Below are 144,179 nucleotides of genomic sequence, written 5' to 3' on the forward strand. Positions count from 1 at the left end.
CGCAATTGTGAATAGCAGCATTATTCATAATAGCCAAAATGTGGAAACCACCCAAATGTCCTTCAGCTGATGAGTAGATAAATAAAATGAGGCGTATCCACACAATGGAATATTATTTGCAATGAAAAGGAGTGGGGGGAGCTCCCTGGTGGCCTAGTGGTTAGGATTCTGGGCTTTCACTGACACGGCCCGGGTTCAATCTCGGGTCAGGGAACTGAGATCCCACAAGCTACCCAGCATGGCCAAAAAAAAAAAAAAAGAAAACTAAACAAACAAACAAAAAGAAGTGGGGCAGTGACGCATGCTTCAATATGCATGAACCTTGCAAACATCGAAGCCAGTCACTGAAGACCATACATTATATGATTCACTTTGTGTGAAATATCCAGAACAGGCCAGTCCAAGGCAGAAAGCAGATTAGGAGTTTCCTAGGGTTTGGGAGAGAGCAGGGAATGGGGAAGAACTGGAGGAGAATAGAAAGTGGTTACTAGCGGGTATGGAGTTTCTTTGAGGGATGATGAAAGTGTAAGATTGACTGTGGGGATGGCCGTACAACTCTATGAATATACCACAAAACAGGGAATTGTAATTTAATGAGTGAATTGTATGGTATGTGAACTATTTCTCAATAAAGTTGTTAAAAAATAGAAATCAACCACAAATACCATTTACCAAAAAGGTGACCGAAAACAAACAAGGCTGCTCAAGCATGACCTGCTGGTGAAACCTTTCCAGATCCTTGTTTGGTTTCCCACACGGCCTGACGACTCCCATCCCTCTCTCACGGCTTTCCGTGTGGGAGCCTGCAGTCCATCTGTCCTCATCGCTGGGCTGGGGCTACTAGAGGCCAAGGGTCATACTTCACTCTTCTCTGCATCACCACGTGCCCGGCACAAGGAAGGTTGCCGGTCAATGTTTGTTTAATGAGTGAATTCTCATAATCATCTTGATAAATATTGTGACATTTAATAACGATGTCAATTAGATATTTAATTGTTTGATAAATATTCATAGGCATGAACCTTCGATGCATCAACATCTGATAAACATTGCTGAATCTGTGGTTCTGAGAACCGTGCTGTACTTAATAACTTCAGAGGTCAAGTATGTCAGATTCTCCGAATACTTGAACTCTATTTTGATCTCAGCACTGGGCAGCCAGCATTTTAGGGAGCAAGCCACTGGGTAGGCGGCTGGAGTGGCCGGGCCTTTCCCTGAACCCACCAGCCCAGCTGCCCATCCCCTCTCTCCTGCTCAGCCTGCAGCCGGCTCTGGAGATGATACAGGCCCTCTAGACCCTGACTCTGAATCATCTCTGGGCCCCTGTTGCAGACATAGTGTCCCACACGGACGGGGTCCTCAGGAAGGCTTGCTCTGCGGGCTATCCTACCTGAACTGGTCCTAGAGATCTGCGCTTAGCCAACAGGCCAGCGGGAAGAAGTTTGCAGGCAGAGACAGGAGAGTACAGGTGACAGTGGTGGAGGAAGTGGCCCATCCTGTCCTCCTTGTCCTTTCATTCCACTGAGAGCCTGAGGCCAGCCAAGGGAAAGTCCACGCCCCTCGGAGGACAGCGTAGGCGGTTCCCTGGCTGCAAATGAGGCTCCTGCCCAGCATTTTCTTAAAGAGCCTTTAAAATTCCCTTTTAGAACTGCTGGTAGCCCCTGTGAAAATGTACACTGATCTGGACTACAGATCTGGTCCCTACCCCCTGCTCTATGAGGCCGGGCACCTGACTTTGGAGCAGTATTTCTCTCCAGCTCAGATGGAATGGCTTGAGTGTTCCTATGGACAACGTCCATCCCGGCCTCTAAGCTCCTCCACTCCAAGGCCCTTCCCTTTGGTCCTTTCAGCTGCCCACTCCTGTGGACGCACCCTGCACCTTGTCATCACGTGAAACTGCCCCACCTCTGAAAGCTTAGATAGCAATATCCCACTCTCGTGCCCAACTCCCACTGCGCTGCCCTCAGCGCGCCCACACACGTACACACACACACGCACACACGCATGCCTCTGCCTTCCCCTGCTCTGTCACCTCCTCCCAATCTGGCTTCTTTTCCTGCCAGGCCTGACTGTCTGAACTTCCCTCTCATCAGCACCTTTGATTCTCTCGTGCCCTACTCCTCCCGTGAATCACCCTCAGCTCATTTCAGCAAAACCCTCGATGCTGAGTCTCCCCCACCTACATCTGGGCAGCTCAGCAGTGCCAGAGAGGCCCCACAGTGCTGCCCAGCACCGCTCTTGTCCTACTTTCCCAGCTGTCCCTTCCCTTTGGTCACTCACCCGTTCATGCTTCCAGTGAATACGCTTTGATCTCCAACGCGGGCCAGGGCTGTTCAAGGTTCCTGGGGCTCAGCGGTCAAAGCCAGATCAGGTGCCTGCTCTCAGAGACCTCCCCTGCTGCTGGGGGGACACAGTAAATAGATAAATGACCGTCACGGTGATCCAGCGGGGTCAGCCTCACTGTTCTGCTGCAGTTACTACCTAGGGCTTTGCAGCCTTCATTCTGAAGATGACCTTGCCCCCTACTTCAAGAAAAGTGATACCCTCGGATGTCATATCATTTCTAATTCTGCCAAGCTATGAATTTACCACCCTACGTACCTCTAACCCCACAGCTGCTTTGTTCTTCTTGTTTAGAGAACGCAACAGGTCCTCCTCTTCAAGGCCAGTGTCCCCCACCCCCGTGCTCATCACCGAGGATCCCCTCTACTTCCCCTATCGGTTATCTCCTGGCTATCCTTCATCGTCACACCGTCATTCCACGATCCTTCCCCTCGGCATGCAAACAAGCTCAATTGTCTTCTCTGTTTTTTTTTTTTTTTTTAATTTTGTCCCCGCCATGCGGCTTGCAGGATTTTAGTTCCCTGACTAGGAATTAAACCGGGCCACCCCAGTGAAAGCGCTGAGTCCTAACCACTGGACCGCCAAGGAACTCCCTCCATCATCTTCTGTCTTTCAACTACCCTCCTTAGGCCCTGAGCCTCACTCTACACACCCCCCTCCCCAATCTCTCTCCTTCCTTCTAAACTTCCAGCACTGTGTTCGCATCCTGACTGCCAGGTACAGCCGAGTTCCCCTGCTGTTGAAGGACCTACTGTGTGCTTGAACCTATGCTCATTGCTGGGGTAACCACGGGAGCCATGACAGGCAAGGCCCTGGCCTCAGGCAGCTTACATCCTGTGTGGAAGGCAGATCACATGCAAGTAAACAGGTAAATGAGAAATTTACATATTTTTTTTAAAGTTCTATGAAGAAGATTAAAAGGGGTAGTGAGATTGAGAGTAACGGGGAAAACCCACTTCAAATAGGGTTCTCCCTGGAGAAATGACAGGGCCTGAAAGTTTAGAATCACCCTGATTCGTGAGGGGTGGGGACAGGAAGAGCCATGCCTGGTGGGAGGAGACTCCCGGCTCTGCTGGGGACAGTGTGTGTAGGTGGGAACCATTCCCACCTCAAGCCGCTACCATCTGTCCTCACCGCTTCCTCGAAAACAATCCTCCCTCCATTTTTAAGCCCCGCTTAACGCTCTCCTCTGGAATCACCCCTTGCTGGGACTTGCACGACTCCATCCTCTCCTGTGGCCACTCATTTCCTGACTCTCTCCTGCATGTCCTTTCTCTGACCTCCCTTTACTTTTGTTGTCCCCAAAACTCCATTCTTTGCCCGCTCCTTTCTCTCCCTGCACCGGAGGTTTGTGACTTTGGGGGATCACAGATCCCTTTGATTCTCTGTTGACCTCTCCTCCTAGAAAAAATAACTGCACATTACACAATACATAGGATTCTTTTCATATGATATTATCAAGGAGTTTGTGGGCCCCTCTAGACTCTCGGACTCCAGATCTAGAAGCCTCATCTATACACTTTCCCAGAGAGATTTCAAACATTCCCGCAGGACCATCTATTCTTTACAACTTTTAAACATTGAAGTGTAGTGGAAAGTGAGGGGCGAATAGGCAGAACACAGAAGATTTTTAGGATAGAGAAACTACTTTGTATAATATTATTATGATGATGGATACGTGTCATTATACATTTTGTCCAAACCCACAGAACACCAAGAATGAGCACCAAGGATGAAACCTAATGTAAACTACAAACTAGGTGGTAATGATGTGTCAATGTAGGTTCACGGATTGTAACAAATATAACACTCTGGTGGGGGACTTGATAATGGGGGCGGCTGTGCACGTGGGAATTCTGTACTTTCCGTTCAATTTGGTCACGAACCTAAAACTGCTCTAAAAATTAATGTCTATTATTTTAAAAGAGGAACTATAATGTATACAGGATAGAGAACAAATTACAGGTGTACAGCTCAATGAATCACAGGTAGGAACACCCATGGAACCAAATCAAGAAATAGAGCATTAGTTAAAAAAAAAAAAAGAAAGAAAAGAAAAGAAAAGAGTATTAGTAATGCGCCAGAAGCCCCCTTGGCCCTCTGCCGTTTGGTATTTCCTCGCACCCTCCAAAGGAAACTGCCAGCCTGACCTCTAAAGCCATTGAGTAGCTTTGCCTGTTATAAATAGAATCGTACACTATCTACTCTTCGGTGCCTGGCTTCTTGATTCCTACATTATGCTTTTGAGGTTCGATGTTCTTGGGTGTTCATCTTAACCGGTGTGCAGTATTCACTGCCGGGTGTCCCGTGGTGTATTTTGGTGGACTTCTGTTTCAAGTTTGGGGCTTTTAGCAATCATGCCGCTGTGAACATTCTTGTACATGTCTTTCGGTGAACACGTTGTATGTACTCCTGTTGAATATATATCTGGGAGTGAAATTGTTGGGTCCTGGAGTTTACCTATATTTAACTGATGTAGATAATTCTAGTTTTCCAAAGTGATCGCACTAAGCCAAACACCCCAGCAGCAATGTGTGAAAGTTCCTGTCATTCCAAATCTTCATCAATACTTGGTGTTTTCAGAATTTAAAATTTTAGCCATCCAGATGCGTGCGTAATGACAGCTCATTGTGGTTTTAACTCGCATTTCCGTGATGACTAATTATGTAGAGGACACTTTCATGTGTTTGTTGGTCATTAATATACTCATATATTTTGTATTGGGTTGTTGTTTTCTCACTGTTGAGTTGTAGGAGTTCTTTATACATCCTGGATACCAGGCCACCATCTGATACACGTTTTGCGAATATTTTCTACCAGCCTGTATCTTGCTTATTCATCTTCTTAACTGTCTTTTTTTAAAATTAATTAATTTATTTATTTATTTATTTTTGGCTGCATTGGGTCTTCGTTGCTGCACACGGGCTTTCTCTAGGTGCGGTGAGCAGGGGCTACTCTTCGTTGTGTGTGTGGGCTTCTCATTGCGGTGGCTTCTCTTGTTGCGGAGCACGGGCTCTAGGTGTGCAGGCTTCAGTAGCTGTGACGTGTGGGCTCAGTAGTTGTGGCGCATCGGCTTAGTTGCTCCACGGCATGTGGGAATCTTCCCGGACCAGGGCTCGAACCCATGTCCCCTGCATTGGCAGGTGGATTCTTAACCACTGTGCCACAAGGGAAGCCCAAGAATGGACTTTTCTTTTTTTGTGTGTGTGGTACGCGGGTCTCTCACCGTTGTGGCCTCTCCCGTTGCGGAGCACAGGCTCCGGACTCACAGGCTCAGCGGCCATGGCTCACGGGCCCAGCCGCTCCGCGGCATGTGGGATCTTCCCGGACTGGGGCACGAACCCGTGTCCCCTGCATCGGCAGGGGGACTGTCAACCACTGCGCCACCAGGGAAGCCAAGAGAATGGACATCTTAATGCCAAATCTCATCTTGAATTATTTATGTATCTCCCCATCCTCCCACTCCCCCCCCACACACCAAGATCTGCTCTTGTGTTATCTACTGTCATACCTGACCCTGAAGCTGGGAGGCACCCTTAACTTTGCCCTCTCCCTTAGCCCTGACAGCAATCATGAAGGCCTGCTGATTTTTCTCCTTTGTCCCTAGTGCTACCGTGCTAGTGCAGGCCTTCCTCATTACTCACCCAGATAATTGCAATCTCTGATTAATTACCTGGACCCTGCAAATGCAGCTCATGCACCAGCCTGAGAGAGACTGTTTTTGCACATCTGACCCCACTACTCTGGCTTGAAACCCATTAGTTCCAGGATCAGTCCCAGTTGCCTTAACTTGAAATGTACCAGTTCATGACCTGGCTCTTTCTCACCTTTTCAGCTACATTTCCTGACATTCGCTGTCCCTTCCTTTTTCTGAAAGCCTCCCCCCCCACATGAGTTGGGACCCCTCCTTGATGCAGCAGTCATGCCCTGTACACAGGACTGGGCACATAACGCAGGGTCCCTTGCTCAAAAATCATTAAGAATTTCAAGATGACAACAGCAGAGTTTTAAACCAGGTGTGAGTGAGGGTCTCATGAGCATGGGGCCCTGTGTGACTGCACAGGGCCTTTGCACTTCCCACTCTTGTCATTGTCTCTGTTTGTGTGGAGCAGGAAGCCCTAGAACTCTGAAGGACCCAGGCAAGTCATCCATGAAGTGAGCTGCTTTCTTCCAAAATCAATGGCTTTTGTCTTTTGTTATAACCTGATCACTTTGAATGCCCTTAGAAGATAGAACGTTGGCTACTATTATAGTCCAGCTGCTCAGTTCTGAAAACTGAGTCAACAAATGATTATGTTCCGAGAGGCCCACTGTGATCAGGGCACTGAGAGCCCTGATGGGATGAATTTGCTTGTGGTTGTGATGTCAGACAGTAATCCCACCACAAAGGTGGAGCTTGTGATAAACTTTCAAGCACAGACGTCACCAGTTTCCGTGTAGTATAATTAGCCTGTGTTCATTCTCAGTAAATATCCGTTCTTATTCAAAGGATTCTATACATTAAACTGTCCAAAATAGCTCCTTCAAATAGACTGGAAATGCACGCCCGTGTGTATTTGGTATCATTTATGCAAAGTATTAGTGTGTGATTGAAGGAGAAAGCGTGCAGTGAGGTAGCATCCCACTGCCTGGGGTGAGGTGTGGTGTTTATTGCAATCTGGTTTGGGGCCCAGGTCCTAGTGAGGGTCTTCATGGTCAAGTATAAGAGGTCTTCCAGTCTATCTTACTGCCAACTTCCCTGGCTTGATTTCTCCCACTCTAGAACTCCTTGGCAATGTGGACTACATCCTATGCAGACCTTTATTCCTAATATGCACAAGGTCTGGCAATAAGTCCAGTAAATGTCTGGCTACTGAATGGAAGATAAAGGGAGAAAAAAAGAGGGAAGGAAACAGAAGGGGGATTACAGCGTTGGATTATATTATCTTGTGGAAGTAAGTTAACTTATATTATCCCTACCACCACCACCCAGAGCAGACAAGCAAAGAAAACACAGCTTTACTTAATCTAAAGTTCAGCTTAACTTGGTCCATAATGTAGATAATAACTCATTCTGGTGCATTTAAGACAGTTAAATGTCCATATTAATAATACTAATGAAAACAATAATAAATTTATATTAATAATATTTATGAAAGTTATTTTCTTAATAACGTGCATATAGCTTTAACCATTTTTTAATTTAGTTATTCATTTATTTATTTATTCAACAGGCATTGAGTGCCTATCATGTGTTGTAACTAGGGAGTAGATTTTCATGATCAAACATTCTATAGTTTATTTCACCATTGGCCATTTGTGGACTTAACATAATAAAAAAGTAAATCTTTTTTTAAATAATTTTTTTTATTTTATTTATTTTTGGCTGAGTCGGATCTTCTTTCTTCTGTGCAGGCTTTCTCTAGTTGTGGCAAGCAGGGGCTACTCTTCGTTGCGGTGCGTGGGCTTCTCATCGCGGTGGCTTCTCTTGTTGCGGAGCACGGGCTCTAGGCGCACGGGCTCAGTAGCTGTGGCGCATGAACTTAGTTGCTCCACAGCATGTGGGATCTTCCCGGACCACAGCTCGAACCCGTGTCCCCTGCATTGGCAGGCGGTTTCGTAACCACTGCGCCACCAGGGAAGCCCAAAAGTAAATCTTTTTAACAGTAAAACTATTAACTGTCTATTCCTTTCTCTTTTTTGCTCAAGTCACATAAAATGGACAAAAGGCATAACACAAGGCTGTGTAAAAATACAGGGCAGCACTGTATTTCAGGTATGCAAACTGCATCTGCATGTTAACATTATCTCATACATTCTGGAATCTGTGTGTCAATTCAACCCACAGAGAAAGATTTACATGGTATTGTCTTACTTTTATATAATAATGTCATCTACAAAGCATTTTCACGTGTGTAAGTTCACTTGAAATCTGCCTTCTAAAAAAAACTTACAGCCTAAGGCAGACATATTGACAAATGTCTGAACACATAGTAGTAACTCAATAGATATTCTCTGAATGAGTGTATGAATGAATAGTGTTACAGGACACATGATTAAGAGTTAATTATTAAAATAACACAAAAACTTTATAGTAAGTCCTAAAGGCATTTCAATTCAATTCAAACATGGCATTTACACATGGTAGTAGCTGAATACATGTGTGCTTAACTAAATTTAATTTCTCACATCTTTGCTATACTCCAGGAGTCTATCTCATGGAGGGAGGAATGGTTCTCTTTTTCCCTCGGTGGGAAAGACAACCTGTACATGATGATGGTGATGATGATGGTGATGTTGATGGTGACGACCATGCAAGCCACATGAAGTTAGGCAGAACTCTAAGATGACCCCATGTCCTTCACCCTTGCATAGCTCCCTCCTCTGTAACTATGATAGGCTATTATGTTACATCACATGGCAAAAAAGATTTGGCAGATATAATTAAGGTTACTAATCAGTTGATCTTAAGATAGGGCCACCTACTCACATGAGCCCTTTAGAAGAGTCTTCTCTGCTGGATGCAGAGGGGAAGTCCCTGAGACCCACTGTGGCCAGCTTGAAAGACCATGAGCATGCAGACTGTGAGCTGCCCATGGGGGTCACGGAGGAAGGACCTGAGAACGGCTTCTGGGAGCTGGGAGTGGCCCCCGGCTGACAGCCAGCAAGGAAACAAGGGATCTCAGCCCTACAACTGAAGAAAACCGAATTCTGCCAACAACAAGAATGATCTGGGGAGCTGATTTCTCCCCAGAGCCTCCAGACCAGCCAGCCTGGCCGACACCTTAGTTTCTGCCAGAGAACCAGCCACGCCAATGCCATAATTCTGACCTACAGAACTGTGGGTCAATATTTACGCTGCTTTGAGCCACCAAGTTTGTGGTAATTTGCTATTAGCAATAGAAAACGAATCCAGTGGTTAATGGTATTTTTAAGGTGTGGAAAATTCCTCTGCAGGTTATGCGGAACCCGAAGCAATGATTCAGAGTAACAGGGAAATGGGTGAGCTAGGCATCCTGGGCTGGGAAGGGCGTGGCTAGCTATCAGGCATTTCAGTATTCTGAAATGGGGTCTGACAGGCGAGAAGAAGACCACGCGACCAGCAAGCGTCTGGAAGAGAGAAATGTTATCTTTGGGGATCACTTATAGTAACATCTTCCTCTTTCCTTCATTCAACAAATACTTATATTTGCTCTCTTCTCAGTGTTGCATATAATTACATATATGTATAGCAGTCAGATGGATAAGGTCCCTGTTCTCACGGGGCTTACATGCTAGTGAGCATGGAGGAACCAGAGTATAAAACACTTCGAGTGTTAAAGAGTAAAGTCATTTCAGGTAATAAATGCAAGAAAGACAATAAAGCACGTGGACGTGATGGACGCAGCTGGGCGGGGGCAGGGCTGCTATGGGTCGGAGAAGGCATTTGGGGGTGGGGGGTGACATCTGAAATGAGATCCGGATGCTGCAAAGTAGCAGCGTGGAAATGCTGAGGACAGAGCATTCTGGACAGAGAGAACAGCAAGTGCAAAGACCCTGAGGCCAGAAAAGCAAGAAAACAGTGTGGCCAAGTCACTGGGGAGAGAGAGGTAGGCTGAACACAGGTGGTGGAGGATCTTGTTAGGCATCAGGAAGGAGTTTGGATTTAAATGTGAGTGCACTGGGTTCTAAGCAAGGGAGCGAAACCATCTGAGGCACTATTTTAAAAAGGTTGCTCTGAGGGCTGAGGGTCAGGGGATGAGTGAAAGCAGGGAGACCAGCTGGCAGCTTGGGGAGCCAGGCAGTGGGTGGCAGTGGCAGTGTAGAAATCCAGAAAATCTTCTTTGGAGATAAAGCAGATAGACTTCCCGGTGGATTTGACTTGGAGAGTGAACCGCTTGGTGAATATAATCCTGTTTATTGGGAGGGGGAAGGCCAGGGGTGACGGGTATCAAGAGTTCTGGTTCTGGTGGATGGTTGGGAAATCTATCCACAGCCTATTGTAGTGCCTCATGGAGAGAAAACGAGGAAGGAGTTTCCAGAAGAAACAGAGACGCTCCATGGGCTTAGCAGGAGGACTCTCAACACTGGCTTCATCGTAACAAAACAAAACAAAACAAAACAAAAAAACTTTATTTTGAAATAATTTTAGATGTACAGAAAAGTTGTAAATATACAGAGAGTTCCCATATACACTTCACTCAGCTCCCCCATTCTACCCATCTTACATAACTATAGCGTATGTATCAATACTAAGAAATTAACATTGTGCAACACTATTAACTAAACTACAGATTTTATTCAGATTTTACCAATGTTTTTGCTAATATCATCTTTCTGTTCCAGGATCCAATCCAGGACACCACCATGGTGCATTTAGGACTTAATTCTTTTTAGTGTGTTATTTAAAGATGCACAAATGTAAACCTAGTATAAGTTTATTATGCTTTTAGCTCTTGTATTACTATACACCAAAACAAATTGATACATTATTTTCACGTAAAACTTCAAACCAATAGAATTCAAATTAATTTACTATGATAATTGATATATAGATATTTTTGATGAAAACCAGTTGCTGCTTTGCTAGATGAATATATAGCACTGCTATGACATGAGATCTGTTGCATTCTCTATCCCCACCTGATTTAGTTCTTCCCACCACCGTCCTCTACATGATCAATTGCAAAACCTTCTTTCACATAATAGGCCATGACATCGTTGGGCTTTCACTTGGCTCAGACGTGTCCCTATCATATTATTTCATGCCATCCTCTCTCCTTCTAATCACTGAACCAAGACAATAAAAGTAGTGGCACGTGGAGCCAGTGAACTGTAAACTTAAAAACAAACTTGGCGCTGATATGAGCCGTAGTACTTTTCAGAAGACGCCAACCAGATAATCAGATATGCTTATATCAGTTGGTTAAAAACTTATTGTTGAAATAGAAAAAAAACACAACGAAATGTTATTTTGCAAATACAACTGTAAGCCCCAGTTTAAGAAACACTGCAGTGAGATTAAATACAACGTATGATGAGAATCTAAGTATTTACGGCCCCCTGGAGGTGAAGGAGGATGAACTGGAGTTACTGAGGTACAGAGGGTGGGATTAATAGTAGTCCGAAGAGCAGGTGCAAAGACTTGAAGGAGGTGTGAGAGAGGGTCTTGTATTTTTCACGCTGTGAGTAATTCAGCTTGGAGAGTCCAGGGAGTGAGCGGGGGTGAGAGACGAGCTGGGGAGGGGACAGCATCAGGTACAGTGGCTGGGAAAGTTGGAAGGGGCCAGCAAAGGTGTTCTTCTAGGCTTGGGGAGAACTAAAGAGTTTCGAGTTAGACTGTTGATGTGATCAGGTTTGCCCATTAGAGACATGACTTTGTCTCCTGTAAGAGACAGATTTGGGGCAGGAAGACCAGAATAAGAGGATTGTGATGGCCAGGTGGGAGAGGATGAAATTTGAATTCCTCTGGCAGTGGGAACAGAGAAGAATGAATTTGACATCTGAAAGGGAAACTCTAAAGGATTTGGAGTTGGATTGGCTGTGGACGTAAAGAATTGGGAGAGGAATCTTGAATGTTTACTTGAAGGTCTCTGGAATGGCAACTAATAACACAGCAGTTAAGGTTATTTGGAGTCTACAACTTTATTTTTTTTCTTAGACAGTTTTTAATGTTTTTGTTCCCAGGAGTAAATAATAATAACTAATAAATAGTGCTTACTATGTTAGGAACAGTTCTAAGCGTTTCATATGTGCTGTATTTTATTGAATCTAAAAGCCCATTAACTATAAGATGCACCATTATCCCATGTACCATTAGAAGAAAAATACTGTCAATTAAATATGCATGACATACAAGACACACCTGATTTCAGGGATGATAAAAATAGGTATCCTGGACTCAGTGAATTATAACACACACTCATTTTATCTTTATAACAGCCCTCTGAGGTAGGTTCTATTATTATCCTCATTGTTCAAATGAGGAAATAGAAGCAGAGAGATTACATGAACTTGTTCTATCCAGCCTCTATCCAGGTAGCCAGGATTTGGACCCGTGCAGTCTGGCTTTGAAGACTGTACTCTTAGCTCCAAGCACGGGCATTGGATAAAGCACCACATTCAAGTTCATCACAGTCTAGGGACTGAATATTTGTGTTAGAGATGAAACTAGAAACACCCAAGAAGCAGCACCTGCTTCGTAGTTCCACCCTCAGTGGAAAACAACCCTAGAACGCAGAGGATTGAACCCTCAGGGCAGTGACTGCGGGAGGGGCACCATCCTGGCACCGAGGACCAAGTACACCTTGTTCTACCTGGCAGAAAACACCATGTTCCTTGCAGTGTGGTTCCTGACTCTCTGACATTTCTTGTTGGAGAAGGAAGATGTATAAATGGGCATGTTTGAAACAATCATTTGGCAGAGAGCTGTGCTGTTTCCAGTATTCCAAAGGCCAAAATGTACGGGACAAAGAATTAGGACTTTGGGTCAGGATGTGGAGTGAGTAATTGACTCATTTTTATCAAGAAATATTTACTGAGAGTGTGCTATTCACCAGGCAGTGGGTTAGGCCCAGGGAACCCAGAGATGAAGTAAGGCCCAGACTGTCATCAAGTCTAGGTGCAAAGGGTGGTCAGACAAGTACCTTACAAACCACAAAGGTAATTGCCATGGATTTACTTCAAATCTTTCAGAATAAACCAAGGATGAGGAAGTGGTGAGGGTATAGCTGAAACATAAATGGTTCATGTGTGAATTGTTGAAGCTGGGTTTTATGTACATGAGTTCAATACACTATTATACTTCTAAATATGTTAAAAAATTTCCTAGAGTAATGAAAATGAGGGAGAAAGAAAATAACAGGGTGAAGAACATGTTCAAAAGGAGTCCATCCCCCATGGAAACAACCTAAGTGTCCATTAACAGATGAATGGATAAAGAAACTGTGGTATATGTATAGGATGGAATATTACTCAGCCATAAAAAAGAATGAAATTTTGCCATTTGTGGCAACATGGATGGATTTGGAGGGCATAATGCTAAGTGAAACAAGTCAGACAGAGAAAGATACTGTATGATATCACTTATATGTATTATTTGTGTTCTAAAAAAGACAACAAACTTGTGAACGTAAAAAAAGAAGCAGATTCACCGATATAGAGAACAAACTAGTGGTTATCAGTTGTGGGGGGCAATACAGGGGTGGGGGAGTGGGAGGTACAAACTGTTGGGTGTAAGATAGGCACAAGGATGTACTGTACAACACAGGGAATACAGCCAATATTTTGTAATAACTGTAAATGGAAAGTAACCTTTAAAAATTGTACAGAAATAAAAAACTTTTTAAATTTTAAAAAAGGAGCCCATCCCAAATTTAACAAAAAAGGAAGCTTTATGGGCTCTATTTTAAAAATGATATTTTAATTAGGCTTGAGAGGTTGTGACTTAAGGAAACCAGAGTGCCTGCAGGAAACCGCCAAGAACAGGCATCTAGTATCGCATGGCATCCGTGTTCCTTATTATTGTCTGTAGGATGTGTTAAATTACTGTGCATTTTAATAATAAAAATCTGCAAATAAAATGGTATTTATTCAGTACAGTGAAAGCATGGGAGAATGAGAAAAATATTCAGAAGGTGAGTTTTGAGGAGATGGTGGCCTCTGGATATAAGGACAAGGGGAGGGCTTCAAATAACCATCAGCCAAGATTCAAAAGCAGAGAAATGAAATTGATGTTCATGAGGTAGACGGCAGATCTAGGGGTCAGTCAGTGGGAAATCGGATTGAATAAGGTAAAGTGAAATGGTCTAGGACTCTTTATCATCAAAGTTAGGAGTAGGCTATATCTATATATATTATACCTAACACATGTCACTTAATAAGTGACAGACATGCTTGTGGTTTACACTCAATGGGTCTTTACAATACGTTCTTGAAAATAATAAAGGTAGGGACTTCCCTGGTGGCGCAGTGGTTAAGAATCCGCCTGCCAGTGCACGGGACACAGGTTCGAGCCCTGGTCCGGGAAGATCCCACATGTTGCGGAGCAGCTAAGCCCATGCGCCACAACTACTGAGCCTGTGCTCTAGAGCCTGCGAGCCACAACTGCTGAGCCCGAGTGCCACAACTACTGAAGTCCGCGCGCCTAGAGCCCGTACTCTGCAACAAGAGAAGCCACCCAATGAGAAGCCCGGGAACCACAACGAAGAGTAGCCCCCGCTCACTGCAACTAGAGAAAAGCCCGCGCACAGCAACAAAGACCCAAGGCAGCCAAAAATAAAAATAAATAAATAAAAATTTATTTTAAAAAATAATAAAGGTAGTATTTTTTTGTGTATGAAAGTATTCAAAGTGTCTTGGAAATCATCCTGCATATTTTGGAAAATAAGCATTTTCCATTTTTTTTTAAACTGAGGTATAGCTGAGTACAATATTAGTTTCAGGTGTACAACATAGTGATTCAATATTTTTATAATTATACTCCATTTAAAGTTATTATAAAATATTGGCTATATTCACTGTGCTGTACAATATATCCTTGTAGCTTGTTTATTTTATACACAATAGTTTGTACCTCTGAATCCCCTACCCCTATCGTGTCCCTTCCCCCTTCCATCTCCCCACCGGTAACCACTAGTTTGTTCTCCAGATCTGTCAGTCTGTTTCTGTTAACGTTTTCTATTTTTACAACTTGCTTAAAAGGCCTATTTTATTACCACTCTGAAGCCCATGATCTTTCTCTCCCTTGGGACACCGCCTCCCCAAGGAGGATGGCAGTCCTACGCATTTTCTCAAAAAAAGTCTCAGGCGGAAGGTAGAATTTGGACTGGAACTTTAAGGTAGAATAAGGACAGTTACAATAGGAACAAAATTGTTGAGCTCAGAAGTCCTTACTCTGCCATGAACAATATAGCTTGTGCTCAAAGTGACCCACCTCAGTTATATGAAAGTGGAGTGAGTACTACTCTCCAGTTTCAAAAGGACCCTTTTGCACAGTTAACCGACACTTTCTGCTGAAGTTTCATCTAACCACACCAAGAATTCTTAAGTCCTCAGATCTAGGCAACAGTCTCTAAGTAACTGGATGATCAACAGAGAAAGTTTGTGAACTTTTCTGAAAACGATGCTTAAGTGAGGGTCTGTCTGTCAATACTGTCTCACACCCATCTCAAAAAACATCAGGTTCAAATCCATTTCTTCCCTGATCACCTCTTCTTTTACCTTTTTTCCCCTCTTCTTACTACGCTTTTTCTTTTCTTTCCTTATTTAGTGAGATTGCCAGGAAGAAAATTTTCTCTACCTTTCTAGGTTCTTTTGGCTGGTCTAAGAATTAAATTGACATCAGATTAATATGTGAAAATCAAACAAAAGTGCAATAACATGTATACATGGGAGGGACCCAGGAAAACTGAGTAATGAACCAAAATGCTGGAAACCCTCATCTTAAATACCATCTTCAGCTAAAGACAAAAAAGATTGTTTCCGGCACTGGTTTGAGACTTCAAAGGCGAGGAAGGCAACTGACATGGAGATTAAAAAGCAAGTGTTTGGTAAACAAATGCTTGCTGGGTATCACAGAGACAATGGGACACAGAGGGGAATTTTAACAGGCTTTGCTAGGTTCCTCCCTGTCTACCACACCCAGTTCACACTCTAGTTATCTACATTCTTCTAGACAGTGAAGGGGAAGGTCAAAGTTTTTTCCTGTGTCTTTTGGGCCTTGATTGGTTTCAGCTAGAAATAATACGCACGCCAAAGAGACATTTTGGGATGGCAAATTTTGCTCCCCTGCAGGATGAATGTCAATTCCAGATGAAAATATTTTTTAATATCATTTTTTAAAAGCTTTTATTTCTAATGGAATATTGCAGGAACACTGGTGAGAAAAGAACTCACTTCCACTTTGAATTCGCTCCCAGGTCGCATTCTCTCCCTGGATTCCCTGACCGGGCCCCCCAAAGCCTCAGTCAGCCCAGACAGCCTCGCCCTCCCGGGTACCTAGACCCTTCGGCCTGAGCAGAGACCCTAAGAGCTTCCTGCTCCTCCCTGCTGACAAAAGGGAAAGCAGTTCTTCGCCCTCCCTATATTAGGGTCGCTCCCAGCCCCGCCGCCTCCAGGACCTCACTAGTCAGCATTCCCTAAAGCCGCCACTTTCCCACTTCCGGGACCGGCGCTTTTTCCGGCGCCCGGAAGTGCGTCATCACCCAGCGCCCGCGCCCCGGGCCCCACGCCGCCCAGGCGCTCCAGGAGGCCCTGAGATTACGGTGCTTGCGTGCACTGCAGCGTCCTGGACGGGAACGGGGGTGGCTGCTCCTCGGCGCCGCGATGCAGGTCTCCAGCCTCAACGAAGTGAAGATTTACAGTCTCAGCTGCGGCAAGTCCCTTCCCGAGGTGAGTCACGTCGGGTCCTCCTCTTCGCGGGGCAGCCGCCCCTCTCCTCCCGGTTCCTGGTAGTTTCAGCTGGGCCCGGGCCGGCCCCAGACTAGGGGAGGCCCAGAGTCCAGGGACGGTGCGTGGGGGAGCTGGTCGGTGCTGGGAGACGAGGACAGTGCTGTTACCGCGCCAGAGCCTGGGCCGAGGGGTGATCGGGATTGATGAGTTGGCTTGAACTTTTTGCGGGTAAAGTTCTCTAGAACAGAGGAGCTGTCCCTTTGGGCTTGTATAATGATCACAGTCGCTGCCACACCGAGGAGGAAAACGTGGACAGATTGGTTGACAGGTATTTCTCCCCCACTTTAATGCCCGCTCATCAGCTCTTCGTTGAATTCCTGTTATATGCCAAGTTCTAGAAATACAGCAGTGAAGAGAAATGCGGACTTTGCGTCAGCAGCATTTATGATGTGGACGGCAGTATTTTTGAACCTTGCTGAACTTAACTTGATTTCGTTGAGTCTTAGGACATCAGAATTGGAAGGCGTTTGGAAAGTCAGCCATTCTCTTCAAATCTTTTCATGTTGAAAATATGCAAAAGATCCAGCGAGGGGAAGGGTGACTTGTCCAGAGTCATCCACCTAGGCTCTGTAGCTTGTGTGTTATTTCTCATAAGTGCTGGTCAGGCTGCTGTCGAAGCACTGCCAGTGAGAAGAAACTTTTGGCAGAAGCTCTTCCATTTTGAGACTGCTTGTTAGACAGTTGTTTTAAAACACGCCCCCTTTCTACATGCCGCGGTTGCTCTGAGTCCTGCCCTTGGAAATCAGAATAAGTGTAACTCTTCCTTGTGTCTGACCCTAAAGGATTTGGAGCCAGTGATTAGACTCTTCTCAGAATTCAGGTTAAATAACTCCTTGTTCTTCAGCTGTTTGTCACACAGCATGATCCTTCTCATTTTGTTCTTTGGTTCTGCACGTTTGCTGAGACGTGAGTACCTGCAGGCAGCCCTGTTCTAAGTGTTGGGATACGTGATGAACCGGTCAGATAAGGTTCCCTGTTGGGGAAAAGGATAATAAGTAAGCAAATAGGACAACTTCAGATACTGAAAAGTGCTTTGAGTGTCTATAAGAGAGCACTTGTGGATGAATTGTTTAGAGAAAGTGGTTTGGACTCAAGCCCTCAGGGAAGGCCCCTCTACAAGGGGGTCACATTTGAACAGAAACTTGGTTGATGAAAAGGATTGAGTCTTTTGAAGATGGGAGAAAGGAAGAGTTTTCCGTACTGAGGGAACAGAAAGTGTCAGTGACCCACAATGGAAGGCACTTGGCACGTTGGAGAAACAGGAGAAGCACGGTTGTGGCTGTGGAATGCTCAGTGGGGCAAGAGGGTGGGGACAGCTGAGGCTGGAGAGGTGGGCCTTGTAGGCCAAGGCAGAAAATTAGGGTTTTATTCTTAGTGCTGTTGGAAGCTGTTGCTGGGTTTCAGACTGGCTGCTCTCTGGTAAAGTACTGCAGCTGGGGAGGGTGTGACTGGGGATGAGTTAGGTGGTCCAACTGAGAGACGGGTGGCTCGGGCTAGGATGGTAGCAGAGGAGATGCTAAGACTGGGTGGGGTAAAGGAGGTGTTTTGGAGGTAGGCTAATGGGACTTGCTAATGAGTTGGATAGTCGTAGGAAGTTGAGGTGAAGGAAGGAATCAAGAGAGAACTCTTAGGGTGTGGATCTGAATAACTGGGTACACGGTGTTGCTGATAACTGAAATGGAGAATTGAGCACATTGCGGGTCGGGGGAAGGTAGTGAGCAAAAGGCATGAAAAGTTTTATTTTTGATACTGAAGGTTTGATGTTCTAATAAACATCAGGTGGAAATGTTGAGTAAACAGGTATGTGTATCCTGTTAGGGAATCTCTCTAAATCTTCTTTTAAAGTAATTCTGACTTATCAACAAATTGCCTGTTTTGCTTTACCTACTTCAAATGTAAGATCAAGCAGGGTTTTGGTTTTTTTTTCTTCTTTTCTTTTCTTTTGTTTTTTTCCAACAATGGCGGGATGCCTGTCCAGTGAGAGAATTAGGTCATCAGCATTTCCAGAGCTCTTTTGCTGGGTTTCTGGTTAAATTCTTTGGCATTGGTAAAGTGACGTTCTCTATCAGCTGTGATTTTGTAGAACACAAAGAGGATGCCTGATATCAGTGACAACTTTCAGTTCTTTGTTGAACTTTTAAAACTTAGACTGGTTCATTCCTGCCCCGTGCTGACTCTGTCTGGTGTGCTCTCCTGTAGTGCTGTCAGTGTGTACAGAAACTACAGAGTGAACTGTTTTTTCATCATTTTTCAACTCTTTTCCATCGTCACCGTTGTAAGGAATTTCTGGCTCTTCTAGGTCCCAGGCTCCCATTTAGAAGGCAATCTCAGTCCCCTCCCCTTTGCCCCAAGCTCCTGATGTGTGAGACCAGCTATCCAATGAACTGCCCCCTTCTTTAGCATAACTCCCTGAGAAGAGGAAATCGAATCCCCTATGAAAGGAGAAGCCCTTTGTTTTGCTTCTATTAAGTTGATGTAGAAGAATGTATCGAGTGCCCAGAAATATAGTTTAACATCACCTTTAATTGAAACATTTCTACCTAAAATGAAATCAGAGCAGTGTAATCACAAAGACTAGCACAGACCTGTAAACCAATGCCCTAAACACAAGGCAGGAGGAGAGCTCTGGCTCAGACTGAGGCCCTTCAAAGAGTGACACCTGTTCCAGCGTCCACACTGCCTCAGGCGTCACACTTAGGGTCTTCAGGAGTGGGACTACATGACCAGAGAGCCGTAAAGATTATAATGTCCTGTGTCTAACATGGGCTGTACATTGGGTTTGTGCTTTTAGAAATGACATCTGTTAATTTTTCTCTTGCTTTTCTTTGATTTCCTGAGGGTATGTTTTCTTAACCTCGTCATTATTGACATTTGGGGCTGGACAGTGCTTGTTGTACAGGCTGTCCTGTGCATTGTAGGAGGCTTGGCAGCGTCCCTGACCTCTACCCACTAGTTGCCAGGAGTGCCCACCCCTTCCCATTGTGGCAACCAAGTACACTTTAAGAATTGCCAGATGCCCTTCGGAGGCAAAATTGCCCCTGGTTGTGAACCACTGCTTTAAGGTGATCGTAACTGATTAGTGCTTCATCATTGGCACCTGTTCATGCAATGGACTTATGCTGCAAGCTAAAAGGTACAGGAATTACAGAACAAAATCTGGTGTCAGCGAATGTGACTTTTAAAAGTATCATTTCTTTATTATCAAGTGTCAGCTGTTTGGTCAGGTTTATTTATCTAGGTTTATGTTTTGTAAAAAATATATTTCTTTAAGAAACTTTCTCCATTTAATGCTTGCTTTTTAAAATTTCACTTAAATAAAGTTCCATGTATTAGGTATAACCCATAATATTTGAGGCTTACTCCTTTCCCTTAGGTTGATTAGATGAACTAGTTTTCTCTTGTATAAAATATGGTAGTTCTAAAAATTTATTATCTAGTATATGTAAATATATACCAGAAAAAAATCCATGTAACAGGATGTTCACAGTAGGGTTAGGATTACAGAGTATTTTCATTTTCTATGTTATATATTCCTATAAAGTTTCAATTTTTTAATATGAACATGTATTATTTTTGTAAGCAGAGAAACAATTCAAGTAAATATGTTTTAAAATAAAGTCTCTGTTTTCTTTAAGTGGCTTTCTGACAGAAAAAAGAGAGCACTTCAGAAGAAAGATGTTGGTGAGTATTATTTTTTTCATTTCAGCTACATTTGTGATCCACGTTATAATGCTTTTCTCATTTATTGTTATCATATTTAAGTGAAGGTTTACAAAAACACAGTGGAATTCATGCAGTGGAAAATAGACTTTCTGCCCTTTTCCTTTTTTAAAAAAAATTTTAATTAATTTATTTATTGATTTATGGCTCTGTTGGTTTTTTTTTGTTGCTGTGCACGGGCTTTCTCTAGTTGCAGCGAGTAGGGGCTACTCTTCCTTGCACTGCACGGGCTTCTCATTGCAGTGGCTTCTCTTGTTGCGGAGCACGGGCTCTAGGCGTGTGGGCTTCAGTAGTTGTGGCACACGGGCTCAGTAGTTGTGGCGCACGGGCTTAGTTGCTCCACGGCAGGTGGGATCTTCCCGGACCAGGGCTTGAACCCGTGTCCCCTGCCTTGGCAGGTGGATTCTTAACCACTGCGCCACCAGGGAAGCCCCCTTTTCCTTCTTAAGAAAACCTTTGTTGTGCTTGATACAGTCCCGTGGGTATGGGGTTTGATTTTACCTACTTAAGCACTAGTAAGTTAGCTTGTTACTGTTTCATGGATGATAGCAGAAGACGTAAGACTCCTGGGTCAGAGACAAGGGCTGCATTACTCAGGCGGCACAGCAGATAGCATGATCACCAGCATGCTCTGTCACCCCCCTGCCCAAGTTCCACAGGGGCACTCAGTGTGGCCCAGATGGGCGCACTGCGTGCAGTGGCTTTGTGTTGCAGCTGAGGAACACTGAACTTGAGAAGTCCACTGCCTTTACAGCAAGCAGTAAACAAACCTGCTCTTTGTCTAGAGGAGACTTACCTGTGGAGGTTCCCAGCTGCATAAATAATGCTGAGGAATGGCTCAGGTAAAGGAGTGGCCAGGGCCTTACAGTCTTGCCGTACCCAGCAAGACCAATAGGAATGCAAGCAGTCCTAGAAGGACTAGCTCTCCTAACAGTTCCATAATCACTTTGTTTTCCAGTGTATCATATCTTTTTCCATTTGTTGAATCCACTTGTCAGTTTTTGAGCTATAGAGACAATGAACATTTTCTTTCTGAACAAAGTAATTTTACGTACAGGACATATGAACATGAACATATATGGTCATTGTAGAAGATTTTGATTCTTTAAGTTATGACAGCAGGGAAGATAGGTTTGTAAGATCAGTTTTTAACTTAAATCATTTTGGACAAATTTTCATTAAATTTTCTCTATTACAACTTGTCATAGTTGAAAGATGATTAAGTTTCCACATATTTTGTTCAAGTTATTTTCTGAAAATCAGAGACCTAAGATATTGAAAAGGTTTCTGGATGTGAGATAAATACGTCAAAGCAAGCATCTTGGAGAAGAAGTAGGCTTTATATAAAATTAGAAAATTACAACTTTAAATCAAAGGAAAAGAATAATTGCTGCTTTCACAGTGCTTACTGATTTTGATTTCTTCTGATACTCTCATTCCACTCCAGTGTTCTAGTGTGTAAGAAAACAGGTTCAGATTACTTAGAGGAAAAAATTGTTCATTGACTCCTTTCCAGCCCATCTCAAGAGTATCGTGTGTCTTCCAAATTTAGTGGGCCATTCCTGCTCAGTTGGTTGGTTTAGTGAACAGGGCAATAATGTGCCAGAGAGTCATACACAGTCCTTACAGTGGGCGCATTGTTACAGTAGCAGCCGGCAAGAATCCACACTTTCTTGTTGCAGGGAACCAGTTTTTGTGAGAGTACGTTTAAGTGTTTAGACCCAGAGATTGCCCTAAGGCTTCCTCTAGCCTGGATCTTCTTGGCCGCAGATCAGTGCTGCCACAAAGAGGCAAAAGTCAGCTTGGTAGCAGCTTCCTATATAAAGTTAAGATTTTAAAGGTTTAGACTTGTTATTATTTAGGAGAAAAAATGGTAAAGATTTTTGTCTTAGCCGTGATCCATGATTGAATAACAATGGTGGTTTAATGTTTATTCTGTTGCCCGTTTATCCCGGGCTTGAAACTGGATGTTTGATGCACTATTATGGACATTTTTTTTTCCCCAATTAACGATGACACTTTTTCCTTTTTGAAAAGTAAAAATAAAATACTTAGTTTAGAAAAATAAGGTATGAGCTAAGAGAAAAGCTTGCTGTGTCATGGGCGGGGCTGTGTCCGTGCGCCTTCCCGACGCTGGGAGGCACTGGGACGTTGCCGTTGGTAGTGACCCCGCTCTGAATACTGTCTTCCTGGACACAAGAGTAAGCACATGGCGGTTAAACCAGTTATTTATCTTCTTTCTTTGTAGATGTCCGTAGGAGAATTGAACTTATTCAGGATTTTGAAATGCCTACTGTGTGTACCACTATTAAGGTATCAAAAGATGGACAGTATATTTTAGCAACCGGTAAGCATCTTTTTGGTTATGATTGACGTATACTTCGTAGCAGGAAATGTTATGATGGGAAAGGTCACTTTTTAAAAATTACCCTGACATTTTATTATTAAAAAATTTCAAACATATAGAAATATTGAAAAAACTGTACCGTGAACAGCCTGTCACCTAGATTCTTCAGTAGTTTACTGTATTTGCTTTATCACATATCTGTCTACCCATCTTTCTGCCATCCATCAATCCATCCTGTTTTTTGATACATTTCAGAGTAAGTTGCAGGTATTAGTATACTTCACCCCTAAATACCTCAGTGTGTACATCATTAACTAGAGTTCAGTATTCGTTTATTGCTTTTTTTTAAAGATAAAATTGTATAAAGACATTGATGAGTTTGGACAAATGCATACGCCTGTGTAGCCCAAACCCCTACCAGGATACAAAACATTCTTTCATTCAGAGCATTCCGTTATGCCCCCCACAGTCAATCCTTGCTCCCACTCATGTGTAGCCAGCCGCTGCTGTGATTGATTTTTTCACCACAGACAAGTGTAGCCTGTTTTAAATGGACTTCATGTAAATGCAGTCATACACTATGTATTTTTTTTGTGTAAGACTTATTTCATCTAGGACTTCATATTTCAGATTCATTCATGTCATTATATGTGTCAGTAATGTGTTCTTTCTTTATTAGCAAATGGTATTTCCTTATAGAAATATGCCACACTTTGTTAATTTATTCTTCATTTGGTAGACACCTGGGCTATTTTCATTCTTCGACTGTTATTGGTAAAGCATTATGAACCGTCTTGTCCAAGTCTGTTTTGAGGACATTGCTGGGTCAGAGGGTAGGTATATATTTGGTTTGATGAGAAACTGCCAGATGGTTTTCCAGAGCAGTCAGATCATTTTGCGCTCCCACCAGCAATGAATGATGGTTCCAGGAAAGGTCATTTTTATCGTAATGATTTTCTCTATTATGTACTAGTATTTTTTATGTCACTAAGATTTTATGTTAGCAGTATTCATCAGTATCAAAAAGTCAACAAATATAGGGAACTTTTAATATATTATAAGTTAGAACAGCATTACCCAGCCTTTTTATGGTTGTGATTTGCTACGTCTATCCTGGGTATTGTCCACTTAAATTGTTTTGTTGGCTTAACATTATCCATCTGTATCTCTTTTCCAACCACTTTCTTATTTGACAACTTTTCTACATCCACGTGCTAGTCTCTTTTGTTCTGTGTCAATGGTTGTCTCATTACTAACACTATCCACATTTTTTAGCGTCCAGTTTTATGGTCAGAATCTAAATTATAATTATAGTTTATATGTAACACATGTATTGTATATAGAGTATGTGTGTGTATATATACTATACTATATACTGTTTTTAAATGAGATCTTGGGCTTTGATCCATGCCAGAAAACATAGGACTACTTCATTCCTTTCTTTTAAAAATATCCTTAGTGGTTTTAAAAGTCAGTCTTTTTCTTTTCATGATAAACTTATAAAAAATGCAAACATTATAGAAATACATAAGATAAAATGTGAAAGGCCCTAAGATTGCACTAAAATACACAAGATATCACTGTGCTTATTCCTCCATCTTCTTTCTGTACAGAGTACTGACACTGTCATTGTTGAGTTTTACAAAAGCCGGATCACAGTATAAGCGCCACTCTGCAGCCCTCACTGCACCCGCTGTACTCACTCTCCCTTTCACTTTGTAGTATGTTTTGGCAGCTTTCCATGTCAGGAGTTACAGGTCTGCGTCATCCTCTTTATAACCTCTATAATGATTTACCATCATTTATTTAATCGTTTCCCTATCTGTGGACATTTAATTTGCTTTCAATTTTTGGCCATCAGTAAATAATGCTGCGATGGACATTCTTCATGTCTTTGGTACACTTATGGGTGTGTTTCTATAGAATAAATTTGTATAAGTTGAAATACAGATGTAAGGTGTATGAGCATCACGTTTTACAGATATTGCCAGATTGTCCTCCAAAGAATTTCTAATAATTTATACTTATCACCAAAGTATGAGAGAACTTTTTTTGAACATCAACCTCAATGCAGATACTAACCAGTTTTTCATCTTTGCCATTTGATAGACAAAAACTAATTTTTTTGAATTTTTTTTGAATTTTTGAATTTTATTTTTTATACAGCAGGTTCTTATTATTTATCTATTTTATAAATATTGACAAAAACTAATTTTTAAAAAATCTACTTTGTTAGATTATTTGTGAAGTTGATTAGTTATTTGTATTTCATACACAGGTGTATACATTTTCCGTGTCTTGCTTGTTTATATCCTTTGTTCATTTTTCCCTTGGGATGTTGGAGAGGGCTGTGTTTTTTTTTAATATCTTTATTGGCGTATAATTGCTTTACAGTGTTGTGTTAGTTTCTGCTGTACAACAAAGTGAATCAGCTATATGTATTCATATATCCCCACATCCCCTCCCTCTTGAGCCTCCCTCCCACCCTCTCTATCCCAGGCCTCTAGATCGTCACAAAGGCATCGAGCTGATCTCCCTGTGCCATGCAGCAGCTTCCCACTGGCCGTCCATTTTAGGAGAGGGCTGCTTTTAAATTCTTTCTGTTTGATATGCTTATAATGAATCTTGCTTACCTCTAAACAAAAAGTATACTCAACATAGCTGCAGGATATTGATAATGAAAAGTATGTCCTTTAGGTCTTACATCACATTAAATTTTTTTATAGGAACATACAAACCTCGAGTTCGATGTTATGACACCTATCAATTATCCTTGAAGTTTGAAAGGTGTTTAGATTCAGAAGGTAAGTAAGAGGTTCTATTTGAAATCACAAAAATAGTTGTTATTTTTGGCTGCTCTTCTGCTTTTTAAAATGGGCATGGGTTGTGTATCAGTTTTCTGTGCTGTGTAACAAATTGCAATAAACGCGGCAGCTTAAAAAAGATTCATTTATTAGCTCATAGCTCTGTAGGTAAAGTCCGTCCAGGCTTTTCTGTGTTCTGTGCTCGGGGCTGACCTCAAGGTGTCAGCCAGGTGGGACTCTTCCAGAGGCCCTGGGCAAGACCCCTTTTCAAACTTACAGGATGTTGGCAGAATGCAGTTTGTTTTGGTTGTAGGGCTAGGGACCCCTCTGCCGCTGGCTGTCAGCCTGGGGGCATGCTCAGCTTCTAGAGACCCCTGCATTCCTCCTCACCTGGTCCCCTCCTCCTTCAAGCCAGCAGCAGCTCATTGGATCCTTCTCGTGCTCTGAATCTCTCTGACTACCCCTTCTGCCGCCAGCTGGAGAAAACTCTGCTTTGAAAGGGCTCGTGTGATTATAAATCTTTCCTTTGCCATAGAACGTGATGTAATCACAAGAGCGGTGTCTCCTCACATTGATAGCGTCCACCCACACTCTCCAGAGGAGGGGACTGCCCTGGGGGGAAGGTCAGCGGGGTCATTCTTAGAATTCTGCCTGGCACAGGGCGCAGGTTGAAATGGGAGAGTTCAGGTATTTTTTTCAGGTGGCCCCATGTTTGAGATTGAGAGAAAAGAAGTTAATGGGATATGTATTCTCTTAACTTGTTTCACTGTCTTCTTTTTAAAAAACAGTACAAACTCCATGTGCTGCTAATAATAACTGTTTTCATTCTTTATTTTCATTTAGCAGGTATACTATGAATGAGTAAAAAGTTACTGTTACTTTTTTTTTTTTTTTTATAAATTTATTTATTTATTTTTGGCTGTGTTGGGTCTTCGTTTCTGTGCGAGGGCTTTCTCTAGTTGCGGCAAGCGGGGGCCACTCTTCATCGCGGTGCACGGGCCTCTCCCATTGCGGAGCACAGGCCTCTCCCATTGCGGAGCACAGGCTCCAGATGCGCAGGCTCAGTAGTTGTGGCTCACGGGCCCAGTTGCTCCGCGGCATGTGGGACCTTCCCAGACCAGGGCTCGAACCCGTGTCCCCTGCACTGGCAGGGAGATTCTCAACCACTGCACCACCAGGGAAGCCCACTGTTACCTTTTTTAAAGCAAAAAGTTTTGAGTTTTTAATGTTTGTTGTTTTACTTTGAACATCTCAGAAAAACTGTGACAAAATTTACAAGTCATTATGTTTTGTAAATTTATTATTTAATTTGCTTCAGTTCTGTAGAAAATCTAGCTGATCTGTATAAAGAAACTATAAAGCTTTTAATTTTCCATTTGGTGTTTTGGGGGGGCAATATAGCATGGAAACTTTGTTCTTGTGTTATGTAGGTGCAAAAAGGGAAGAAAAACCCAGCATTTGTATATAGTATTTGTGTTGAGTTAGAATCTTTGCATCAAATTTGTATTTTTATTAAAGAAGTGGACTGATAATTGTATTTTTCCTATTTCTTATTTTTCAGTTGTCACCTTTGAAACTTTGTCTGATGACTATTCAAAGGTATGCTTTGTAGCGTTGGTTTATCCTGCCTGTCCTCAGGAAATGAATGAGTGGGATTTGTTTTTATGATAAGTGTTTTTATGATGTTTCCATTGTTAAATTTAAAATGGCTGTATAGTAAAATAAAACCTATTGTTTTCTATTAATATATACTTAGTTTGTCACATGTATGTGACAACTGGGATAGAGATAGCCTTTGGCCAGTCTAATATCGAAATAAGTTTGCCATAGCATGTATGAATGAAACCTTATCTATATTTTTAAGAATTGGTAGCAGTCATCTTTTTAGACCATCCTGTGTTCTAGATGTGTGATTTTCATTATTGCATTTATTATTTTCGTTTCCTTATTCGTATGTGAAAAGTACTGCAGCAGTGTTGTATGTTTAATTTTCTTAACCCTGCAAATAAGTGGTTGTGCATATACTGAAACAGCTCGAGACACAGCTAATATATTTATGTTTCCTTTTCTTTCTTTCTTGGTGCCATTAGTGCATCTTTCAACTCTTGTGGTAATTTTCAACAGTTACAAGGTTGTCAGTAAAAGTGCCTTATTCAGTTTAAAATGAAAAACTTTGAGAGATGTCATCATGAAGGAAAATTGAATTTTCAGAGCTGACATGCTTTCTGTGTTGTCTTCAGTTCTGGAAACTATGGGGTACAGTTTATCCTTTTGCCTGTGGTAGCCGTTTATCGTACGTTTTGGAACTTGTAATTTTATAGTATATTTTCTCTAGATCTTGATAAATTTGCTTTTCAATACCATCTGCAGATTTTTAAGATACCTTTGTAATACGTTAAAGTTAAATTTATACAAGGAGCCTATCAAACTCCATGTGATAATAGTGAGATTACTAAAGCGTGTTCTTAAGTGAAATAGGAAATGACTCACTGAGGTTACTGAGCAGTGCTCTACATTACAGAGTGCTGGCGCCAGATAGATGAAGGGCATCCGTATTAAGTCTTTCAGTTAGAAGGTAAAGTTTGCCAAAAACCTGTCTAAGATGCAGGAACGCACTAAGTAACTGATGGAGAGGTTTGATTCTCAAACACATTTCTTAACCATCGTGGCGAGTTGTGTTTATACACGTGCGTTTACAGAGAGCAAGGAGGAGGCTGAGAGATCAGAGATTTTCTTGCTTTGCCGGTTTCAGTGATGATGATGAAATAAATACTTTAACCTAAGCAAACTAATTTTCTTGTTTCATTTTCAGATTGTCTTCCTGCATAATGATAGATACGTTGAATTTCATTCACAATCAGGTTTCTACTACAAAACCAGAATACCAAAGTTCGGGAGAGATTTTTCTTACCATTATCCATCCTGTGACTTGTACTTTGTTGGCGCAAGGTATTGGGGTCTAATCACTGTTTGTTTTCTCCTTTCCACCTCCCCAAGCAACTCTGTTCTTAAAATTGAGGAGAGGGATTAAAAGAAGGATAAGACATTATCCCTGCCTTATGGTTGCTCAAAGAGTGTAGTTCCAAAGTGACTGGCTCATTTAGGAATTACATCCTTGCCTTCTATTAGCGTGGTGCTCTAAATCTAGAGAGACGTGGGTGACCCAGTAGTGTAGCAGTGGTGTGGAGTCAGTATCTTAGCCCCATTGCATGCATTTTAAAACTTTTATTCTTAAATGCTACCTTCTTTATGATTATAAAAATAAGTCATATCCATTTTAGAAAATTGGGGAAATATAAAAAAGAATAAAGAAGAAAAAAGATCACCCATAATTATGCCACTCAGAGGAAACCCTTATTAGTATTTTATTGTTATTTCATTGTAGTCTTATATACATACACTTATAGATACATTTTGGATCTTGTATTCTCCGTGTTATTTGTAAATAATATCCTACTTAATGACTTCATAATATTTCCTTGGCACGTGGGTCGTTTAAATCACTTTTATGCATGAACAAACTTACAAGTAAGGTGGTTATCTTTTAGGGTTAGAATGCATTTTTGTGTCAGTTTTACAAAGGGAAGTGATGCTTTGTGACAGATCCATGTTTCTAAAAATTATATTTACTTGAAGAAACGTTCATTGTAGTTTCCTGGATTTTTCACTTTATTCATTGTTTGGCAGCTCTGAAGTTTACAGATTGAACTTGGAACAAGGACGGTTCCTGAATCCTCTACAGACTGATGCTGCGTGAGTGTTTTGTTATAAGAATCCTGCTGTATTTATTTTGGCCAGGAGATGAAGCCAGACGCCCAATTTGTTGTCAAATGACACGTGTTGCCTGTGAGCAGAGCTCTGGGCAGCTTAGGTAAAAGAGTAACATTAAATTTTTTCCCACACAAATTCACTAGAAGACCTGGGGATGTTGTAAAATTAAAAAAAATTTTTTTAAATATATGTGAAGAGTTTTTAACTCACTCCAGAAATTCAGTTGCTGTTTTTTTCTGTGTTCTTTAAATTTTCATTCGTGATTTAGTTTTGTGGTATTTTCTTTTATAGAGAAATTTTGAAGTAACTTGGAGTACTGTTTTTTTATTTTATTTTGTTATGCTTTTGCTGGCAGACATTTAAGAGTTTTTCACGTTTTCTTTTCATCATACGTTATGGTCTGTACTTTTGTTTTATTCATAGAGAAATCCTTTAGGAATGAATCTATCATAACAGTATTAATACTGAGTAATAGTAACAACAACAGTAGTGAAAGCACTTACTGTGTGCCAAGCATTATTCAGGATTTTATATATATTCACCCATTTGAAACTTACAACATATTTTTACAGTATAGGTACTATTGTTATCTCCATTTTACAGCTAGGGCAGCTGAGACTCAGAGAGGGTAAGTAGCTTGTTTAAGTTCACACAGCTAGCATAGAGTGGAAGCTGGATTACTTCTCACCTGTGTATATAATGAGCTTGTTGGATTTTCCTCATTGCTTTGAAAGGGATTTTTAAAGGTTGGAAGAACAGGTAGTGATAAAAACCAGGTAAACTCTGGGTTTCTTTTCCACATTGATTTGAAATACTCTTATTTTCTTTAAAAAGAAATTATAGTAATGTCATGATGCATCTTTGAATAATAAAAAGTTATATGCTCTTTAGTTGCAGAATTTCCTGTTTATAATAACAACTTTTATTTATTGTCTTGTAAACTCTAGACGTTGTGCTGAACATGTAGTTTTTTCATTTAATCCTCACAACAACCATATGAGATTGGTGAATACCATTTTTCAGAAAAAGAGAACGAGCCTAGATCAGTGTACTCAACAAGCTGGTCAAGTCTCAGGACTGGCGTAGTGATAGCCTGCGTTCTTTTTGCTTTGGGAGAAAATATATGGGGAAATGTGTTCTCGCGATGGTGGAATAGTGTTTTTGAAGAAAGCCCTTCCTTGTCTCGTCCCCTGGCAGATAGAGTGTCACCCTGGGGTCTGACACTGCGGGGACTGTGTACGATGCACTGGCCCCTTCGCTGCCTCGGTGCTTCGCCTACGCAGATGAGCGAGAGAATCTGCTGCCACCTTATGCACAGCATTGCATTTACTGTTTGTTTAGAAAGTTTATTGAGTGTCCGTCGTCCCCGCCCCCTGCAAAAGTAGATGCTAAAACTCCCTTATCGCTTTACTATTTTAGGGAGAATAATGTTTGTGACGTAAATTCAGTGCATGGCTTATTTGCTGCAGGAACAATAGAGGTAAGCGTACGTTGACTTTATTTTTTAGAACATTTGCTCTATATTTGATAACGAATGGAGTTTTATTTAAAGACAGCGTTGCTTGGTTCCTAAGAGCAGGGTGCTGATGAAGCCACAGGCCACTGGTTTGCTTTTCGTATGGACCGTGGGTCACATTCCACAGAGATACAGCTGTGCCGTTGTTGCAGACTGTGCCCCTTGTGCATTGATTTGGTCTGCGAGGGCCATCATCGTCGGGGGTGAGACCTGAAGTCGCTGCTGGATTGCCAGCTCCAGTATGATTGCCACCCTTGTTCTTAACAGGAGGCAGTCCCAGCTCTCTGCTGCTTGATAGTTTTATGACTGACTTTCCCTGAGGCTTGTTTTTCTCATCAGTGAAATGGAGATGATAATACTTACCTTGGCAACTGTATGGAGGTGCTGTGCTGGTGAGAATCACATGACAGAACCTATTTGAAAACATTATAAACTGGACAGGTATATGGGGTTGTGATTTGGGCATCCTCTATAGTAGCATTTGATAAATGCTCAACATTTTCATTTTAAACTGCAGCACCTTTCACTCAGTGTCCTTCATGCTTACCAGTAGTGTTTCTAGATTTGCATTTTTTAATTACAACATTGTTAAATACTCATAATAAAAAAAGGTAAAAATGTCAAAAATGTATTATTAAAAAAGTACCCTTCTGTGCTTTCCAGTTACCAAATCCTCGTACACCCGAGGTATCTCTAATGGCTTGCAGTATTCTCCTTTCTTTTTTGTTTCTCTGTGTATGTGCAGGTATGCATATGTGTTAGTAATATGGTTTTAAAAGTTTTTCACAAAATTGAAATTATACCATGGTTCTTCATTTGCTTTTTTTTTTGATGTAATGGTATATAATGTATGTCTTTATACATTGGTACTTGTAATTACTTATAAAGCTAAAGTAATTTTTTAAAAATTTATTTATTTTTGTCTGCATTCGGTCTTTGTTGCTGCGCGCGGGCTTTCTATAGTTGCGGCGAGCAGGGGCTACTCTTCATTGCGGTGCACGGGCTTCTCATTTCAGTGGCTTCTCTTGTTGTGAAGCACGGGCTCTAGGCGCATGGGCTTCAGTAGTTGTGGCTCACGGGCTTGGTTGCTCTGCGGCATGTGGGATCTTCCTGGATCAGGGCTCGAACCCGAGTCTCCTGCATTGGCAGGTGGATTCTTAACCACTGCGTGACCAGGGAAGCCCCTAAAGTAATTTTTTTAAACTGATGGATAGGATTCCATTGTTTGAATGTACTGTAGTTTATTAAACCAATCCATCTGGATGAAATTTAGGTTTCTTTACTCAAATTATTTTTATGTTGAAAGGTTAAAATTTGAAATGGAACACATGAGGTTGATTTAATGGAAACATATAAAACTATGTTGACAGTGTTATAATACTATTAAGCCTAAGTGAGGCCAGTGAAGCATTATCTTGCTAATTACTTTTCTTGAGATTACCAAGGGGAAGTTTTCAAATAATTTTCTTGAAAAAATTGTTTATTTGAATAGAGTCCTTACAGAGCAAGTTAGGCTAGAAATCAGGAAGTGTGCTCTGTAAGAGAAGTTATGTATTAGAGCAGGTTGCTCTTTCACCAGCTGTTTTTTTGTTTGTTTATTTGTTTTTGTTTCTTTGCGGTACGCGGGCCTCTCACTGTTGTGGCCTCTCCCGTTGCGGAGCACAGGCTCCAGATGCACAGGCTCAGCAGCCATGGTTCATGGGCCCAGCCGCTCCACGGCATGTGGGATCTTTCCGGACCAGGGCACGAACCCGTGTCCCCTGCATCGGCAGGTGGACTCTCAACCACTGTGCCACCAGGGAATCCCTCACCAGCTGTTTTAAGACCAGCCCTGAGACTTGTTGAAGGGAGAGCAGAACCCCCCAGACCAAAGGCTGGGTTCCTGAAATTCCTTGGGTACCTTGATTACTGGGGGCTTGAAATTTGATATGCATAGTCAGACCAGACTTTAAAATTCATTTTACATTAATTTTTAAAAAAATAAATTTATTTCTTTATGTATTTTTGGCTGCATTGAGTCTTTGTTGCTGTATGCGGGCTTTCTCTAGCTGCAAGAGTAGCGGGGGCTACTCTTCATTGGGGTGAGCAGGCTTCTTATCGCAGTGGCTTCTCTTTGTTGCGGAGCACAGGCTCTAGGCGCTTGGGCTTCAGTAGTTGTGGCATGTGGGTTCAGTAGTTGTGGCTCGCGGGCTCTAGAGTGCAGGCTCAGGAGTTGTGGCCCACAGGCTTAGTTGCTCTGTGGCACGTGTGATCTTTCCGGACCAGGGCTTGAACTCGTGTGCCCTGCATTGGCAGGCGGATTCTTAATCACTGCGCCACCAGGGAAGTCCTAATTTTCACATTATATGTTGGATTTTGATTTCTTCTGTGATAGTTATTGTAGTACATATATTAAACTTTTATCATGGATACAATAATATTTACAAATTTATATTTTCCCAGTTATACCAAAATGTCTTTCGTAACTCCTCTCCCCGCTACCACACCAACCAAATTAGGGTCCATTCAAGGATCATGCAGCACATTTTGCACTTGTTTTTCCTAACCATCCTTCTTTTCTTCTTTTAAATTATAAAAGAAATGCAGCTAATGATAAAACATTTAACAGTACTAAAAATGATATAGGTAAAAAGTTTGAAAAAGTTAAATTCTTTTTTTTTTAACATCTTTGTTGGAGTATAATTGCTTTACAATGGTGTGTTAGTTTCTGCTTTATAACAAAGTGAATCAGTTATACATATACATATGTTCCCATATCTCTTCCTTCTTGCATCTACCTCCCTCCCACCCTCCCTATCCCACCCCTCTAGGTGGTCACAAAGCACCGAGCTGATCTCCCTGTGCTATGCGGCTGCTTCCCACTAGCTATCTATCTTACGTTTGGTAGTGTATATATGTCCATGCCACTCTCTCACTTTGTCACAGCTTACCCTTCCCCCTCCCCATATCCTCAAGTCCATTCTCTAGTAGGTCTGTGTCTTTATTCCTGTCTTACCCCTAGGTTCTTCATGACATTTTTTTCCCTTAAATTCCATATATATGTGTTAGCATACAGTATTTGTCTTTCTCTTTCTGACTTACTTCACTCTGTATGACAGATTCTAGGTCCATCCACCTCATTACAAATAGCTCGATTTCGTTTCCTTTTATGGCTGAGTAATATTCCATTGTATATATGTGCCACATCTTCTTTATCCATTCATCCGATGATGGACACTTAGGTTGTTTCCATCTCCTGCTATTGTAAATAGAGCTGCAGTGAACATTGTGGTACATGATTCTTTTTGAATTCTGGTTTTCTCAGAGTATATGCCCAGTAGTGGGATTGCTGGGTCATATGGTAGTTCTATTTGTAGTTTTTTAAGGAACCTCCGTACTGTTCTCCATAGTGGCTGTATCAATTCACATTCCCACCAGGAGTGCAAGAGTGTTCCCTTTTCTCCACACCCTCTCCAGCATTTATTGTTTCTAGATTTTTTGATGATTGCCCTTCTGACTGGTGTGAGATGATATCTCATTGTAGTTTTGATTTGTATTTCCCTAATGATTAATGATGTTGAGCATTCTTTCATGTGTTTGTTGGCAGTCTGTATATCTTCTTTGGAGAAATGTCTATTTAGATCTTCTGCCCATTTTTGGATTGGGTTGTTTGTTTTTTTGTTATTGAGCTGCATGAGCTGCTTATAAATTTTGGAGATTAATCCTTTGTCAGTTGCTTCATTTGCAAATATTTTCTCCCATTCTGAGGGTTGTCTTTTGGTCTTGTGTATGGTTTCCTTGGCTGTGCAAAAGCTTTGCAGTTTCATTAGGTCCCATTTGTTTATTTTTGTTTTTATTTCCATTTCTCTAGGAGGTGGCTCAAAAAGGATCTTGCTGTGATTTATGTCAGAGTGTTCTGCCTATGTTTTCCTCGAAGAGTTTGATAGTTTCTGGCCATACATTTAGGCCTTTAATCCATTTTGAGCTTATTTTTGTGTATGGTGTTAGGGAGTGATCTAATCTCATACTTTTACATGTACCTGTCCAGTTTTCCCAGCACCACTTATTGAAGAGGCTGTCCTTTCTCCACTGTACATTCCTGCCTCCTTTATCAAAGATAAGGTGACCATATGTGCGTGGGTTTATCTCTGGGCTTTCTATCCTGTTCCATTGATCTATATTTCTGTTTTTGTGCCAGTACCATACTGTCTTGATTACTGTAGCTTTGTAGTATAGTCTGAAGTCAGGGAGCCTGATTCCTCCAGCTCCGTTTTTCGTTCTCAAGATTGCTTTGGATATTCGGGGTCTTTGGTGTTTCCATATAAATTGTGAAATTTTTTGTTCTAGTTCTGCGAAAAATGCCAGTGGTAGTTTGATAGGGATTGCATTGAATCTGTAGATTGCTTTGAGTAGTAGAGTCATTTTCACAATGTTGATTCTTCCAATCCAAGAACATGGTATATCTCTCCATCTATTTGTATCATCTTTAATTTCTTTCATCAGTGTCTTATAATTTTTTGCATACAGAAAAAGTTAAATTCTTATTCCCCACGAGATAATCAGTGTTAATGAGGCTGTTTTTTTGGTATTTGTCTAAAAATTTTCTAGTATTTAAAGTGACTGTGTTTTATTTGTTTAGGGCCGAGTGGAGTGCTGGGACCCGAGGACGCGTGGCAGAGTTGGCCTGTTAGATTGCGCCTTAAGTAGTGTCACAGCTGATTCAGAGTAAGTGAGAGTGAAGTCGCAGTTTAAATTCTCATCAGCTTCTGATTTAAACAAACGTATCAACACTAAATTAAAATCAGTTGCTAAAGGATGACACTCTTAAAACACGTTTATCTGAGGTTGTGGTTTTGTGATTGTTTTATGTAGAAATCCTTTCCTGTGAAAGGTCACTAAGTGGGGAAGCCAGATGGAATTCCTTGTTTATATAGTTGCTGTGGAATTTTGTTAAAACAAATACACTGCAGGAATTTGTATTTCCCATTCTGTAGGATATGGTGGTGGAACCAGGAGTCTACCACTCCATTTAACGAACAAAAATATGTGCTTTGAATTCTAATGTAGAGGGAAGCAATGTTTTTGATATTTTCTTGTTCCTGTTTGGCCATTCCAACACTTAAAATAATTGGAAAAGTAAATCACAGTTGGGGGATGAAAACCTCTAAAGCTTGAATTAAGTAATACCTATAAGCCCCCTGTCCTTTTCCCACTCACAAGAGTACTTACTGTTATACTGCTTGGTACATATGTTTTCAGACATTTTTTTTTTTTTGGCCTTGACGCATGGCTTGCAAGATCTTACTGCACCCACCAGGGATCGAACCCGGGCCCCTGGCAGTGAAAGTTCCGAGTCCTAACCACTGGACCGCCAGGGAATTCCCTTCAGACATTTTTCTGTGCTCATATTAACACATGCAGATTATCACTCTCTTTGTCAGATCCTTGATATGGGATTAGTTGCTGTAATCAGCTTGGGAATGCCCTTTCTCTGGGGTCTTGTTATTCATGGAAATGTCATTTTACTTTGTCTTTCAGTTGATGAGACATTTATCTACAGTCATGTCACATAGGAGGTGGAGTGTTAGATGGGTGGGCTGAGAGAGACTAACTCTAAATTTATTGTAGAATTTTGTGTGATTTGCATTTTTCTGGGGGAGAGAAGAAATATAGTTCTTTCTTTTGAAAAACTCAGCTTTGTAAAAAAGCATTCTTGACCTAGAAAAAAAAGCTAAGAATCACTGAATGGAAAGATGTCTATTTCTAATGTATACATTTTTCCCTCTGTCATAAGTAAAGAAAAAATTTTTTCCATCTTTTAATTATGACATTGAAAGTGAGTATAAGAAATTTTTTTCCTGAGTATTGTTACTGAGTTTTATTAAAGTAATGAATAACTTCATTAGTCATGGTAGGGAGTACAGTGTATTAAACAATCTAAAAATGGAAAACTCATTCTACATTTGATTTTTCATTTTGTTTTGGAATTACTTAGACATTTTTATTGTGAAATGTACACATACAGAAAAACTCATAAAACATTAATGTGCATATTACTGAATTATGAGTCTCTACATTTGTTAATAGAATAAAGCAACAGAAAATGCTTATTAGTATTCATCAAATAGGTATGAAAGAAAATGAATCAGAAACTTGTTTATTTTTAGAAAGTAGAAAATCAGGTTTAAGTGAAAGATATTTACTCACTCTATAGGAAGCAAAGAGGTTAATTTTCTCTTACCCTTAAGCATTAACTTGTGTTTGAATTAGAATAAAGAGACTTGTGTACAAACTCTGTCATTAATTGTTTAATCTTGAAAAGTCATTTAAGAAAACAGGCCAGCAGGAGTTATTTGCAGTATGTCTTAAGGTTATTTCTACTTTAATGACTACAATAGAAGTACCATTATACAAAATTTAAGGAAGGGATGTTAAAAAATAATCTTAACTGTGGCCTCTAGAAACTTGGGAGTAGTCTTTCTTTTTTTGTTAGAATATTGATTCACAAATATTTTTGGTGGCCTCTTTTGTCCTTAGGGGTGAGGCATTTTTCAGCTGTCATGATGGAGGTTATTTTATTTATTAAATTTTTTTTTTCATTTTGTAAAGATGATGTGTACTTAATCTAAAAAGATACTAAGCAGTTTCAAAAATGCACGGAAGAAAGTAAAAATGACTTCTGCATATATACAGGTAGGTCTAATTTAAGTAACAGACCACTCTTGGTTCGTGAAGGATGCTTATAGTTTTTCACTAGTACACGTCTATTTACAGTTTTATGATTATTTCCTGGGAAAATATCAAGAGCTTGAACAGCATACATGTTCTTAAGGCTTTTGGTACCCATTGCTAAATTGCCTGACAGGAAAAGGTAACATCAATTTAAAGGTCTACCTACGTGTACAGAGTGCACATTCTCCCACCTTCCATAGCCCAAGGTGTTAATCCCATTATAATAATACTAAGATGTCAGAAAGAGCCCGGGATATCAAATCAAAATACAGCTTGGTAGAAATAATAGCTAACAGTACTTTCTATTTGCCAGGTAGTGTTCTAAGTTCTCTACATATATTAACTTATTTAATAAAACAACAACAGTCTTTGATGCAGGTACTGTTTTGTATTTATTTTACGGATGAGGAAGTATTGACCAATAGCCTACGTAAGGCTTTAAGAATTATGTGGCAGAAGCATATTTATTTCTAGGGAAAGATGTTCCAAATATGCTGTTAAGTAGAAAAGCAAATCATACAGTTCCCTATAGAGTTTTATCACATTTTCATAAGGAAAACAATGAACTTATGTGTCCAGTCATAGGGACGAAATCTGCATATGTTACAAAGTGTTAAAAGTAGCTCTGCCTGCTGATTCAGCTTCAGGTGATTTTTTTTTTTTTTTTTTTTTTTTTTGCAGTACGCGGGCCTCTCACCGCTGTGGCCTCTCCCGTTGCGGAGCACAGGCTCCGGACGTGCAGGCTCAGTGGCCATGGCTCACGGGCCCAGCCGCTCCGCGGCATGTGGGATCTTCCCAGACCGGGGCACGAACCCGCGTCCCCTGCATTGGCAGGCGGACTCTCAACCACTGCGCCACCAGGGAAGCCCCAGGTGATTTTATTTATTAATTTTTTTATGCTTAGCTTTATTTTTTTCCTATACAAACATTATAAGCTGTCACCTCTGTTATTTGACATAGGTAGAGTTCTGGAAGGTGGAGCCAATACAGTCAGAGAAAGAAATACGTGTTAAATTTTGGCTAGCGGAGGACAGGCTTTTGTTCTTTGCAGATGATGTGATTGTCTGCCTAAGAAACCCAGTAGAACTAACTGAAAAACTATAAACACTAATATGAGAGTTAAGTAAATTGGTTACAAAATAAATGTACAAAATCAGTGGCGTTGATGTTTATCAGCAATATCCAGTTAGAAAGGTACAATGAAAAGCAGTTCTCATAACAAAATAATTTACAACAAAACAATTGTAAAATACTGAGGGATAAGCTTAAGAAGTGACTATCTGAAGAAAGGGACAAAATTTTATTAAGAAACAAAAAAGTTTGACTAGGGCTTCCCTGGTGGCACAGTGGTTAAGAATCCGCCTGCCAATGCAAGGGACACGGGTTCAAGCCCTGTTCCAGGAAGATCCCACATGCAGCGGAGCAACTCAGCCTGTGTACCACAACTACTGAGCCTGTGCTCTAGAGCCTGCGAGCCACAACTTCTGAGCCCGTGAGCCACAACTACTGAAGCCCGCGCGCCTAGAACCCGTACTCCACAACAAGAGAAGCCACTGCAGTGAGAAGCCTGTGCACTGCAATGAAGAGTAGCCCCCGCTAGCCACAACTAGAGAAAGCCCGCGTGCAACAATGAAGACCCAACACAGCCAAAAATAAATAAATAAAATAAATTTTAAAAAAACAATAAACAAAGAGTTTGAATAAATGAGGAAAAATAATGTCACCACACTGAGGAATGATTCCAGAGTTTATTTTGAAGAGTAGATGACTGAAAGTGATGCAGACGAGAGACCTCCAGGTTCCCGTGGATGCTTCAGTGTAGTTGCAGGCTGAGGCTTTAGGTGGCATAAGAGACCTGAGGATGCCAAGAGTCAGCAGCCTGGACTGAAGGTCTTGGTCCAAGGTTATGGAGACAATAGGTATTGAAATCAGGACTGTGGCCCGCTTCTGGCTCATCTTCTAGGACCCTTTCCCCCTCAGAGCGTTATTCTTGCTTACCGAGTGAGAAGCATACTCCAGATTCAGAGCCATAAACATCCATCATTTTGTTACCTTTACAGGTTCTGTGTCCCCGTTTGGGGACTAGTCTTTATTTTAGCTTGACATCACTAACGTTAAAAATGAAAATGGAGGGCTTTCCTGGTGGCGCAGTGGTTGAGAGTCTGCCTGCCGATGCAGGGGACACGGGTTCGTGCCCCGGTCTGGGAAGATCCCACGTGCCGCGGAGCGGCTGGGCCTGTGAGCTATGGCCGCTGAGCCTGCGCGTCCAGAGCCTGTGCTCCGCAACGAGAGAGACCACAACAGTGAGAGGCGCGCATACTGCAAAAAAAAAAAAAAAAGAAAGAAAGAAAGAAAATGGGTATACCCATGCCCGAATATAAAACTGTTTTCTCTTAAGCAGAAAAGGGCATGTTTCTGTAAATACCTTATCCTGGCTTAATCAAAATGAAAGATATTGTCATACTGATCTTTTTCAATTGGTTTTATATTTTCAGAAACTTTTTTTGCTTGTAGCTACTTTGAAAATATTTCTTACAGTTTTTAAAGAACATAATCTACAGATTTTTAAAGGTAGATTACATTTATAAGTAAAGGTTATTTTTCATTTTGATTAAGAAAGTTTGGCTACAATTACCTTTTAAACAGAAGGCTAAGAAATGTGATTGTCCCCATTAGAATTGAAGTGAAGATTAATAATGAATTTGTTATTTGGAAGGAGATTTGGCCATATATACATGAAATACAAATGTTTTGCCTTTCAGGATAAACAGTTTACCAACGATCTCTGCTTTGAAATTTAATGGTGCCTTGACCATGGCAGTTGGAACATCCACGGGGCAGGTAAATATGTTTAAGTTGGAAACTTCACACTTCAGTTACTACTTCAGGGGCGTGTATGTGTCACAGGAAACATCCACATGTCTGTTCACTGTGGGAACAGAAAATGAAGCATTATTGTTTTGGCCAGAGTGGAGAGGGTACTCAGAATGCTGTGTTCCTTTAGTACCTTGAGAAATTCTGGTCCTGGCCTGAATGGTTGGTGTGAGAGGCTCTCGAGCTGAAGCTGCAGCAGGGTATGCCTCAGGTGTCCTGACTGTGGTTTAGAGCAGCCTCTTCTAGAGAGTGTGGAGCGGAGTTCCGTGGTCATACAGGTTTGGAATTCTCCACATTTCTACTCTGTGAGGTTTATAGTGCATTTAAATATCTATTGAAAGCTCGGAGAATTCCTGCAGACAAAAAATGTGTTGAGTAAGTATTTCCGAAATGTATTTGCCCGAGGAACCTTTTTTTTCAGCCAGCACTATCACCCACATCCGGTGCAGTGCGTGGTCAGTGGGACATACCTCAGCAAACGCTAGTCTGAGGAGTACAAATGAAATAGCTTCAGGGATTTAATTTCATCTTTTCTCTCTTTCCTTCAAGGCAGAGCCCACACACTTGTAAGTCTGTTCTGACCTCAGCACAGGTGTGAGCCCTGCTTCCAGTAGAGTTACTGCCTCTGTCATCTGTCACCTGGGACTGAGATCCAGCTTCACCAGGCCCCTTGCCTATCAAGACAGGGCTCAGAAGAGACCCCCCTCCCCCCGAAAGTCATAACCCTGCAACCGCCATTTGTCTTGAATCTACCAGGGCTGTCTTTATTATGCTTCTTGTTCTTGTTTCTGTCAGCCGCTGTGACAGTGCCTGGTACACAGTAGGCCCTCAGCGTATATATTTGTTGAATTCATAAATGACACAGATTCTTGTGGACTTCCCTTTTGGTTCCTTCCTTAATATAGCTAAATAGTTCTCAATCTTAGTGTGCCTAAAAACTACTCTCAGGGTTGCATTCATAAAACCATATACTGGAAGGGTAATTTAAGAGATTTTTCTGGAGTGTTTTTTGCTGGCTGACTTTAGAATCTTTGTACCCTGAGTGAAGGGTGTTCATTGTGTTGATTAAAAAGGTAATGAAGCAAATGGCAGCCGTTTTTCTAAGTTTTAAAAGTTTCAAGATAAAATATTTAGTTCGTTTAAACAGAAATAACTTTTTTTCTTTCTAGGTTTTATTGTATGATCTTCGTTCTGATAAGCCATTGCTAGTTAAGGATCACCAGTATGGGCTGCCCATTAAATCAGTTCATTTCCAGGATTCATTAGATTTGATTTTGTCTGCTGACTCTCGAATTATCAAAATGTGGAATAAGAACTCAGTACGTATTTTTTGTTGTTAACATTACTTACTATTTGCTTATTTTCCATGTAATGTTTCTTTTCTTTCTGTTGCCTTTTTTGAGCAGTGTGCGTTCTTGAGAAAGAAGTATCGATACTAAGCATCGGTTTGGGCTTAGTATTGGAAGTCAGTTACTTCGGGATAGATAATATTCATATGCAAAGTAGTCAAGATTGTTTTCTTCCTGTTAAGAAGTTTTCCGCATTTGCTAGAACGGACATGCATTTTTACATGTTCAGTTAGGTAGAGAGTAAATCATTGTTTGAAAAAAAGATTGATCCATGAGAAACTCCCTAGATTTTGAGGCTGTCTTACAACGCTTGGAAGGTTTTTATGAGCTACTACTAATTTTTCCATATCAGTATTATTATACATCTCAATTTCATACCCTTTCCCCATGTCAAACAATTGGATTTTTAGATATGATACCTTCACAATAATTTCCTATAGTGTTTTTCTTAAAAACAATATTTTCGTCAGAATATTTGATGTTCCCTGCCCTTCTGAGTGTCATTTAAAAGGTAACAAAACCCTGTGTTGCTGGTTTTATTCTCCTTTCTGTTTTTGCTTTTTCATTTTAAAACCTAAGTATTTTGAGAGAGTAGTAAAAGATTAGTTCACCAGCTGGGAAAAAATTCATTCAGTGTAGCAGTTGCTTTTAAGTGTCTTTGCATTTATTGATTTCAAACTTAGCATCTGTAGTCAAAAAGTGTTACTTTAAAAAAAAAAAAATTCATTTTTGAGATGGATGTGGGTGGAAGGCCCAGCAGCCCCAGCATTAGTTACCGGAGGGCAAGCGCCGGTCTCTCCTGTGAGGGCTGCCCGCGTTTAGGGCAGAGATGCCACCAGCAGCTCCGTCATGGTTCAGCTGCTGAGCAGAATCCCTGCCTGTTTGGACCATTACTTCTGTTTTTCATTTTCATTTTGTCAACTCTCAAAGTATTGACCTTACTTAGCTCCCTTTCTTTTTTTCTCTGGATGTGCTGTGGAGGTTCAGAGTTATCCTTGGGGTATGTCCCGTCTCTCCAGCCCTGTTACCTTTGTAGCTCCTGAGACTCTGTTAGGGAGAGGAGGAAGGGCTTCCGGCTTTTCTCAATTCCTGGAAGAATTACCCTGACGATTGCCCGGGAACCGACTATGCTGCTTTGAGTTGGAGGGTTTTGAGGGCTTTCTTAGGAAGATACGTGGTGTCTTAGGCTGGAATTTTCTCTGCTCTTTTCTGATAATCCAAACTAGTTTACTTTGAAACAGTATTTCTTTTTAATACTACAAATGCAGACATATTATTTTTGAAAGGTCATAGCATACTGGGAAAGTAGAAGTTTCCCTTGACCTGGCTTCCATCCTACCTAATGGTAAACTTACCAATTTGGATCCTCCCAGGCCCTCTAACTGCTGCATAGTTTTCCCCAACATGGATTTCTATGAACTGTGGCCCCTTTTCTTTTTTGTTCCATGCTATTTTTCCCATTTCACCTTCCTTGTTCCTTCCGTCTTTCCGTTTTTCGTTTCGGGGGCACTTGAGACGAAAGGGAGGGAGGTAGCCGTGCGAGTCCCATCGTCTGTCTCCAGGTAGAGCCTGGCTGCTGTTTTTCACTGGGTGCAAAATTAGTTTTTTAACTGCTGCCCCCACTTTGCCGCGGAGCCTCTAATAATGGGTTAATAAATGCAAGAGCTGGCAGACATTTTCAACAGCAGTTCTTGAAATCACGTTGTACTTGCTACAGTAAGTTTTATTTTGGTGTTGTTGCAGTGACTAAATACGTCCTCTTGACCAACACCCGAATTACTTGGTTCTGCTCGACTTGCTTTCCTTGTTTATCTTTCTCATCACCTTCTTCCACTCCCATCTACTTACTTTCTGTCTTTTTTCTTTTACTTCTTTTAATTTTTAAAACTAGAGTATATTTCCCCCCATATTAAAAAAAAATTTACCCTTTGCTATGTGATAACTAACACTTTATGTATTTATAGGATTTTTTTTTGTAAGTTATTTTATATTCATCATCTTACTCGATCCCCCTCAAGTCCTTGTGACGCAGGTGTGGCAGATACCATCCTTATTCTGCCTTGTTGACCGTCTCTTCATCTTTGGTTTCTTTGAGGACAAGTTTACCGAGGGTGTGTTCTCCAGGTTATGAGAATTTTTTAAAGTTGATGTACAACTTTATTTTAGACTTTACCCTTTCCTGTTTAGACATTATCTTTAAAAGTTTATACTCAGTTTCCCAAGAAAGTCACCTCTCCCCCCGAGCCTCAGTTTCTTCCTCTCTAAAATGAGAAGATTTGATAAGTTGATAAAACAAATTCTCTAAGATTTTTTTGAACTTAAATTCTGTGATTTCAATTAGGTGATTTTATTTTTTCACATCAGCAGAGTGTAGTGGAGTTAGGTCTCCCGGTTATTTTCTGTATATCACATTGCCAAAAGTTGTCTTCCTTTATTTTAATAATTGCTTTTTGCTTCTTTTAGGGAAAAATATTTACTTCCTTGGAGCCAGAACATGACATTAATGATGTTTGCCTCTATCCCAACTCAGGTATGCAGTATGTAGCAGCGGGCCATTCTGCGAGATGAATCTAGGTTATGCTTTATAGGGTTTTAAACTCATTTTATTTCTTAAGACAGGGTTTGGCTTGGTTGGGACAATTCTTGGATATTGTATTTACTTGAAAAATTAAGAGCAGGAAGTGGCGTGGATGATGGAGAAGGTGACCCTCTCAGTGACTTAGGCCTCAGCCAGCCTAGCTATTAGTAGAAACTGGTAGCAGTCCATAGGTCGGTGGCAGGTGAGGTGCTACGTAGTGTGCACTTTAGCTGTTTTATGTGACTGGTAATCGTGTGTAGGGATTTGGAGGAGGCTGGAGCTCCCTGATGATGATACACAGGCTCATAAAGCCGTGGGTTTCGTATATTCTGTGTTGCAGGCTGTTCAGTAAATTACCTGGCAGATTTTAAGGTTTAACAATCCCTTCAAGGCAGATCTGTGAAGAATTCTGGAAAATGAGAGCACCACTCTCAAGCAGGGTCATATTCTGAGGACAGACGTACACAGATAATTTTGACGGAGGGATACAAGGCAAAGCAGGAAGAGTTCTGTTATGTATGTACAGATGTCAGGAGAGAGACAGAGAGAGAGACAGACAGAGACAGAGAGAGAGAGAGATTCAGCTGAAGCAATGAGAGGAGAACATAGAGGAGATCTTTGTCTGCATTGAGCGTGGGGTGCTGGGTGGAGTTGGGAGGTGAGGTGATCCCCATGAGGGGACAGTGTAAGAAGGGCAGGAAGGATGGGCAGAGGCACAGCACGGTGCACGGAGGAGCTCTGGGAGGAATGGGGTGGGAAGCAGGGGGTGCCCGGGTGGTGCGGACCCAGGAGTGAGCTGCTGAGTGGCTGGGTGCTGTTTGTGGTCAGGACCTACTCAGACCCTGCTTCCAGAGGTGGTTCTGTCCACCAGGTAAAAGGTAGATCAGTTTTGAACTAAGATGAGTAGGAAGTGATACTCGGAGCCGAGATTGGGAGCACAGGAGAGAGAGCAAATTTGGAGAGAAAGATTATGTTTTCTTCTTTGAGTCTTTGAATATGAGGAGGCAGGGGGCGGTGGCAGCATCTGGCAGAGGGTCTCCAGCCTGGCCACCCCTAGGATCGCCTGGGAGCGTCTTAGAAGTACGGCTTGCTTGGCCCTACACACATCAGGGGTACTGACTCGGCGTCTGGGGTAAAGCCCCGAAATGAGTTACTTTTCACATGCTTCCCAAGTGGCTGTGAAGCCCCGCCCTGATCCACAGCCTCACCCTGGGAGCCACGTCCCATGCACAGTGAATAGTGTGGTCTCGAGAAAAGCAGGTCTGCAGACGCTAAATTCTTTATTTTTTTAATTGATTAATTTATTTATTTTTGGCTGCGTTGGGTCTTTGTTGCTGCACACGGGCTTTCTCTAGTTGCAGCGAGCGGAGGCTACTCTTCGTTACGGTGCACGGGTTTCTCATTGCGGTGGCTTCTCTTGTTGCGGAGCACGGGCTCTAGGCACACGGGCTTCAGTAGTTGCAGCACGTGGGCTTAGTAGTTGGGGCACGGGGGCACTAGAGCACGCAGACTTCAGTAGTTGCGGCGCTTGGGCTCAGTAGTTGCAATGCGCAAGCTCTAGGGTGCGTGGGCTTAGTTGCTCCGCGCATGTGGGATCTTCCCGGACCAGGGCTTGAACCCGTGTCCCCTGCATTGGCAGGCGGATTCTTAACCGCTGCACCACCAGGGAAGTCCCAGGCTGTTGGATTCTGTATGGGTCTTTTCTAGTGTAGCTACACATAGCATTCCCTGTAAGCCATTTTGTTTTCTGTTAAGGTGTAAAGTTTAATTCAAACATTAGGAACTACTTTGCTGTGCCATTTGGTGGGAAATACTTTACCTTGGTTCTTTGATTCCTGATTAACAGAGAGAAACCTTTCTTCTTGACTTCCTTATTATATTATAATAAATAGTGCATCAAAACTACATTTTATCTATGTGTCTGAAGCTTAAAACTTTCCCCCTTAAAAATGATGGCGAACTTTGTATAGACCTGAGCACTTCATGGTGGGAACTGCTCAGTCACTTAGCTAGTACAGACAGCCTAAGTGTTTTGCAGATGGGGAGGCTGGTCTTTTTGATACTTAAGGTGCCCCGTCTGGGAGGGTCAGGGACCACAGGCCACAAGCTGACTCCAAGGGTGCCTGGCTGCCGGTCTGGCTCTTCTGCCGTTCGCCGTGTTCTGAGCACCTCACCCATTTCAAAACGTAAAACAAGTAGAAAAGGGAGCTTTTCTTTTCCCCATGTGTTTACCTTTTTCATTGTGTTTATTTTTAGGAATGCTTCTTACTGCCAATGAAACCCCCAAGATGGGCATCTATTACATTCCGGTAAGTGATACAGAAAGGAGGTATGATAAAAATAGGACAAGAAAAGATACTGTATTTTTTAAGCTGGCTGTGTCGAGGGACTTTGGGTCTGCATGTGGCTGTGTAAATTAGACACAGTGGCTCACTTGTCAATTCCCTGTGCTTCCTGGAACCGGTAAAATAATGCTTAACCATTGTTCATGGGAAACTACTTAATATCCCATTAAAATAGTAGAAATTCTTCTTTATTCTTCAGATCTACATTTGTTTTTTGTTTCAAAGCATTCCAGAATCTTAAACTTTCAGCTATTAGTGATCAGGAGATCTAATCCTCTAAAATAAAAGTCTAGTTCTCTTCCAGTCATCTCTTTGTAGTTTGTGTCTTTTAAAAATGAGTTTATATAAAAGAAACTATCTTAGATTGCCATGATCAGTGATGACATGCAGTTTGCAATCTTGTGCCGTTTTTTCTTCCTTAAAGAATTCTTCTGTTAGGTTTGCCAGAAGCTTCCCTACCTTTACCTAAACAGAAAAGCATATAGTACAAAGTTGGCATTAGATTACGGTTAGCAGACATCTCCTTTTCTGAGATTTGGGGAGGAGCGTGAGGGGTGTTGAAGATCACATCTTTAGGGCAGTGAACTCTCTATAGTCGCTGTTAGCCTCCAGTTATGAAGGTTCTTTATATTGATGATGGTTTTTTGAAATATCTCAACCATGTGTGTATTTCAAAAAAAACAAAGTATTCTGTTGATGTTGACTTTCTGTGGTTTCAGGAACCTGATGTGTTGTTGAAAGCACTTTGAGATGTTTCTTTTGATTGATAGTGAAATGAAGGCTATTCAAACAGCAGCTTTTCCGTTTTCCTAAATTGTCATTTGTTCCTTTTCTCCCCGGAGTCTCACAGATACTGCTTCCATATTCCTGTTAGTTTATATGTCTTTATCTTCATCTGATCAATAAGTGATTGTATCAACTGTGTGGCAGACACAGTGCTATAGGTTGGCAGTGTATAGGGTCCTGCCCCTTTCTTCAAGGAGTTCATTATTAGGGAATAAAACAAGAAAGTAGACAATTTCCAGTCAGTGTGATGAATGCTGTAACAGAAGTAAGGAACCCATCATGGGGCTGGAAACTGGTGGGAAATGTGGAGGATACTCGGAGAAACCTTCCCAGAGGAATTGATTTCCAGGGAGAGACCAGAAGGCTGGTTCTGTCTCCTGGATGAAGAGGGTGGGGTGCAGAATGGGAGAAGGGTCTTGGAAGTAAAGGGAACATCGTGTGCTAAGATCAGGGAGAAGATAACACACGTAGCCGAGAATTAGCGCTTGAGGATTGGTGGTAGCTCAGGCTGAAAAGGTTCTCTGCAGCCAGGCTCTGATGGTCTTGTAGGCCAGGTGTGACGGTGCAGGGCAGGCACTCCTGGAAAAGCTGTAAGCGGGAGAGTGCTGTGGTCAGATCTGCAGTTTTGAAGGATTATTTGGGCTGCCATCAGGAGAATGGATTAGGTAGGATCCAATCCGGAAGCAGCGAGAACAGGCTGTAGCAGTCTACAGGAGAGGTGACGGTCCCTGTGTTACCTTGGCCAGGCCTCCCTTTTTAGTATTTGGAGCTTTGGGGGTCCTGGGGCAATTTGAAAGAAGTCTGATCTGGTGGGCAGTGATTTCAGAGGCTTGTTGTCCACGCATAGCCAGGTGGTGTGTCCGGAGGTGTCCACTGATGAAGACCTGTGTCGATCACGAGAAGAGCCTTCCCTCGGTCCAGTGTTAATAGTCTTCTCGCAGCGTCGGCCCCTCTGGGCACGTCAGGAGAGGCAGAATAAATCAGCTTGCCCTCCCTTTACTTCTCCTGGCGGAGGTCTCTTTCCGTCTTCCTCTCAGGAGCGCTTACTGTGTTTTGATTGTCAGCAGCTGCCTATAAGGCGTCGATGTCTTGAATGGAAGAGCCCTTCCTCCCGTCAGAAGTGTGTAGAATCCGCCAGAATCTGAGATGGAGCGTGGAGGCCGCATGGGGGGTCTGCTCAGCTGGTGTGGAGCCGGGGAGGGCAGTTCTGAGGACTCCTGCGGGAAGGCTGTGTTACCAGCTTGTGCTAAGATGGTGGCAGTGGGGGCAGAATTGGAAAGATTGTCAAGGTTGTAAGACAGGCTTGGTCATTGATTGGATGTGAGGAGGAAAGGAGAGGAAAGAACCAAAGATGACAGCTGCTTTCTGCTTGGTAAACATGCAGACGAGGAGGTCCCTCGCTGAATCCAGGAGGAGAAAGGGGATGGTAGACTCTTAGAACTGGAGGAGACCCTTACTCCCTTCTGCTTCTCTGGGTCTGTTTCTCAGAGTGGGCTTTTTTGTTCCAAGCTCTGGGAGCTTTAATTGGCACATGTGAGAGGGGCTGGATGCTGCAGGTGGTGAGAAGCTGCTTCCTTGACAAGTGTTAGCTTATCTTATGAGGTCCTTTTAGTTTCGACTCTGCAGCTCAGATTCAACTTGAGCGCTGCAAAAGAGTCCAGAGGCTGCTCCCAGGTGACTGTGCGTGTGCGGACAGTGAGGGCGGAGTTGTTCTCGTGCAGTTAAGCCTTGGGCTGCAGCTGGTACGTAAGTGGTCCTTCCTGACCTGCCTTCCTGCCCTGCTGCCTGGCACGGAGTGAGGTTTCCGAGTGCCGCTTGTCTTTACTTGGAACCTGTTCTTTGTGACACTCCTTCAAAGCAGAGAGAGCCCAGGGGTCTGAAAGCCTGCCATCTTTCATAAGATTTTATCAAACTCACCAAGCTGATTTGGCACAAAGGTTTATTTGAGGCCTATAGAAACAGAGAAGTGTGTGTTTAATATATAATTCATGCCCAATATGGGAGGTTGGGACTGTGATTTGTATCAACATCTTATAAACCAGGTCTGAAAACTCTTTTTCCCTGCTTTGGGGCTGTGCTAAAAATGAAGACAGCTTAATGTTCTTTTAGCTTATTAAGTTTTGCCTTTCTACCTGATACCATCTTTCTTGAATACTTGAAGTCTTTTCAGATTAAATGCAAACACTGATTTATATACTCTGTGCTACTTACATATCCCAATAGCTAACTAGTCTTTTGTGACCAAATGGATTTTCTCCAGCCCTTTCCCCTTTTTCTCAGTACTCTCTTTTTTTTCCCTCTCGGAGACCAGGATCTGTTATTTTGTTTGTTTGTTTTTTAAATTCCAGGGCCTAATTCAACGGCAGCTTTCAGGACTAATGCCAGAAGTAGTTTTTCAAGTTTGGGTTCCTCTGAAATGTAATTTAATCGTAGGTTAGTTCTTCATAATTAACACCTTTGGCAACTGTATAGACTCCAGAGGGAATCCAGGTCCTGTGGCACCCAGCCCCAAACCTGCCAGTGTGCTGCGTACTGTTTCTGTTGGAAATGCTCCTTGGGCTCCAAGGCCCCGTGGGTCAGTGAGCTCCAGAGACCACTCATGACGGGATAGTTGATGGCTTGCGTGTTTGATAATGTGTATGGATGCGTAAACTTGGGAAAAAGAGAATTATTATTTGTTTAGGAAGCTATTTGAATTAGAAGAATAAAAGTCAGCTGATTAAGGATCAATGGTTTGGTTTTTTTTTTTTTTCCGAACATGTAAATTTAAGCCACTATAATGATTATATGCAATGTCACTGAACCCATCTTTCAGTATTGGCAGTTAGGTGTTTTATTTTAAAACATTTTCTTAGGGGGAAAAAACACTTGTTTTTACTTACTTACTTATTTATTTATTTATTTATTTTTGGCTGTGTTGGGTCTTCGTTTCTGTGCGAGGGCTTTCTCTAGTTGTGGCGAGCGGGGGCCACTCTTCATCGCGGTGCACGGGTCTCTCACTGTCGCGGCCTCTCTTGTTGTGGAGCACAGGCTCCAGACGCGCAGGCTCAGTAGTTGTGGCTCACGGGCCCAGTTGCTCCGCGGCATGTGGGATCTTCCCAGACCAGGGCTCGAACCTATGTCCCCTGCATTGGCAGGCAGATTCTCAACCACTGTGCCACCAGGGAAGCCCAAAATACTTGTTTTTATTGAGATGTTTTTATTCTTTATAATGAATCAAAAAACTGTATTAAATATTTTAACATTTACTATTTAATTTAAAATTATATTTTAAATTTGGAAAGTACTTTTGGAGCCAGAGTACCTGCAAATAGGGCAGAGTTAAAAGCATAAAGGGTTATATTTAACTTGCACCAGTGCTTCTGTTTCTTTTAAGAAAATAGCACTTGAACTTCTCCAGCATAATGCATGAAACCTCCGGAACTCTGTCTTTGCAAAGAGAGATGACTGCGTATTAAGAAGCATAAAATCTCAAGAGCGCTTGCTTCACTAGTTGTAACACACACGCACATATCCTCCCAAAGGCACGTAAAGCCAAAGGAAGTGCAAAACAAATTAGTGAAGTTTAGTCAAATTTTGTGAAATGTAATAAAAGATTCACTCTAGTGAATGTCTTTAAGTCTCTTCACTTCAGTGAGTTATCACTCACCAACCCAAAAGGTCTTCAAAAGAGCCATGGCCTCCAGATACCATCGCTGGGTTCACTTGCTCCTGTTCAGAGGGGTTTAGTCTGATATAGATCAAACACCTGTGCTTCAGCCCTCCAGGAGACAAGAGGTCAGCGAGTACCGCCTGGTTTGGCGGTGGTCAGAGAGGTGCTTTTGAAATACGTTTGTAGTGTTTGGAAGTCAGTTTTAGAGAAGTGCAATGAAAAATTTTGTAGTAGATATATGGATATTTGCATTTGGGCACATTTTGTTTTTGTTGCTCAGTAAAGAGTTAAAAATGCATATCATAACCTTTTCACTGGTGTTTTTTTCTCTAAGGGCTTTTGTGACTGAAACAAAGAAATTTAGATATGAACAATTTTGACTGTTCTGTCTGTGGTGAATTGAACTTGTCAGCCTACTTCTAAACTCAGCCACTATATTAGCCACTATATTAGATTGTCCATTATCGAGGTATTTCTGTGGCCTCCCTCAGAGATGGCCTCTTTTTTTCAAGGCCAGTATTTCAAATATTACTGTTTGGGTATGTTTTGGCATCATTTTCCAGATGGCTTAAGAACATAGTTATATAGTGCTTTCTAACAATTATTCCTTACCTTCACCATAGATAACATATTTTTACCAGCTGTCCAAATTGTAAATATGTTATTTTAGCTTAACGTTAGATTTGACAGTGTCTTACAGATATTTTATGTCTCCTTTTTATATAGCTATTATCTTCTCCATTTTAGTTTTAAAGTTTAGGGTTAGAAACTTGGTCTTCTTTTTTTTTTTTTCCGGTACGCGGGCCTCTCCTGTTGAAGAGCACAGGCTCCGGACGCGCAGGCTCAGCGGCCACGGCTCACAGGCCCAGCCGCTCTGTGGCATGTGGGATCCTCCCGGACTGGGTCACGAACCCACGTCCCCCTCATCGGCAGGCGGACTCTCAAACACTGCGCCACCAGGGAAGCCCTTCTTTTTTTTTTTTAATGTTTATTTATTTATTTATTTTGGTGGCCCAGGGTCTTAGTTGAGGCACACGAGATCTTTAGTTGTGGCATGTTGCCTTCTTAGTTGCAGCGTGCGAACTCTTGGTTGTGGCACGCATGCGGGATCTAATTCCTCGACCAGGGATTCAACCCCGACCCCCTGCATTGGGAGTGTGGAGCCTTACACACTGGGCCACCAGGGAAGTCCCTTGGTCTTCTTTTTGTCTGATGATCACATCACACACCTGGGGGCAAAATGGTGAATGACAAGTTTGTCCCACAATCTCTAGAAACAACGCAAACAGCAGAGAGAATTTTGGCCAACAGAGAAGGTTCTGCTTTTCCTGGAGAGTTGGATGTGTTTTCTCCTTTAAAGTACATCTCGTATGCAGATCACTTAACGTTGGACACAGTTGACCAGGCTGTGCCCAGCTTCTAGAACACAACATTCTCTTGGTTCTCCTCCCGTCGCCCAGTTGGCCCTTCCAGTTGGTCTTCTTTGGTGGCTTCTGCTGGCATGGCCCAGTGCTTGGGCCTCAGCTCTCTCCCCTTGACCCAAATGTTAGTGAGCCCTGGGGCTTAGTGCTTGTCTCTTTGTGTATTCTCCCCCAGGGAGCTCATCTGTCCCTAGGCTCTGTAAGGCGCCTGCGTGCTGCTGACTTGCAAACTTCTGTCTCCAGCCTTTCCTTCCTCTCGGAGCTGTAGAGGTACATATCCACTGGGCTACTGGGCTTCTCCACCTGGACGTCTACTTGGTGCCCTGTATTAAGGTGCCTGCAGCAGAAGTCTTGATCCCAGCTCTCCACCCACCCCACCCCTGCCTGTCTCCCGTTCCCGCAGAGGCACCGTTGTCTCCTCAGTTTCTAGGCCCAGAGCGCAGGCACCACCATGTTTCCTCCCCCTCCCTTCACGCCTCCTCGTCAATCCATCTGAATGTCACATCAACTCTTTTTCCAATATTGGTTCAAATCCAGCCATTTTTCAGTACTTCCGTTCCTACCACTCATCTGGATTACCTTAGTGGCCTCTTAACTGATCTTTCTTCTTTCTCTTTTGTCTCTCTTGCATTCTATTTTCCATACAACAGCCAGGTTGATTTAAAATATAAAAATAAAAACAAAAATCATTCTTCCTAAACCTATCATTCTTCCTAAACCTTCCAAAGGCTTATCATTTTGCATAGCATAGCATCTTAACTCCTATCGTAACTTAAAATGTCCCACAAACAGGAAAAGGCTAAAACACCAGAGTCTCCATTTTCTCTCACCCATTAGAGACTAGATCTCTGTAAACCATTTATCCATTTACAGGGATCACCAGATGGTTAGAGCATAAGACCAAATCCCCAGTCATTGCTGCCAGCAAGGGGGAATAACGTATAGGCCATAAATTAACCAAAACCCAAGCACAGAATTAGTAGAGAGGAAAATTAAAGTTAGAGAAACAGAGTTACCGAAGTCCTGCTGCCCCTTTGGATTCATATGGAGCCAAGAAGAAAAGCTGCGCTTGGCTGTGCTTTTCTGGTGATGGAGTTTCCCTGACACTGTCAGGTGAATCCACTGTGCATCTTGGTGGGACCTCTAAAACTGTTAAAGGATGATTTTCAGAGAAATGTGAAGTCATGACCTTCACATAGATACCAAATGAATACGTGCTGAAAATTTCATTTAACTTATTAAATAAGGGAATCAGGTACATGTCATCAAAGGTGAAGTCTAAAATAGCACAGATTTACGTGGAATAAAGTGATATTGGATTGGGAATGTGCAAATAAATAGATAGGCCTTTCCGAAGTTGTGGAGGGTTATCTGTCCAGGACAGAATGCATTTACGTGACTGTAGACAGTTATCTTGCATTGCTGTCAGTTACTTGCAATTTACAGAGTTGTAAAATATATCCCATGGAATCAGAATCAGATAATCTCTAGACCAAGAGTTTGGCAAACTAAACACGTAAGCACCAGCTGCCTGTTTTTGTAAATAAAGTTTTACTGGAACACAGTGCACGCATTCATTTATCACGTGTTGTCTATGGCAGCTTTCTGACTAAAAAGGCATAGTTGTGTAGTTACGACAGAAAGACCCTGTGGTCTGCAAGCCCTAAAATCTCTACCTGGTCGTTTAAGGAAAAGTTTGTGGCCCCCACTCTAGAGTATGCGTAGCTTTCCATTGAACACAAAATCTTCCTATATTTATTTACTTATTTGTAAATTTATATAAATAATAAATACATGAATACATTTATAAATGATAAATGTATATCTTTCCTCATGATAATGTAAAACATGGACACAGGGATATTGTTGTGCTCTTTTCCCTGTTATATTCCCAGCACCTAAAGCAGTGTCTACTATACTGTAGACATTGAATTAATATGTGCTGAAGATTAATAAAACAAATACATATGAGAGTAATATGATGACCATAATTTGAAGAATCTTGGATAATGTTTGCATGTTTTGACAATGACTGGTTTGCAATGATTTTTGGCTGTTATACCAAATTCAAATTTACCATCTGCCCTTTTCTCCTACCATTAGTGAAATTAAAAAGTGGAGAACATGACTCATAAGTGTTAGACATAATTTTTATACAGTAGGGTAAGGATCAGTTCCTTCGCTCTGACAGTATGTTCTAATCAGCAGAATCAGAGAATCTTGGGACGATGCAATCACTGTGTTTGGGAATGCTGTCAGATTTCTAAAAGAAATGCCTTGTCCAAAAGATTTAATGGTGCTGTTAAGATGAACTCTTTCTTAGAAAAATACAAAAGGAGAATGTGAAAGTAAGGGCATTCAGCTTTTGTTGTACCTTTTTTGAAATCTGTGGAAAAGTTGGCTTTAGGATGGACTTACGTGTTTTAAAGATTGGAAACAATGCCATTGTTTTTCTTCCTGTGCTTTAGCTGGAGGTGGTGGAAGTCCTGTGCATGCTGCTCCCTAAGATTTGGCTTTGAATCCGGACCATTGATCCATTTCGATTTGAAGCCAAGGCTGAAGGCACTTATGTTTACTAATTTGATACCAGAGATTCCCCAGATGTGAGATCTCTTCAGACCACTAGTGTATGTTGAAGTGGCCCTGAATATATTAGTGTCCATGTAGAGTCCTAAAAGTGATGGATCACGTTTTCCTCTAAGATGCTTATTTAAGCAGAGAGCTGTTAGATGTAGCGACAGAAGTAATTTTGTTAGAAATTCCTTTTTTGTTGTTGTTTTGGTTTTTTAAGTTTTTTTAGATTTAGAAATTTCTATTTTCTAGTGCCAGTTGCAACATATTCTCTTGGTTTAGGGAGGTAGTACCAGATGCAAAGAAAACTGTCCTCGGGGGAGTTTGCCAACATACAAGGGATGTACAAAACAGAACATAGGGCTTCCCTGGTGGCGCAGTGGTTGAGAGTCTGCCTGCCGATGCAGGGGACACAGGTTCGTGCCCCGGTCTGGGAAGATCCCACATGCCACGGAGCGGCTGGGCCCGTGAGCCATGGCTGCTGAGCCTGTGCGTCCAGAGCCTGTGCTCCGCAACGGGAGAGGCCACAACAGTGAGAGGCCTGCGTACCGAAAAAACAAAACAAAACAAAACAGAACATAAACTGGACAAATGGTTGCTGAAATGGCTTTCCACAATAAAGGGTTTTCCAATGTGCTGCGAAGGAACAGGGGAAGCTTTTGAAGTACAGAACACTAGAACAGGAAGGGAACTTTGAGGTCATCTAGTCTAGCCCCTTAATATATAGGCGGAGTCAAGTCATTTGTTCAAGATCAAATGACAAGTTGGTCACAGAGCTGGATCTAGAAGGCATTTCTTTCTTTTTTTTTTAAACATCTTTATTGGAGTATAATTGCTTTACAATGGTGTGTTAGTTTCTGCTTTATAACAAAGTGAATCATAGAAGGCATTTCTTCATTCCATATTACTTATGGAAGGAATTTCAAAATCAGTCTGACCTGAGTTTGAATACCAGCTTTGCTACTTGTAAATATGGTGACTTTGAATAAGTTACTTACCTTGTCTCAGCCTTGGTTACTTGAGCTACAAAGGAAGAATGATGTTGTAAGGCAGCTGTGTACGGTAGATACTTAGTCACTTATCATGGTGCTTGGTGCCTGGTAGATGTTCAGCTGATTGTTACTGTTATACTCTTTTTGCAATGAGTAAAATTTGATGGATCCAGTGTCAAAGAGTATTTATATTTAGCATTATATGGACATGGGCTTTTATGTAGCTTTTAGGAGGAATGTGATACTGAGCACAATAAAGATACACTGAAAAGGTCGTGACAGAATCATAGGTGTGAGTGAGGAAAATGACTTCGGAAATATGATTTGAGATTGTTCGGTGTGTTACAGATCATATAAAATAGAGGTTGAGAAAGAACTATTGAATGCCATTGGTTTTGCGGTTAGCTATTGAAACAGAAAGCAGTGATGAAATCTGGTTGCTCAAATTAAAAATCTGATTTTTAAAAGTGAAGTCCATTTCCCCACATTATATAAACAGAGCACACTCTTTATAGAAAACATCAAATAAAGACAAGTAGAAACGTCACTCTTCCACCATCCAAAGGCAAACACGCTTGGCTCTATTTTTTCCATTGTTTTCATCTGAAACGTTGATATGGTTTAATATCTTGCCTTTTTCCCACTTAATTAATGTTTCCCCAAATTATCATAAGCTCTTGGAGATCATTAAAAAGTGGGTTTTGTGTGTGAATATAAAAATAGTATATAGTTTTTAAAAAATGTTTAAATAGATGAAAAAACCAACTGTAGTCTCGCCAAGTCAGAGGCACTCTTGCTGATGCTTCTGTTACAGTTTCCTTGCGTTTGGGAACATCTTGGTGGCTGTTGGTTACATTCTCACCTAAATCCTGTAATTACGCTCACTTAGCTTACGTAGATTTAAATAGAAGTCCTTCAAGGTGTGGGTGCTGGGGGGCGATGTGGCTCCGTCCATCTCACGCTGCAGGCCTGTGTCTAGGACTGAATTTAAGGTGGAAGATCGTTTCTCAACTAACAGAAATCAGCCCTAATTCTCTAAAGCATCCACTGAGTGTAGTCGGTCACCTTCTCATCTATGCATTTAGGAAGGTGCTAGTTACGTATCATTCTTGGGAGACTTGAGAAAACAGTCGTTTCCTGTGTTATGTGGTTGAGATGAGGAACGCCATTCAAAAAAAAGGCCGCTTGAATGTTTTCTTCAAAAGATTTTTGTTCCCACTACCTCTCATAGCATTGCCACACTGAGTGTGGTTCGGGTAATTTAAGGTAAGGGGTTTTTGGTATGACAAGGCTCCTGGCTGTAAGGTCACTGTATCTGGTCCAACACCTGAGGCGTAGGTGCTCTTTTAGACATACTGAAGGACATCCCAAAGGGATTTTTCAAGTTTGATTACACTTTATTTAGTCTTAGCTGCTTGACTTTAGAACCTGGTCTCTATGTAAGAGGTTAAACCAATGAAATTCAGAAATTTTAATTGCAGTGAACAGAGTAGGAGAAAGGGAAAGATTTAAAAAACAGGGCTTCCCTGGTGGTGCAGTGGTTGAGAGTCTGCCTGCCGATGCAGGGGACACGGGTTCGTGCCCCAGTCCGGGAAGATCCCACATGCCGCGGAGTGGCTGGGCCCGTGAGCCATGGCCGCTGAGCCTGCGCGTCCGGAGCCTGTGCTCCGCAACGGGAGAGGCCACGACAGTGAGAGGCCCGCGTACCGCAAAAAAATAAATAAATAAATAAAAAATATAGTTAGCAAGTTCAGAATGAGTGAGATAGGGCTTAGCAGCAGCATTTGTGAAAAAGGGATCCAGGGGTTTTGTTCACCTCTAAATCAAAGGAATAAATTAAGCAGAATGTTGGCAGTGATTCCACATGTGAATGGAGGTGGGGAAGGACGAGGGGGTACAATTGAAAGGGCCATCTTGGGGCTGTTAACGTGAATGTTCATTGAGAAATATTTCACAGATTGAGGATTAGAGGAAGATCAGAAAAGAGCTCAGGAATTGTGTTATCAGGCAGCATCTAGAGAAGGCATGTTTTTAGGGTTTAGGAAAAGAATAAGTTCATAAAAGAAAGTCACCCTTCGTGAGGTAAAAAAAAAACAACTGATGGGGCATTAGACTAAGGAAGAAAATTTTCATTATTGAGCACTTAAAGTCAGAACAGCAAGTTAGTGGAAAAGTTAGATTCCAAACTCCATGTATTTTCATTACCTTCTTTTAATTAACAAAAAAGGAGAGGGATGAAAAGCAGATGCATTTCTTTTTAGTGAGCTTCCTTTCTAACCCAATTCACAGCAGATCTACTGTAACTGAATTTTATCTTATGCATGAAATCGCTTTATAAGGTGTTGTGTTCTGTTTGTAATTTTACAGTTATATATTCATAATTGTGAAATGGGAAGTAGGGCATAAATGTCAGGTGGCTAATAAAGTGTTCTGATCTAATACAAACAAGTTGTTTGTGTCTTTACAAAGGGGAAATGTGGACTTCCTATTTTAATCTAAACGCTTTCAGGCAGTAACATAGTATCTGTGGCATTTTTCTCAACAAAGGAAATCCTCCATTTCCCATCACATTTTATTGGGTCACAAGAATAGCAGACATACAGAAAGCGTTAATGTGTGACACTCAGGAAGTAATTTTCTGAGCATCCTGTCACATTTTCAAAAGTTAATTTCAGTTCCAGCGAGGTAAAAATGAATGTAATTTCCATATGGAAATATTTGACGCACATATGACATTTATCTTATTATGTTAATATGTTAGATGATATTTATTTTTTACACAAATGTTTACACATCTGGCATGCCCGTTTTCTTGAAAGTAAATAACAACTTCCTATTCAGATGCTAGGTTTTCAGTTCTGAATCAAATATTGACCAAAGATCTTATCTCCCAGCCCTGGTGATTACATGCTTACCAGGTTGATCTCTTTACCATTCTTGTTTTGGACAAGATAGAGTTGGAAGTAAATCTAGTATTCTTTTGTCCTGTTGGTGTGGTCACCTAGTTGGCGGCGGTAGGATGTAGTGCTCACAACCAGGGATTGATTTTAGTTTCTGAGTTTACCTGACTGCTTGAACCCTCTGGTACTTTCTTTGATTAATATGCCCATTACCTATTATGGGTTTTTTTTGTTGTTTTGGTTTTTTTTCCTTAAAAATAGAAGGCAAGTTATACAAATAGGCAAGAAATTTGGGCTACATTCCTTTAAAAGGCCCAGCTAATACAGAAAATAAGAAGAAAGTTCTAAGACTTAGACTTTTCTTTACTTTGATTTAGTGTTCTCTCAAATCCCAGGCAAGTTTGTCTTCTAATGCACATGTGCTCAGATGTAAGCACCCTGAGGGCAGGACTTTTGTGTGTTTTACTTTTTGCTGTGTCCGTGGTGCCCAGAACAGTTCGTGGGCTCTTGCTGAATACGTGCCAATTTGAAGGAATGACTATTACTGACATTTCATTTAAAAAATTTTATTCTGGGCCTTCCCTGGTGGTGCAGTGGTTGAAAGTCCGCCTGCCGATGCAGGGGACACAGGTTCGTGCCCCGGTCCGGGAGGATCCCACATGCCGCGGAGCGGCTGGGCCCGTGAGCCATGGCCACTGGGCCTGCGTGTCCAGAGCCTGTGCTCCGCAACGGGAGAGGCCACAACAGTGAGAGGCCCGCGTACTGCAAAAAAAAAAAAAAAAAAAATTATTCTGGAAATATTTCAAATATATGTAAAGAGCCCCCATCTATCCATCTCCTTGCTTCAGTATCATGTGCTTTCCCCCCATGCTTTTTTGGGGGGCGGTGGTGGGATTGACTCGTATTATTAGCAGTTTAAATTGCTGTAGAAAGAAGTTGTTGAAAATTGTTAACTGGAAATGAATAATTGATCTGCACATTGGCACAGATCTTTAGTTAGGCTCTGTTTACCTTCTTGAGGAACAGAACGTTATTCTTGGTTGGAAAGAAATAATGTGTAAATGATAATAGTGAGACATATTGAAAGGAAGTTTAGGTCTGTTTATGTTTCTTTCATATTTGCACATGGTTGTATCATTCATGCATTCAGTCATTTATTTGTATGACTTTATTTTTTTTAGAGCAGTTTTCAAAATGTTCACAGCAAAATCATGTGGAAAGTACAGAGTTTCCACATACCCCCTCTCTCTCACACACACACATACCCCCCCACACACAGTGTACACCACCTTCTCCACTGTCAGCATCCTGCACCCGAGGGTGCATTTGTTGTAGTTGATGAACTGACATTGACACATCATTATCACCCAAAGTCATTAGGGCTCACCCTTGGTGTTGTCCATTCTGTGGGTTTTGACAAATGTATAATGACGTGTATCCACCATTGTATATCATACAGAATGGTTTCACTGCCCGAAAAATCCTGTGTGCTCCACCCATTCATCCCTCCCTCTTCCCCCAAGCCCCTGCCAACCACTCCTCTTTTTACTATCTGTGTGGTTTTGCCTTTTCCAGATGTCACATAGTTGGAATCATACAGTATTTAGCCTTTTTCGATTGGCTTCTTTCACTTAGTAATATGCCTTTAAGATCCCTCCACGTCTTTTTGTGGCTTGATAGCTCATTTCTTTTTATTGCTGAATGCTCTTCCATTGCATGGATGTACCACAGTCTGTTTATTCATTCACCTGCTGAACTCGTTGCTTCAAGTTTTGGCAGTTATAAATAAAGCTGCTCTAAGCATTCATGTGTATGTTTTTGTGTGGACATAAGGTTTCAACTCTGCTGGGTAAATAGCAAGGAGTGTGATTGCTGCATTGTCTGATAAAAGTATGTTTAGTTTTGTAAGAAACGCCAGACTATTCCAAAGTGTCTGTACCATTTTGCATTCCCACCAGCAATGAAAGAGAATTGCTGTTGCTGCATATCCTTGTCAGCTTTTGGTGCTATCAGTGTTTTGGATTTTAGCTATTCTAATGATGTGTAATGGTATCTCATTGTTTTAATTTGTAAGTACATTTATTTTTATATTGGTCACTGAAGGAAATCCAGCCCTTTGTTTTTTGTCCTTGTGGGCTTGACTAGATAGTCTATGTTGACTAGTTTCTACTTTGAGTTTTGGGGGGAGTAAGGGTCATTGGACTAATCCTTAGTAGGCACCTTTCATGCACCTGCACTAAGGCCTGGGATATCAAAGACATTTTATTTGTTGCCTTGGAGCTTATAGTTTTGTAAAGGAACAAACATTACAGTCGTAGGAGCACGCTAGGAAGCCATCTTTCCATTGGTGGGATAGTCAGGGGGAGTACAGACATTTGAATTGAATCTTGAAGGACACGTAGGAGTTAACCAACAAAGAGGTAGAAAGAAAGGTGGTGGAATCAGGGAGATCTTTCTACACACAGGGAGTTGAAACTAGATGCTAGAGCCTCAGATCTGTTCTGTGTGCTCCTTAGGTTTTCCAGGGGCAGGGAGGGGCAAGAAATAAATAAAACTGGAGAGATGTAAGGGCCTTAAATCTAAACCTTTGTACTATGTTAGCATTTTTGCTTTTGATTTAAAGTGGAGCGGCATGCCTTTGAAGGGTTTTATTCAGGGGAGTGCGATCAGATATGGGTGTAGGATTATTCTGCCTATAGGGATTGGGTGGCTTTGGAAGCAGGGGCTAGGACAGATCATAATTGACCAGGAAAGGTCCTGAGAGCACCCTCTGAGGTAGTGGCAGTGGCTGGTGAAGGAGGAGACAGATAGAAGAGGCGGTCAGGAGGTAATGCCTCCTTAGGGCTTGGTGATCGTTGGGAGTGGGGACTAAGAGGCAGATGGGGCTGAATGAGTGATGATGCCGTTGACAAAGGTAAAAGCTACAGGTGGTGGAGCAGGTGCTCAGTTGAGTTTTGGAAGTGTTGAGATGACTTGAAGTTTTCTCTCCCAGGTATATGATTTAAAACTCCGAAGCTTCAGATAATGGCAAGCTACTTCCTGGGAGGGCGTTTTGATCTTTTGGTTTATCTCTATGGAAAGGATCAAAAGTTGTGAGTGAGTTAAGTTCTTGAATTTTCTGGAGAGAAAAAGGATCTTTTGTCTTTCTTAAAGGTCTCTTCTCAGTCAATATCACAAATACCAATCCAGATGTTCACTAAGGGTCTCAATCCTGAATTACAGGCTCTGAAACAATTGATGTTTCAGTTTGATGTTGTAGGGGGCTTGTTAATCATTTGGTAACTCTGTCTGTTTCTGTGCCTCTGTCCCTTTGGAGATGTTGTTTATTACTTTAGGAAAAATGCTCTATTTTTTTTTTAATCAAACATTGTAAAAATATATAACCAAGGAAGAAAAAGTCCTTCATAACCGCCCCTCCCACTACCATTCTTAACAGGTCGGTGCATACTCTTTGCAGAGTCAAGTCAGTTCTGTCTCCCTCCATGCCCCCCCAAACCCCCCAAACACTAGCATGTGCATTTTAGCAGAATTGGGGTCTCATGATGCATACAATTTCGAAAGGGGTTTTTGTCACTTAACAATATGTTGTTCTGATCAGGTCAGATAAATATAAAGCAAACCCATTCTTTTTAATAGTTGCACAATATTTCATTTTATAGATATGTCATAATTTATTTGTCTAGTTTCCTGTTAATGGATATTCACCACTCATTTCTTTCAGTTCTCTAGACCAGTGCTGTTTAGTAGAACTTCTCTGATGGAAATATTCTAAGATCTGCTCTGTCCAACATGGCAGCCACTAGCCATGTGTGATTATTAAACACTTGAAATGTGCTTGGTGTGCCTAAAGAACCGAATTTTAGATTTTACTCCATCTTAGTTAATCTAAGTAGCCACATGTGGCCAGTGGCTGCTGTATTGGACAGCGCAGCTCTCAACTATGTCAGAGTCAAGTTAGGTCATCAAGGTGCTTGCTTGGATCACGTTACTTGGGCCTTCATCAATTACAGTTTAATGGTGTTTCTTTGATGTTTAACAGTCATATAAAGTTTCTCTTGTAAACCTCTTTTAAAGAAGTATTGTTCAGTGTTAGAGTTCCTTAGGGGGAGATCTATGAAATGCTTCTCGAGTTTAGTTCCAAAAGAGAGTTTCTCTTTCCAGACATATCAGTATGCTTCCTTTATCAAGTAAATGATCTCTGTCTACCTCATTATGCATCTCTTTTGCCATGGTTGCCATGGAGTCCAAAGTTCAATTTTTGGTTCTGCTACAGCAGGTAATCTTTTCCCTTTCATCACTCCTCCCACCAAACTATATAGCTTTCCTTTCAGTCTGAGTTTAAATATTTCATTATGTGTATGGTTTTCCTTGGAAAGCACTTCTCTTTTTGAAAATGATTAGATTTACGTGAAGTTTTTGGAATTTATCCTAAGACTTCACTAAAAAAAGATAAATACAATATACACACTACTTCCCTCCCACAACCCTGCACACACACACATCATGTATCTTAATAGGGCCATTAATATTGCCATGTGTATGAATCCTGTTTACCATCACAGTGGGAAATATATGTATTTAAAATCTGAAATAGACATTCCACCTGGGTTGTAGAAAATTACTTACATGCTTTATGGTTGGTTACATTTTATTCAATTATGAGTCAAAATTGGGTTCTTTTACCCTCTTGTTTTGCCAGTATAATGCTCTACTTTGGCTTTCTTTGGGAATATATGGAAATCTCCTTTTGCTTGAATTTAAAATATATTCTTCAGGATTTCCTAGTTCCATGTGTGGCACCCTGTAGATAAACATTAACTGCTAAATGGTGGCAAAATATTTTTTGACCCTTCTAGAGTAGCAGTGTTGAAGTGTATAACCTTCATTTAAAAACATTTTACTCTTCCTTTGTTTCTGCCAAGTTTCCACCCCTAGATATTTTTAAATATTAGGATGCCCTTAGTTTTTACATAGACTTAAGAATTGGAAAGCGTAAGAATATGCCGAAAAATTATTAATAAATTTCTTTGCCTGTGAGGAAGTAGGATAGAACCAGGAAACTGCTGATGTGGTAACCAGGATAACACACTAAAACCATCTGTGTAACTCGTGGCAGGAATAAAATGACAAAACAAGATCTTGGAGAGTGCACATTACCAGGTGTGTGATCAAAAAGATAAATACATTCTCAAATGATAAAATTGGCCTGGTGCCTTTAGCACCCATGGGACTGTTGTGTGTACACTTATGTGCAGACATAGCTGTCAAGGTTGAGCATTTTTAGTGTAGTTAGGAAACTGGGACAGGAAAAGGCTGGAAGTAGAGGACTTAAGCACTGCTTGGAGTCATTGGAATGTAAACTCTGGATGTGCACTTGGGGAAACTGCATGGGATTTCAAGTGTAACATGATGGTAAACATCCAGTGGTGATTTGCAGCAGAGGTGCAGAGCCAGGCTCTTCAGGAAAGAATAAAGGGGAGACCTTAAAAGAACCGTGTTTGTCCTGTTTAACTAACAGGACTTTGAAAAAGACACGGACCATAATAAGATATTGTTTTCTTTTTTCTTGAGAACTGAAGGAAGATGGAAGCTGAGGACTTTTTCATGCTATTTAATGCACTGTTTGTAATTTTCAGGAAAAGCTTTTCATTCTAACTCAAATTAGAATTACTTAGGTTAAGTATAATACAGCTTTGAATACTTACAAGAGAACTTTAAGAGATTTGGTTTATGAAGGAATTTCCTGGTTTTGAACAAGATTTTTGCTCTCTTAAATTGCAGTGGTTTGAGAGTAATTCTCTTTCCCCTTTTCCTCAATTTAGCAGGACTGTTTGGTGTAAGCTTGCATGTTCTGAATGTTGCCAGGCTCACAGTCAGTAGATCTCCAGTGGATGTATGCGTTCAGTTTTCAGTACGTTGTTAACTTCAGTCTCCCAGAAGCTTTCTTGACATTACAATACCTCAAATTCAAAAGTTTAAAACAGGAGAGGAGTGGTATGAATATCTGTTTTCAGGTACATTTGTCTTTTCACAGTTTGACAGTGATGTGTCTAGGTGTGGATCTCTTTGAATTTGTCCTACTTGGAGTTGAGCTTCTTGGATGTGCAGTTTAATAGTTTTTACCAAATTTGAGAAGTTTTTGGCCATTATTTCTTCAGATACTCTTTCTGCCCCTTTGTTTCTTTTCTTCTGGGACTCCCATTTTGTGTATGTTGGTCTCTTTGACGTCCCACAGGTGTCTGAGGCTCTGTTCAGTTTTCTTTCTATTTCTCAAACTGGATAATCTCAACTTACCTGTCTTCAAATTGGCTGATTCTTCCTTCTGCTGATTTATATCTGTTGAACCCCTCTAGTGAATTTTTTATTTCAATCATTGTACTATTCAACTCCAAGACTTTTATTTCGTTCTTTTCTATAATTTCCCTCTCCTTGTTGATATTCTCTATTTCATGAGACATGTGTTCTCATACATTTCATTAGTTCTTAGGCACGGGTTTGTTTGTTTAGTTCTTTGTGCATATCTGTAATAGCTGATTTAAAGTCTTTGTCTGGTAAGTCTAAAGTATGAACTTCCTCAAAAGATAGGTTCTGTTGACTGCTTTTTATCCCCTGTATATGGGCCGTGCTTTCTCTGCACGTCTTGTAATTTTTTGTTGAAAACTAGATGTTTTAGATAATATAATTTGGGAGTTATGGAACTCAGATGACCCCCACCCTGAATTCACTGTTGTTGCCATTTTGTTTGTTTAGAGACTCTGCTGGATTAAGTCTGTAAAATCTGATAGCTTTGTTCTGTGTGGCCACCAAAGTCTTTGCTTAGTTGACTTAATTCAGCTGATGACAGAGCTTTCCTGGAACCAGTAAGTCTCCCATCCTTTTTAAAGGGATCCTTGTAAACATAAGTCAGATCATGTCACGCCTCTGCTCAGAACCCTCCAGTGACTTCCGTCTCACTCAAGGAAAAGGTGAAGTCCTGCAGGGGCCTGCAAGACCCTACCTGATCTAGCCCTTTCCTGTCTCCCTCTGTTCACACCATACTGGGTTGGTCTCTTTGCTGATCCCCAAACCTGCCAAGCAGTTCTGATCTCAGGACCTTTGCATGTGCCAGATATTCTCATGGTTTATTCTCTCCTCTCCTCTAGGTCTGTATTCAGTTGTCACTTCAACATGGGCTTCCCTCTCCACCCCTGCTCCCCCTCCCCTGTGTTATCCATCACCCTTCACTGCTTTATTTTCCCCATAGCTCTTATCACTGTCTGTCATACTCTATACTCTTTCCTTTGTTTATTGTTTCCCTTTCCAGAATGAAATCTCTTTAAAGGTAGAGATTCTTGATTGTTTTGTTCACTGCTGTATCTACAGTGAAGAGAAAAATGCTTGACAATAACTATTTATTGAGTAAATGAATGGTGATCTTTGGCAATCTATTCTTATTTAAGAATGAGACACTAGGGACTTCCCTGGTGGCACAGTGGTTAAGAATCTGCCTGCCAGTGCAGGGGACTCGGGTTTGATCCCTGGTCCGGGAAGATCCCTCATGCTGCAGAGCAGCTAAGCCTGTGCGCCACAACTACTGAGCCTGCGCTCTAGAGCCTGTGAGCCACAGCTACTGAAGCCCACGCGCCCTAGAGCCCGTGCGCCTCAACTACTGAAGCCTGCGTGCTCTAGGGTGCCCGCATGCCGCAACTCCTGAGCCCGCGTGCCACAGCTACTGAAGCCCGTGCACCTAGAGCCCGTGCTCCACAACAAGAGAAGCCACTGCAATGAGAAGCCCGCGCACTGCAATGAAGAGTAGCCCCCGCTCGCCGCAACTAGAGAAAGCCCATGTGCAGCAATAAAGACCCCACGCAGCCAAAAAAAAAAAAAAAAAGAATGAAATACTAAATGCTGACTGGAAGCTCTTTGTATGCCGTGGTCTTGTCTTCTGGTAATTTTCATGCTAACTCTTCAGCTAATGACCAAAGGCATACCTTGGAGAAATCACAGGTTTGGCTCCAGACCACTACAATAAAGCAAATGTCGCAATAAAGGTAGTCACATATTTTTTGGTTTCCCAGTGCATATAAGAGTTATGTTTATAGTATACTGTAGTCTATTAAGTGTGCAATCGCATTATGTCTATAAAACTATGTACATATCTTAATTTAAAAATACCTTATTGCTAAAAAATGCTAACCGTCATCCATCTGACAACACAGGGTTGCCACACACCTTCAGTTTGTAAGGAACACAATATCTGCAAAGTGCAATAACATGAGGTCTGTGCCTATATTGGAGGATTCCCAGATATCAACATCTGGAAGTCTGTCTTTGGGGATCTTTCGTTTTCTATAGAGAATCCCCCGGTTCCTCACCAGGAGTGTTAGGGGTTTAGGCTGGCAGGAATGGAAGCACGGCAACCTGTGTTTGGCTTCTGGCATTCTGGGAGCTGCGGAAGGAGCTGAGGGTCACACACTGATGTGGAGGCTGCCAGTTAGTTTGCTGATTTCAGCCCCCACAGCTCAAGTCACCTGTGCCAGGTATCCACCCACGCGGAGCAGCTTTCCTTCACTTTCTCCAAAACATCATCCTCTGGTTTCCTAAAGGGTGGTGGGACTTTAGATATTCATCAACTCCATCATCTCCCCTCTGTGTGGGCCCATCTTCCCAGATGCATGGAGCCTGGAAGTGCTGGGTCTCAAGGACTCTAAGAATCTAGTCTCCTCTTTGATACTTACCTCTGTAAGCACCCAACTTTTTTTTTTTTGGCTGCGTTGGGTCTTCATTGCTGTGCCTGGGCTTTCTCTAGTTGCAGCGAACGGGGGCTACTCTTCATTGTGGTGCGTGGGCTTCTCATTGCGGTGGCTTCTTTTGTTGTGGAGCATGAGCTTCAGTAGTTGTGGCACATGGGCTCAGTAGCTGTGGCTCGCAGGCTCTAGCGTGCAGGCTCAGTAGTTGTGGCACATGGGCTCAGTAGTTGTGGCTCATGGGCTTAGTCGCTCTGCGGCATGTGGGATCTTCCCGGACCAGGAAGCCGTGTCCTGGTCCATGTCGAACCCGTGTCCCCTGCATTAGCAGGCGGATTCTTAACCACTGCACCACCACGGAAGCCTGTACCCAACATTTATACTGTGTTAAATCCTTTAACCGCTATATTTTCTTCTTTTGTTCTTTTTGTCCTTGAAGGTAATACCTTTTATACTGGTTTACTATCATTTTAAGTAGGCTTGGGAGGGAAAGGAGATAAAAATATATAGTTAGTGCGCCATTGAATTGTTTGCTTGGGGCGTCCTGTCTCCCCTAACCCTTGACTATAGATGCTCCGTCGCATGCTTGTTTGTACTCATAGGGCATTGCATAGATTAACTACTGGTTTGTCGGCTGATACGGACAGAATGGCATAGGTGATCTTTTTCTTTATCACCTGGCCTTCTTTTATTATCATTTTATTTCAGTGCCTAAACTGCTTTTCAAAAAGTGAATTGAAAAAAATTGAAATCATGGCAGATAATAATTTTTCTCCTTTTTAAAATAAATATTTTAAAATGTTGAAACTAAATTGCTCTTTTGCTGATCTGATTTTTAGGAATGAGAGAACAAAGTACTACAAGTAGAGTACCTTTAAATGACTCACAGTTACTCACGCAAATACATGTAAACTTGGATACGCAATTAGGCAGCTCATTATGTTGCAAATGCAGTTGCATGCTTAAATTCGTGGCCACTCCCTCGGCTCACCCAGCTGTCTCTCCTCTTTTAGGCTTATTTATGACCGGTTATTAATAAGCCCCAGCTGTCAGAATTTAAAAATACATGCTGGTACTAGTGGTGCTGTTCAACTAATAATAGAGGGAAAGTTTGAAAAGGAAGTTTGCCTTTGAGTTTGTGTATTGCAGAGTTGGTCATCTTAGTTGGCAAAATCCCGTTCTCCTTCTGGAGATACAGGCTATACATTGAGAAAAATTATGATTAATCGTAATAGTGGTTAACGATAGTTACATTATAGTATACCCGCATCATCTCTGATCTGCAATTCTGAAATCCAAAAAGCCCTGAATTTTTTTTTTTATAACTGATCAGTGGCAAAACCTGAATCGCTTCGTTAGGACTCAAATCTGACATGTAATGAGGCGGCTCTTTCTAGTCTATTTATCCAGATCACCGGTGTGAAGATGTGTAGATTTTGCCGCAGAGAACTATTAACGTGTTTGATTATGGACCACTGACCCAGACCCCACTGAAGATTTTACATAAAAGCACTATACATACTGTGTTACCTTTTGAAAATGCAGAAGACTCTAAGGCTTCAAATGCTTTTTGGCCCCAGTAGTTTCTTCTTCTTCTTCCTCTTCTTTTAATATTTATTTATTTATTTGGCTGCGTTGGGTCTTAGTTGCGGCACCGCAGGATCTTCATTGCGGCGTGCGAGATCTTTCGTTGCAGCACACGGGCTTCTCTCTAGTTGTGGAGCACCGGGTTCCAGTGCGTGTGGGCTCAGTAGTTGTGGTGCTTAGGCTTAGTTGCCCCATGGCATGTGGGATCTTAGTTCCCCGATCAGGGATCAAACCCGCATCCCCTGCACTGGAAGGTGGATTCTTAACCACTGGACAACCAGGGAAGTCCTTGGCCCCAGTTATTTCTGATAAAGAGTTATGGCCTTATAGTGAGAGCAACAGATTTCAGATTAGATGTGGGTTAAAATTCTAATGGGGAAACTTTTAACTGATACATGTTAGAACACTTGGATATATTACATACAGTTAAAGTTTCCCATTTTTGTTCGAAGTTATTGTGAAAAAAGAAAAAAGTTATTTATTGTGTGTTGATACAGTACTACCAAATGGAGTAATTAAGAATTTTCTTAGTTACTAAGGTTTTTAAAATTGTTTTTAAATCATTAGTTTAAAAGTGAAGGGACTTCCCTGGTGGCACGGTGGTTGAGAATCCACCTGCCAGTGCAGGGGACATGGGTTCGATCCCTGGTCCGGGAAGATCCCATGTGCTGCGGGGCAACTAAGCCCGTGTGATGCAACTACTGAGCCTGCACTGTAGTGCCCACGAGCCACAACTACTGAGCCCATGTGGCACAACTACTGAAGCCCGTGCACCTAGAGCCCGTGCTCCACAACAAGAGAGAAGCCACCGCAATGAGAAGCCCGCGCACCGCAACGAAGAGCAGCCCCCGCTCGTCGCAAATAGAGAAAGCCCACGCACAGCAACGAAGACCCAATGCAGCCAAAAAATAAATTTATTTTTAAAAGTCAGGGTAACAATTTCATATTTAATTGCTGTGCTATATTATCAGTGATTTTCATATAAATAGGAAATACTAAGTAGCATTATAAGTAAATGGGAAAAATTATGGCATCTATATTGAATTAGTACAGTTTGGTTCTTTGTCTCTAATGATATTAATAATACTTTGTTGTTATTTTAATCACCCTTGATCTGTTAAAACCATCCATCCAGTAATCCTCAGTCCTTATTTCTGCCTTAACCCAGCTTTAGGATGTGGCACAGTGGTTTTTCAAAAGAATGGGGGAAGGGGTACCCTCTTCTGTCAACTCCCTAAGAATCTTAATATTCATCGTCTGTCCTCCCCACTCTTAGTCATTTTTGTCCATTACCAGAATATATGAGAATTTTGAGGTTTTAAATTAAGCATACGTAATTAACATCTTAAAGGTAGATTGTAATCATAGAGGCAGATGAGCCTGGGCACATGGCATGTATTTTCATGTACCTTAAAATTGGTTCTTTTGCCCAAACGGGTTAGAGCAAGTAGATACTCGGCTGCATTTCAGTCAAGGCCTTCCCAAAGCACACTGATGAAGATTCTTTCCTATTCTGGAGGACCAAGTATTTCTGTTTAAATTGATTGATATGATTGTCATTAAAGTTGCTGAGGGACCCACAGTATCCCTTTATAGCAGTTTGATGAGTCCGTGTCCAATTCTCTACTTTTACTGACCTGTGACTTTAGGAAATTCTTATAAAAAGTGGAAAGTCATTAACAGATAACTGAAGTTTAAAATAGAACAGTCTTTACCAAGTTTCTGAAACAAAACTCTTCTGGTGCATAAAACTGTAGATAACCAAGCAATAATCAGTTTTGACTGCAGTATAGAATATAGCAATGTAATGACACTACAGAAAGCCTGGAAACTTTTGACGTAGTAGTGATAGTACACCAATTGTTAAAAAAGATGTTTTCTTCAAGTTGTAAAGCCTGAAATGTAAGAATAAATTAATATATTTTTACATATTCGTTGAAGGATTAACATTTTATGAATAAAGACCGAGAAATTTTTACACATGAATTAATATTGTGGTCATTATAGGTACATCAGAGCTGTGCACGTGGTTAAACCCTCCTTATTAGTTAAGCCAACCTCTGTTTTTGCAACTTAGTGGTAGACCTTTGAGGAAAGCTCTGATGCGGATAAAACCTTCAGTGAATACCAGTTAAATCAGTAATTTGAACTTTGTTATGGTTACTCTGATTTTTTTCTCTGAGTAGGAAGTAGGAAAACGTGATTAATAATCAACCCATTAGACTTAGTTTTGTTTTTGATGGAAATATTTCCTCCTGTAAAATTTAATGGCCGTGAATTTGATTGCAGAGATTATTTTCCATAACCAGAGCTGTCCCTGGAGAGGCAATTTGAAACAGTTTCATTAGAATCCAGGTAACTATCAAAAAGAGTGTTGTGGAACATTATAAAAAAGGGCCATGTGAAAGTCAGTTCAGATCTGGTCTGATATTTTAGTATTCCTACCCCTCATCCCCCAAGAAAAGTCAGTAAACACAGTGTAATCTCTCCATTGTCTTTGAAGCCCACGTTTGTGACTGATTTAAGGTTTAAAGGTGAAACTACCTTATTATGAGGTCCTTTGGTACCAGTACCCCCTTGCATAGGAGGCAAAATAAGTCCGACTTTCACTAAAAAGTGTTCTTATATCCAGTAATTTTATGGTGAGGTATTTGAATGTTTCTATCTGAGTGAGGACAACTAGACAATTTAAAAAATACTTTTGCCAAAGTAAACCCTTTAAGTCTTCATGCCTTGTGCAGTGGAATTCATGAATGCATCCATACGTGTTTTATGTGTGACTAGATTTATTTATGAAACACTTATTGAACACCTACTACTTGGCAGGCAATGTTCTAGGTACTGGAAATTAAGCACTTAAAACAGATGAAGTTTAAACCCTCCCGTGAGAACAATTTCTTGAGGATTTTACATTCTAGAAACGTGCTACGCGTTAGTGTACTTTCCTCCTCTCTGAAAGAGGAGACGATTGCTGTCCTTAGGTCATACACCAGTGCGTGGCCGAGCTTTGCTTTTGCGTATTTGTGACTGACGGGAAGCAGATACCCTGTAGTTGCAGGTGCCTAAACTCTCACTCTCAGAAGGTGCCCCTGTGGTTTTCCTAGCTTGCTCACGTGTTCATTCTAACCGGAAGTCCTTTCAAATATACTTACTGAGTGTCCCAACCCGGCCTGTTTCATCTAGCCCTCGCCCGTCTTCCACGTGGATTCCGCACAATCTCAGTTCATTGCTTTGAACGGCTGAGTGTGTGCTCATGTGCACGTGTGTGTGCATGCACAAACCATCTGCTGCAGTTAGGTTTCTGACTCCGTGGGGAGTAAGAGGATAGTGGGGACCTTGGTTTAGCACCGTGCTTTATGTATAGTAGCAATTAATATCGATATTTGTCGACTTCAAGCTACTGTCCTAAAATTGCTTAAAATCACAGCAGTTTCTTTAAAGTGGTCTACATTGAATTTTTTTAAAAATACCTTTCATTTCTTGAAGGTTTGTCTTTATGGTTAGTCTAACCACTTAGCATATCAAGACCTTTACCTCTGTTTTAAAAATTGTACAGATTATGCAAGTAAGAAAATTCTCCATGGGACTTTTTTTTTTTTTTTTTTTTTTTTTGCTGTACGCGGGCCTCTCACTATTGTGGCCTCTCCCGTTGCGGAGAACAGGCTCCGGACGCGCAGGCTCAGCGGCCATGGCTCATAGGCCCAGCCGCTCCGCGGCATGTGGGATCCTCCCAAACCGGGGCACGAACCTGTGTCCCCTGCATCGGCAGGCGGACTCTCAACCACTGCGCCACCAGGGAAGCCCTCCATGGGACTTTTTAATGCTCATTAAGAGTTGTTTTTCATGTTCATGAGCCCCACAGCCTTTGGCAGGAGTGGTGGGATCACCCTCTCTAATCAGGCAAAATAATAGAATTAATTAGTACGGCTGTATCTTACATTTACTTTTTTTTTTTTTTTTTAAATGGTTGAAGAGGGTGTTGGGGGCTGTCTTCCTTTGTTATAACTCTCTTCCTCCTACCTTCCCTTCTCCAAAAAGTTTAAGCTAGATTTAATAATTTCCATTATGAGTTTTGTTTTTTTTCCTCTGTATGATTGATTACTGTCAAAATACACAGGCAAGAAGTCATTGGAAGTTCTGTTTTGTAAGAGCCCAGAGTTCTCTCTTCTGAAAGCCTCCACCGTGAGAGAGGGTTTCAGTAGCTTGGCTCTCCCGCTGAGTGTTATTTCTTTTGGGATAAGCATTGACCTCAATGCGTGAGGCATCTGCTGGGAAAGATTTGTACCAAGGGCAAAAGCGTAAGAAGCAATCACGGTATTTTATGGAAGTGATTGGGTTACAAATTGAAGTATTCATATTTTATTACTTGGTTATAAATTCTGTTCAATCCTTTGTTCCTCAGCCTTTTATTGGGACTGATTGTGGATCCTGGCAGCCCATTTTAGGTTAAATCTAAAGAATTCTGTATACAGAATTTTAATTTTTAATCAATTAAATGAAGTGGACCATACAAGATAGAATGTAATTATCAAGTGATTAGTTGAAAACCCTTAAAAAGGGTAATTCTCATTTTGGACTTTCGTCCTGAGTGGCAAACAAAAGGTCTGATATGCCAAGTGTGCTTTTGTAGATTCTAGTACTGTTTTGAATGAAAGAGATAATAGAATTATAGACGGATGTTACTATTACTACCTGAATTATTATTTATATTTTCATAGTTCTCATGTAAGAATATTCATTAATATTGTTGTGTCCCAGACTGAGATTTTTCCCTTATAGGACTAAGTTCTCCCTACTCTGTTTTTTCTCTTCCATTATAGACTTGATTATGCATATTGCAGTTGTTTCTCAGTATTTCTGATAGAATCAAGGATTTTTAAATTATATAAAATATAACACGAAATCTGGTTGTAAAATAACTCTTAGTTCACATGATTAGAATGTACATTTGCTAACCTTCTAATCAACGCCGGCAGGTTTTGGGTCCTGCTCCCAGGTGGTGTTCCTTCTTAGACAACTTGACAGAAGAACTGGAAGAGAATCCAGAAAGCACAGTTTATGATGATTACAAATTTGTCACCAAGAAAGACCTTGAAAATTTAGGTAAAAAAAATTATGATGAAATGTTTATAAGATTATTTCTACTTGTTTTTGTTTTGAGTTTTGAACATTAGAAGCGATGGAGTCACATTTATCTGATTTTCCAAATCTCTTTCTGACAAATCAGACATTAAACTTAGTATATATAATCTCTGCTTAGAAAAAGATTCAGATAAATTCAACCTACTGAGGCTTTTTTGTATCTTAAATGAGGAATAATTTTTTTAACCTACCACCTATGTATAGGAAAAGTATCAGTCAAGGGAGCAGTGACTTTCAAGTACTATTTGAATATAATAAGATTTTGAGAAATCTCAGAGACTGCACGGAAATGATTTTTGTCCCCCTGTAGGTTTGCTTATTAAAAGACCTAATCCAAAACTTAGAATCCATAGATTGAATCCTCAAATATGTAGAACCTTAACAGTTACTTAGGTTTAAAGAATACAAACCAAGAAATGCTTCTTAATAATGGCCAACATTTAAAATAGGGCTTACACGTGCCAGGCTGAATGTTTTATATACAACTCATTTAATCCTCACAGCTATGGAGTGGATACTATTATGATTTCATTTTATAGGTAAAGAAACTGAGGCACAGAAAGATTTTTTTTTTTCCCCAGAAAGATTAAAGCAACTTGCCAAAGGCTTCAGTGGTTGGTAAATGTGAGGGTTAGAGTTTTAAACTTAGAGTCCATGCTCTTAACCTCAGCCATACTGACCCCTCTGAAGAACATATTTATCTTAGTTGACTAGTACTGGTTTGTAGGATAACAAGACTAGGTTTTGCTAATCTTGTTCTATTGTTGGGAAAAGGCTACACAGCAAATTACTGAGAATGGGAAAACTTAGAGGATCCGTTCTCCACAAGCCTAGGCAGCTTAGTTGTCTTTAGAACAAATAGAGGTACTATAGCAGTTAAATGCTAAAAGAAAATAGAACCACATACCAAGTAGATTAGAAGAGAGATTCTTAAATTCTATTTTTAAACTATATCTTTTAGCACACTTAATCCAGGCAGAATTATTTTCTACCAACTACCACCAAAATAATTCTTTAAATTTTAATGTGTTTAAAAAGAAAAGAGTTGTATTTAGCCTTTTAAAAATATGACTTTTGGATGAAATAGGGTGAACTAAGTCTTCCTACTGAAGTGCCTCCTTACATACCCCCAGCGTGATTTTTGCAGTCTGCTTGCGTCACACTCACCCGCCTTCTTAAATTGGAGACTAGAAAGTCATTGCTATTTTGTGGATTTTTAAAAACTACTGTGTTTAGTATATTTTGGGTGTTTTTTCAGTCTCTTCACTGTGTTTATTTTGGGTGAGGAAGGCAGTGATAAAGGTTTAGATACGTTTTGTTAAAATGCATTCATACTGCCTATTTTTAAAACTATGGAAATAGATATAATATTCAACAAAATAAGTTATACTAGAAATCATCTTCATGTAAATTAGTAATATCTTCTAATATTAAATAAGCCATTGGTTATAATTTTTCAACAGATTTTACGATCATATATAAAACCTTTTTAAATAATTTATGTTAAAGTAAAAATAAGGCCATGTAACTAACTTCCCTTATTTCTTAAGATTATAGCATTGAATACTTGCAAGTTCTGACATTTTCCAATTATGGCCTTTAGCAGGTCCTATACCGTGTTTCATGGGCCACTGTGTATGCAGTGCTGGATGGGTAGCATTGTGGCTGATATCATGGGCATTAGAGATGGGCTGATATGGGCTCACATCCCATGACTAATAGCTCTATGACTTGGCCAATTTACTTAACCTCATTGTGCCTTGGTTTCCTCATCTATAAAATGGCAATAGTAATGATACCTACCCATAGGGTTGCTTGGAGAATGAATCAGATAATGCTTGAAAAGTACTCAGCACAGTTTTGAAACATAATACATAAATGTTACCTATCATTTTAAGAGTTTTGTGGCAAATAAGTTTGAGAAATGTTAGGTTAAGCCAAGATAAATCAGTTTCTCTATTTATGGACTTCTTTGAGCCTTTAATGCCATCATACACTATAAATCTCCAGGAGTGGGAGGAGAATATGAAACAGTTCCCAAACTTAACTTGATCATAGAACCTCTTCTTCCTCAAAGATCTCTTGGGACTAGTGTTCTGTGGAGCTAATGATGAGAAAAGCTGCTGCTCCTGCCAGATTCTCTGTGTAGAATTATTTGAATATGAAAAGCTTTCTCCTGGAATGGGAGTAATGCTGGGCCATAAATATAAATTTTATATACCTAACAGAGGAAACAAATAATTAGGAGCACACATGTGCAGGTACCTAAATGCAGATTGTTACGCATTGGACATTTCATTAAGGTTCAGCCCTCCCTCCCCCCGACCCCCCTACCACCTTTTAAGTTTCTCCTGTGCAAATCCAAACCCTGTGGTTTTATTAACCTAATGAATTCCAGGAAAGTATTTTTCTGACCAAGTCTTATTACTTTATGAGATTATCCTAAATTTAATTTTGCCTTTTGATGTTATTCTGTAATGTATACTGTTTTGTACGTCTGTGTGATTTTCCTAGTAAGTGATATTTAGGTCTGGAGCGATGTTTATTTCTTAAATTTGGAAATCAGGGTAATGTTTTCCTTGGAAACGTAGTCACTTAGTATTATACCAACTAAAGCTGCCTTTTATGTGAGTATGTCATAGGTGGTCTTATTCTGAACATAAATATTCTCATAACCTTTCTCTATGTAAATATTTGCAATTAATAAACAATTTCTGTGACATAGGCAGAGTATCCTTATGTGACCACCAGCACCACTAATTGTAAATGAAATCTAAATCTAGGAAACCCTGTGAAAGATACTGTTTAAAGCTTCCAAACACTGATTGGCATTGAACTTTTAATTCATCCATGATGAAGTATGTCTGTATATAATATGTATGTTGGTATAAATTTGCCAAAAGCTGTTCTTTTGGGGGGAAAACATGCCCTATCTACATTACTGTTGTGACAGTGTCCTTTGTTTTTGGAAATTATGGGCCATAACAGTGGTCTCCCCCCAACCCCAGCACTGTTCCTACTTGGCAGTTTGAAAGTTGACAACCTAGCGTTGAGCTCAGCATTTTTTGTTTGTTTGGGCTTTTTTTTTTGGCCGCACTGCACGGCATGCGGGATCTTAGTTCCCCGATCAGGGATCGAACCTGTGCCCCTGCCGTGGAAGCGTGGAGTCTTAACCACTGGACCGCCCAGGAAGTGCCCTCAGTGTTATTTTTAAAGTTAAACTATAGCTCATGGAACCCAAAATTCTGAGAACCACTTGTATAGGGAACCCTTCGTTACTTCCCTGTCATAGTTCATAAAGACCTTGCCATCATTTTTATGCTTAGTATTGCATTAAAAAGAAGTAAGGATGATATTGCTGAAGCAGAGTAAAATTTTCTTTGCAATTATTGAAGAAGATCAGTAATTCTGATCCTTAAATTTTTACTCAGAAGTGAACTTACAATCAAATTGTTGTCATGAAAGATCGTTGAGTTTTAATCAAGATTTCATAAAGATCTGCCCTCTTTTGATTAACTTTGCCCAGGGCTTACCCATCTCATTGGATCGCCTTTTCTCCGGGCATATATGCATGGATTTTTCATGGATATAAGACTCTACCACAGGGTAAGTACAAAACTACAGTTATTTTAGGTGATAAATAAAAGCATTCTGTAGCCATTTCTTCTCTACTTACTTTCGTTTTTATAAAACATACTTAAGATTTGTAAGCGATCTGTCTGTTCTTTGGCATGATAGTCATGCTGTATATGAGACGTGCTGCTAAAACAATTCTCTTATTTTTAATTTTTTTCCACTTTGAAAAGGTGAAATTGATGGTAAATCCATTTGCTTTTGAAGAATATAGGAAAGATAAGATCCGACAGAAGATAGAAGAAACAAGAGCACAGAGAGTCCAATTAAAGGTAAATATTGTAGTCAGCATTGAATCTACTAGAGAAAGGTACTTCATTTGTATTTTATTTATTATTCAAAGAAACCTGCCATCCATTTCTTAGTTTTTCCATCCTGAGTTTACATCTTTTACTAATATTTCTGGTATATTTTATTTGTTGTGAGGGTAGATACTCTTTACAGTTTTATCATTATAGACTCTATGGTAATGGTATTGTGGGAAAATAATGCCAGGTGAGCTGAGAGTGTCAGTCCTACCAGGAAAACATGATGCTATTTTCAAATAGGGATATAGATTTTGGAGTGTTGTTGCTTTGCTAATCCCCATTTCTTTCTGACATTTGGGAGTGTCTTAGGCTAGCTGCTTGGATCATGGGAAATGGTCATTAGACTGTGCCAGGGCCCAGACAGGAATCAGGCCACACTAATTCTATTAACGGAGGGAATTTAATGTAAAGAATTGTTACCCAGGTATTAGAGAACTGAAAAGGCAAAAATACTGAGGTATTGATAAGAGAGGCCGTGGCTTCAGGGAGCAGCTAACACTCCAGGGCTGGGCGACAGGAGAGAGGCAGGCCTGAGAGCTGGGACTCAGACCTCCGTGGAGGGCTGACAGCTGGCGCTGGGGTTCCCGAGGTAGGATGAGGCTGTTCCGGGAGCGTGGGAGAACCACAAAATGGACTCCCTGCTCTGCTGGAGCCACCTGTTGTTGCCAGGACAACGAAGCGTTGATGGGTGACGTCGCGCCAACGGCAAGCAGAGGGGAAGCGCAAACCCCATCTCCTTCTGCCTTCCGACTGAGGTCAGCCACCAAGTGATACAATCATTTCTAACTGGACATTGTTTAAAACACATGCACACACTCTCAGTGCAAAAGACTAGTGACAGGTTTTTCCTTTTTCCAGATTATTTGTTAAGTTTTTAAAAGCAGTGAGTGTGTGTATATTGGCCACAGGTCAGGCTAGGATGTGGAGTCCTCTTGTCCCTGCTTTTCGCTTTAACCTTTAAAGCTAAATTGTAGGTGTTTCAGTACAGTTTTTTTTTTCACCTCTACTAGAAATTGCCAAAAGTTAACAAAGAGCTGGCACTTAAATTAATTGAGGAAGAGGAGGAAAAGCAAAGATCTACATGGAAAAAGAAGGTTAAGGTAAGATTTTATAAGGCAGAGAAAATACTGATAAATTGTTTCTCCACTTTCTTGACAGTAACTTGTATCTTTTTTCTTTTTACTTTAAAAATGCATTTAGTTTTCTATTTTCCTTGCTTTTAAGATAGTATGTGCCCAATATGGGAAGTTTGTAGAAAAGAATATAAAGAAGAAAGTCACCCATATAATTCTATCCAAAGGCATCATTAATATTTTAGTGAATTTCCTTCCTGTCTTATTTATCTTAAAATTATAAACTATAATAGCAGGATACTACTGTATATATAAAATATTTATCCTGGTTCTATAAAATAACACACATAGCTTCCCATTTTTATTAAAAAGTCTTCCGTAAATATTTTTGAGAGCTGCGTATTTTATCTTGTGCATGTGTTTTAAGTAATCCTTTTATTGTTCAGTATTGAGTTTGTTTATTGTTTTTCTCTGTACTAACTGGGTTTGTTTATAACTTCACAAGTAACCAGTTTTCATTTAGACTTGGCGTCATTGGGACTGTGCACGCCTATGAATACTGCTCTCTACATTCCGTTCCTAATGTAAAATAGAGAAAGGTCGGCTGTAAACTAAATAAGGGTCAATGCTTCATTTAGCTGATGTTGTCAAGACAGGAGGAGATTTTTCTGATTTTCCCGGATATGCGAAGGCTTCCTTGTTCCTCCCCAGTGCTGTTTTCTTACCTGCTTAGATCAGACAGGCAGATGACCAAGATGGGCTGTTCTCTGGAATGAGGTGTAAAGATCCGATCTCTCCTGCAAGCCTGCAGGACCTGCCTGAATAGATAGATGGCCGAACCTCGTATCTGGGCCAGCTGTGTTGAGCTCTCAGGAGGGGATTGTTTGCTTGTTTATTCTTTCTCGGTTCTCTCTCCAGTTTTTAGCCAGGTAAGTGAACAGGAGATAAGTGAGCTCTTCATGTGTTAATTTTTGTACCATTCTCTTCAGTGACGTCAAGGGACTGCAACTAAAGGGTCTTGAGTCTGGCCCCCTTGCTAACTAGTTGTGTCATCATGGGTGATCCTCAGCTTCACTGGGTCATAGCTTGTTCTTCTCTAAGATGCAGGAATAGGACCAGCGAGGGGCGTTCCCAGTGCCATGAACGGGTTCACTCTCACTGTTCCCTCCGTCATCCTTGGCCTCCTCATTCTTTCTGCATCCTCTTATCCTGGTCTGTTCGCTTCTTTTAATATGCTGTTTTTTTCCCTTCTTTTTCCAGTTCTTTTAAATTTATTTTTTATTGGGGTATAGTTGTTTTACAGCGTTGTGTTAGTTTCTGCTGTACATGGAAGTGGAATTCCCTGTGCTATACAGCAGGTTCTCATTAGTTATCTGTTTTATACATATTAGTATACATGAATCAGTCCCAATCTCCCAGTTCATCCCACCCCCCCACACACACAAGTAAGTACATAGATGGCTTTTACATTTCTACTTTGATTACATGAATAGTATACCGATGTTGAAACAATGACTTAAACTTGTTATATGAATTTGTACATCTATATGCTATGACTGTGCACCTTCCTGCTTTACATCAGTGTATTAAGTATATATGTATATCTTAAAATGTTTAAAATGTAAGTGCTTCCTGCACCTTGACTTCCTCCTCAGAGTATTCACATTGATTTATTTTCTTTCTTCCTTTCTTTCTTCCTTTCTTTCTCCTTTCTTTCTTCCTTCCTTCCTTTCTTTCTTTCTCTTTCTTTCTTTAATAAATTTATTTATATTTATTTATATATGTGTTGGGTCTTCGTTGCTGCACACGGGCTTTCTCTAGTCGTGGTGAGCGGGGGCTACTCTTCATTGCAGCGTGTGGGCTTCTCATTGCAGTGGCTTCTCTTGTTGCGGAGCATGGGCTCTAGGCACGTGGGCTTCAGTAGTTGCGGCACACAAACTCAGTAGTTGTGGCTCACGGGCTCTAGAGCACAGGCTCAATAGTTGTGGTGCATGGGCTTAGTTGCCCTGTGGCATGTGGGATCTTCCCGGACCAGGGATCGAACCCGTGTCCCCTGTATTGACAGGTGGATTCTTTTTTTTTTTTTTTTTTTGACAGGCGGATTCTTAACCATTGCGCCACCAGGGAAGTCCCCACATTGATTGTCTTGTTAGCCCAGCCTGAGGATGGTTAGGCAGGTACCTTTCAGCTTTATATGTCCTTCTGCAAGCTTAATGGAAGTGGTCTTTGGATTTACATGCCCTGAAGTTTCAGTAGGGAGGGAGTGAAGCTAATTTAGGCTGCAGATGTATTCTTTTCTATGTTTTATGCTTATGAGTCTTTATTACATTTAATGTTATAGAGAGTAGGGCACTTAAAATTTAATTTTGATACTTTGTGCAGCACGGCATACACATAAAAAGTTAAGGATCAGGATCCTTTTTAAAGGCCTTATGATTGTGGAGATGTGGGGGAAGCGCCCTTTTCTCACCATCCCCCCATCTGCCTCACAGACTTTCGTTGAGGTTAGGGACGGCCGGAAGAGATGGAGAACACAGGCGGCCCTTGCTGTGCACGTTAGTGCGGGATGGTAACAACGACCCTGGGAGCTGAAAACATGCAAAGTGATCTGTAGAGTCAATGGGAAAATCATGGTTGTCTGTGCCTTTAAGACAGTTTCAGTCAAAACATTTATAGGGTTATCCTGTAAAGAATCATCAGACCATGTGCTATTTCTACTGCAAGTGCAAAGAGGAAGAACCTTGGAAATTCTTATCTTCTTCCATCAAGCAGTTTCCCTTCAGCTGTTGGAAGCTGGAAGCACGGTGTCTGTAGCTGTGTGAACTGTAGAACCCTGCCAGAGAGCGGCGTTTGTACAGTGTGCTTATCTGCTCTTAGTGGCTTGCTCACCCAAGTCAGGCTCCATTACCAGAGCTCAGTTTCTTTCCAGAAATACTTAAATATAGTCATCTAAAAATCTGAGTCTGTTATTAGACAGTTTGTATGATTTGTTTAACAGTTTTATCTAATTAAAATGACCTGGGGAATTCCCTGGCGGTCCAGTGGTTAGGACTTTGCACTTTCACTGCCAGGGCCTGGGTTCGACCCCTGGTCGGGGAACTAAGATCCCACAGGCCGCGTGGTGTGGTTCCCCCCCCCCGCCCCCAAAAAAAGACCTTAAAAACCATTCGTGAATTAAGGAAAGACTTCTTCATTATAATTGTAAAGAAGACTTGAAGGAATTGTTAAATCCATCAGCAGTTCATTAGTCTCGTCTTTGAATTCAGCTCTTTAAACCCGCAGGAGCTTTAATAGCTCTGATAACTTCTGATTTGAAAGTCAGCATGGTGCAGTTATGTTCTGCTTTGGCTCCGGCTGAAATTTCATGGAGGCCGACGGTGAAATATGTTCCCAGATATCACTATCACTGATAACATAATTAAAGTCTAAGATGTTTACCTTTCAGTTGATGTTGGATCTGCGGTGGCAAGTGACCCACCTCATAATGTCGCGAAACATCTGGACCTTATCCAAACTTAGAAATTTGGTAGTATTAATTGGTGGTATTTGGTATTAATTAATTTGATGGTATTAATTCTAATTAAGAATTAATTCATTTATTCTTTCAGCTTTATTCTTTCAATCCAGGAACTTAGGTTCTACAGTACTGGGAAATTTTCTTAAAAAAATTTTAAGTAGTCTTTCCCAGCTGTGATTCATGGTCATTTGTTCAAATTAAAGAGTGAAAGATTTGAAAAGCTGACGGGAGGCTCTGAGGTGGAGACAGGGCTCATCAGTCCTGTGTGCTGACCTGGCCAAACTGTTTATTTGGGGAAGCGCCAAGCGGCAGCATCTTTCAGCCTTTCTCTCCGCCGCTCCGAGTCTCCTGATTGGAGGCTGGTGGCCTGGCTGCCAACGTTCTGAGGACTGAGAGCTACCATCAGGAGGGCTTGGGGTGTCGGGGTGGGTGGCACCTCAGCCCCTCGCCTACACCCCCTTGGTGCCAGGTGCTCCCCTTGCCTCCCCGTGCTGTGGCCCCAGCTGGCCACGTCCTGCCCTCCAGAGAAGCCTCCCTCCAGCTGGAGACCGCGAGTGCTAGACCTTCCTTTAAGCTTCTGCAACCTCATCGCTCCTGTTTCCTTTCCTATCCTTCTCATCCTTAAGGATTTGTGTCTTTTTAAAGCCCCTTTTCTATTGTGTTAGTGGGGTTTTAGCAGAGATAGAAGATGCTCATGTTCAAACCACCATCTTTACTCAGAAGTCTGCATCACCTTAGTTTCATAGATATCATAGCATTGAAAGAATTAATCTGTTTTAAATGTTAAGTATTTCTCATATATGTCCCTGTGTTGGGACAAAGTATTGATAATAAGCATGCTACTCAGATCTGCACACAATATACTTCTTTGAGGCAGGGCTGTGGCATGAGCAATACTTTAAGATGTTTCCTAAATTCCAGTGGCAAGTGTTCGGCATGTGGACATGTGTATTTATGGGGCAGATCGCTAGCCAGACGCTCGTGAACTACTATAGAACGTCACTAACTACATCTCATCCTAGACAGCTGTGAAAACAAACAGACTAGGAAACTCTGATGGAAATATTTTTACAGCTGGGTTAGAAGAGTTTGTATTTTATATTTGTTCTTCTAAGGCGTACTTGTCTTTAGGCAATGCAACTTATTTGTTTTAAATTAAGGGAAAAAAGAATACTAGCCAACATATCCTTTTTTAACACATTTCTCAGTTATTTGTTAAATGTGATTATGTAATAATACAGTAAGATGAAAAAGAAAAGTTTTCCCTTGGGATTTACGTATATATATACATGAAACCTGAAAATGTGTAACAGGCCAATAGCTATTCATGTGGTCTTTGGCAGTATTACGTATCCTGTGTTTACAGGTAACTCTAAAATTTATCCAGATTATCCCCCTCTTCTCTCCTGAGTCCTGGTGCCTTGATATTAGGCACCTAATGGTGTCTGTCAGAATCCAGATGATGTTCTCCTTGAGCCATAGACTGAGTTAACCAGTCTTAAATGGAACGTAATTTCTTTTTTTGATTCAAACAATTGAACTTTATTTTTTATTTATTTTTTTAACATCTTTATTGGAGTATAATTGCTTTGCAATGTTGTGTTAGTTTCTGCTTTATAACAAAGTGAATCAGTTATACATATACACATGGAACATAATTTCTTTAACTTTTCTCATGCACTGGATATTTTTTTAAGACAGTTTTTACTTTAGAACAGTTTTACGTTCACAGCGAAATCAAGAGGAGGGTACAGAGATTTCCCATATACCCCTGCCCGGACACGTGCGTAATCCCCCCTCCCCCCATTAATATCTCCCACCAGAGGGAACATTTGTTACAATCGATGGACCTACATTGATACATTGTCATCCCCGGAAGCCCACAGTTGACATTAGGGTTTCCTCTTGGGGTTGTTCACTCCACGGTTTTGGACAAATGTATAATGACACGTATCCACTATTAGAACATCAGAATATTTTCACATCCCCTCAGATCCTCTGTGCTCCACCGTTCACCCCTTCCTCCTGAGCCCTGGCAACTACTGATCTTTTTACCGTCTCCATTGTTTTACCTTTTCTACAGGGTCATATAGTTGGGATCGTAGCCTTTTCCTATTGGCTTCTTTCTGCTTAGTAATATGCATTTAGGGTCCCTCCATGTCTTTTTGTGGCTGAAAACCTTACTTCTTTTTAGCGCTAAATAATACTCAGTTGCTTGAATGTACCACGGTGTACTTACTATTTAGCTACTGGGGGATGTCTTGGTTTCTTGGTACATAATTTCTTGTCCTTTATTCCACCCTATGCCTCTTTTTCTGATCATCTCCAGTGATGAATCCTGACTTACTGTATCACCAGCTTTCTAGTGACTTAAGCTAGACCCTTGAGAAAAATTTTTACCCCTCTTTTTCAGTCTTCCTCCTCCCATCTCATCTGTAGCTGTATCTATCAGTTCGAACTTAGAAGTGTATCTCACTATCATCCTTTCCTAAAACACCCTTAGATTCCAGTTGCCCTAATTCAGGCCCTGTCTCTTTTCCCAGTTTCCTCAAGAGGCCTCTTCGTCTTCCTCATGACTCAGGTTTCTCCCTCAACAGCCCATCATGTAGCACACCGCTGCGGAATCGCAAAGCAGGCTTCTTTTTGTCATCTGAGATTCTTTTTTTTTTTAATTAATTAATTTATTATTTTGGGCTGCATTTGGTCTTCGTTGCTGTGTGCGGGCTTCCTCTAGTTGCGGCGAGCAGGGGCTACTCTTCGTTGCAGTGCGTGGGCTTCTCATTGCGGTAGCTTCTCTTGTTATGGAGCACGGGCTCTAGGTGCATGGGCTTCAGTAGTTGTGGCGCGCGGGCTCAGTAGTTGTGGCTCGTGGGCTCTAGAGCACAGGCTCAGTAGTTGTGGCGCACGGGCTTAGTTGCTCCACGGCATGTGGGACCTTCCCAGACCAGGGCTCGAACCCGTGTCCCCTGCACTGGCAGGCGGATTCTTAACCACTGTGCCACCAGGGAAGCCCTGTCATCTGAGATTCTTGACGCACTTTTCTGTCTGTATCTTTCCTCCTTATCCTCTTCTTCCCTAATAGTTTCCCCTTACCTGCAGAATAATGTCACGGTATTTAAAATCCTTTACCATCTGGCCTGATCAAAAATTGCTTTTTCAAATTTTGCCATTATCCTTGCATTATCAGACTGTTCACCACTCCTCAGTTGTCTGGAAATGTTCTTCCCAAATTTCTATCTGTTGAAAACTACCCATCTTTTAAGCTTCCTCCCCGATGCATATCCCCTGTGAACCCTTCTGAGGTGTACCTTATTGGAATTACTTTTTACCTCTCTGCTCCTAGAGCACTTTCAACTCTGTCTAGCATCCTTTTTAAGGTTTTTGCTCATTAGGTTGTGAATGCCTTGGGATCAGGAACTAGAACTTACCTATCTTTGTTTCTTCCTTGAACCTAAATCTGTCTTGGAAATGATACTTAGTCAGGGAAGACTTCGATATATCTCAAATATATATTCAGTATATCATAGAATTTTAGTAAGGGTTTGTCAGGTTTTAGGTACATACAGGTAATAAATAGCCCAAGTTCCTTAATGTCTCGTGGTTTACCGATTTTTTGTGTAGCTCAGTTATACAACATTCTGAGCTCAACTACTTACAGCCTTATTTACTCCCAATAGTGGAGAAGCAGCCAGTAAAATAAAGTCTGTTAAGTAGAGCCGTAGTTTACCACAAACAGGTTCATTTTTTCCAGCCTGTGCTCAGGCTGTTTACTTTACAAACCATGTTAAGCAGGTTAATTTATCTTGTTTCCAAGCCTAGTGCAGATAAGGAACAATAGGAGAGCCCTGAGTGTATAAGATTATCATCTGTTCAAGTGAACAGATAAATTTACAGTACATTCTAGAAAATGTTTCTGTTCAGAGTGGTATAAATAAAAGGGAATACAGTGTCAAGTCCTGAGCTATCCCAAATGGGTCTCAGTAGTAAAGTTTTATTATGTCAGTATCGTAGAGTCTCACATTATATCCTTTGAGAACAATTAAATGGCCTAGGAGAAAAAGATCGATGAGGCTGTCCTATGAGGGAAGGAAATATCCCTTAGGTTTCCGAATAGCTCAGAGTCAGTAAACTTACACCACCAGCTCCCCACCTTGTTAATTCTTGACTTGTGATTGACGCAACTTCCTCTACCAGTTTTAGAATATGAAGTTGAAAGTCTCACTAATTTTCATTCAGTATAGTAGCTATGCTTAAAAAGCCATGTTTCAAAAACATGTATTTTCTTGAAAAATGTTTTTGCATCAAAAAATGTTAATTGAAGGAAATTCTTTCTAACGTGTTAAGCATAAAGTTAGGCCAGAAGGCTCAGTCTCAGCTCACTGTGTGCATCGGCCAACTAATACATATTTTCTGTGAAATGGGTGAATCGAATTTGATTGTGGGTAAGAGATAAGCAGTTAGAAAGTTTTGGAAACTGATTCTTTTAACAATTTCATAATTTAATAAGTTGTGCTTTATGTAGCTTATTAATTTATTATTGAGTAAAATGTGTTTAAGCCATCTTTCTGGTCAGATTTTATTCCAGTATTAACTTTAAATTTTGACATTCTTTTTCTTACAGAGCCTTCCTAATATTCTCACCGATGATCGATTTAAAGTTATGTTTGAGAACCCTGACTTCCAAGTAGACGAAGAGAGTGAAGAATTTAGGCTTTTGAATCCACTTGTTTCCAAAATTAGTGAAAAAAGGAAGAAGAAACTAAGACTCTTAGAGCAACAGGAACTTCATGAAAAAGTAACGTACTCTTTATCATTTAGAATTTGCTCCTGTTTGTTTAAAATAAAGTTTTCTGTGTAGGTTGAAAGAGTCTTTGAACAAACTTGAGCTGTAATTTGTTTGACCTTCAGCTTAGGAATATATCTTATTTAATTAAAGATGTTTTTTCCGATGCATGCAAGGTCACGTACTCTGATGGGCTAATGCTGTTTAAAAGAAAATAGTGGGTCAGTGTTTTGGGTTGGGGGAGAGGAGCTGCTTCTTACTATTTTTATTTTCAGGAAGAGGAGGAAGAACCGGAAGGAAAACCAAGTGATGCAGAAAGTTCTGAGAGTTCGGATGATGACAAAGACTGGGTTGCAGAGGTCAGGAAACAGCGCCGACTTCTCCAACAGGAGGAAAAAGTGAAGCGGCAGGAACGGCTCAGGGAGGACCGGCAGACAGTCCTCAAGCCCCAGTTTTATGAGATCAAAGCAGGCGAAGAATTCAGAAGCTTCAGAGATTCTGCCACAAAGCAGAAGCTGATGAAGTGAGTAGAACAGCCTTCAGTGAAGGTTCATCGAGTTGTCCCAGCCTTGCTTTTCTCCTTGCCCTAAAGGTGGCGTTTGGATCTTTGGAGTTAATGTGAGGGAAGCACCACAAGGCCTGAGGGGAAATACACTGGTCTTTACTGTGACTATTTTTAACAATTTTTTGAGGTATAGTTTACATACAATAAGGTGCAGCGTGTGGCCCCATGAGTATTGGTAAATATATACGTCGGAGCACTTTCATACTGCAGAAGCCACACTCTTAAATTACGGTGGTAATTAAGAGGTAACAACTTCTTTAACAGAAAGTTATTTTTAAAAGTTAGAATTTCAGTTATGTTTACCCTCATCGTAGTTTACCTGATTATTAAAAAGGTCACTTGGAAAATTTGCCAGGAATTTTAAGCCTTTTGTAGGAAAACTGAGAGATCAGAAAGAGTGGTATTCTAGGATAGTCGAATACATAGAGACAGAAGTAGAATGGTGGTTGCCAGTGGTTGAGGGGTGGGGAGACATTGCTTAATGAGATACAGAGTTTCAATTTAGAATGATAAGAAAGTTCTAGAAATGGACAGTGGTAATGTTTGCACAATAGTGTGAATATCCACTGAACTATTCACTGAAAAATGGTTAACATGGTGATTTTTATGTTATATATATTTTACCACAATAAAAAAATCAACCTTAAAAGAAATGGTATTATTTAAACAGTTTCAGTTTTCAAGTGTCTAAGTAAGGAACTAGCTGGGTATGTAAGCCCAAAACGTGTATGAGCTCTAAGTCACCCAAGTCTCTGCTTTGAGAATTTCTAGGCTGAGTATTGATATACAGGACTTGGATCGATAGCCCATCAGAGTAGATGACCTTGTAAGAAGAGCCTAAAGGCCTGGGGAGCCAAGGAAAGCGGGGGAGGAGCAGGGCCCGAGCGAGACAGGTGAGGCATTAGGTCAGGGGCGGTACCAGCGCTACACCCTGTACTTCTCTAGCCCCCACCTTCCCGTTTTGAAAAATGTGGTTTTTCAGACGGAAGGAGGGGGAAAAGGTGGGGAAGATATTGACAGACAGGCTGACTTGTTTCTGGAATGGAGATGTGCCTGTTCGTCTTTATTTCAGTAGTTTCTCGCAAATATCTGGGAAACCAAATGATGAGCAAACCCTTCAACTTAGATCCAGGAGCACCTAGAAATTCTGGTTCTGACTAACAAAAGAGACGTTGGTAGACAAAGAGTCTAGTAATAGGCTTACTATCTTTTGAAGAAATTTTCTTTACCTACCAACCTCACTTTTTTTTTTCATAACAACTTTCTTGAAATGTAGGTTGTATAACATACAGGTCACGTACTTAAAGTGTGTAAGTCGTTGGTTTTTAGCCTGTTCACAGGGTTCTGCAACCACCACCGCAGTCAGTTTTAAAACATTTTCATTGCCCCCAAACAAAATTCCTTACCCCGTTGGTATTCACCCCCATTTACCCCATCCCATCCCCGGGCATCCACTAATCTATTCTCTACCTCTGTAGATTTGCCTATTCTGACATTTCTTTTTTCCCTTAATGTTTGTTTATTTATTATTTGGCTGCGTCTGGTCTTAGTTGGGGCACGCGGGCTTCTCTCCAGTCAAGGTGCATGGGCTCCAGAGCATGGGGGCTCAGTAGTTGTGGTGCACAGGCTTAGTTGCCCCGTGGCATGTGGGATCTTAGTTCCCCGACGGGGGATCGAACCCACGTCCCCTGCGTTGGAAGGCAGATTCTTAACCACTGGACCACCAGGGAAGTCCCTGACATTTCATACAAATGGAATCATATAGTATGTGGTGTTTTGTCCAACAGCTTTTACTTGGCATGTTTTACATGTTCATCCGCGTTGTAGTATGTGTCAGTACTTCATTAGTTTTTATTGCCAAATAATATTCCAGGATATGGATATACCACATTTTATTTATCCATTTATCAGTTGAAGGATATTTATGTTGTTTCCAGTTTTTGCCTATCACAGATAATGGTACTATGAACATTTGTGTATGTGTTTGCGTGGACATATGTTTTCATTTCTCCCGGCTGCGTACCTAGGAGTGGGATTGTTGGTCCCATGGTATCGTTGTGTCTAACCTTCTGAGAAACTGCCGCACTGTTTTCCAAAGAGGCTTCTTCATTTTACCTTCCATCAGCAGTATGTGCACCTCGCTTTTTATGCAGCTGTCATTCTTAGATTTTTATCTGGAGTCCTACTCAGAAGCAGAGGGAAGACTGCTTGTTTTCAGCATTCTGATTCCGTGGAGTGAATTTCCTTTTAGATTATCTGCTGTTTTTGTCTTGCATTATTTACCCCTAGCTCCTGGATCAGTACCTAGACCCGAGTAGGCACTTGATAAACCCTTGTGAGAGTGTGAATCTTCTATGCCTTGCCTACATGTCAGGCAACTCTGGAAGTTACCCTTTCAAGATCTGCTGAAAAAGAACTCATTTACCTGAAACCCAGGAAAATCTGGGAGCAGTTGTTTTCAGGGTAACCATGGTAACAGGAAGCCACAATTTGGGGGTGGGAGTCATGACTAAACTCACTGACATTCTTGCTTTGCCTGTGGGTTGTAGTAGGATATTAATGTAAAAAACAAAAGGGATGAAAATTTAGTATTTAATGATAAATAATAGCTAAGTTAATGCAGTGCAGTTAAACGTTCTTACTAAGTTAAACGTCAATAAGTTAAACAGTTTTTTTGAGAAGAGGAGCTATATGAGTGATGATACTTACACAAGCTTAAAAGCCAAATCAAGTTGCTTAAAGTAATGACCCTTTGGTGTGAACAGCCTGCAGTTGGCTGGCGTTTTGGCACATACTGCTTACTGAACTCTGGTCTTGACCGGATTATTCTGGCAAATTCTGAACTTGTAATATTTTAATGTTATTTAATGAAGCATTGAACCATTTATCCTTCAGACAGCTATAGTGATTCCTTATGTTTATTCTGTGAGTTACCACAAGGCGACCAACAAAACACAACATCAGAAGCAAGTGTATTATGTTTAAAAGTTCACTTGGACTTGCCCAACCGTAAAACCATTTCTATAAAGGGAAAAGTGAAGAGTGAATCCTGACCGGGTGCTTGAGTGAGTCCTTTGCTTGACGTAGTAACAAGGCTTTAGGTAAATGCACATGTCTGTCAGCACCTTTTCATATGCCTTCCAGTATGCTGCGCTTTGTTTGTGTGTCTGCTCATCCACCTGGCAGCCTCCCCACCCACCCATTCATCAGTCAGTCATTCATCGGGTGCCTCATGTGAGCAAAGTGCTATTCTAGGCCCGGGGGATGGAAAGGAAAAGCACAGCTCACATGCCCGTTGCATTCCCATTCTCGCTGACACTGTGAGCTGTTCAGAGGCCTGGGGAACGTGTACAAGGAAGAAAGAGGGTCAGTTTTTAGAGATTTGAGGGCATCTTTATTAGAGGTCCTATTAAAACTGGTCTCTTGAAAGAAAAAGATGAGCACGGAAAGCAGGGTGGGAAAGCTGGCATTCTAGGCTGAGGGAGCGGCGTGGAGGGAGGACTGCTGTGTGGAAGTGAGGGAAGCGCTCTCGTTGTGCAGCGAGAGCGCAGAGTGAGTGGCAGGGGCACAGCTGATGAGCCGGAGAGGCGTGTTAGGCCCTGACCCAGGTCCTGGCGGGCCAGGGAAGGGTTTGGGCTAAGATGAACGTGATCAGATCTGCTCAGCCCCTCCTCCCAACGATGGAAATACTTACACAGTAAAAGCAGTACATGTTTGTTGTAGAAAATAAAAACATAAGCGAAAAAGTCCCTATTCCCCAGAGACTGTTATGAAATACCGCAGTTTTAGAGAGAATGCAGGGAGAGACTGGGCCTGTGAGGTCAGCTCACACACTGCACAGCAGTCCTGGTGGGAAGTGACGAAAGCCTGAAGTGTGGGGTGGAGAGGAGCCTGAGTATTCATAAGTACGTCTAAGAATAAGACACACACACTACAGCACTGTTTGGTCACTAATTTAATGTCACAAGAGTCAGGGGTGACGTTGAAATGTCTAGCAATGTTGCCACCGAGATAAGGAATACAGAATGAAAAAACAAATTTAAGGCTAAAGTATTGAGCCAGGTGTTCAGCACATTAAGTCTGCAAGACCCAAATGTCTTCTTGGTAATGTCCAGCTGACAAATGGAAATGTAGGAGGTGGGCCAGAGACATTGGTTTAAGAGATACCAGCTTCATTGTGGGACTGAAACTGTGGCATAAAAAAGACTTCCCACCATTATGTAGAGGGAGATGAGGGCTAAGAGTGGAGCCCTTGGGAACAAGTATTTTTCTTGTGTCTATGATGAAAACCGTACACCTCTCTGACAGCATACAAGTGCATGCAAAGTAACACATGTGATTTTAGCGGTGTTGGGAATATATCGCTAGGCTGGGGCTGAGAATTCTGATTTCGAGGGCTGGTAAAGGAGAATGTGGGCAGTAAACATTACTAAGGAGCTGCCCAAGAGGCGGGAGGAAAACGAAAGAGCCAAACATGGAGAGACTTTCACCGAGAGGGGCGTGGCTCGAATGTCAGGCGGAGCACGGGAGGCCCCGGAATGGAGATTGGAAAAAGGCCGTAGGAAGAGTGTCTTATTGCGATGAATTTCTCAGGATTGATGAATGAATGGGAGATAAAAGAATATTGTGAGCAATTAGCATAGATGGTTCTCTCAAGACATTGGCAGTGAAAGGAAGGTATTCAGAGCCAGTAACTTGATAGGAAAGGGTTTCTAGGCTTGAGAGATGTGACTGATCAGGACGCAGAGAGGAAGGGGAGAGTGAAGAAGTGAGAGACTGGACTGAATTGGCAGAGCTAATTAGGTGAGCAGTCCGGAGTGAATGGGGCCAGGAGCACCAGTACATCTTCAGAGACAAGGGAGAGAAGTCAGGATGCGTGGAGGTGATTGCGTTTCTAGGTAGAAAGATTGGGAGTTCACGCCAGCTGGCCGCCGGCAGGAATCTGGGCACATCAGCCTCTTCAGTTACCTGGGGCAGCCTCGGTCTGCAGCAGGTGATGTAAATATTGGAGGTGTCTGTTGGTAAACCCCAGAGAAAGAGTCCTTGGGATAACTTTCTAAATTTCAGTAGTTGAGGGTAGCTCCTCTTCTTGGGTAATAAATACTACATGCTAGGTGGCCCTTTCAGCCCAATTCATGAAAGCATTCTTTGAAGCACCTACCCTCTGGTAGGTCCTGGAAATTCAAAGATTTTTAAGACATTGTTTGCCTTTGACGACCTCATCTTCTTCACCAGCTACTTCAGTAGCTCTTGGTGAGCTGCTTATCATGTCTGCAAACTTATCCACTTTAAATAACTATGGCCAGTTTTTACTCTTCAGCTAATTTTCTTCACTGACTGTGGATAAGCACTAAAAGAACGCAGTCTCGTTTTTAATATAAACATTTTTAAAATCTAATTTTGAAAGCAGTTTAATTCCAAACTTTCACTTTAAAAAAAAGAGAATCTTTTATTACTCCAGTAATATGTGCTCCAGTAATACACGAGCATATTATCATTGTAATACTTAGGAACACAGGATGGAAGGTGAAAGTCTCTTCTTACCCACACTCCCTTCCTGAGGTCCTGCGCTGGGCGCCTTCTTAGGTTTCAGTCACTCCTGTATATGCACACACTCACGTGTACAGTTCTAGCTTTTCTGCCTTTGACATGAAAGGATTGCACTAACCTTGTTGCTGTTTCATGTGCTCTTTTCACTGAACAATAAGTTTTGAAATTTTTTCCTGGTAAATACATGGAGGTCTGCCTTATGGCTGCATAAATATTTCATGAAGGGCTTCCCTGGTGGCACAGTGGTTGGGAGTCCGCCTGCTGATGCAGGGGACACGGGTTCGTGCCCCGGTCCGGGAGGATCCCACATACCACGGAGCGGCTAGGCCCGTGAGCCGTGGCCGCTGAGCCTGCGCGTCCAGAGCCTGTGCTCCGCAGCGGGAGAGGCCACAACAGTGAGAGGCCCGCGTACCGCCAAAAAAAAAAAAAAAAAACAACTTCATAAGATGGATGGGCCATGCTATCTAATTTTCGATGTTTAGATTGTTTCTTGTTTTTCTCTTCCTTTCTCACAGTTATAAATGTATACACATGCGCAAGAATTTCCTTAGACTGCCTTACCTAGTGATGGAATTTGCTGGACCGAAAGAGGTGTGTGGTCAGTTTGGCCAGATCGGCCTCCAGAAGGGCTCTGGGCCTTGTGCCCTCTTGCCAGGGTGCCTGTTTCCCCACACTTGCAACAACACTGGCCGTCAGGGATCTTCTCAAGTTTGAACTGAGCTGCACACTGAGATAACCGATCTCGTGGTTGCTTGAACTTGTATCTGCTGAGATAGAGACTTTGAAGCCACGAGTGCAAACTGAAAGCACTGAAATAGTTTCCAGTAACCTTGACAGCGTATGTAAATATTTGTCAAAGTTACATATTTAAAACGAAGTACTTAAATTTTAGGTACTTGTGTTTCTCCATTCTCTTCTTACTCCCTTTGATGTAGACGGTGTGGGGTGATTCCTTTCTGTTAAGCTCATTTCGCTCTTCTCAACGCTGTACTAAAGCAGGTGCCTTTAGGTACGTCTTCCAATCCCCTACCTCCCTTTCCTCACAGAGTGATTTAAAAACGCTGTGAAGGAGCATTATTTTTAATTAGTTTTAATTAAGGAAATAGATACGTGTGTGTGTGTGTTTTAAAGCCTCAAAGAAGTAAATCATTCAGCTGTCTTGGGGCATCTAATAAATATCCAATTTGATTTTTTTCCCCTCGTAGTGTATGCCCGTTTTTCCTCGTGCTTTTAATGCAGCCGCACTGATCGTGTAGGTTCTTCCCCCCATACCCTCTCCATCCCATACTGAGTCATTCCTGTCACTTTCCACCTTCTGCAGCCCATGTCTGTCTTCTCAGCAGTCCCCGCAGATGTGGGGGAGTTTTGATCGTCTTGTGACCGGCAGGGGGGTACTTTCTCCCTAAACCTCTTAACTTCACCGTCAGTTACAAAGCAGCCAGAGGCCCGCGACCCGAAGCCTAGACAGGAGGAGGAGCAGGACGGAGGACCGGCCAGCGCTGGGCGAACGGGAGCAGGACGGGCGGGGGTGCAGGGGTTCTGCCTTTTCCTCTAAGGTTACAGTAGACAGTTTTCAGGGGCCTGACTGCGTCTTCAGTCCCCTCTGAGCGAATTCACACTTCGGGAATTCAGGCTTCGGGACGGGTGGTTCACAGCCGCTTTCCACACGCCGCCTTTAAAGGGAGGGCAGCGGGGCCTGCTTTACTGCGGGAGCCTCTGCCCTCGGCCCCTGCGTCTGATCCTGTGCCACGGCTCCTCCTAAAGCTTAGGGCTCTCCAAGCAGCCGAGGCAGAACAAGTTTCTGCAGGTGCCCGGCCAGGTACACGGAGAGGAGACCAGAGCTCCTCTGCCCTACCTGCAGGAAATAGGTCACCCTGAAAAGAGGAGTCATTTCCCACAGTTGACTTAAAAAGTCTTTTTCTTCCCAAATTAGTGTTCTCTGTGTACCACCTTGTCTCAGTGGCTCCATACTTACTCAGAATTCCTGTTACCTTTAAAATCTCAGCACTTGTAGCTCTGAAAGGAAAGAACAAAAGTGCAATGAAGGGTTGGAGGAATTTGCAGAGCTGACGTGAGTCACAGGCGCGCCGGAGTCAGTTTACACGTCACCCTTGAGTTCTGCTCAAGTGAAAAAAAGGCGAAACCAAACCTTAACTTCTCATTCAGTTTGTCATGTGGAAGCTTGTCATTTAGAATACTTAGTGGACACATTTCCTGAGCAAACCTTTATAAATCAGGCTTGGTCTGACACACTCCTGGAAACCAGGAATTCTTCAGGTGGAGTCCTGGTTTTAGGCTTGAATCCTTCTGTGGCCTGGGGCAAGTCAGAGAACATCATGCCTCCCTTTGTGCCATCTATAGAGGATAAACGCTTCTGTCTCAGGAATGTTGAAAGAATTAGTCTGTTAAGAACCTTGAAGATGAAAAGTACTTTAAAAGTGCTTCTTAATAACATTATTGCTTAGAAAACAGTGCCACTTTTATGCTAACCACGTTTATGTCTCAAATCATGTAAAAAAGGTATGTTTAGTACTAACTAGTAGTCATAAACTAGAGGTAGGGCTTTCAAAGGTGTAAACATCAAACATTGGCTTCAGAATTTCAAAGGAGCATCATTTTGTCTAATGGATCATTTAGGAGCTGTGTTCTACTCAGTAATTAGTTACGAAGATCATATTTCAGGAAAAAGAAGACCCTTTCACACAGTGCGCACACCCCCTTTTAAATTCAACCAAGTTTTTTCATATTAACTTTTAAAAAGAGTGCACAGTTTTAAGTTGGTGCAAGGAGGATTGGAAAGGGAAGTATATTTACGTTTTTTTGAGGAAGGAACCGAATAGAAGAGAAAACCATATTCTTGTTTTTTGTTCCCTCTCTTCTCCCCTCCTAGTTTCATCCCAGGGATATGAGGGTGTTGCTTTTAGCCTTTTCTAGAAGGGCTAGAGCTAACTTTAAAACTTACTCAAAATGTCTATCTTTAGGCTTAATTCTGTTTTTTCGCTCTAAACCAGCTTAACAATGATCTGATTTTATAATAATCCATTATTATAAGAACATTCAATGAAGTGTTGTATAACTGGTACAAAATTCAAATTTAACGTCTTGATTGTTGTAGCTGGCAGTCAGTTGCCGGGCACAGCAAACCATAACAGTGACAAAGATTATAAAAAGAGACCTTAGAAACATGATCAAGAAATAAAATGAAATTGAAATTTGGGCAAATTGTGTCGGAAAGGGTAATTCAGGTAAGAAATTGAAAGGAAAACACCTGGAGAAGTAGCAGTGACTAGGGCTGGATCAGATAGAATTTACCCTCAGTGTAACTGCTCTCGTTCTCTCTGTGTAATCAGACGAGTATTCACGTTTCACATTGGTCATACGGTAGGTGATGAGTGTGGTCCACGAGCTAAGACCGAGTGAAGGACAAATCAGAATTCTCATAGCACTTCTCTGTGGCTCGACCTGGAGAGCTGCCTTTGTGTTGAGGCCTTTGTAGAAGGTGAATGAGTTGCCGAGATGCTCACATACCTAACTCATGCGTGGATTACATATAAAATGCTTTAGCAGCGTAAGTGCCGCTGACTATTACGGTAAATTACAGGCTTCAGAAATATTGCTCCTTTGCCTTTTGGCTTCAGAAATGTGATTTAGTAAGATAAGTAGCAACCATTGAAATATGTGGAACCCCCACTTAAAATATTAAATTAGTGGGTGTTTGGGGCAGCCATTGTTTCTACTAGGGATCTGCTGAGTCTGAATAATGACGGTTTGAGTGCCGGCGATTCTCTCCATTGATTGTATTAAACGAATGCCATTTTCTGTCTTTACTAAATTTGTGAAAGATCATTCTTCGTGTGATCAATTCTAATTAAAACTTGTTTCAAATGGTAAATCGAAACAAAATGCTAATTAATATGTTATTCTCTTAAATTTCCTGCAGTAAAACCCTTGAAGACCGGTTGAAACTCGAAGCGAAAAATGGGACATTGAGTGTATCGGACACCACGGTTGGCAGCAAACAGTTGACATTTACATTAAAGAAGGTAAGTTGCTTTTTCATGTTCTTTTTTAATTTACAGAAGCAAAACAGGCCTCCAGTAGTGTTGTGTGTGTGACCTCAGAGCTGCCTTCCCAGGCTTTTCCCCTGTTGAGCTGTGCTCTCTTCAGGCATCTTGCCTGCAGCCAGGACGTGTCCTGGGCCGCAAGCACACGGCTTGGCCTCGGCAGAGCTGCCGTGTTTCTGGTGTCCTGAGGGAGACAGGGCCTCAGTGACCCCAGGCTTGGTACTGTTGGTGAGGAGCTGCCGTCTGGTTTCTGGGTGGCTGGACCACCTGAATAGGGCCTTCTGAAGCACAAGTCGTGGCCTCCTGTGGTATAATGGAATAGTTCAGGCTCACATGGACTGAAAGGAGATCAAGAACTGGTGAGGTCTGATGTGTTCATGGCAGTAAGATCAGCTTGTCCAGGGTAGGTAGTTTCTGTCGGTAGTAGGTTATTCTAAACTGACTTACAACAGTCATTTCTTCAGCCGGCTTTGGTGATGCCTGGCACCGATTGAAGGAGGAATAAGCTGCTTTAAATATTTGCTGGGAACTCATGGGTGACGCTCTTGCCAAGTCTTGGCTCCCTGTGCACCGATGCCGAACACAAATACAGAGATTTGGAAGCTAAGAAGTGAAGAGGCTTTTTATTTTCTTTGCCAGGCAAAGGGAAGACACAATAGGCCAGCGCCTCAAGAACTGTGCCCCTGCTGCCCGGGGAGGTACAGGGATTCTTATAGGGGAGTTCGCAGTCCGAAGTGAGTGATGAGGGTCAAAATGGTGAAGGTCTTACATTCTTCTTCTTCTTGCATTATTTCAAGACAGTCCCCACTGGAGTCAGGCAACCAGGTAATTGGGTCCAGCAGCCCGGTAATTGGGTCCGTTAGTCTCTGGGTTATCGGTCTGTGACCTCCTTTCTGAAGTGCAAACGGCTACAAGGGGTGATTTGCTACAAGAGATTACAGGGGGAGCAAATCCCAGGTGTAGAATGTAAATTACACAGGATTAGGGGTGACAGGTTAGCTTTGTGAAGGACAGATCTAACTACAGACACTACAGATTAGTAACGGTTAAAATAAAACTAGGATTGATTAACTCGTTCAGGCCAGGTTATGTTTCTTCTCTAGCCTGTTCACTGATCCCTTTATTTTTCTTTGTTCTCAGGAGAGGGAAAACTTCATTTCTATTTTTGCTACATGGTTTTATTTGTCAAATTTTTTTTCTCATTTAGTCAGTCTTCCTTAATATACATTGTCTCCAAGAGGGAAAGAGTGACAAAGACTCCGCCTCTGATTCTTTTTTAAAATTGAGTTCTAATTCACATATCATAAAATTCATCCTTTTAAAGTGTACATACAGTTCAGAGGTTTTAGTATATCACCAAGTTGGGTGTTCATTACCACTGTCTAAATCTGGAACGTCCTCATCGCCCCAGAAGGAAACCCCTTGTGCAATCACCCTGTACTCACATCTCCCCTGCCTAGTGGTTTGCCTGTTCTAGACACTGTATATCAATAGAATCATACAACATGTTTTCCTTTGCGACCAGCTTCTTTCGCCTTAGCATGTTTTAAAGATTAATCCATGTTGTAGCATGTGAAGAACTTTATTCCTTTTTAGGACTGGTATTTCATTGTGTGGATATACCACATTTTGCTTATCCTTTAATCTGTTGATGGACATTTGGGTTGGGTTTTTTTGTTGTTGTTATTACGAATAATGCTGTTGTGAAAATTCAGGCCTATGTTTCTGCATGGACTCATGTTTTTATTGCTCCTGGGTATATACCTAGGAATGGAGCTGCTGAGCCATATGATAACTGTTTAACCTTTTGAGGAACGGCTAGACTGTTTCCCAAAGTGCGCGGCACCATTCTACACTCCCACCCGCAGTGTATGACGGTTCCACTTTATCCCCTTCCTTGCCAACACTTGTTATTGTTCGTCTTTTTTATTGTTGCCATCCTAGTGGGTGTGAAGTGGTATCTCATTATGGTTTTGATTTACATTTTCCTGGTGACTAATGAGGGTAGAGCATCTTTTCATGGGCTTATTGGCCATTTGTATATTTTCTTTGGAGAACTGTCTGTTCACATCCTCTCCCATTCATCTCTGATCCTTTGACAGTTCTCTTGGTGTCATCAGGAGGCTTGGCAAATGATAAGGACACTTTTTTTCTTAGTTACCATCCATTATCCATTGTATTAGATACAATAAAAAGAAAAAGCAAAAAAAAAGAAGAAAAGTTGTTTTTTCCTTGTGGTGAGAACTCTTAGGATTTACTGTCTTAACAGCTTTCATGTAATATAATACAGCAGTGTTAGCTAACTGGAAGTTTGTATCTTTTGACCACCTTTCTCCAAGTCCCCCCTCCTCCCACCCCGCCTCAGAACATCTTTATTATAAGCGTAAGAAGCGTTTCAGTTAAATCTGCCTCCATTTAGAGCAAATTTGCACTCTTACACTTCTCATTTAAATAAGCCAAAACTGGCTCTGTGTTCAGATGAACTAACTGTGCCTGTACCTAGTTTCTTAGAAATTCTCTGTGTACCGTCAAACATTTCCCGATTCCCCCTGAAGTCCAAGAGGCCGAGGGGGCGTCAGGCGCACGGCAGCTGTGGGAGGACCTCAGGCTCGCGGCTGCCCTGGCCCTGCGCTCCCTCTGTGGCACGGAGTGAGCTTCAAGGCGGATGCATGCACACTCCTTTCCCACTTTTTCCCCTTAATTGGAAGGTACTGAGTTGAATATCAGGTTGTAATTCGTGGTAAAGTGAAAATAATATGGTTCTGATTTTCTTGGGTGTTTTCCCCCCGAAAACAAAAGCAACACTGAGTAAAAAGTACTTAACACAGCCTCGTGGTTGGGTCCAGCAGAGGCTTGGGAACTATTCGGGGGATGCATCAGTTGGTGTTTGGCTCATGCCTGTTTTATCACTTGGCTAACAGAAGTTTAACTATTAAGTCTTAGTTTTACTTAAGAATATTTAGGGAATTGTTTGTATATTTGTTTATACAGATCGTTTCATACTAGGGGTACGATATAGTCAGGTAAGATCTCGAGTTTCCCCAGTATTTTCATATGTGAATCAAACTGAGGGAGAAAACCTGTGCTTTAATGTTACTTAAAATTGTGAGGTGGCAGAACTGGGACTAGGCCCCAGATCCTGTTTCAGATGCCCTGCAGTTCAGTCCCTCAGGGGCGCTGGGCCGCCGCTAGTGCGAGGGCGTGGGTTTGTGTTCATCCTCCCCTGCCTCTGTGACAGGGCTGCCGTGGCTGTAGGGGAGGGAGTCGGGACAGGAGCAAGGAGGGGAGTGAGCTAGTTGGCTCTTCGGTCATAGCAAATGGGTCACGTGGTGGCGACGTCTTCCAAATACAGCCTCTTTTCAGAAGGGGGCTGATGAGAGGTTTTTCTGGACAGGGGTTTGTCTGCAGGACGATCGCTCTTGCATACGAGCTCCTGCGTAGGCTCCTGCCTTGTGGGAACCAGTGGGCAGGGCCTCATGGAAAGGGGCTTTGCCACCGGACACATAAGGGAAATCTACCACTGATGTCTGTATTAGAGACGCATAACAGCACCTGACTTAGAAGCCCCACCCAGAACACCTTGTTTATCTTTATTTTATTTTCCCAAAGTTATTTGGACAAGAAGCACTTTTTTTAGGGATACTTTTTTTAAAAAATAAATAAATTTATTTATTTTTGGCTGCGTTGGGTCTTTGTTGCTGCGCACGGGCTTTCTCTAGTTGCAGCGAGCGGGGGCTACTCTTTGTTGCAGTGTGCGGGCTTCTCGTTGCAGTGTGCGGGCTTCTCATCGCGGTGGCTTCTCTTGTTGTGCGGAGCCGGGCTCTAGGTGCACGGGCTTCAGTAGTTGCGGCACGCAGGCTCACTAGTTGTGACTCGCGGGCTCTAGAGCTCAGGCTCAGTAGTCGTGGCGCACGGGCTTAGTTGCTCCGCGGCACGTGGGATCTTCCTGGATCAAGGCTCGAACCTGTGTCCCCTGCACTGTCAGGTGGATTCTTAGCCACTGTGCCATCAGGGAAGCCCCAGGGATACTTTTCAACATGCAAAACCAAATTCACTGATTCACAGGCGTCTTGATGACACCGTTATTTGGTCTGCTAGGGAGTATGCAGTTTCCCTCGGGGTTTCTGACTTTTCCGTTAACAAATGTGTATCAGATGCCTGCTCTGTGCCACGTTCTGGGGATGCACAGAACAAGGCCGACTTGGTCTTTGCCACCGCAGTCCTCAGGCGCTAGAGGGGGTACACATACAGTCACATCGCTGTAGTGTGGGACGTGCTCCCAGGGAGGCCCGGGGCTGTGAGTGTCGGGCCTGGCCTGGACCATGGAGTGCGGGGCGGATGAGTGAGGGACAGGCTGGATCTTAAGAGTCAAGTCAGAGCCTGGGTGGGGCAGGCAGGGTTCCAGGCGCGCTCGGGGATCTGAAGGCGCCTATGCGTGCGAAACAGCCATCTTGGGGAGGGGAACTGTGGCTTTGGGTGTAACTAGCAAGACGTGTAGAGTTGTCCTATGGGGCCTGGTGAGTAGGTCATGTTCAATTTTAACCTCAATCCTAAGAGCCGTGGAAAGTTATTGAGAAGCTCTAGTTAGCAGAAGACTACATACTGTTTTTATTTTTAAAAAGTCCTCTGGCTGCAGGCTCCTCCCCTGCAGTGAGGGGCCCGTGGGGTGCGGACAGCACCCCGGCCTGGGACGGGGCCAAGGTAGAGCTAAGGGGAGGAGTACACAGGGCAGGCTTTATTGTGAAAAGGCTTTGCAAAAATGGTAATAGTCAGAAAAAGAAGTTAAATAATTATTCGGAATCTCTAAGAGTCTCCTAGAATAGGGGCGATTCATCTCTTTTTGGTCTTATAAATTGCTTTCCTTTCTCACGATTCCCTCACTTTCCAACTCTTTAAAATATTGAATGATAGCAGCTGGAAGTGAACACAGGGACTTTCTCTTCAAGACTAAAATACAAATAGTATTTTCAGGTGCATGGAAAATACAGGTCACAGGCAGGCAGGCTGCGTACGTAGGTGTCTATAAGGCAGTGGTTTTCAACCTTTAAAAATTTGTCCCTGCCACTGCTTTCACAGTTACCTTCTGTCAGTTCCACCGGCTAAGATTTTTTTTTTTTGAGTTTCATGGTTAGGAGTTTGTATTATCCAAACCACCAAAAATGTTTTTAAAACTCTATAGCTCTTACCTTCATTGCGGATTCTGCGTTGAAACTCCTCTCTTTTAAGAATTTCTGCTAAACGTAGTGAAACTGTTTGGAGGAGGTCTGGCTCTCGCCTGAGTGTTGAGAACGGTTCCTTTCAAGCAGTCCGCCTAGCACCCACGCGCCTGTTCCAGCCATGAACTTGTGACTGATGTGTCTGCCGAGCCTTTATCAGCATTTAATGGTAGATCTCTGCCTTTCAAGGGGAGTTTGACTTTCTGGAAATAGCCAAAAACTCTTTGGAACCAGCTCTGGAGACTGAACGCTTAATCATGGGTGGGTTATTATACGCTTTCAGGACACAGAAGTACTTTTGTGTCTTTAAGACAGTCTGAGTAAACTAATGAATGTCTCTGGCTTGTAAACGAAAGACAGTTCTACATGAGAAGTCGTGGACATCTTGAAAGCAATAGCGTCCTCTTAAAATTGGCTCTCCTGGGAGGGGCCGTGTTGTGGGGGGAGTTGGAAAGCCAGCCTCAGACTGTGTGGTTTAGACCCGTGTGTCAAGGCCGTTCTCTTACCCAGGGGGTTAGGATTTCAGGTTTCACAGTGACCGTAAAGGTTGGCCCTCGTCCTGCTGTCCCTGCCGGAGCAGGGCAGTGATTGGTGGTTGTGCTGTTGGCGTTCTGATGGTCACAAAAAAGGGGTGTTGGCCTTCCCTTTCTCTTTCTCTCTCCTCATTTAATCTTCTCTTTTAGTCGGAACAGCAGAAGAAGCAGCAGGAGGCTGCGAAACTGCACCGACAAGAGAGGAAGACCCTCCGCCGTTCAGCCGGTCACCTGAAGTCCAGGCCCAGGAGAGGACGGCCGTTCCACTGAGTCTGGAACCGATCCCACGTGTGGTTGGGAGGAGCTTTTCTCCCCTACTTGACCATCGTTAGAGGGTGTTGTCTGCGCCGGGGACGCACGCTCCCGGAGCCCCGCGGAAACCCTCGCTGCGTCTGCAGGGGTCGACATCTGGCAGCCGGTCCCAGGCCTCTGGTCAGACTGCGGGGCTGCGCCCGCTGGCCATGCGGTGCCCCCAGGGCTCCCCGAGAACATTGTCCCTTTCCCCGGTTTTAATCAAGTAAACGAGGTGGCGGTTTTTGAATATTGTGAAACGTGCACCGTGACGTGAGAGGTTCTCTTGTGCTGAAAACCAGGACTGACGGTCTTCCAGAAACTTTCTCGCACTGCCTGCCACCATCCATGAATCAACCACCCCGAGATGCCATTCCTGTCTTGCCCGACTTGTGCGCGTCGGTCGTGTTTATGTTTATGAGGATATGCTGGTAGCTGTGTTGCTTGTTTATGTGTTAGTTTGGGATTTTTTAAAATATATTTTTATACCAAGAGAATATAAAGTAATGGTAATAACAGTCTAAAACAAGAAGTGGAAGCTACTGGATATTCTTTTAACTTGGCACAAGATTAAATACAGATTTTTTTTTATTATTCTGTTTCTTAAGTGTAATTAGAGACATACTGGCTGGAGAAAATGTTTATAAAAATAAATGCTTTCATTTGAACAGCTTCTTGGAGAGAGACCCATTCCTTGAGTTAATTTGAAAAATAACTTTGGTTTCCTTAGTTTTTTGTGTATGAATGTGATTTTGGAGATGCGTTTCTTTATGTACAACTGGGATAGTGACTCCTTGGATTGTGAATGATAGAATCTAACTTGAAATGCCGTGAGCCAAGAGGCAAAGGCGTCAATTAACACAGCCAGGCTGTCGAGCCTTAGCTGCCTCGGGACACCTGGATCCAGGCCTTCCAGACTCAGGCCCGTCTGCCCTCCTTTCTTTTCTCCCTCCTGTTTCAACATTACTCCTGTTTGCTCAGGTCTCCCCTCTTCTCTTCCTACACCCCCTCCCCGTTATATCTCCGCTTCTGTGCAGACTGGCCTGCTCCCCCAGGCGGGGAACGGCATGGGTCACACTGTTACCTCTGTGGTCTGAGAGAGAGTAGGCACGCGCATGTGTGTGTGTCTGTGTGTGTCTGTGTCTGTGTCTGTGTGTCTGTGTGTGTGTGTACGTACAGACACAGTCACCAGAAAGAGACTCTGGTTACATGGGCAGCCGACCCAACTTGTGTTGTGATACCAGAGGGTCCCGCACCTGTTTGGTACTTTGCTTTCTCAGCTCGTCCCCTGAGCTATTCACGGGGCTTCAGCTCTCTGTGGCTCGCTTTTCTGTCTCCCACGCTGCTGTCTTCAGAAGCTGGGAGTTTGAGAAGAACTTAAAGAAGGACACTGCCAGCTGGAGTTTTTCCCCAGGGGTTGAGGGTTGTGCTCCAGACCTGTTTCCTGGGATCAGGCTCTTCCGTACATACACCTGGCCTTCCCGGGCCCCCCTTTTCCTTCTTCGGGGCCCTCCGTGTGACGTGGGGAGCCAGTACACCATGTGCCAGATTCCAGAAGCAGTGCCGCAGCTGGCAGAGGGGCCTCGTTCGCCCTGTGAAGCTAGGGCTCGTCTGAGTCCAGAGCATCGCCAGGGCCAGGAGGATGGTGTGGACCCATTCTGGACGCTTGGGACGCTGGCAGCGGGGCCGGCCTGACCCAGGGTGGGGTCCCAGGCCTGTTGCTACCAGTTCCGTACACACTGACCGTAACTTCTCTGAGTCTCGTTTCCTCCTGTAAGCAGGCCTGATGCTTCATTTCGGTGAGGAGCGAATGCGGCCCGTACGTGCACGAGCACCTCGCCGGGTTCAGGAGTGCTGGAGGAAGTGCTCGCTCAGCAGCCACGCCCCTCCCCTCTGCACACGCGCCCCTCTGAACTCAACACATTCTTTTTTTTTTTTTTTACTTTTTTTAAAAATTAATTCATTTATTTATTTATTTTTGGCTGTGTCGGGTCTTAGTCGTGGCGTGCGGGCTTCTCTCTAGTTGTGGCGTGCGGGCTCCAGAGCGCGTGGGCTCCGTGGTTGTGGCACGCGGGCTTAGTTGCTCCGTGGCATGTGGGATCTTAGTTCCCTGGCCAGGGATTGAACCCGCGTCCCCTGCATTAGAAGGTGGATTCTTAACCACTGGACCCCAGGGAAGTCCCTCAACGTATTCTTTAATATCAAGATTTTCCTAGAGCAAGGTGCCCCTCAGCTTTTGTTCTGGGGGAGTCCTGAAAGGGCAGATGGAGGGCCTGAGCTGAAGCTGTGAGGGACATTCGAGAAAAACTTGCTGGATAGATAGAAAGCTGCAGAGCGCATCCTCCAGGCACCGCTGTTCCCCTAGCGACCCCTGAAACAGGCCCACCTCTTCAGGGTGGCGATTCCTGAAGCACCTGCTACAATCCCCCCATTTCTTTGAAGTCTTCTGTTTTAAAAATGTTAAACACGAGTTTCGTGCTCCATAATTTCCCTGTGTTTCTGATAGCTTCCTCAGCAACCCGATGATGTGGCCGTGCTTCTCCAGGGCAGGGGGTTCCTGAGCCAGTAGGAGAGGCCCAGCCTAAAGCTGGGGGCGTGGGTCTTACCTCAGGACCACCCTGCGGTTACTGCATCATGACTTCTCTAAGCCTGCCTGTACCAGATCCCCTTCGTTCTCTGACACCCCCGACCTGATGCCTAATTTTTTTTTTTTTTTTTTGGTCCAACTATTAAAAGAAAGTTGCTTCCAGCAGCTGGGGCAGTGGTTACTTTTGGAGAGAGGGGAAAGTGGTTGAAGGGGGACATGATGGGGCATCTATAGCACCTGGTTGATTCCAGTCCTTAACCTGGGAGCTGAGCTACTCTCATGACTTGTACACTTTTCTGTGTCATGTTATACTTCAATTAAAGTCATAAGAAACAGAATTATTTCATCAAAGTCACATGTACCCATGATAACAAATTCCCAACTAATCCGTAACTACTAACAGTAGAAGGTATATCCTCTTAAATGTCTGTGAACAGCTGTGTACTCTTACCATACTTACCACGATACCAACGAACCGTGCTATTTGAGATGTTCCTCATACCATAGCGTGCTGTTCAAGTACCGTTCATGGACGTCTTCTTATGCCTGCAACTGAAATGATTAAAGTTCCTAATACAGTTGTACGGGTTTCCACCTCATGAAAGACCTGCCTCACTTATCCTCCAGCTGCCATGAGAAGAATGGGCAGAAGCGCTGAGGCCCTTGGGTGACTTGGGCGGGCCCGGACGGGGCGGAGGCGGTGGTGGTGGTGGGACCTGATTTGTTTTGAAGGTGCGGTGGCAGGATTAGGGCTGGGCTGGCGGCGCCGCATGAGGGGGAGAGGAGGCCGCGGCCCCAGTGCTGGGCCCCAGCCGAGCTGGTGTGGGACTGAGGGGGTGAGGACGGATTCCACTCGGGCTAGATCCGATCAGGTCCCTTCTCCTCTCGGAACCCTGCAGGGGCTGCCCTCAGAGCAAACACCCAGATCCTCAGAGCCTCCACGGCGTGATGCGGTCCGGCCCCTCTGCACCCCCTTCAGTTACTCCTCGTCACCATGTGATGCTGTTTCTGGAACACGCAGTGTTCTCTTAAGCCAGGGCCTCCACAGCTGCCCTTTCCTCTGCCTGGAGTGCTCTCTCGTCGGCCCACGGCATGTCTGTCTCACCTTTCGGGTCACGACCACCCTGTGTAGAATTGTCCCACCCCTGCTCCCGGCACCGATATCCACCACAATGTGCTTTAAGAGAAGAAAAACAAGCCAACAAACTTATTACTGTGGAAAATTTCAAACACAAACCAAAGTGGAGAACAGTTTAATGAGCTTCCGTGCACGCATTCATCTTCCAGCTTCAGTAATTAACCACAGAAGCTCATCCTGTTTCCTCTTTACTCCTGTCCATTGGCCCTTTGTTTTGAAGTGTTTTGATCCCCAGACATCATATCATTTTACAAGAAATATTCGTAGCGCTTTACTTGTTTATTGTTTATCCCATCCTCCACCCCACGCCAGAATGTGACTTCCGTAAGGGTAGGGAGATGGTTTTTTCTTTTCTTTTCTGGTCTGTTTTGTTTACTGCTGTGTATCCAGCACCTAGTACAATGCCTGGTTACATAGCAGCTACTTAATAAGTATTTATCAAATGAATAGCTGAGTCAAGTTAGATGAGGACGGAAGATCAGATTTGGGGTTGAATAGCAGAGGGATGATTCTCACTTCACAAGAGCTTGTACAGAGCTGAAAGGCCTAATTGAATAGTTCAGGAAAGGAGAGGAAAAAAGGCGTCAGAAGAAGTGACTACAGACAGCAGTTGGCAGGAGTTTGGGAATACAGGGGAACAGAAAATGTGAGATCAAGAGAGAGTTTTCTTTAAAACGGGAGAAATCCAGCATGACTGCACACTACTGGAAGTAAGCCAGGAAGAGGAAACGGTGACGTCAGAGAGGGGACAGCTATTGGAGTGACATCCATCAGTAGGTTCAGCAGTTGCCGTTGCCGTGTAATTGCCCCAAAACACAGTGGCTTAACGTAACAGTTATCCAACAGCCTCAGTGGACCAGGAATTCAGGAGCAGCTTTGCTGGGTGGTTCTGACTCCTGGTCTCTCGTGAAGATACAATCAAGACGTCCGCCAAGGCCACAGTCATCTAAAGCCTTGACTGGGCCCAGAGGATCCCTCTTCCAAGCTCACACACATGGCTGTGGGCAGAAGGCCTCAGTTCCATGCCCCACGGGCCTCTCCATAGGGCTGCTCGAGTGTCCTCCCTCCCCCAGAGCAAGGGATCCCAGACAGCAAGAGAGACCAAGACAGAAGCCACTGTGCTTTTTATGACCTGGGGTCAGGGGTGGCACGTCATCACTTACCCTTTCTTTGATTTGTTACAGGTGAGTCACTAAGTACAGCCCGCTCACAGTGGGAGAGGAATTGGGTACCATCTTTTAAGTGGAGGGAGTATCCCGTAGGGTTGCCAGATAAAATACAGGGCACCCAATTCCATTTAAATTTCAGATAAACATAACTTATTAGTATAGCTATGTCCCCAATGTTGCATGGGGCGTACTTAGATTTAAAAAAATCATTCATCTCAAAATCAAATGTGATGGATGATCTGGTTTTTTTTTTGCTAGATTTGACAACCCTAGAAAGAATCTGTAGACAAATCTTAGCACCCACACACTAGCCTGAGAGGGAATGGGATAGAGTGCACAGAGACACCCACCTCACACAGACACACGGGCAGAGGCCACTGGGGTTCAGATAGGCGACAGGCAGGCAGGTGGACGTTCTCTTCTAATAGCTTCCGTTTTCTCATTGGGCCAAGGTGAGCTTCTTCCCCCGCTCACCGCGTCTTGAACTTCTGTGCTTACACACCAAGCTCACCCTTATTCAGAACCCTTTGTTCTGGCTGAATCTCTCAATCCCCAGGAACTGTCCATCCCGTTCCTTCTCTCCTTCCTGCCCCTCCACCCACCGTGAGCATCTCTGTAGAACACCAATTGCTTCCTCAGAGTAATAAAACACAGGACGTAAGAGCTGAGAAGTCTGGGTTCTGCTTTTGCTTTTCCTCGGATTTTATTGCCTCTCTGAGTTTCCAGAATCCTACCTCAGTGTTTTTCAAATGTTTTTGTTGTTTTTTTTTTACCGTGTCTCACAGTAAGAAATACATTTGACACTGTGACCCAGAACACGTGTATCAAAAGTGTTACAAACTGTACCTCCCAGTATATAAAGCAGGCTGGCATTTTTCTGTTCTGTCCTATAACATTTCCTTTACCCCACCATCCTCCCCCAGATAAGTTCACACCTATTAAATTGATTACATGACCCAGTAATGACGGCTCCAGCCCCGAGTTGGAAATTGCCACCTACCCTAACAGATGGGTTTGTCTTCATGCTCCAGGAGCATGTTGGCAAAACCCCCTAAAGTTTGTCCCCCAAACCTGTAATTGTTGCTATAACTTCTAATAGTGATAAATTGTGTAGTGAGACATTTTGCTGGAGCTTCCATGAGAATTTTTTTTTGACTGAATGCACAAGATGAGTATTTCAGTGACTTTTCTTTTTTTCAAAGCTCTATCTTCAGCATAAATTAAATGCAAAATCGATTTTATAGAAGAGCAGTTTGGGTGGTTTTATAAGAAAATTTAAAAGATTTTATGGTTCTTGGGTAAACTCTTGATGCATTAAAAATCTGATTGTTTTTTGATTGATTTTGGTTTTGAAATGACTCTTAAACCTCATATTACCTATGTAGCCATGAAGTTGAAACAAAATCCTGGAGTTTATGCTGTCATTGTTTTTAAGCAAATGTAGATGATGGTAGTTACATAACCATTCTACTCTTTGTAAAAGACCTGCCTCCGTATTTCTTATCTGATAGAAAACTCATCTCTCATCTGCACTGAGAATACTAAAAGTAATGTATTTTAATCCAAGAAAAGTCCAAAGTAAATTAACGTGTTGGGTCTTGAAGTGACTGAATTCTTCTCAAAACTGAAAGAGGACAGCAAAGTATTAGAAAAGGTATATGTATAAATAAATACTATAATAGATACTTGATTGTTTCCTCGACATCCCTGTCCAAGTTGGCATAATTTTTTTCTTCTTTTTGGGAAAATATGGAGTTGCCTTTATATTTGGAGTGTCCTTATATTAAGGCCTATATAAGTGGCTTAATCTAGGATACCACACACCTTTTTGAACACGTAGGGGAAATTCCAGTCCTAATAATTTTTATTCCTGAAATTCATGTTTTATCCACATGTAAATTTTCCAAAATTATGCAATAAAAAGTCTGTGACATTTGAATGAATTCTCTTGGGAATTAGGGTGCCGCCTTCTACTCAAGACATGGAACCTTTATCATGAGCACATCCTGGGTGAATGGAAATGTATTAGAAGACGTTCTGTCCTTGCCCTTAAAGATATGATGGGCCTGGAGCCACGTTTCAGGAAGGACACAGCTTGGGGTGTTTGTGGGGCGTCCTGCTGCCCAGCTGTCCTGCAGGGGCTGGAAATCACCCACACACTCCCAGTTTTCCTGTCTACGCGCACGCACACATACACACACGCACACATCTTAATTGAGGAGGAAGTTGTTATTCTCTGACGGTGCTGGGTTCCAGACTCTGAGACTATTTTGTAAACCCAGATGGAACTTCAAAGTTATAGGGCCACAAGCTTTCCTGTTGGGTGGGAGGGAGGCCAACTGTATTTTTCTAGTAGCCTTGGGTTCTTTCAGACTCAGGACAGCATCATGAATCCTGGACTCCCGGGATTTGATGGGACCGACCTTCCAGTTCAGCTGGCCACACACCTGCCTGATGGGATTTCCCCTGTCCTGTCCCTTTGAACTCATCATCCAGTTTCTGCTGACATACCCAGCTGACAAATGGCCTTCCTCCCATTCCAGCTGGGTCTGCCTCCTAGGTCTCTGCAGGGCAAGTTGAGTGTCTCCGGGTGTTCCCTACCTGCCCTCCTGCCCTCCCCCCATGCCTGCGCTGAAGCCCTGTAGAGGGGGAGGCTCACTTCCTGTGTCTGCCGGATCTGAGACCCGCTTCTCCCGCCCCGCTTGGCTCCTTGCGCTTCGGGTGCTGTCTGGTCCTTGTCCGATCCTCGTGTGCCTGCACAGGTGCGGACGTGCCCCGGGATTTCCTCCTCCTCTCACAGGACCACCTCTTGCACCTTTCATCCGTGTGCCCTCTGGTGCCTCGGGTCACCTCGCCCAAAACACACGGCATCGACCCCTTGCCCCCACCAACCCTCAGCCCAAGTACTTGTTCCTCTTCCTCGTTGCTCATCCAGTCACCTGAGTCAAAGATCATGGTGCGTATCAGTATCGATGGATTACACCGTGCAAGTGACCAAGCAAAGGGCCGTGTTCTCACGGGGCTTCCATTTTCACGGGGGGACAGACACTGTCTCTCAAACGTCGTGAGGGTGAAGAGGGCCCTGAGGGCTGGGTCAGCGGGAGGTGGGACGGGACAGAGTCCACCTGTGAGCCAACTAGGCTGGGTCAGGATAGGCCTTGTTGAGAAGGTGAGATCTGAGAAAAGGCTTGAAGGAGGGGAGGAAGGGTGGCTGGGATGCAGGGGGAGGAACATTTTAGGCAGAGATACTGAAAAGCCCCCAGAAATCTTGAGAAACAGAGTTTCTGATTCAGCGGGTCTGAGATGGGGCCAGAAACTTCGGGTTTCTACCATAGCAGGGTCCCCTTTGAGAGCCACCGAGCAGAGGCCCCAGGGCAGGCTGTTGCCTGGAGGTTGAGGGAGGAGCCCGTTGGCCAGTGTAGTGTCAGACTCCTGGCGTGGAGGCAGGAGCAGCCCCTGCCGCCCCACCAGCCCTGGGAACATCTGGCCAGGTGTGCAGGATGATGCGGGCTCTGCAGGCTGTGACCCAGGCAGTGCGATGCTGGAGGAACAGCACCTCTGGCCCCCAGACCCCTGAAGGGCCGGCCTCCTCTCTCCCCTCCCCGCGCCCCTAAGTCCCCTGGCCGGGCAGCCTTTTCTGCACAAGGATGGCAGCAGAATCTGGGGTCCCCCAGCCACACTGTGGGAAACTCTGAGCCTTTCATGATGAAGGGCTTCAAAACCCAGACTGGAGCCTGATGAATAGAGAAAACAGACGGAAACAAGAGGAGACCTGGGTCTGGCCCAGACTTGCTCGTGGTTAAGTTGCCAGTCAGCGGCCAAGTCACTTAACCCGTCCGTGCCTTGGTGTCTGCGTCTATAAAATGGGTTTAATAGTATCTGTCCCCTAAAGACTTCAGAGGATGGAGCTTAATGAATGGGGTCCATTAAACTCCTCAGAAGAAAGGTGTAACTGAATATAAAGCACTATTGTAATTAGCTCTGGTTCTTTAAACCAGGTCACATCTTGTTTTAAGAGGGTTACCATGACAACAGATTTGTTTGAAAAACACACGTAAAAAGGCGTGGCTGTGGGCTTCCCTGGTGGTGCAGTGGTTGAGAGTCCGCCTGCCGATGCAGTTGCAGGGGACGCGGATTCGTGCCCTGGTCTGGGAAGATCCCACATGCCGCGGAGCGGCTGGGCCCGTGAGCCATGGCCGCTGAGCCTGCGCGTCCAGAGCCTGTGCTCCGCAACGGGAGAGGCCACAACAGTGAGAGGCCCGCGTACCGCAAAAAAAAAAAAAAAAGAAATGTCTGCTGGAAAATAATTACTTTCCCTCAGGTTTTGGCCTAGCAAGTATGGGTCATTGCCTTTCGTGTAGTTGAGTGCAGCGGCACGTGAAGGAGAACCAGCGTGTTCTTCACTGTGGAGAGCTGAGTGGCAGGCACTACGTGAAAAAATCAGAATTGGGGGCTAAGACCCACCAGCTCACCCGTAGCCTGGGGAGCCCCCAGGGGCCGCACCATCTAAGCGTTCTATCCACCTCTCCTCACTCTCTGGTCATCCTCATCTCTTATTACTTTCTAACCGCTCGCTCTTCCATCACAGGGCCATCCATCGTCTCTACCCTTAACCCTCCAATTAACTCTCCCAGCCCTGACAGGCCCCAGGAGATGGGCTGTGTCAGCCCCACGCAGCCCCGTCTCAACCGATGCTGATAAAGGGTGAGGGGCTGGGACAGAATACACTGCACGTCTCTACCCTGTTCTGGCTCCTGTCGTACCCTCTGGTGACGTGGGGCTGAGCGTGCCCGTACAAAAAAGGCCATCAGACTGGGCTGCACCTCTGTGAACTTTGTGGGTTGAGAGTTCCTCCCTGCTACTGGTAACCATAGCAACAACTTCTTCGACAGGGACCACACCCACCGTTGGCCTCCCACCTGCAGATCTCCGGGTACCAAAGGCTCAGAGGAAACAGCCAGGTTCGCCGGTTACCACATCTAGAAACTTGGAAACATTAGAAGCCCCTGGATTTCTTTCTCTGTCAAGTGGGCATAATTCTACCTCATGAGGCTGCAGGGCCATTTAATGAGATAAAGTGTGTAAAGAACCAGACAGTGCTTAGAAAATGGTAGGTTCCTTGTTCAACATCTGACCCCCCTTCCCTGCCCAGTCTTGTCAACACGTTCGGTCCAGTGTGGACCCAGCTTGGCACATAAGTGTGGCACTGCAGGAACACCCTTCCAGTGGGTTCTGCCCACAGGACAGTCATCTGACTGTGTGACAAGGTAGCACCACGGTGGAGACTCAGCCCCAAATGAGGTCCCAGGCCCCGTGTCAGCGAAGTGAGCTCCACACTTGGGTCACAGGCTCCGTTACCATGGAAACAGTTGATGCAGTCCTACTCTCCGCTCCCCACTGCCTGACCCCATTTACGCCACAAGTTTCATCAGTAGAAGCCAAATCTCCACCAGATGGTCACTCCCGCTTCCCGATGCAACCTGCCAGACAGCTTCTATCTTTGAAGGGCCATCTCAGAGGATGCTGGGGACGAAGACCGGAGGACTCACCTCCTGCTTCTTCCCCCTCCTTCGTCCCGCTGCCTGGTGGTCGCCATGGCCTCTCCTCCCTTGCTTGGGACATTGCCAACACCCCTAATGGAAAAATCCCTGCTGCTCCTTTCCCGGCAGTCTTCTGGATGAGAATAAACCCTGAGCTTCGGGTGAATTTTGAATATTCCCCTGCACCCATTCACCCCTGTCCTTTCTGCCTTTGATTTCAGAATCCGAATTTCTTGGGTACCAAATAGTTGACTTCTGCCCAAAGCAAATCTGCAGTTTAAGTAACAACATACAATATATAAATCTGACTTATAGCTCAGCAGTTTTAGAAAATATTTCCATCATTTTAGGCTGCAGAGTGTCTGGTGGAAAAACCTCACTGTTTGCCCATTTCTCCCCGAGGGCCCTTGCTGGGAAGACGGTCACCAGGTCAGGGCAAACGCGGGAAGGCAGCCAGGCGGGCACGGCTGTTACGGGTTGGAGGCCCCAGAGCTGGGGGCAGTCAGGCCCTGGAGACCTGACTTGGCTTGTCTGCCTGGATTCCCAGCTTCCCTTATTAGGATGTGGTCTCTAGACACGGCTTGAGGCTTCAGGGTTTATGTCAATTATACTTGAAAATACTTGTTCAGTCAGTTTGCTCTTCAAACCCTTTAGCAAGGTGTTTTCTGAGCCCCCAGTGTGTGCTTGGCATTGTCCCAGACAGTGGATGAGAGGCGGGGACATATAAGAGGCAGATAAGACCGGGTCCCTCCTTGCCTGGGAACAGAATTCAGCCAAGGAAAAGCGTGACAGGGCAAGGCAGTGCAGGGTGGGAGTAGTGGATGGGGAGTGCAGGGGAAACGTGGGAGCTGGGCGAGTGGAGTCTGAACCTCCAGGCACAGGGCTGGCCCAGGGAATGAGTGACAGCCTGCAGATATGCCAGGAGGTGAAAGGGCTCGGGGGGGGGGTCCTCGATTCCAGAGCCAAGGGTACCCCGGCATCTTCCTGCGCCCAAGGGTGACTTGGCCACCTTGAGCCCCTGTTTCCTCCATCACCACATCGCCTTGCTCATTCCAGCAATGGTTCTTTTCAGAAGTGGGACCTGGGTGTCCAAAATGCCTTAGGAGGAGCCTGGGGGTCATGGGCGTGCGTCGGGTTTCATTTATACCAAATGGCTTTGAAGCTCTCGTCTCTTCTGGCACCCTGGGTGGGTGGGTGAGGGCTGGAAGGAACCAGTACACCGTGCTCTGGGCACATCTTGTACCCCATGGTCACCCCAGGCGGCCACCCCATAGCTCAGGGCACCAGCCTCTTCGTGTGTTGAGGGGGTGACGTCCGGACACCTCCAGTGCTGAACGAACCCGCCCAGGCTGTGTTCTTAAACCGTCAGGCCCCAACTCGCAACTCGATTTTCCCTTATTCTTTCTAATTAGAAGAGAAATACATGCTGATTATTTAAAATGATTTAAACATTATAGAAATGTAACAAGGAAAGCGAATTTCCCCCAGAACCCCGTCTCTACAGGAACAACCACTGGTTTTTCTCGCTTGATCTTACTGGTGTCTGGATATTTGCTGGGAGAAAACAGCTACAGGCCGATGCTTCCTCATTTATGGGGCACTCGGTGGGCGAAGCACGTTCAGGGCACAGTGAGGGGTTGGGGGTGCTTTTTGTCCTCAAGGAGCTTCCAGTCTAAGGAGGGAGACAAAAATCCATGAGAAACTTAGGCCAAGAGGAACCTAAAGAGACATGATACTAAATGTAACACGGTGTCCTGGCTGGGGTCCTGGGACAGACAGAGGACGTTAGGTTAAAACCAAGGAGATCTGAGTGAAGTCTGGACTTAAGTTAAGGATAAATATCTGCATTGATCCATGAGCTGTAACAGATGTGCCACTCGAATCTGAGATGCTCGCAAGAGTGGGAACCGGTGTGGGTACCTGGGAACAGCCTGTACCATATTCTCAATTTTTCTGTAACCCTAAAGCTGTTGAAAAACATTAAGTGTATTTAAAAAAAATAAATAAAAGACAAACCGGAAACACAGATCAGGCAAAATGGTAAGCGGTGTGCAGAGGTAGGAGAAGCTCAAGGCTTTCGGCTCCGGGGGTGGTCGCGCAAGGGGCTCTCACCTGGGGACCACCTCCCAGCCACATGGGGGGCGAAGGAAGCAAGATGGATGTTCCAGGAGAGAGCAATCCGAGGCCCCATCCAGAAACCGGCCCTCGTGCTCCCTCTGAGAGCCCTGGAAAAGCCACAAGAGAAAGGGGACTATTAACCCATATCGGGGGGGGGCAGAGGCCGGCGTTACTGCACCAGCTCAGGCCTCCTCTGCCAGCCAGGCGGAGGGCTCTGTAGGTGCCAGTAAATAGATGCTCAGGAAGTCTTCTGACTCCCATTCCTGTTTACAGTGGTTTCATGGCTGGAGGTCAAATCCAGAAAGCTTCTCTGAGAGTCTTCCTGCCCCTCGGTTGGCTCCGCCACCGTGTTCCTGTTCAAACCCTCGAGGCGCGCTGGGACCGAGGGATTGACCAGCGGCCCCAGAGAAGCCCGGTTCCTTCTGGTTCCTTCCCCTGGATGTCTGTTTATGAAGGTCTCTGCAAACACAACTGTATGGAGAAGTCTTGAAATTCAGAGTCCCAGCTGAATGTCTAGGTTATATGAGAGTTCAGAAAAAATGAAAATTATTTCCTCCACGGCCACCAGGTTTGGAGACCCTCCCCGGATCTACACATCCTGCAGATGACTCGACTCGACTCGCCCCCTCCGTCCCCCATGCTTGCCGGGCCTGCACCGTGGAGCGAGCGGCACAGTGGGGGCCCCGGGCCAGGCTCCTGCTCTGTCATAGCACCAGCCCTTCCCCAGGCCCGGCTCAGGCCCCAGTGCCCAGCGAGCCTCACTCTGCTAACTGGGGCATCTGCTCACTGAAAATGCCATTCTTAATACAAGTAACAGTGGCCTGTGCCATTCATGGGGGAGAATCATTCTGCTATTTTAACCATTTGTAAGAGAACACTTCAGTGGTACTAGGCACATCCACATTGTTGTGCAGCCATCACCACCGTCCGTCTCCAGAATCTGTCATCATCCCAAAGAGAAACGCGATACCCACTGACCTGGCGACCTCTGCTCTACCTTCCATCTCTGTGAATTTACAATTCTGGGTACTGCATATAACTGAAATCATACAATACCTGTCCTTCCGCATCTGGCTTATTTCACTAACCATGTGTTTTCAAGATGCATCTTTGTGGCAGTAGCATGTATCCAAATTGTATTCTTTTCTATGGCTGCGTAATATTCCGTTGTGTGTATAGACCACATTTGGCTTATCCATTGATCTGTTGACGGACACTGGGTTGCTTCCACCTTTTGGCTGCTGTGGACCTTGGTGCCCAAGTATCTTTTCTGAGTCCCTGCTTTCAATTCCTTTGGGTATAGGCCTTGGAGTGTAATTACTGAGTCATACGGTAAGTCTATGTTTAACTTTTTGAGGAGTTGCCAAACTATTTCCCACAGTGGCTGCACCATTTTACATTCTTACCAGCAATGCACCAGGGTTCCAGTTTCTCCGTATCCTCGCCAATACTTGTTATTTTCTGTTTTTATTCCTTACTTTAAAAAATGTATTTATCTTTTACAATAGCCATCCTAGTGGATGTGAAGTGGTATCTCACTGTGGCTTTGATTTGCGTTCCCCAGCTGACGACAAATGTTGACCATCTCTTCGTGTGCCTGTTGGCCATTTGTGTATCTTCTTTGGAGAAATATCTATTTAAGTCCTTTGCCCAGTTTTTAAATTGGGTTGTTTGGGGTTTTTTGTTGTCGTTAAGTTGTAGGAGCTCTTTATATATACTGGATATCCACCCCTTATTCCATTTGATTTTTGTATCTGTCTGTGCACACATACCTGGGAGCAGAAATTCAAGGTGCACACATACCTGGGTGGCCTAGGAAGGGCTATTCTTAGGCATTTGATGCTCCAGGAAAGGATGTCTGGGTTAACCGGGTGTCTCAAGGTGCCAGACTGGGAATGGACGGAAAGGAGAGAAACTCAGAGACAAGAGGTGGGGAGGTCTCCATCCAGGCTGGCTTACAGCTCTGGCCTCCGGCTGCTGACCTCTGCAAAGCAGCATCTGGAGGACTCTTCAGACACAGATGAGTCTACAGGGCCTCACCTGGAGCGGACCCCAGTCAGCACAGTGACCAGCCCCCCCGTCCTGCTGAAGGTAACTGCACGTCCAGTAAAACCAGTACACCCTTGGGCTGTCTTGTCCATACCTCCTTCACTCCAGCCAAGGGAACCCTGCTCACAGCGCTTTTCTTGTTACCCCAGTTATTTCAGGAGAACTGATGGTAAAAAGGAGAGGCACCCCCAGTAAATATGAAGCCCGCCTCTCGCACCGTGGCCTCTGGCTGGTTCCAAGCAGGTCACGCGCCCTCTCTTCCACACCCACACGCACTGGCCGAGGCTACGGCAGCTTTACATACCGCAAGGCCAAGGCTACTAAGTCGGGCAGTGGTCCCCAGTCTTTGTGACACCAGGGACCGGTTTCGTGGAAGACAATTTTTCCACAGACCAGGGGACGGAGGGATGGTTCAGGCGGTAAGTGCGAGCGATGGGGAGCCGTGGGGAGCCGTGGGGAGCGGCAGATGAAGCTTTGCTCACTTGCCTGCCGCTCACCTCCTGCTGTGCGGCCAGGTTCCTAACAGGGACCCCTGGTCTAGAGGACCCAAAATTCTCAGGATGGAGAGAGTCCCCTCGGGTGGGAAGCATGTCTGGATCTGGGTTCGAAGGAGGAGGCGGCCGTGGTGGAGAAAGAGGCCTGGACTTGGAATCAAGTGTCAGCTCTGTGACCCGGGGCAGGTCACACAAGCTCCGGAGCCTGGTTCCTCCCTCCCAAAAGAGGATAACGCGGGGTGAATGATAATGTGTATAAAGGAACTGTAACCACGTGAGCACAGATCTATCTGACTGCTGCCACGGGGTTGTCTTTCTAGCTCTGGTTCAGGCTCGCAGATGATCCTCAGATTCCGAACACCTAGGTTTCCATGCATTAATACGCATGTAATAAATCTTTTTAAAAATATTTATTTACTTATTATTTATTTGGCTGTGTCGGGTCTTAGTTGTGGCCCACGGGATCTTTGTTGCCGCGTGCAGGATCTTTAGTTGTGGCATGTGGGCTCTTAGTTGCGGCATGCAGGATCTAGTTCCCTGACCAGGGATAGAATCTGGGACCCCAGCATTGGGAGCGCGGAGCCTTAGCCACTGGACCACCAGGGAAGTCCCTGCACATAATAAATCTTAATTCAGTGTAACCGCCCAGACCATTTGGGAGGTCGTGAGCATAAATAACAGGCTTGATAACAAGGCCTGCCACTGGCGGGGCACCTAGAATATTCCAGACACTGTGCCAGTGCTTTTGCACTTGTGGAAACCCCAGGGGCAGATTCCACCCAGTTTTGCAGAAGTGGAAGCCCAGAGGCTGCTTGTCCGGGTGTCAGTTAGGACCAGAGCTGGGACAGTGACCCAGGCTGCGGTGGGTTCCGCACCTGTCTGACCCCACGCGTTACGGCCGCTGTGCAGGTGTTTGCTAACTGTCCCCCTTACTCCTCTAGTCACGGGACACTCCCGGATTTAGCTGGGCGCACAGTCTAGCCCAAGGCTGCGTCCTCGAGCCCCCGGGAGCGGATGTGAGCAGGTCACATGTGTTACTTCCACGTCACCAGATCGAAGGGAAATGTCTTCTCCTGCACCTCCTCTTTTTCTCTTCCCGAGAGGTGGGGATGTGTCAGATAAGCTGCTGGCCAGCTCTGACCACACACATGGGGAGGTGGCGGAGCCACAGGAGGGAGGGAACCTGGGCCCCTCAGGGACTTCTTGCAGCTGGGCTGCCCCGTCGGCTCAGACGACTTCCTTACAGACCATGACATGAGAGAAATACGAGGCCCTTTCCTGAGGCCTCTATCATCTCCAGTCTTCTGGCCATTGTGGTTTTGCCCAAAGCCTCACTAATGGGTGTAAACGCTAAGGTGACATTCTTGCAGCATTGCCAGGAAGGACCAGCCAGGCCCACGTCACGCCAGCTCCAGGCTCCATCTCGACATGTGAGAGCAAGTGTCCGGGGTAGCAGAATCTCATGGCTGGGCAGTTAAATCCATTCTCTAGCCAGCTAAGGGGAAAGTTACCCATTCTAGCAAAACCTTCTAAAGAGTTGTGATTTCCTTTGCTGCCGTGTAAGTCCTGTCTTGGAATAGAAATGGACTGGATGTGGCTGGTCTCTCGTTCTGAAACTCAGGTACCCCTGGACAGGACTCCAAGGGGATACTGAGGACAGCGGCCCCCTCAGTGCCCAGAACCGCCCTCCTGTGTTCACTGAGGGCTGCACTGGGGGGTTATAATTCCCCACAGGAGCGAACTGAGTCCTCAAGGCCAAGACCGGATCTTACTCAGCCGTGAACCCCTGGTGGGTCCCCAGGCCCAGGGCCTGGCACTGACTTGAGAGCAGGTAGGAAGAATTAGGGGCTAGGGCACCTCTTGCAAAGACGCACCACATAAATAGCTTGAAAACAAAACATGACAAAACCAGACTCTGAAGAGTCCCTTCCATTCCCGAGAAACATTCCAGAAGACTCCCGTCTGTCTCCATTTCTGTCTTAGTTCACTCCGTAACAGATGGTCGCTTAGTGTTCTCTCCCAAACACACTGGTTTATTTTTCACAATATGGCTAGGCTGAGAGTTTTCCAAATCTTTAGGTTCTGGTTCCTTTTTTGCTTAACAGTTCTGCGTTCAAATCATTTCTCTCTTCTTGCATTTTAGCAGAAGCCGTCGGGAGGAACCAGGCAGCTCCTTCAACACTTCGCCTAGAGATCTCCTAAATATCCAATTCCCTCACTCACAAGTTCTACCCCCCACAAAACACTAGAACGTGAACACAGTTCCGTCAAGTTCTTTGCCACTTCATAGCAAGGATCACCTTTTCTCTAGATTCCAATAACATGTTCCTTGCTTCCATCTGCGGCCTCATCAGAATGGCTTTTACCATTCACGTTTCTTGTTTTCTGTGTGTGTGTTTCTTTGTTGTTTATTTTTATTTATTTATTTATTTATTGCGGTGCGGGCCTCTCACTGTTGTGGCCTCTCCCGTTGTGGAGCACAGGCTCCGGACGCACAGGCTCAGCGGCCATGGCTCACGGGCCCAGCAGCTCCGCAGCATGCGGATCATCCCGGACCGGGGCACGAAGCTGCGTCCCCTGCATCGGCAGGCGGACTCCCAACCACTGTGCCACCAGGGGAGCCCTGTTGTTTATTTTTATTGGAGTGTAGTTGATTTACGATGTTGTGTTAGTTTCAGGTGCACAGCGAAGTGTGTCAGTTGTACTTGTACATATAGCCGCTCTTTTTTAGATTCTTTTCCCGTATACGTCCTTACAGAGTGTTGAGTAGAGTTCCCTGTGCCACACGGTGGGTCCTTCTGACACCGTCCACATTTCTGCTCACGTTCTGCTCGTGGCCGCTTTGATGTTCCCTAAGAAGACTGGGCCTTCCTCCCAGCTCTCCCCGCTTCCTTCTGCGTCCTCACCACAATCACCCTTCGCTTCCGTACTCCCAGCCCGCCCCTCACAACGCCTGCAGCCTCTACCCATCACCCAGTTCCAAGGCCACTTCCACATCTTTTAGGTATTTGTTACAGCAACACCCCACTTCTTGGTGTCCCATCTAGGGGCTGGGACGCTCCGTCTTTTCTCTGCGGCTTGACTGAAGTGACTGAGCCCTGATCCGTGGAGCTGTCGCGTGGTTGCCAAGGTGACGTGAGGGAGGACAGCCACGGCCCCTCCCGCCCAGGACGGTCTGTCCTTACCTCCCGCTGCCCACCGGGCGCATCAGGGTCGCCCCTCGTGACCCCCAGACACCACCTGCAGACGCACGGCGCCTGCTCCCCCTCCTGTACCTCGTGCGTCTCCCTGCACCCATCAGCACCCATCCGCTCTGGGGGAGGGATTGTGTCTGCAACGCTTGACGGCTGTCTGTGGATGCAGTTTCATCATTCAGGGAAAACGATGAGTGTGGACATTAAATAATAGTGATGGAAAAAGAGAACAAAACCCACGCCAGTATTATTACACGAGGTATGATGCACTCGAAGGAGATGGTAGACTTACCCGTCTGAGTCATACCCAATCTGTCAGATTCCTCAAATTGTGCAGACAGACCAATTCCTCCTCTCATGGGTGTTTGCCACCCACAGTCAGGCTCCAAGGATTAGGCCCTCCCTGTCGCCACTTGGATTTGCGCTTTTCCAGGAGTGAACACCTGAGGCTCCGTAGGACCTGGGAATAGGTAGTGAGCAGCACGTCTGAGGGAAGATGCAAGCCAAATGTGACGGGTCAGGTCCCAGACTGGAATGGGGCGCTCAGCGCGGCTCGAGGGGATGATGGGGCCTCCGTGGCTGCCAGGAGCGAATGCCGGCTCTGTCCCTCGGCTCAGCTCTGCTGTGCCAGCCAGATGGGGCTGAGGCAGCCCTGAGCCACTAGGCAGAGGTGCCAGGACCCTGTTCCCCTGAAGCTTCTGCCTGGCACTGCTAATTGCCCCTTGTCTAGCTGCTGGTGACTCATGCTGCCCAATGCCACTTAGATGGACACTGTGATTTACTGTCACCTCAGCTACGGCGGAGCTCAGCTCCTCGGCACAGAAGAACTCCAGGTGAATTCTAACCACATCTGATCCCATCTGTCTGAATAATTTTCCTGCCATTATCTCTGGGGAGCTGCTCACCACAATGGAAAATCTGGGTTTCTGGAACCCTGGAGAGAGTGATGTGCTTCAGCTCCCCTCAGACCTTCTCTCAGTGGAGAAAGCTCCCAACACCGGCAGCCCACGGCCAGACCGGCCACGTCTTCTCGACTGAGCAGCTGACTGTGCAGGAAGGGCCTGGTGGCCCGGGGGGTGCAGGCCAAGGGCGCTTCCCTTGAAGGGAGACTCCAGCCTGCCAGCCTCCCATGGGTGGGCTCAGGCTCTCAGCCTCTCGCCTTAAGGACAGAGGAGTTCACGTCCCCGAGGGGACCCAGACCCCTGGATGTGGGGACTTCAGCACCTGCCCCTGCCCTGAGCAACCCGTACCTCACTTACCCGCCTCTCGTGTCCCTTGGTGTCCTCGTTGTCACCTGGCCTTGGAGTTTGGCATGTTTGTTCCCCCTCGTGCTCTACCTGGAGAACTGTCTAAAGCCCAGGACTGAAGGCGTGGCCCTGGGGGGCCTGTTCGGGGAGCTGCCACAGGGGTTGTGAAGACAGGGAGGAAGAGACCGGTGTGCGGGAGAGACCGAGGCTCAGAGGGTGGACGACCAGGCCAAGACGGTCCTGGGCCCCAGGCCCAGGGGAGGGTCACCCACCTGGCTCACCCCTGCCACCCTCACACCCCTGGGAGCCCAAATCCAGAAGGGCTCCATCGTGTACCTCTCCCCAAGCTGACCCTCCCTACCCCAGCCCTAGATGCAGGACAGACAGGGGGGTTCTGCCTTAGCCCGCACAGATGTTGGTCTTTACTCCGATTGCCTTAAAGCCTCCAGAGGAATTTGCTGTTTAAAGGCATCCTATGATTAATCTTTTCATAAAACAACGAATCATCCCATTTTTCTGTTGAGAATATCTCAGTTTTCACAGGTGGGGTTTACTCATAGTAGCGTTGCCAGTAGAAAGGAAAAAAAAAGTCCAGGATGCCTAGTTAAATCTGAATTTCAGATAAACAACCAATAATTTTTTAGTATAAGTATGTCCCATGTCCTGCATGGGACACACTGATATTCACCTATGACCAGGGGTCCTGTAGTTTATCTCTACTATGGATTGAGTTGTGTCCCCCGCAAATCTACATGTTGAAGTCCTAAACCCCTGTACCCATGAGTGTGACCTTATTTGGAAATAGGGTCGTTCAGATGATCAAGTTAAAATGAGGTCATTAGGGTGGACCCTAATCCAAGGTGACTGTGTTCTTATAAAGAGGGAAGTATGGACACATACGCAAACACGAGGAGGAGGCCGTGTGACGATGAAAGCAGAATCCTGGTGGTGCTTCCACCAGCCAAGGAATGCCAGACGTCGCCAGCAGACCCCAGCAGCTGGGGGAAGGCCTGGCACAGATGCTCCCTCACGGCCTCAGAAGGAACCAACCCTGATAACACCTTGATCTTGGACTCCCAGCCCTAGAACCATGAGCTGATGAATTTCCGTTGTTGAAGGCATTCAGTTTGTGGTGCTTTCTTATGGCAGCCCTGGTGAACCAATCAGCTGACACAGAGTCACTTGGTTTGAAGAAGTAGGGCTTGGGGGCCGAGAGGGTGGTGCTGGGCCCATCTCCCTCTCCCACCTGGGCCCGGGTCCTCAACAGGGATGGACTGCATGTTCCGGTTGTATTTTCCATGTTTCCCGTGGTCCTCAGGGATAGCGGACAGAAAGATCATGAGTGGCTGATTGAGGCTTGCCTGGTAATACATGTCAGAAGGTAGGGTCCCTGGGCTAGAGGGACCCCAAACCTCTCAAAGTGGGGCTCGAGCCAGGCTGCGTGTGTGTATGAGGGGAGCCTCGCGTGGCCTGGGGTGCAGCCCTCCGTGGCATCTTGTTTGCTGGTGGAGCGCGGTGGCAGCCCCGGGGACCACAGCAAACCCGACATTTGGGGAAGGATGCAGGCAATGCGTCTGTCACGGCCTGGAGAACGCAGTGGCTGAGAAATCAGCGATGCCACAATATTGCTTCCTGCGGGCTGGGCTTCCTTCCTGCGATCAGCAGATCCCTCCCTGGAAAAAGGCTGCAGACACGTGTATCCTGGACAGCTGGGGTTGAGAGTATTTCCTCTCAATTGTTTGGAGGAACTCTCAGGGGTAAATATGGAAAAAGCCAACAGCGTGGGCAGGCAACCCGCCTGACCCTTGAGGTGTGGCCGGCCCCTGGGAACGTGGCCATGGTACTGGGGGTGTCTCACTCCTCCGGGCCTCTTTGTCAGGATGACCTGTAGGGCTGTTGGGCCTGACAGGACAAGGGCAGCATCATTTCAGGGGTGCTTGGGGGCTCCCCACTGCCTGCAGCAATGTGGGGGCCTGGGAATCCCAGCAGGGGGTGCCCTGCCCATCTAGCCCCCCTCAGTGGAGCTGCCTTTGGGGTTTGCACACAGGTTTACGCAGGGGCTGGGGAAAGGGTGCTATTGCTAAAGGTGCTTGCAGACCAGCGGCCCCGGGTTCAAGCCCAGCCCTGAGCCTGTCTCTGGCGCCTCATCTGGGGCAGCCCCCTCCTTGCCTGCTCTCACTTCTGGGTAGGAGGTCCCTTCCTGCCCACCCACAGGGCACATACTCGTGCCCTGAGGTCTGTGTGCACATCAGGGGTTCCCCTCTCTGTGGCTTTCGCGTCCCCTGGCCTGGCAAGGAACCCACACCTCATTCGCGTTTTAATTTAATCTAATTATTCCTGGGTAGAAATCGTGAGCTGGTTTAAGTTCCAGCTACAGAGAGACCGTCTAAGTTGAAGAAATGAGAACTGCCTTGGAAGGAAATGATGCGTGTCACGGGTCTGTTCAAACAGAAGAGGGGCAGCCTGTGAGGGGTCTACAAAGTCAGCACGGGGTTTGAAGTGGGAACAAGTGTCCTCCAGGACTTTCAACCTGAGTGTCTCAGAATCTATATAACTAACCAGAGCAAACAGGTCCAGTGGTCTGCATACTCTAGGCATGGTGTCGAGAGGCCTGTCTGCCCAGCTTCTCCCCGAGGCCACAGCCCTCCAAAGCCCAGCACTTCCTTTATGTTTACTGCATAGTAGTAAGAACGTCCCCAATACCGTCTCTCCCCATCTTCCAATAGAAATCCCAAATGTTAGCACATGCCCTTCTGGAATAAAGACTGCACTTTCCAGCCTCCCTGGAGCTAGGTGTGACCATGTCACCAGGTTCTAGACAAGGGAAAATGGCAGTGATAAGTGCCACTCTGGGAGCCAATGTTTCTTATGGGGGGAGCATCCTTTCCAATCTCCAACCTTCTCCACAATGGCTGGAATTTCAGCACAATGGCCAGGTTCCAGCAGCCGTCTTGGGCCATGAGGACAAGGCACACACCCCAGGGCGAGGCACTGAGAGTTGGGAAGAGCCCAGATCCTGGTGATTTCGTGGAGCTCCTGTACCAGCACCAGCAAGGCTATGGGCTGAACTTCTGGAAGATGAAAGGATGAAGCTTTAGATCTTTGCCTCACAGTGCAAAATCAAATGACTAATATATCCAAATGACAGCAATATCCATGACTTTAAATCTCCCTGAAGGGAGAGACCAGGGTTTATGTGTCTTTATTCTTTTCACCATCTAGCACGTAATAAGTGTTTTAATTTGATTTCATCCAACCTTTTAAAATCGTGTTACTTAAGGAGTAACAAAATCTATACAGTGACTTCCTGCTGTGCCAATAATACTTCTCTTTTTTCACTCTAAAAACTACCTATTTTAAGTTCCAGACGGGCCCCTTTTGAGGGATGCCAAGCTCACTTTTGACCTAATTTATGTGGATGACAGGTCTGGATGACATCACTTCTTAGCACCAATCTCTCCAGATGGGAAGTTCCCTCCAGAGGCTACTGAATGAAGCCTTTGGCCCAGGCCATGTGCGGGTCAGCGTCCCAGAGAGGAAGGGCCTCCAGGAAGGAAGTACTGGGGTCAGCTGTTCAAGGCTGGGCAGCTCCTGGCGGGTGGAGCAGGCCTTCTGGTGCAGGGCCTGCGGCGCCCTGGGAACGGGAGCCATCCCGGCAGAAGTGAGCACACGCCGCAAACATAGGAGAATCGCTGGAGCTGGGGAGCCGGGCCAGCCCGACGCCAGCCTTGTTGAGGAAACGTCTGTGTAGGCTTGAAAGAGGACAAAGCGTCGGGGCCACGAGGCCAGCTTCCTTTGGGTGGAAAAGCAGAGGCTCTTTTTCTGACACTGACAGTTTCCTCCCAGCTTGGGGTGGGGAGAGGGGAGGAACTTTTATATTCTCCTCTGTACACGTTTGTATTATTTCTAGTTCTTCAAAGCCTATTTGCTCACTTCTGTCATTGAAAAAGAAACATTTTAAACAGATTCTTAAGAAAGAAACTGTTATATTCAATATCCTGAGATAAATCATAATGGAAAAGAATATAAAAAAGAATGTGTATGTGTGTATAACTGAGTCACTTTGCTGTACAGCAAAAGTTAGCACAATATTATATATCAACTATACTTCAATAGCAAGAAAGAAAGAAAGATAAAGAAACCTATTATATTTAGAATGGATAAACAACAAGGTCCTACTGTATAGCACAGGGAACTATATTCAATATCCTGGGATAAACCATAATGGAAAAGAATATGAAAAGGAATGTATAGATATGTATAACTGAGTCACTTTGCTCTACAGCAGAAATTAAGACAACATTGTAAATCAACTATACTTCAATATAAACAAACAAATAAATAAATATGAACTCGTTAACAATTAAAGATAAAATCCCAGGAATGTCTTTTGCAGCCTTCTCTGACAATGAGACTTGTTTCCAACCTTGGGGTCAACCAGACAAGGGGTCACTGGTGAGAAAAGCTTTGGGAATTCCACTTGCTGTGAGAACTTGGCTTTGGGGGGAGATGTCAGAATGGAAGCCAGTAGCCGCAGGCGCAGACTGGAGGGGCACTGGTGTCCCTGTCCTCTGGGCACCAGGGGGGTCCCGGGTCCCAACACCTCCCTGTCGTCCCTTGACCCAGAGCCCAGCCTCACACTCAGTTTTGTTTCCAGTTCTTTTCTTCCTGTGACATAAAGAGCCCGATGGCAGTGGTGGGCACATGGCTTGGGTTGGGGTGAAGCCAGGGGGTCATGACCGTCACGCGGCCGTCCACAGTGGAAGGACCCCACGGAATCTCTTTCTCTCCACCCTCAGTTTATTCCTGTAGCCACTAAGTGGGGTTCCCGTCAGAAAAGGCCAATGACGGCAGAGCTTTGGGGTGAGCGTCGTGTTCCCTACCCACCCAGGTTAAGGTGGGTGGGGAAGGCATGCCCCCACCATGGACGGTGTCCAGGTCCCTCAGCCACTGTGGACCTCGCACCTTTAAGAGCTGGATACTGTGGGCGATACGCTTCACACGTGGGATCCAACTGTTGCGCACACGGACCCCAGAAAGCCCACAGTGTCTGCCCATTCTGTAGATGAAGAAATCGAAGCTGACCAACCAAGGTCCCCCAGCCACCGAGGGGCCCAGCTGGAGTGTGAGCTGGGGCCTGTCGGTCTTCAAAGCTGAGCCACGCCTGCTCCAGCCGGGGCGGTCCTGACCGCCGACTGGGCTGGCAGACACGGAAAGTGGCTCCTGAATTGACCTACAGGTGCAGAGGGCACTTAGGACAATGTATCGCGGTCCATGCATTTTTGCACTTATCAGGCACCTGCTGTGCAAGTGGGCTGGTGTGGAGCTCATAGGGGTACCAGGGACACGCAAGGCCAAGTCTTCCTTCAAGAACTGCCTGTGAGTCTGGGAAGCAGGGTGCACACAGAGGGGACAGCCCAGCGTGCTGGGTGCAGTTGTAAGTGCTGAGGGACCCCAGGAGAAAGCCTCCTCTGAGGATAAAGGGGTCATTCAGAATGCTTCGTAAAGACAGTTAGGTTGGAGCTGAGCTCCAAGCATGAGCAGGGCTTGAGTTGGTGAGAACAAAGGAAGAACATTCCAGAAGGGAGAAATAGGATGAGCTATGGGTCAGAGACAGACATGTGGAAGGTGTATTGGGGAACAATAGATCAGCCTGGCTGGAGCAGCAGAGGTCGTGGCGGGGTCTAGAGGGAGATAAGTTTGGAAGCTACAGTTCTGACACATGGTACAACGCGGATGACCCTGGAAAGTATTATGCTAAGTGAAATAAGTAAATGATAATAAAGGACAAACAAACAAATGAGGGCCTTGTCATCTGTCCACTCTGACTAAATCACGCTTCTCTTCTAAATCCACCAGTTACAGGGAGTTCCCTGGAAGTCTAGTGGTTAGGACTTTGCTTATTCACTGCACGGGTTCAATCCCTGGTCAGGGAACTAAGCTCCCACAAGCCGTGCAGCCAAAATAAATGAATGAATGAATAAATAAATAAATAAATCCACCCATGACACAAAGATCTTCTTTCTGTCATTAAAATCTGGCCAATAACTTTCCATCTTCCCTGTTGTCTATCTGTTGTTTTTGCAAACTAATCAGAGGCTTTTATTATATATATATATGTTTTAATTTTATTTATTTATTTTATTTATTTATTTTTGGCTGTGTTGGGTCTTCGTTTCTGTGCGAGGGCTTTCTCCAGTTGCGGCAAGCAGGGGCCACTCCTCATCGCGGTGCGCAGGCCTCTCACTGTCGCGGCCTCTCTTGTTGCGGAGCACAGGCTCCAGACGCGCAGTCTCAGTAGTTGTGGCTCACGGGCCTAGTTGCTCCGTGGCACGTGGGATCCTCCCAGACCAGGGCTCGAACCCGTGTCCCCTGCATTGACAGGCAGATTCTCAACCACTGCGCCACCAGGGAAACCCTTTTATTATATTTTTAATAAAGGTATTCAAAACCCACCAAGACTTTTTATTGGGATGAATTGGAAACAGAGAATTGTGTTCCCAAGTGTCTTTGCTGTTGTTCCCAAGTTTTGGGGGTGCGCAGATATGGAAGTTTTTTATTGACACCTTGATTACCAGTGGTCCCCCTCAAAAAATCACACGACAATGGGAACATTTTCAAATATATTTTTCAAACGCTCAGTTGCACAAACTATAGCAAGGACTGTCTTAGAATTATCAGAATGTCATTTTTTTTTCTGAAGGGACAGATCATGTGCGGGCGGGTGTCTATGTTGAAAGTATCTGCTAGGTGATGGTCACGTGATCAGAGAAAGGCTCCCTGCGTTTGGAGCACTTGTTTTTTGTTTGTTCTCAGCTCAGTGGGTCTTTTAAGTGTTCTGTCACAAGGTCACCTTCGGATCTCCGTGGAATGAGAGATTTTCTTCACTCCTATCTTACTGCAAAGTACTGAAAAGATCCTACTATGTTTAAAAGTGTTGTTTTTATAAAATTAACCACTTCTGGTCACATTGCTCGTTGGCGTCACACTCTTTGCCTTCCTCAGCGATGGAGGCAATGAGTTCCCGCTTTGTAACCTGATTCTGAATCCCTTTTTTTTTTTTTTTTTTAATTCCAAGGAAAATGAAGCGCCAGTTGCTCACAGAGGTTTTCAATAACACATTGTTTTGAAGAGTCACTTAGAGTTGAGAAAGTACCTTCTTTTGGTGGCTCATGAAAATAATAGTAGTTCTTTGTGCGCTTCAATCTTGAAACGTAATCTTTTCCAGATACAGTAACAATATCCCTAGTTTTATCCAACTGTATATAGCAAACTTCCCACTGAATAATCTGTTCTAATGAATGTTCAGATTTTCACTTGTGTTTTCTAGGCATTTTCCAACAGTATTTGTTGACAAAGGAATGTGTTTTGGTTTGTTACCCTCTTCTATATCACTGTTTCATCCATTTAAGTGTTTGCACACTGGTAATGCCTCTTAGGCTTTTCCTATTAAAATAAAACTCAAAAGAAGCTTCTAGACACTTTTCACTACAAGAGTGAAAAGAGTTCATTTGCAAGAGTTTGTGAAGAACTGGATTAACTAAAGTTTGTAGAGAAAAGTATTGAGGTGTGTCTTGGGCTCTGGGGGCTTAGTTTTTAAATGTGCTGCTGAGGGACTTCCCTGGTGGCGCAGTGGTTAAGAACCCACCTGCCAATGCAGGGGACACGGGTTTGAACCCTGGTCCGGGAAGATCCCACATGCTGCGGAACAACTAAGCCTGTGCACCACAACTACTGAGCCTGCGCTCTAGAGCCCGCGAGCCACAACTACTGAGCCCGTGCATCACAACTACTGAGCCTGTGCTCTAGAGCCCGCGAGCCACAACTACTGAGCCTGTGCGTCACAACTACTGAGCCTGTGCTCCAGAGCCCGCGAGCCACAACTACTGAGCCCATGCGCCTAGAGCCCGTGCTCCGCAACAAGAGAAGCCACCACAATGAGAAGCCCGCGCACCGCAACGAAGACCCAACGCGGCCATCAATAAATAATAAATAAATAAATGTGCTGCTGACTGAAGCGGCGTGGCACAATGCAATGCATGAACGCGAACTTGGAGGGAGGCTTCCTGTCAGTAAGAGCAATCAGTATAAATCCACATTTCGAATGGTCTTGGTAGCTTTTAAAGAACGGCTGACTTCTTGTCACAGACTTCTTGTCACTAGATATGCACGGTTTTTACTAAATGTTTGTGAGCTCGGTACCTATTGTGCAGTGTTTTCTGCCATCGCTGGTGGCACTAAACGTGTTGTTTTTCCACACCAATAACTAATTCTCCAGTACTCTGGGGGACCAAGAATTCAACCCAATTCTGACATGACCTACCTGGAGTTAATGTCAGACCCCACAAGTTAGAGGCTCAGTCCTATATGATGGCCCCCAGGGATTGAACCCACGTCCTTGGCAGTGAAAGCCCAGAGTCCTAACCACTGGGCCTCCAGGGGATTCCCAGATGGCCCCCATCTCAGATGCCAGCCACACTTGGGATCCCCAGGTGGCCCATGATTTGACCCCATTGCCTACAAATTCAGGCATTCCCACCACTCTGCCCCCAGCCCCATCCCCACGCCCACCCCTGCCCCCAATCCTGGTTTGCTAATTCACTAGAATGACTCAGAACTCGGGAAACGCTTTACGGACTGTCTCCGTTTATTATAAAAGGTACAAATGGACAGCAAGCATAGGACCAAGTCTGCAATGGCCTGAAGCATAGGCGCCTCATCCCCATGGAATTGGGGTGCATCGCCCTCTGGCACATGGATGTGTTCACCAAACCCAGTGGTTAGGGGTTTTTAATGGGGTCCCATTACATAGGCACGATTGATTAAATCATTGGCCATTGGCGACTGAACTCAATCTCCAGCCCGCCCCCCTCCCTGGAGGTCAGGGGTTGGCGCTGAAAGTTCCAACTCCCTAATCATGACTTGGTCTCTCTGGTGAGCAACCCCCATCTTGAAATTATCTAGCTGGCCCCCCAGGAGTCATCCCATCGGCATCCAAAAGACACTCATCACACAGGAAGCTGCAAGGGTTTTAGGAGCTCTATGCCAGGAACTGGGATAGAGACCAGATCTTTATTTTTTTATACCATATCTACTATCCACTTGGGCCTGCATATTAGGATTATTTCCACTCTTAGGGTTTTTGGGGTATTTTTTTGGTTTTTTGCTAAATATTTCAAAACCACTTCTCCATTTTAACACAGTTACTTTAGCTAATATCAGATGATGTAATCCATCTATCTATAGGAATCCCCTGCGTACAAGTGATCTGCAAATGTCACACACATCTAAAAAGGGACAAAATGTGGGACAAAATGTGGTTGGGAGCTCTCTGTATACTGTGTGCAGGACAACCTTCTGACATACAGGCTACGTGGGACCAGTGTCAAATGGAATAATAAATATTTGTAAATCTTGCTTTCTTCGGATGACAGAGTCAGTGACGATTCTCAAGTTTCACCCATTCATCCCACAAACGTGTGCTAGGAGCCTCCTGGGTTTCAAATGCCGTGAGGGGGCTGAAGCCATGAGGTTGAATGGCACGGTCCTTGCTTTTGAGAAGTGCACAGTGTAGCCCTCAATTCAGGAAGACAGACAGTTGCGCTGCCGGGTGTAAGTACCGTGGGGTGATGGTGAGTGCTGGGACCAGTACGGGGGCACCTACGTCAGTCATGAGGCGTAGGAAAAGAGTCGAAGACAAACTTCCAGGAGGAGGTGACGTTCTGGCTGAGTTTCGAAGATTAAAGTAGAGTTATGACCTATGTCGTGACAGTAAGATTCAGGAAACTCCAAGGAAGGCGGTGAAGCCAGAGGGAAGTTGCCTGAGGTTGAGTTGGGCAAAAAAGAGGTCAGCAAGAGCCCTGGGCCAAGGAGTTTAGATCTTACCCAGAAAGTAACGGGGGCCAGTGAAGAGCAGAAAAAGGGATCAAGGTAAGATTCGAGTTTTAGGAAGGTCTTTCTGGCAGCAAGTTGAAGGATGATGCAGAGAGAAGAAGAGACAGTGAGACCCAGTGAGAGGGATGTTGTAATTGGGGGGTGGTGTGGAGGGATGAGGCCTCAGGAAGGGGAGCTCCCGGGGGTCAGCAAACTCAGGGTTAAGGGCCCCATCCTCCCCGAGACAGACCTCATTTTAGACCAACTGCATGCTCAGACCAGCTGGCTACAAATCCAGGGGTTCCCGTAGACTCCCTCAGGTCTGATAATTCCCTAAAGTGACTGGGAGAACTCAGGAAAGTTCTAGACTCAGTGGTTACACTTTTATTACAGCAAGATAATGAATTAGAACCGCCCAGAGGACCTCACCCTGTGTAGGGTGAGGTCAGGAGCGTTCTAGAGCTTCCATAATCTTCAGGGTCATGGCGTGCCTCCAGCAGCAAAGTACGACAACTGTCAGAGTGTTTGCCAAGCAGGGACGCTCACCTGAGCGTCAGTGTCAGCACTTTTGGGGGGCATCCCAGTACGTGGCATGATTGATTGACTCACAGCCGGTGTGGTTGACCTCAGTCTCTGCTCCGTCCCCGCCCCCCAGGTCCGGTCTGATATCTTGTGGCTCAAGCCACAACCCCCTAGTCACACGGTTGGTCTCCCTGGTGTGACCAGCCCCTATCCTGAGCCGTCGGTTAGCATAAACCGTCAGGTGTGGTCTGGGGGCCCACTGTGAATAACAAGACACCTCACCGTGTGGGAAATCCCCCGGATTTAGATGCTCTTCCAAGGAGCGGACACAGGCCAGTCGGAGTGTCTATTGCACAGGACCCTGTGGGAAACTGAGGCATACAGGAAATGCTGGAAAGGGAGGGCTTCGGAGTGATGGTGGCGGGACGGGCTGCTGGAGGGGCATCAATGGGGGGAGACAGGGAAGGGCTTGGGAAGCAGAATCTGGTTTTCTTAGCCCATCACTGGCTGTGGGCTGGTGTCTCCGAGCCAGCGCCACCTTGCAGAGCTGCGGGGAGGGGGTGGGGAGGGGGGAGAGTGGGAGAGAATTCTGAGCCCTGTCCTCGAGGTAACCTCCCCCATCCTTGCCACCTCCGCTGAGGGCCCCCAGCCCCTCCTTCCAGGCCAGAGGCCTGGTGTGACTGTGAGACGTCCCGTGCTAGAAGAGTCCTGGGCAAACCAGGACGACTTGGCCCCTGCATCAGCAGCAACTCACTCCTGAGAAGTGAAGGAAGGAGGCCGCTCCCATTCTGGACATCACCATCCCCAGCTCCAGTTTGCCCACACGGCCTCTCTGCTCCAAACGTGCTACTCGAGCTAGAATAACCTTCACCAGGCCAAGAGAGAAAGGTTTTCCAGACACAGGATCAAAGCGAAAAGCCAGAAGAATATTAGGTTCCAAGGCAAGGAATTTCCAAACAACGGGGCTCAGTTGATTTTGCGTCTCACAGGTCTTGGTAGGAAAACGCCCTTTCTTTTCTTGCTGGACCACCAGTCGTGCCAGAGCTAAGCAAACAACAGGAAGCAGTAGCTAGCAAGCAGGCTTGGTTAAAGAACCACCACTGGGGCCTGACTGGGGCAGCACGGGGAAAGCCGGCTGCATCTTTAATAGCTGAGGAGCAGTCAGACAGGAGGCACGTGTCAAGCCCCAGGGCCGAGAGATGCCAAATCTGAAACGGCAGCCCAAGAAGTTGATGACGGGACTGGAGGGTATGCTGGGAGGCCTGGCCGCTGCAGCTCAGCTGGGCTCAGCCAGCGCCTGGTCTGGGAGCTTGCCAGCTTCCCGCGTGGGGAAGAGCACCTGGGAAAGGCAAGGCCTCCTGTCTGTGACCTGGGCCGGGGCAGGGGGCGCTGCCTGTGCTCAGGAGACCCCATCATCGTCATACTTCCCTCTGGGTGCTGGATGGTGGTTTCTCCAGCACCAGGTGGCTCACAGCCTTCAATTGAGGTTCAAGGTCCAGGAAGGCTGTTCCAGGTATCAGATCCAGGACCCAGGTCTCACTCACAGCATCCCCTGCATGTCTGCCAGGCGTCCCCACCTCTGGTGCGAAGCCCTTGCAACTTTGAGCCCTGCAGCCCCTTGCGCCCCAGCCCGGCTCCGGCCACCGGCCTCGGCTCCGTGCTCCAGGGCTGCTCGGAGGAAGCCGGTCCTTCTTTTCTCTGCCGGGCGCTGCAGGTATATGGACACGGCCTTCCCCTCGTGAGTCCTCCCTGTGTTCCCAGTTGACAGGCCTGGCCCTGCGAGGGGTCTGCCTTTGACCAGGCCCCTCGCCACAGCGCTCAGGCCCAGCTGCAGAGTCTGCAGGAAAATGTCATAATTTCATAATTTAGGAAAAACTCATTCTCCCCTCTGGACACCAGTTGTGAGTCCAGGTGTCACTTGTGCTTCTGACCGACCGGCTGTAAAGGGGAGTTTCCCATGATCCCCTCCTCTGATTAATTTGCGAGAGCGGCTCACAGAACTCAGGAAAACAATTTCCTTGATGTTTACTGGTTTACATCAGTAACCAGCATGGAAGACATGCGTGGGGCGACGTGTGTGGGAAGGGGCGTGGAGCTGCCCTGCCCCCCCAGTACCCACGCACGTCCACCGGACTGGACGCTCTCTGAACCCTGTACTTTTGAGATCTTTATGGAGATTTTGTCATGCAGACATGACTGATCGTTAACACCATCTTCCCTCTCCCCTCTCTGGGAAACGGGGGGCGGTGAGGGGTGGAGGGAGGCGGGGATGAAAATTCCAAGCTTCTCATTGTGGCTTGGCCTTTCTGGTGACCAGCCGCCACCCAGGAGCTGTCCAGAGTCACCTCATTAGAACAAAACACACCTGCTATCACCCAGGAAATTCCAAGGGATTTAAGAACTCGTGCCAGGAACCGGGATCAAAGGCCGAATATTAGAGCAAAAGACTCTTCTAGAGCTCTTATCACAAAGGTCTCGGGAGCTGTGTGCCAGGAACCAGGGCAGAGACCAGACTAGCTCACACCAGTGCAAAAAAGCTAAGAGGTAGGGCCCTTATTCAGAAATTATTACAAATTTCCGGAACGGGGCGTTAAACCAGAGCGGGGTCTGGTGTGACTGCAGGGTCGCACGGCTCCCGACCTGGCCACTCCCTCTTGGATGCCCCCTGGCGTGTCCACGGCCTGCTTGGGGAGTGAGGTTGGGCTCATTTGGCCGGTCTGGGTGGGCAGTGGACCTGGTCGGGCCTCACTCCCTTGCCCGGTGTTGCAGCCTGTAGTCAGAGCACCGACCTCTGTCCTCTGGAGCCCTGCAGGGCAGGTTGACTGTCCACTGAACCTTCCATTCTGTTCCTGAGACCGCTGCTCACCTCGTCGTCCATCCTTGGTATGAACAGGTTCTTTCTGACCTTCTTGGGAGAGCACAGCCTGAACTTTCATCCCCTGCCCGGGAGAGAAGCACAGGTGGCCTACAGAAACGCCACCCAGTTGCCCCAGACAGAAGTACACCTGGCGACTCGGGTCTGTTCAGAGCTCCTGCCATGTGCCCAGGAGACCAGACGTACCAGCAGGACCACCAGGGCCTGGGACATTTGTGAAGGAGGTGTGGATGTTGGAAAACACTTGGGTTGGCCTGGAGGGTGGGACGGACTACAGGGACGCAGCCATGAAGCCTTGCTCGGCCCCCAGAGGACCTGGACTGTGGCCTGTGAATATGTTGTCATCTGGCTTCCTGCCAGGTCCTTCTCTTTCCCCAATCTCCTATCCTGGTTTTACTTCTTAGTCCCCAAACATCCTTTTATTTTATTTTATTTTATTTTTTATTTATTTATTTTTTTGGCTGCGTTTGGTCTTCGTTGCTGTGCGCGGGCTTCTTATCGCGGTGGCTTCTCTTGTTGCGGAGCACCGGCTCTAGGCACGTGGGCTTCAGTAGTTGTGGCACGCATGCTCAGTAGTTGTGGCTCACAGGCTCAGTAGTTGTGGCTCGCGGGCTCTAGAGCGCAGGCTCAGTAGTTGTGGCGCACGGGCTTAGTTGTTCCGCAGCCTGTGGAGTCTTCCCGGACCGGGGCTCGAACCCATGTCCCCTGCATTTGCAGGCAGATTCTTAATCACTGCACCACCAGGAAAGCCCTATCCCCAAACATACTTTTCCCATCAGGTCTACACAACTCAGAGCATGAAATCTGCCTCCTGGGGGCAGATGGGTGTCCTTCCACCCATCAGGGCCTTTATGCACAATGAAAACTGACCACACTTTTTTTTGTTTGTTTGTTTGTTTGTTTAACATGTAAAGAGTCGGTTTACTAATGGGGTCTCCGTGGAGTTTCCTGGGTCCTTCCCTTGCTCGCTCATTAGCAGGCAGCCTGGGGAGGGGGCCCGGAAGCAGAAGAAGGGGGCCTGGGGCTGCCCGGAGGCTGTGCCACGTGGGCAAAGCTGTGTCTCTTGCATGGACACGCTCCGTGGACCTTGCACACACACACCGATGGAAGCAATGCTGGGAATCATTTTCTCATCGTGCCGCTTCCAGAGGATTGCCCTCATACCGTCGGGCCCCCAGGTTTGGATACTACCCAGTGCAACTGCCTGTGTACCTCACCAGACCTGTTGTGGGTATTTCCACATTAGAGGCACCTTCTGCAAAGAGCGGAGATTCCTGGGGCTACAGCTCCTCAGGAGAACTGACTGATGGTGCTACAGGCAGCTCTAACTCAGCTCTAAGCCAATCAGAGAAGGGCAGCAGCCTTGGAGCCAGCGCCACTCTGGGGCTGCTCACTTGGGGATGCCGTTCTCTGCGTTGAGTGTTTGCGAGGCGTCGTACACCCACTGTCTTGTCTGCTCTTTGCAGTAAGCCTCTGAGCTAGAGATTATTGTCCCAGTTCTACTGACAAGGAGGTGAAGGCTCAGAGGGGATGGGGGACTTTCTAAAGTCCCATAATGACTGAGCTTAAAGCCAGGGGTTGAACCGATTGGTCTTGGACCAAAATCCAGAGTCAGAGCAAACAGAGGTGTCTCGTGTTTGCCCCCAGGGCTGGGCTGGGCCCAAGTTCTGGCCTTTGTCTGCCTTGTTGGGAAGGGCTTTGGAGAAAGGAAGCTGGTGGCCGCCTCATCGTCCCCATTGCCATTCCTTCCTGTGAAAGACGTTTTCACACCCACGACCTCATCGTACCCCCGAAACCTAGGGCGTGTCGGTTCCATATATCAGGAGCAGAAAGTGAGACATCACATTGTGGCCGGAAAGAGATCAGGTGAGTTTACGGCACAATAGGTGGCAACACCCAAAGCCCTAGGAGGGATGTCACAAGTGTCACCCTCTGAACAGTTGCAGACCAAACTCTTAGGGATAGAAGTTCTTGCACTGTTGGTGGGAGAGTAAATTGATACAGCCACTATGGAGAACAGTATGTGGGTTCCTTAAAAAACTAATAACAGAACTACCATATGACCCAGCAATCCCACTACTGGGCATATACCCTGAGAAAACCATAATTCAAAGAGTCATGTACCACAATGTTCATTGCAGCTCTATTTACAACAGCCAGGACATGGAAGCAACCTAAGTGTCCATCATCGGATGAATGGATAAAGAAGATGTGGCACATATATACAATGGAATATTACTCAGCCATAAAAAGAAACGAAATTGAGCTATTTCGTTGGTGGATGGACCTAGAGTCTGTCCTACAGAGTGAAGTAAGTCAGAAAGAGAAAGACAAATACCGTATGCTAACACATATATATGGAATCTAAAAAAAAAAAAATTGTTCTGAAGAACCTAGGGGCAGGAAAAAAGACGCAGATGTAGAGAATGGACTTGAGGACACGGGGAGGGTGAAGGGTAAGCTGGGACAAAGTGAGAGAGTGGCATGGACATATATACACTACCAAACGTAAAATAGATAGCCAGTGGGAAGCAGCTGCATAGCACAGGGAGATCAGCTCGGTGCTTTGTGACCACCTAGAGGGGTGGGATAGGGAGGATGGGAGGGAGGCTCAAGAGGGAGGGGATATGGGGATGTATGTATGCATATGGCTGATTCATTTTGTTGTACAGCAGAAACTAACACAGTATTGTGAAGCAATTAGACTCCAATAAAGATCTATAAAAAAAAATAGAAGGCATGGTGCTTAAAGGAAATTAAGGCCGATTTGAACCCTGTACCAGGCCAAAATAGTCCCCAAGGATGAGGGCCCACTCAAGCCACTTGCAGATAAAAGCTGAGAGCAGGTGTTACAAAGAGCCCTTCACTAAAACATGTACGTCAGGGGGCTTCCCTGGTGGCGCAGTGGTTGAGAGTCTGCCTGCCGATGCAGGGGACACGGGTTCGTGCCCCGGTCCGGGAGGATCCCGCATGCCGTGGAGCGGCTGGGCCCGTGAGCCATGGCTGCTGAGCCTGCGCGTCCGGAGCCTGTGCTCCGCAACGGGAGAGGCCACGGCAGTGAGAGGCCCGCGTACCGCAAAAAAAAAAAAGGATAACTGTAAAAGCAGTCATAACTGGAATCACACTGCCTGCTGTTTTGTACGCTGGGGGTGAGCTTTGTAACTGAATATGATATTCTGTGGATTTTCCCACATCAATAAACATGATCTAAAAGCAAAATTCACTTTTTTTTAAGCCTAAACTTTTGGAGAGGTTATGATACCCGTGGTGCATGGCACATGGTAAATTCCCACTGCCAAATAAATATCTACATAAAAATGCCACTTTGTCCCTGCATTGCACAACTTCCACCTCTGAGCTGGCTGGTCTCAGGCTCTGACTCGAGCCAAGGAAGCCAGACACGAGAGATTTGGAGGCACCCGTGTAACGAGGGGAGCTGCAGGCACTGATGTTAGAAGTACATGTGCGTTATCCCATCAGCTCACGTGGCCAACCTGTCAAACAGGGCAACGGGTCAGAGATGGCCTATTTTACCCCAGTGCTCCTCCCGCTTCTTCCTTAGCAAAAGGATCCTAATTTTATCTGGACACGTGGCTGCTGCAATAAGGACTACATTCCTCAGAATTCCTTGTTGCCGAGTGGGGCATGTGACAAGTTCTGTCCAAACGTACGTAAGCTAAAGTGTTGTGTGTGGCTTCTTGGAAGTGTTCTTTAAAGAACGTCAGAGAACCCCACCGTGCTCCTTACTCCTTCCTGCTAACTGAAAACAGGGCATGATGGCTGGAGCTTGGCAGCCATATTGGGCCCCGAGGTAAAAGCTTCATTCTGCGGGTGGCAGAACACTAAGAGAGAAGGGGCCTGGGTCCCAGAAGATTATGAAATTGCCGTGTCAGCCTGGGTATACTTACCTGTAGAATTTTAGATGAGAGAGAAATAAATTTCTATCTTGTTAAAAAAACAAAGTAGTGTGGCTGGACTTTTGGAGCCCTGGGCTCTCTCCATAGATAACTCCCTACTATTAGGGAATGTTGTTAACATTTATTGAGTGTACCACTTGCCAGGCATATTATATACATTCTTTAATTAAATTTAATGTAATTTAACTTAATTTAATTTTCCCAACAAACCTGCAGTGTTAGTATTATTATCACCATTCTATAGACACAGAAACTAAGGCTCAGAGAAGCTGAGGAACTTGTCTAAATCACACAGACAATGATGGAGTATGATTTCCCAATTTCTGTTCTTCTCACTTTCCGTTACTGCCTCCCAGATTCTTCTGGATTCATTTGATTTTGCTTCCGAAAAGAAGAGCTCCTACCTGAGAAAGTCAAATACACTAAGGGTGGCTTTTTCTCCTTGTTTTCTTCCAGCCTCACTTTTTTTTTTTTTTTAACATCTTTATTGGAGTATAATTGCTTCACAACGTTGTGTTAGTTTCTGCTGCATAACAAAGTGAATCAGTGTTTCTTTGTAACAACTGCTCTCAGTTTTTATCTGCAAGTGGCTTGAGTGGGCCCTCAACCTTGAAGACTATTTTGGCCTGGTACAGGGTTCAAATCGGCATTAATTTCCTTTAAACACCATGCCTTCCTTCTATTTTTTTTTATAGATCTTTATTGGAGTCTAATTGCTTCACAATACTGTGTTAGTTTCTCTTGTACAGCAAAGTGAATCAGCCATATGCATACATATATCCCCATATCCCCTCCCTCTTGCGTCTCCCTCCCACCCTACCTGTCCCACCCCTCTAGATGGACACAAAGCACCGAGCTGATCTCCCTGTGCTATGCGCCTGCTTCCCACTAGCTATTTTACGTTTGGTAGTGTATATATGTCAATGCTACTCTCTCACTTCGTCCCAGCTTACCCATTTGAGATGAAGTTCCAGAAACCGATCTGTTTCTCAGGGGTTTGAAGGAAAACTTAAACCATGTTTTAATATCGGTAAATTATTCTTTTTCTCTACTTAACGAAAAAAAAAAGTCCGTCATCAGCTATAATAAATCCAACTCAGTTACCCTTATTATAGCGATTACTGTTCATGCCACTCTAATTGGCTTCTCTCCGTTTTCATTAAGAACCCGCATCTTCAAAGGTTTATCACTCAGACTCATTTTTACTTAGAGCTGAAATTTGGCTTTGACGGCCAGATTGGGAACCCAGGCGCCGGAGGTGCTGCCACAGAAGGAAGGAAGCCCAGCCTCCGAGCCGGCCCTCTGTGCCTCGGAGGGTGCCAGCAGGTCTGCCCAGACAGCCGGTCACTCTGCACACTTGTCTCCACACGGATCTGAGTCTCGTTGGGACAGGCCCCTGGGCTTGTCGGACGGCAGTGTGGCCACGGCCTGGCCAGGCTCCCGCTGGGGTTCTGACAGCCCATCTCCCTATGAAACAGCCCCTGCCCGGGAACCCACCCGGTGTGGTGGAAGCAGGCGGGACGGGGAATCAGAAAACCTGGGTTGCAGTCCTCACTCGGCCCTGCTCGTGGGCACCTAGTGCTTGGCCTTTCGGATACCTCAGTTTCCCCATCTTCAAAGTGGAAAATAGTTGTCGTGAGGCTCAAATGAGATCAGACATGCAAAGCACTTAGGAAAAGTGCTGTATCCATGTGAGTCTCTATGGTGGACCCTAAGACACCAGTTGTTCTCTCTCTCAACTGGGAAGCCAGGACAGGCCAGCTTTCTGGGCCCACAGAGACACAAACTCAAGTCAGTTCTGCCAGGGCAGGTGTCAGGCCATTGAGAGAGGCAGCCTGCCCCTCAGGTGTACGGGCTCCCGGGCGGCCGAGGGGCTCCTGCAGGGCAGAGAGGCGGGGTGCTCCTTTTGGAATGCCCTGAGTTCGAATCCTGCCGCTCCATTTATTCTGGGCAAGTCACTCGTCTTCTCCGAGCCCCCATTTTCACTTGTAGAAAAGGCACATAATAATTTTCACTTGTTTAGAATGCAGGCTGACACAGGCTGGTTCTCCCTGCAGCAGACCTAGAGTTATTACCAGTGGGTAACCTTGCAGGATTCAGAAAAGCTGGTGAGCAGAGAAGGAATCAGCCCTCCGGTGCCTTGATCGTAGCCCCAGAGCTTGCCTTGGACCTCTGGCCTCCAGAACTGTGAGGACAACCTTAGTGGCTGTTATAAGCCACTAAGTCTGTTGTCATTTGTTATGGCAGCAACAGCAAACTAATCCAGAGGTGAAGGGGACACACTTAGGACCACACAGCCAGTCTGCTAGGCTGGGGACCTGACCCCGGGTCACTGTGACCCCTGTTCTGGGGCCCCGCCCTCTGCCACCACGACCAAGGAGCTACCACAGAGCCCACGAGTTGCGGCCCCCCCGCCAGCAGGCTGGACTCAGCACGCGAGGTTACCTGAGCCTGGCAGGATGGGCCAGTGTGAGGTGGGCCTAACGATGCCCGTGAGGGTCTGCCCCTTCCAGTTTGGTGCCTTTGACCTCAGCAACGACCCCAGCATCTGCAGCTGCCTCACCTGGGGCCTGGATTCTCCGCCCAGGAATTGGCGCCGCCTGGGCCTCCTTGCCTCTGACTGGCCTCGAGGCCGGTCGGATCCTCTGTGGAGCCATCCTGGACCCCCACCTCTCCTCTCCCTACCTCTCCCTGCATGGTTGCCTCCCCTCCCCCTGCCAACTCCCTCTGCTCTCCCCCTGCCCGCCGGTGTGGCCGGAAGCCCCTTCCTGGCTTATCTGGCCTCCCCAGGGGCCATGCTTCATTCTGGGGGAGATGCCTGCCTCCCACATCCCTACCCCTCATCTCTTCCGGACCCTCAACCCCTCCAGAGCACTGACTCCCAACCGCTCATTCAATTGTTCACCGGTTCTTCGTCCAACAAATATCACCTGAGCGCCCATAGGTGCCAGACAGCGGATACATCCGTGAACAAAACAGCGAAAGATCCCTCCCTGGGGGGGCCCCACTCCAGCAGGGGCGGACCCACAAAAATACTAAGTAAGTGCTGTGGAGGAGAGAGGGGCCAAAGCAGGTGGGAGGGCTAGAGGCTGCTGGGGAGAGGGGGCAGCACCAGTAAACAGGGGTCCGGGCTGAGCCGGGCTGGGGGCTGGGGGAGCGAGCCTAGTGGGTATCTGGGGATGGTGGTGTCAGAGGAACACCAAGCAAACGTCCGAAGTCTGCCCGTGTGTGTGAAGGACAGAAGCGGGCAGGTGAGGCCAGGTCTGCGGAGCCATCTGGGCGCTCAGGAGACCTGCAAGTTACAGGCCCGCTGTGTGGTCCCTGGCTGCCGCTGAGGTGACGCTGACCCACGTGGAAAACAGACGGGAGGTCCCTTCTC

General features: G+C 44.4%; 1 protein-coding gene across 1 annotated transcript; it reads left to right on the plus strand.

Moving 5' to 3' along the window:
* The first annotated feature begins 16,532 nt into the window (after positions 1–16,532).
* On the plus strand, positions 16,533–104,740 carry NOL10 (nucleolar protein 10). Its single transcript, XM_030844605.3, has 21 exons — positions 16,533–16,692; positions 20,388–20,433; positions 22,721–22,819; positions 25,546–25,623; positions 27,185–27,222; positions 28,436–28,572; positions 29,311–29,376; positions 30,814–30,874; positions 35,529–35,614; positions 40,384–40,462; positions 41,665–41,814; positions 44,308–44,374; positions 46,679–46,731; positions 74,379–74,505; positions 78,071–78,150; positions 78,351–78,449; positions 79,496–79,585; positions 87,697–87,870; positions 88,134–88,381; positions 97,914–98,016; positions 103,937–104,740. The coding sequence occupies exons 1-21, from the start codon at positions 16,627–16,629 to the stop codon at positions 104,054–104,056; spliced, it is 2,067 nt and encodes a 688-aa protein (XP_030700465.1). The 5' UTR covers positions 16,533–16,626; the 3' UTR covers positions 104,057–104,740.
* The last annotated feature ends 39,439 nt before the right edge of the window (positions 104,741–144,179 follow it).

Source organism: Globicephala melas, chromosome 12 (assembly GCF_963455315.2).
Source record: "Globicephala melas chromosome 12, mGloMel1.2, whole genome shotgun sequence".
Lineage (NCBI taxonomy): Eukaryota > Metazoa > Chordata > Mammalia > Artiodactyla > Delphinidae > Globicephala > Globicephala melas.

What these genes read in the sequence shown, in the direction of transcription:
- NOL10 (XM_030844605.3), top strand. Translation starts at nt 16,627, where the DNA reads ATGCAGGTCTCCAGCCTCAACGAAGTGAAGATTTACAGTCTCAGCTGC. An exon ending in TTGCTGCAGGAACAATAGAG is followed by an intron (nt 30,875 to 35,528) that starts GTAAGCGTACGT and finishes TTATTTGTTTAG; the next exon opens with GGCCGAGTGGAGTGCTGGGA. An exon ending in CACAGAGAGTCCAATTAAAG is followed by an intron (nt 78,450 to 79,495) that starts GTAAATATTGTA and finishes CACCTCTACTAG; the next exon opens with AAATTGCCAAAAGTTAACAA.